This window comes from Cornus florida, unplaced genomic scaffold (genome assembly GCF_030987335.1).
Source record: "Cornus florida cultivar Cherokee Brave unplaced genomic scaffold, ASM3098733v1 CherokeeBrave_3.0.0_Hap2_Chr05, whole genome shotgun sequence".
NCBI lineage: Eukaryota > Viridiplantae > Streptophyta > Magnoliopsida > Cornales > Cornaceae > Cornus > Cornus florida.
The window spans coordinates 96667282-96783901 of NW_026775575.1; the positions used below are offsets into that span (position 1 = coordinate 96667282).

At 35.4% G+C, this 116620-nt stretch overlaps 11 protein-coding genes across 13 annotated transcripts; 7 read left to right on the forward strand and 4 right to left on the reverse strand.

The window, feature by feature from the left end:
• Positions 1-3969: 3969 nt before the first annotated feature.
• Positions 3970-6110, forward strand: LOC132307798 (zinc finger protein CONSTANS-LIKE 16-like). Its single transcript, XM_059805662.1, has 2 exons — positions 3970-5230; positions 5675-6110. Exons 1-2 carry the CDS (start codon positions 4157-4159, stop codon positions 5903-5905), a joined length of 1305 nt encoding a protein of 434 aa, XP_059661645.1. The 5' UTR covers positions 3970-4156; the 3' UTR covers positions 5906-6110.
• Positions 6111-12363: 6253 nt separating this feature from the next.
• Positions 12364-13977, reverse strand: LOC132310376 (LOB domain-containing protein 40-like). Its single transcript, XM_059808554.1, has 2 exons — positions 13482-13977; positions 12364-13327 (listed from the first exon to the last, which is right to left on the reverse strand). The coding sequence occupies exons 1-2, from the start codon at positions 13669-13671 to the stop codon at positions 12684-12686; spliced, it is 834 nt and encodes a 277-aa protein (XP_059664537.1). The 5' UTR covers positions 13672-13977; the 3' UTR covers positions 12364-12683.
• Positions 13978-20347: 6370 nt separating this feature from the next.
• LOC132307799 (kinesin-like protein KIN-14C) lies at positions 20348-40160 on the forward strand. Its single transcript, XM_059805663.1, has 21 exons — positions 20348-20447; positions 20556-20713; positions 20817-20915; positions 21282-21495; positions 22139-22266; positions 22388-22471; positions 22586-22663; positions 22745-22837; positions 23292-23321; positions 27531-27872; positions 27955-28036; positions 28120-28215; positions 28287-28466; positions 28617-28723; positions 28809-28987; positions 29339-29503; positions 29595-29848; positions 36881-37044; positions 38425-38930; positions 39424-39494; positions 39607-40160. Exons 1-21 carry the CDS (start codon positions 20348-20350, stop codon positions 39666-39668), a joined length of 3192 nt encoding a protein of 1063 aa, XP_059661646.1. The 3' UTR covers positions 39669-40160.
• A 2958-nt stretch (positions 40161-43118) lies between these two features.
• On the forward strand, positions 43119-44616 carry LOC132307800 (ribulose bisphosphate carboxylase small subunit, chloroplastic-like). The gene is made up of 3 exons (XM_059805665.1): positions 43119-43321; positions 43851-43985; positions 44120-44616. The coding sequence occupies exons 1-3, from the start codon at positions 43145-43147 to the stop codon at positions 44348-44350; spliced, it is 543 nt and encodes a 180-aa protein (XP_059661648.1). The 5' UTR covers positions 43119-43144; the 3' UTR covers positions 44351-44616.
• A 12714-nt stretch (positions 44617-57330) lies between these two features.
• On the forward strand, positions 57331-58497 carry LOC132307801 (stress enhanced protein 2, chloroplastic-like). The gene is made up of 2 exons (XM_059805666.1): positions 57331-58003; positions 58120-58497. Exons 1-2 carry the CDS (start codon positions 57662-57664, stop codon positions 58126-58128), a joined length of 351 nt encoding a protein of 116 aa, XP_059661649.1. The 5' UTR covers positions 57331-57661; the 3' UTR covers positions 58129-58497.
• Positions 58498-65517: 7020 nt separating this feature from the next.
• On the reverse strand, positions 65518-67477 carry LOC132307802 (uncharacterized). Its single transcript, XM_059805667.1, has 4 exons — positions 67321-67477; positions 66997-67194; positions 66799-66865; positions 65518-66298 (listed from the first exon to the last, which is right to left on the reverse strand). The coding sequence occupies exons 2-4, from the start codon at positions 67167-67169 to the stop codon at positions 65999-66001; spliced, it is 540 nt and encodes a 179-aa protein (XP_059661650.1). The 5' UTR covers positions 67170-67194; positions 67321-67477; the 3' UTR covers positions 65518-65998.
• Positions 67478-68534: 1057 nt separating this feature from the next.
• Positions 68535-71486, reverse strand: LOC132307803 (uncharacterized). Its single transcript, XM_059805668.1, has 6 exons — positions 71224-71486; positions 70664-71094; positions 70236-70565; positions 69773-70126; positions 69373-69587; positions 68535-69195 (listed from the first exon to the last, which is right to left on the reverse strand). Exons 1-6 carry the CDS (start codon positions 71322-71324, stop codon positions 68950-68952), a joined length of 1677 nt encoding a protein of 558 aa, XP_059661651.1. The 5' UTR covers positions 71325-71486; the 3' UTR covers positions 68535-68949.
• A 2217-nt stretch (positions 71487-73703) lies between these two features.
• LOC132310377 (protein CUP-SHAPED COTYLEDON 1-like) lies at positions 73704-75645 on the forward strand. The gene is made up of 3 exons (XM_059808555.1): positions 73704-73857; positions 74581-74846; positions 74941-75645. Exons 1-3 carry the CDS (start codon positions 73704-73706, stop codon positions 75490-75492), a joined length of 972 nt encoding a protein of 323 aa, XP_059664538.1. The 3' UTR covers positions 75493-75645.
• Positions 75646-76593: 948 nt separating this feature from the next.
• On the forward strand, positions 76594-80909 carry LOC132307804 (cleavage stimulating factor 64). Its single transcript, XM_059805669.1, has 7 exons — positions 76594-76789; positions 76957-77034; positions 79255-79293; positions 79374-79958; positions 80042-80116; positions 80482-80664; positions 80765-80909. Exons 1-7 carry the CDS (start codon positions 76697-76699, stop codon positions 80888-80890), a joined length of 1179 nt encoding a protein of 392 aa, XP_059661652.1. The 5' UTR covers positions 76594-76696; the 3' UTR covers positions 80891-80909.
• Positions 80910-82278: 1369 nt separating this feature from the next.
• On the forward strand, positions 82279-83512 carry LOC132310378 (VQ motif-containing protein 20-like). Its single transcript, XM_059808556.1, has one exon. It carries the CDS (start codon positions 82612-82614, stop codon positions 83260-83262), a length of 651 nt encoding a protein of 216 aa, XP_059664539.1. The 5' UTR covers positions 82279-82611; the 3' UTR covers positions 83263-83512.
• A 1801-nt stretch (positions 83513-85313) lies between these two features.
• LOC132307805 (uncharacterized) lies at positions 85314-99121 on the reverse strand. 3 transcript variants are annotated; one of them, XM_059805672.1, is made up of 10 exons: positions 98769-99121; positions 98152-98359; positions 97651-97885; positions 97230-97399; positions 90860-91002; positions 89773-89950; positions 89035-89608; positions 88558-88670; positions 86264-86507; positions 85314-85711 (listed from the first exon to the last, which is right to left on the reverse strand). In XM_059805672.1, exons 2-10 carry the CDS (start codon positions 98340-98342, stop codon positions 85484-85486), a joined length of 2076 nt encoding a protein of 691 aa, XP_059661655.1. In that variant the 5' UTR covers positions 98343-98359; positions 98769-99121; the 3' UTR covers positions 85314-85483. The 3 variants fall into 3 exon arrangements, with proteins under 3 accessions (XP_059661655.1, XP_059661654.1, XP_059661653.1); XM_059805671.1 differs by having other exon boundaries at positions 98152-98373; XM_059805670.1 differs by having other exon boundaries at positions 98152-98399.
• Between the last annotated feature and the right edge of the window lie 17499 nt (positions 99122-116620).

The window sequence follows — 116620 nt, forward strand, 5'->3', positions numbered from 1 at the left end:
TATAATAAGAATGAATTCATGAGAGTTAAGCGATTTGTTAGAGAGATTGCAGTTAGAGGAGTTCCATATTGTGACAATGGGGTAAGATTGCTAGTAATATTGGCGGAAATTAGATGACACATCATCAGTGCATAGAGGAGTTCTGAGAAGAAATGGGGAGAGATTCAATTCCCTAATTAGGGGGAAAAGGTTGTAGTTTGGTACTTACAATACCATAGAGGAGACTGCCATTGCTTATTAGAAAAAGGAGCCCGAGTTTGAGAGGTTACTTTACTTGGAGAGGAGAGGAGTAAGAATTTGAAATTATTTATAGGTATTGTTTGCCAAAAATGAAAACGATTCTTGTATTCAGGAATCAACCCACCCGCTAGTCACTTTGGACTCTCATATGGTTTGCAAACTCCGGATACACACAATCACCTACAAACTACGTGCATCATTTAAGTCCAGGCCTCACGCATTTGGTGAGTCTTGAACTAGAGACCTAAGAGGAGTACCCCCAAAAGCCTTACCAGTAGGGGTTAAATTTGTGAATTTCTCTTCTTTTTTATAGTAACACGAGAATTCTTGATCGAGATTTTTCATGTGTTTTGGAGCTGTCCAAGCTTTTTCAGTGACATTTATTTATTGTTGCTATAGATACGAGAAGTTCCTATGTATTGCCATTTTTTATTTTTACTACATATTATTTTTCCTATTGAGAATCTGAAAATTTAAATACAGGCAAGCCCTTGAATACCTGTTTTACTCTTTTCGTGTACTTTTTATATAGCTGTTTGATTCTTTGCATAGAACTTGGTAGATAAAGCATCTTCTTCTGTAGTTTTTGTTTTCTAGCTCTTTTGTTCTTTAATGAACTCTTTCCTGACTGATTTTCCCACCATGATTAGTACAAGAAAAGGAGGGTGAAAAAATTGAGGAAAAAGAACAGAAAAACAGAAAACGAAACGGTTAAGTGTAAGCTTCAATGTTTCATTTCTAAAGGTGTTGGTTTGAGACGAAATACGTGTGTTTCATAATCTCCAATTTTCTTTTAAAGCAGCAAACTGACGATATTTGTAATTCTTTATTTTTTTCCTAATTCAAGCAATGTTATAATTAATATCTTGTTCCAATCCTTATTAATTCAAGCAATGTTATAATTAATATCTTGTTCCAATCCTTATTTACGTAACCAGTTTTTAGACTTAATAATTGCTTAATTTAAATTTCTATTGTCCACAACAGAGACTTTGATAATAGAATACTTATTACATGTAACACATTATAGAAGTGAGCTTTTTTTATCCTCTCATGATTCTAACTTATGCCTCGTTGTTGCAGGTAGTCCCAACTTTTGAAGGGCCAAATTAGGTCGAGATTTCAGGCATGGTGAACATTAGCTTGTAAGTACATACACTGGAAATTTGCTTAATTTTGTCTCACTTAGATAAATGTTACGATGAAAATGGTCTCACTATGAGTTGGTGCTCTCATCTGTTTGATCAAGTGCACTAGATTTTAAATTTTCGTTGAGCCACCGTTGTGACCCAAAAATATCAATCTCCTTTAATTTTGTTTTTTTGTTTTTAGGTGGTTGAGATTTAAAATTTGGAATCATGCACTGACATGACAGCGCATCGAAAATGGAATAGGTTCCAAAAATTCCTACGTAAAAACAGTGACAGGTGTCAAAAATTTATAGATATGTACCATGTCAATTCTTTTGCTAGATGCTAAGAAGCATCCTGGTCATATTGATTGAAGCTAAACTATACTAAGATTTCTCATCGTCTAGACAAATCCTTGATCCCTGCAGTATCTGAAGAAAATTATTAGTTCCATAGTTACAAAGAATATATCAGCCTAAGCGCATCATCTTAGTTCAGTGATAGGCTAAAATAAGATTCGAAGCATTTAATTAATCCTTTCAGACTGATTCAAAAATTCATAGATAGATTTGATCAAAAATCTAACTTTAAACTGTCTTAGTGCCAAGATAACTTTTTTTTTTTTTTTTTTTTTTTTTTTCTGGTAATTAGTGCCAAGATAACTTTTGATTAAAGTGGATAAAGCTTTTGAAAAGACAACTTATGAATCAGAAAGTGGCTCGAGGAATTTTTCATTCATCCATCGTCACAGGAGACCTTCGAAATTAGAATGGTGTCTCTCCACTGATGTCTCTATGCCTGTGATTTTGTTTCATTTATTATGGATCTGTACCTAAATATTAAGTCATTCACTTGAGGTCATGACCTGAAAAATATGGAATCATGAACCAACATGACAGCACATAGATAATGTAATAAGTTCCCAAGATTATTAATGACTAGGGTTGGAACTTTATTAAATCATCTTACCTGGTCAACTCTGTTACTTGATATTATGGATCTCTGTCTGCCAAGGCTTAATACCACATTGCCCTCAATGCTAGTTCATAATCACGACGACAGCCTCGTATATATTTTTATTTTATTTTATAATTAACATTAAGTCAAGTCATTATCACAACACCACCATTCACATAATTTAAACCATACTAGTTCGTGTAATGTGTTTTTGGGAAGCCAATGGAAAGGCATCTCACCTACATCAATTAGTAGGTCTGAGAGGTATAAATAAAACAATACCATTAATAATTTTTCTTTTCTCTTCTACCTTTTGTCATCAAATAATAATAATTAGTATTATGCCATCATGATAGATATTTAACTTGGTGATGGAGCTTCCTAGATTTTTTTTGTAATCATTTTAATTTGGTGAGAGTATATATACACACACGCGCGCATATATATATATCATAATTGTGGACATGCTCCCCACAAAATTATCGATAGAATCCTTTAATCGTAAGTCCTTTTCCCTAGTTTCTCTCTTTTCTCTCCCAAACACTCTTCCTCATGCATGTTTGAGTCAATTTATGGTATTAAAATGAAAATTATCACCTAGCTTTGAACAGACTATTAAAGAAAATGGAGTTGTATGAAATCATTTTTGGTTTCCATGAAATGAAAATTTTAAATTTGAATTTTAACATTTCAGATTACTCCATTCAAAGAGAATATGTTAATTTTGACATTGAAATTTTGTGTAAAATATTGACGGGGTCATTCAAATTGAATTGAATTTCTAAAAAAGTGATCCTGGATATTTCTTGTGACAGTTGGTCTAGATATTAATGCTTTTTAGTATAAATAAAGACAGGGAAGTAGACTGCATTATTTTCATGACTCAAACATACTGTGTCTTCTGGTTTTTCCTGTGCCAGTAAATCTATATATATATATATATATATATATGTATGTATGTATACACAAGTTACCTAACACATGTAAATACTCCTTGGCCCAGTTGCATGGTTATATTGATTTGGATCACATTGTCTGGTGCCGCGTAAAATTACCTCAAAGATAGCGTAAGGCCGTTTTTGACTGGAGGAGAATGCATGGTGGAGCCAGTAAGTGGAAATTAACCAATCACCGCGTATATGTGAGGATAGAGAGAGAGAGAGTAGTTGAAAGCCACCATAGGGGACCACAAACTGAAGGTTTTAAAGTTGCAACAGGAATAATTGAGCCACAGGGACAAAGCACCAAAAAGGTCTTGCTCAAGTTTGAGAGAGAGGGAGCCGTGACCCATTCATGCCCAGAGAGTCATGCATGCCCAACCAAAAGGTCTTTAAATTTGAAAGAGAGACATGGCCTATTCATGCCCAGAGAGTCATGCATGCCCAACCAAAAGGGTCTTACTCAAGCTTGAGAGAGGGAAAGAGTGAGCCCAACCCTTGTGGGCCCAACCGTTTTGTTGGACCCCACAAGGAATCCCTCATATAGACAGAAGCCAATAGGAAGGCAGAGAATGGGATGGACTTCATGAGTTTAGCCAATGAACAACCAGATAAGACCAAGCTATGGGTCCCCCTAAGAGTTGCAATCTTACACTCTAGAAAACCACCAAAAGTGCATGGGCACTTGGGGCTCCGACCAACTTATATGGTGCAAAACTAAATGCTCCTCTTCATGGGTCACACTCAAATACAATAATTGCACCATTTGAGCTTCTAAATAAATACTTTAAGCTCGCTACCACTTCAACACTACTATTAACGGTTTTCTGAACTTCAGTTTTTGAGTTTGTTCTGTCAGTTCTGAATTTTTGACAATCCTTTATTTGCTTCATGATCACTTCAAAAAAAGCCGCAAACGCCCTCGGAGGCAAGACGGCGAGAGCTTGCGATGGGTGTTTGCGTAAGCGGGCACGATGGTATTGCGCCGCGGATGATGCTTTCCTTTGCCAAGGTTGTGATTCATCTGTGCATTCTGCAAATCAATTGGCAAGCAGACACGAAAGGGTTCGGCTAGAAATTGGATCCTGTAAAGCCACCACCGACTTGGGGCTTGCAAAGAATTCTCTGCCCGCTTGGCACCGAGGGTTCACTCGTAAGGCTCGAACCCCTCGGCATGTCAGGCCGACATCGTTGCAACCACCGAAGGCTGTCGATGAGGATCAGAAGATCGTAAACTATCTTCCTCTTGTCCCGGAGATGGGTAGTGAAGAAGCTTCTCTTGATGAGGATGAAGAACAACTCCTTTATCGTGTTCCGATCTACGACCCATTTGCTGCAGAGCTCTGCAATGTGCCAAATGAAGCTGAAAACAGACAGGGTGATGAGAGAATTGAAGCTTCTTTAAGGAGTGAGCTGAATGTTATGTTAAGTGATCATGACGGATGTGATGAATCATGTGAGTTGGATAATCTTCCTGGGTTTCTTCCATCAGATACGGAGCTTGCTGAATTTGCTGCAGATGTCGAGAGCTTACTCGGGAGGAGACTTGACGAGGAGTCTTGTGGTATAGAAGGGTTGGGACTGATAGATTGTAAAGAAGAAGATGGTATAGATATGTGTTTTCACGAAGGAAGACAATTTGTGAAGGTTGAAGATGAAGAATTAGATGCTGATGTGGCTAATTCTCATTTGGATCCGGTTTTTGACATAACAAGAGAAGCAATGGATTGGAACTTCGATTATGAGTTGCCAGTGAGTGGCAAAGAGGAAGAGAATGTGGCGGCCGAGGCACAGACGGCCATGATGGACAAGGGATGTACATGTAAAGCGGAAGTGAGAGGGAGGAGTATGTTTTTGAGGCTTAACTATGAAGCAGTCATCACTGCCTGGGCTAGCCAAGACTCTCCTCGGACAACCGGAATCCAACCAGATTTCAACCCTGATGACTGCTGGCCAGACTTCTTGGTACATATACTCTCTTTCTCGACCTTCGATTTTTTCCAATTTTTTTTTTTTTTTGGATGACAGGTAAAAGGTCAATCATTGTGTTGGGAAAGCTCTTGGTAGTTTGTGATTCAGTTAGTACTTCATACTTTGATATTGTTAACTACAAGATTTGAACCCCTTGACCCTACCACCTCTTCTTTTAGTTGTCACACCGACAATTTTCAGTAACTGAAACAAGAGTTTCTTGTGCATACTTAGGTTCATATATATTTATAGACATACTCAAAATTAAAAGATTCAAATAATGAAAATGAGGTTAATTTATATTAATCCTTCAATTTAAATTCTCATGTAACATTTGTATACATGCATGCATGAACCTTGTTAGCCAGCTAGCTTCAATGAGTTGTTAATTCTGAGTCCTGTGATTTTCCATTAATTAATTAATCTTTATGAATTCAGGGTGTGTGCCCAATGGGTATTCATCAAGCACCTGGAGGAGGCAATATCATCGGAGGTGGTGATGGGGGGAGAGAAGCAAGAGTGTCGAGGTACAGAGAGAAGAGGAGGACGAGACTGTTCTCGAAGAAGATAAGGTACGAAGTTCGGAAGCTGAATGCAGAGAAAAGGCCTAGAATGAAAGGTAGGTTCGTCAAGAGGACATCCTTCCCAGGTCCTGCGCGCTTTTCGTGATTACCCCATCATCAAATAACTACCAAGTATCATGCAACTGCCAATTTTGGTCGTGGCAAAATTGGAATGATCAGGTAGCTAGCTAGTTAATTAACCTTTTTCTTTTCTTTTTCTTTTTCTTTTTTTTTTCAGAAGCTAATTAGGCTTTTTTGATGGCCTTTTTATTTCATAACAATAAATGGAAGTGAAGTAGATATTACATATACATCTTATGGACTCTCTCTCTCATAGTTATATACATATGCATTTACATATATTTGTTTTACAACTCCAATTCAAGTGTGTTTTTAAGTTCATCATCTAGTTTTCATGACCAGAACAGAATACACAAACAAGAGGTACTGATAAACCATATATCGTAACACTCACAGGAAGAAGAAAATTTCTTAGTTAATTAGATAAAGATTTCGGTATGAAACTCTTCAACATGCATGGTTATACTTGAATTGAAGATTAGGTTATAAAATTGGTTTATTTTTTATTTTTTATTTTCCTGAACCACTCCAAGTAAATAAAACAAATATATATAGATGAACAAGAATATATGGCTGATCATGTTCAACTAATTGATGACAATCTCAGCAGTTAAGAAAGATGCTTAGGGAGAGAGATAAGAATAGCTAGCACGGATGTTTTTTTTGGGACTGCGCGCACTGCGAAGTACTTCTTCTAGGATGTATATATATAAATATGAGAGAGAAAAGGCCTTGAATGACAGACGTCCAAGTTAAAGTGTTTGAAACTTTTGACTTCTTTACATTCAGGTAATAAGATTCAAACATTTTATCTATTTTTAAGGGATACTATAGAAGTGCTACTTCTACCATTGTGTATGAACTTGAAACAGTTTTAAGAGGTTTTGTTGAACGTTGAGAATGTTAATGTATCCTTGAAAATTATTGGTCACTTTAACCTATGCTATAATTTAGCCGGCACAAAATCCTCTCCAGCGCTACAGGAAAACTGTGCCATCCGGTGAGTTAAAATGATAAAGGTTAAAAATTAAAAAAGTAAAATTTTTGTATATACATAGACACATACAAACAGGATACAATATACATCAGAGAAATATTAGGATGCTGGTAAGGAGAAAGTTGAGATGTACGTTAGGAAAATATTGTGATGCAAGGCCAAAGTTCCAACATTTTTCACAACATTTTCCTAACATGTATCCCAAACAAGAGAAATAGATGAATAATGGGATGCTGGTATGGAGAAAGTTGGGATGCACGTTAAAAAAATGTTGTGATGCAAGGCCAATGACCTAATATTTTCCTAATATGTATCCCAAACAAAATAAAGAGATGAATAGTGAGATGCTGATAAGGAGAAAGTGGGATGTACATTAGGAAAATATTGTGATGTAAGGTTAAAGTCTCAACATTTTTTTAACATGTATCCCAAACAAAATAAATAGATGAATAGTGGGATGTTGGTAAGGAGAAAGTTGGGATGTAGGTTAAGAAAATATTATGATATACCGTTTGTACCAAGATATGTTTATTTATGTATTTGTATAATAAGTAACTTAATGTGGTGAATTTTTTTCTAACTTATTTGGGCAGCGACGTGACTCAACAGGAACCGAGCAATGTTCACTCGCTCAGATTGGAGAGGATTTTGATCCTAATTTAGCTACTTATATTATTTATTTATTATAATTATTTTTTGAAAAATAAGATATTTTTGTAGATAATTAGAATCAAACTCAGAATGGCCAAGTTTGTGACTCGCCCTTGAAGTACCATACCACCTTGCTACCCATGCAAGTTGCCTTAGACAGATATTATTCTGTTGGATTTTGATACCACTTTATGTTAAATTAGTAAATTTGTAAAGATAAAACAAACGAGCACTCAGACCGAATATATAGCACCAAATGGGAATCTGGCGGGATATTTGGAGTCGGACTGTTACCTGGGAGCATTCGGCTCCCCATATTCAGTTACTAAAACATTATTCAAAATAAAATAATAATTTGTTATAGATGGATGGAACTAGCCTTTTCGTTTTTTTACAGCTACTAAAATGACAAAAAAGTTTTCATTAAAGATAAAATCACAAATTAAAATTTCACTTATAATCAAAATTCGTAAATTATAGCATTTTCCATTATAATGGTAATCCAAACCTGCAGCCAATCATTTCAAGAAAAAAAAAAAAAAATTACTAATACTAAGAATCGGACATTAATCCAAAATTCTCTTTGAAATGTCATGTTCATACTTTTTCACAAGTTACAAAGACTCTTGTGTTGTGTTTGGAAGACATTTTTAGAATTAGAATCACAATTGGAGAAAATTAAATTAATTTGAACTAAATTTTTATAATTTCTATTTTAAAATACTGATTCAGTACACTCAAAACATATCTTAGGAAAATTTCGATAAGGCATACAAATTTTGTTTTTACGATTTAAATTTAGACAGTTCTAATGTTTTGATTTTGTAGCTTAGACAGTTCCAAAACGCATCACCTCTCATATTTATCAATCTTTTGGCTGTTACAAAAAGCCACTAGAATGGCTGTCATTCTGAAAAATGAAAAAGGAGATTTTGTACTTGATGCGAGAGAAAGAGGAAGGAAATGGGAGGAAGAAAGGATGTGGAAATTCCTTTTCTTTCTTTTGGGTAATAAAAATAAAATAAATAATGCCTAATTTCATTCTTCTATTTCTTTTTCCTCGAGTAAATATATTGAAGAAATCTAAACATTATTTTTTTTCTTGATTAGATAAATAATCACACACAGATTTCACAAATTTGCCCACCACAAGACATCATAATAGAGTATATACTCGCATTCATTTTGAAATGTAAGGAACACCTGAAGATGGCAAAGTTAGAATGGAAAGAGGCAACATCAATGCAAGAACTAAGAAGGAAGGGTATTTCTCTCTTCTCTAATCGATTATGAAAAAGATGGAGTAATAAGAAAATGGGATGTTATGTTAATTAGTGATTATGCATAACTGCATATATTAATTAATAAAAGAGCTTCCTATGCAATAAAAAATAAAAAAAAAATAAAAAAAGGAGCATTTTATTCAGCATTTCCTCCCTATTTTGAGGGCAATGAATATGGTGCAGCTCCCATCATACTATGAAAAGTCTATTCTTTCTTTCCTTTCTCTTTTCTCACCAAAACTCTTTATAAGTTTTGTAGGGACAACAAAAGTTGGTCCAGCGTCAATCTTGACCATCTATCAGACTGTCACAGCGGCATGTGTTTTGAGGAGCATGATCGAGGAAGAATCAGAGGGTGGAGAATGTAGATGCAAGTTAAAATGGTAAATCCAAGTGGTAGGTAGGAAAGAGACCTTGCTACTTTGTCTTTGAAAATTAAGGCCGGACAACTACCACTGGGCTTGTGCAGTGATCAGTCAGTTCAGCTGTGAGTCATACTAATAATTCAGTACGGTTAAATCTCCTCAAAGATTTTATGCAGGAGGCCCCAAACAGAACAGGCCATAGGCCCATAACTTGGTGGCATTGGTGCTCTTATGTATTCCTCCTTGGAAATCTTTCTACTTCCATGTATACATAGATACACACACACATGTACAGTGATTTGATATTGGAATTTTTTTATTTTTATATATATGGAGGACTGAGGTCCAAAATAGGGATCAGAGCAGGACCACTTACACGGTTACACCCTGATCCCTAAAGATTCCCCTGTCAAAGGCACTTTACATGGTACTATTTAAACCATCTTTTTATGGGAATAAGAAGCTGTATTTAAGCAAGCAGGAGGACTGGCCATGTCCATATAGCCTTGTGGTCCATCTCTTGCATGCTCTTTTAGCGGTGTGTATATATATATATATATATATACACACACACACACACACACATCTCATGCATTGTGTTGTGTGTGTGTGTATATATATATACACACACACATGAGAGACATATCTAGATATATATACACACGTATGTATATGCATGTGGGAGCTGAGGAGCTCCTTTTAGTCCAACTCTCATGCATTGTGTTATGCTTGCTATTTTTCTATTTAGTTTAAACTTTAAAGAGAGTACTCATGACTGCACACACACATGGAAGACAAATATTGTGCTCAAATGTTGAGTTTGGCCGGTTGCATGGTGTGGGAGCAACTCCTACTTACTTTGCCCACATATTGTACTGAAGGGAGCTTCCACTGCATTCCCCACCAGAATATGCAATCCAGCTCAATCTAGGTTATGTTACTGTGTCAGCTCGCGGAGATAGTCCGTTGCGAAGTCTGGAAAGAGTCAAATATACGGGCACAGGTCATGTTACTATGTCTCTATTCATTGCATTTGTTGTGTCACTTAACTAAATTCTCCCTAGTTTTCTCTGTCTGTCATTTTTGTAACTTCACCTTCCACAAATTTTGATTAATTGCTTGTCATTTCTTGTCCCTTGCAGCTGACACTAGGAAAACATGTTCATTATGAACTCTTCTATTCTGATGGGAAGTACGTGTTATGGACAAACTAATGCAGGTGATAGAGGCATCAGACCAACCCTCTGAACATTAGTACATGAAGTCATTTTGGAACTTTATTTATTTTTATGTTGTCTTAACCATAAAAATAAAAATAAATTAAAGTGTCTTCAAACAACTCCACCCATTCATTTTTGTAGTTGATGTGATGGGAAAATAATATGGTTTTGGAGTGTCTTCAAACTATTTTGCGTCACCTACTTGGAAGATTCCTAGCCTATCACACGTACAAGCACTAAAATATTTCATACATATATATAATATTGCTTAAATGTTCGAGGAAAAAAAAAAAACCTAGTTAGTAATGTCTTCAAAGCTCTTTATTACGTTCAAACTCTTGGACATTCAGAAAATTAAAGTCACTTTCACACCCATTTACATAATAAAGATTCAATACATTGTAAAACTTGCGAGTGTCAAACGAGAAGGTTCATGGCAATTCGGTGCTAATTAATTTGGTTTATAACAAAACTAATACTCAATTTGAATATAAATTAGGGAGGAAGAAAAAAGATAAAATTCGATCTGTGATCTTTGAAAGCACTCAACACCAAACAGAAGTATCATCAAATTATTTCATAATATATATTATATATGTAACCATCGTCACTTCAATTTTAAGCATTATGATGCACACATAAATTCTCCATTATATTGGAGCTTCCTCAATTGAGCATTCAGTTTTACATCATCAATTGGACTACAACATGCACAGAGACTAATTAAGATGTTGAATCACCTGTTAATTAATTTCATCTGATAACCCCCATAATATGTAACACAGAGAAATGTACCAATGTTTAACCATGTGACCTTTGTTTAGAAGCAACGGATCGAAATAATTATCAAATGATAATCCTCCAACAACAGTTAAGCTCAAAATTTTTGACTTCCAAAGAGCTTGGATTAGAAATTTGACGATTACTTAGTCCAATTTCAAACCTTTTTTTTTTTTTTTTTTCCTCTCTCAAAAGTTTAAGCAGATGGGCCTACTCATAATACTGTTTTCAATTGGACTCGAACATTCAACCTCTCATTTGAGAGAGATGGGAGAGATCATACCATCTAAATGCTCATTGGTACATGTCTCATAAAAGGAACCTAAAAGAAAAACACCATTGCACCTCTTAAAATTTTTAATGAAACAGTACATGAGATTTTAACGTCATAGAAAGGGATGAATGAAATAAACTTCATCAACACCCTCATGAAAATGATGAGAATATAAATTTTCGGAAACAAAAAATAAAAAATAAAAGTGATTACATTGCATTCTTTGTCTGGTGTGGGTCCAAGTCAAAATACAATGAATAGTAGACTATGCATCGATTTGCATTGCCTTTGCTTACGGTGAATCCACTTTTGAAATACAAAGCCCATGGTTGGCAGTCTGTTGACTCGACTTTGAAATAGCCTCAATCTCATTGGGCTGAGTTGGTGGACTACACCCCTTAATTCTAGACACCTATAATAAAAAAATTATTTTTATATTCAATTTGTCACTTCAACTTTGTAACATCTCTTCCTTCACACAACTTTAGTCTCTCTCCTCAAATACGGTATGTTTTTTTTTTTTTTTTTTTTTTGTGAATAATACCAAAATGTTTTCAATAAAGAGATTAAAATTGAAAAAAAAAAAAATCATAGTCAAAATAAGACATTTGAAATATTTCCTTGAAGTGGCGCTCAAGAAAAGCATTTAAGATGTGATCCTTGAGGTCTCTGGGTGTTCTCTACCAACCTACCAAAAGTCTGACTGAACATAAATGACACAAGTTTACTAGTACAGACTCCACATAAATGACACGCTTGAGTAGCACGTAAGTTTATTCTTCATTATTAAATTAAAAAAAAATCAAAATCAACCCTTATTAACAAACTACGTAGTACTCCTTAGTAAGGAACAATATTGTCAATTGAGGTTTTTTTTTTTTTTTTTTTTTTTTCATATAATTTGATTTCCAAGTGTTTTTGCATATACATATGAGTTTACTTGAAAAAAAAAAAAATGTGTTTATATATTCATATATATATATATACTACGTATATATTTGTATTTTAAATTTTGGGAAAGACGACACTATTTGAGGAGGGAGAAAGTCTATTGCACCTGTATTTATGTGTTTGTATACACAGGCCCACAGGTCTTACAATTTGTACAATTGAAAACAAAAACTCTTTTCAAAACCACCAAAAACAAAATTAAAAGAAAAGAAAAAGCCTCATGACAGATACATAAATCTGTCAATGTGAGCCGCCAAAACTGGTTAAAAGTTGCACCCTAGTTTACGGAGCTAAACTCAGCTCCAGCTCAACCTGGCACGGGGCTTCATCTACACCGTTGATCTCTTCAACTGATGGCCCAACTCTTTCTTTCCTCGCAGCTGGCTCGAACCCTAGAGTCAGCGCCAGCTCGACTACGGTTCTATCGGTTCGCTCCACCAGCGACGCCTCCACCGTATCCCCCGACACGCAGTCCCCCTTCTCATTCTCTCCGCCGTGGCTGGAAGGCCCCGCATGCTGACTCACCACCGAGTCGTGACTCGCCGATCCCTCCACCTCGTTCTTGTGAGACAAGCCCCAAATCACCCGAGCCACCTCATCCACACCCAGCTCCGCCTTCGGCCTCCTCTTGAGAGGGGCGCGCTTGAACCGGCCGCCGCGAGTCTTGACCTTGTGCAGATCGCGGGAAGAAGCGGCGGAGTTCTCATCGTTGTTGGACACGTGTCGAATATCGCACGCCTTCAGAGGCGGGCTCATGGCGCTCAACGCTGTGTCGGGAGAAACTTGCACGATCGGAGCGCCATTGAGAACCGCTTCGACGGCGGCGTGACAGAGATGCCAGCTTCCCGACCACAGTAACCCTGCCGATCCGTAGATTGGATTCACAATCCGTCCACAAGCTTCGTAAAGCAGAGATCTAAAAATAGCTGAAATCAACCCCCAAAAATAAAAATTAATTTTAAATTGCTTTTCAAAACATGCAAAAACAAGAAAAGTAGTAGTACTAGTTTTCATTATATAATAATATATTAATAATGCATGTGTATGAATTTATATATAAAGCAGTAAATAAATAGTTACCGGGACGGAGGTGCTCAGGACCAGCTTTGATGAGGTTGTGGAGGCCAGCCCGGCCGTAGAATTTGGCGAGGAAGACGGTGGCGTTGGCTTGGGATTCAGGGGATTTGATCCATTGAAGACAGGGTCTGATGATGCAGTTTTCGCTGCAACCTTTGCGTAGAACTCGGCATCCATTACAGCTCATCCGCATCGCAACTATACTAACCAGCAAGTAATTATTTACCAGTAATATATATATATATATATATATATATATTTATATATCTCTGTGTGTGTATCTATATATATTTATGTATATCTATGAAGAGAGATAGAGAGAGGGTTCATATGGGGGGTGTTGGCGTGAGAGAGAGATGGAGGGGTTATATGGGGGGAATGGGTTTGTGACGGGGGTTGTTGGCAAGTAAGAGGAGCGCAGTGGTTTCCCAAATAGTGGTATTGTGGAGGAAGTCTGGCATTTTCTATGGCCACGGAAAGGTTGGTGAATTTTCTTTTGTGCCCTTTTTTTGTTTGATTATGAGGATTTTCTGTGGGTTAAAAAAGCATAAAAACGTTACATACCACCACTTATAAACAGTAAGATGTTTTGCTGAAGACTGGAGAGTCCAAAAAAAATTGAATTCCATAAATACAAAAAACCACCCTGAAAAGTTTTTCATTGTTTCTAAGGATTATAATATATAAATAGTATTAATGCTTTACATTTATTATTAGATGGAGTTAAAGTATTATATTTTTGAAAAAATAAAAATATGAAAAAATATTATTTATCTTCGTAGAAATATCACAATTAGACACATAAGTATCACTTTTTTGTACATACATGTATCACTTTTTATATATCAAGTAACAAAAGTGGTTCATGATATACAAAAAAATGGTACTTATGTAAATAAAAGTGGTACTCTATACCCAAAACAAAAGTGGTACCTGATGCACAAAAAGTAATACTTACATGCATAAAAAAAATGGTACATATGTGTCTAATAGTGATATTTCTGTGAAAGTGAACAATGTTTTTTTATATTCACATTAGTATTTTGATCAATTTTATTTTTTTAAAACTATAAGGCTTTAACTTAATCAAATAATAAATGTCGGTCATTAGCATCACTTATATATAATAATCCCTTGTTTTAATATAAAATCCATTTTTTTTGGTTCTAGATACAACCGGGGTTAAAATTGAGGACAGAACGGTCTGTTAGCATAGAGCGGAAAAGGATGGCAAGAGAGTAAATAAAGATGAATGAGGATGGCAAACAAGCAGGACACAGGCCATGCAAGTGGGTCCAAAACAGTGAAAGCCGGAGGTGCAAACACGTGTTAAGAGCTACAGCAGTGAGAGCATGGCGGCTCGCCACATAATCTGGAGTTGCTGAGTTCCAGAATCACGCTCTTTGTTTGTTGAACATGTTTGGATGCATGCGTAGGAGATGGGTCCAAAACCCCAAGCCTCTCTGTTACATTTTTTGTCCTTTTGCTGTGTAATCTAATCCAAAATTGTGTGCACTTCTTTATGATCAAAGAGAAAATTAGTCATAAATTAAGGATACAACATTACATACTACATTAAACGCGTAATATTATATTACTTTTCCCCCACAATAGAAGTTTATATTTAAAAATTAAAATTTTTTAAAAAATATGTAATTAATGTATTGTTTCTTTTTAAAATTATCAAATTATTCGTTTAATTTAAATATATATAGTTACAAATTTTAAAATTTTTTTTTTTTTAAAAAAGACAATGATAAAAATATAAAGAAAATATGTTTTGATTTTTCAAAGAAGAAAATTAATTTGAGACATTAAAAAGAAAAAAATAAATTATTAATATGGAACGAATGAAATAAAATTTAACATTTTTTTTGTCTTAAAAATAATAATAATAATAATAATTCAGGTCCCATTTCAAATCCCTCTACTCTTAAACCATTGGACTAAAATCCCCTTTGTTGTACGAATTTTTTATTCATCATTTCTACCATTCCATTGTCCATGTTTTTTAATCCTTGTTTCCAAACAACCATAAGATGTGAAGGAAAAAAGGCGCGTGAGAGAGGCAGTGTTTGGTTGGGAGTGAGAGAAGAGAAAGAGAAGGGAGACGCCCACATTTCTCAACCCCGGTTTTGTGGAAACCTTACGGCGGTTAGAAATGGAAAATGACATGATCTGTGGGCGCCTCTGGACTTGGGCCTCTGGTTTTGGTGTCCCATTCTTATCCCATAAGCCCGGAGCCGACCTCCTTTTTTCTATTCTTTTCCTCTCCCTCTTCCTTCCTAATATGACCATTCTTTTCTTTTTTCTTCTCTTATTCTTAAAAGGGGAACCAAACATTGGATAAACTACGACTTATTACACGGCATGTGACTCAACAAGTAAAGAAAAAGAAAGAAAAAGGTCACTTGTGCTGATGGAAGCAATATTTATGCAAAGATTTAATCACAATAAATAGTAAATTATGACTTTGGAGTTTGGATGCGTCTAGAGATAAGAGTAGACTATTTTTCGCACATTTGTCCACATAAATTAAAACACATCATTCAAGAGTGAATCCTAATATTCAAATCATATCCTAAGGTTGCTTTTAAGAACTGTCTACTCTTTCACATCCCACTTTCCCAAACCTATTGAGGGACCAAAACTTTTTCTTATTCAACTGTACCCTATATATTGTTGAGAAATAGGGACAGTACTCTCTTATTTCCCAATCTGATAGTCAAACCTTTTTATGATGGTTTGTTTGGTTGAATTTTATAAAAATTAGAATGGAAAGAAAATTAGGCTGAAATATGATTTGGAAGTAATAATAAAGCCCAATTTTTAGAAAATGATTTTTAATATTTCAAATCATATCCCTTTATCCCTATGTGATAGTCAACCTTTTTATGATGGTTTGTTTGGTTGAATTTTATAAAAATTAGAATGGAAAGAAAATTAGGCTGAAATATGATTTGGAAGCAATAATAAAGCCCAATTTTTAGAAAATGATTTTTAAAATTTCCTTCAAATAATTTTCTAGTTTTCATAGTTTTTGAAAATCCTTTTCAGGGATTTCCCTCTTGTTCTCTTTTTCATTATTACAAATTTCAAATAATCACCTTACTGAAGAAAATTTTAATTCTTATTGAAAATGTTTCAAATAATCACTGATATGTTTTACACAAATTTATTTATTTATTTACTTATTTTGTATGGCCGGGAGGAGGTGACGTACTGAATTAATGTATGAGACATATATATAACCATGCTAATTTTAATGTTTTGATGCATTTTATCTTCGGATAAAGGATTAGGTTTGCTTTTAATACCAATTGTAACGGGTGTGCACTTATTCATTTATTTAACAACTTAAGTTATTGACTAATAATGCATACACATTTATTTATACCAAATTATTATTCCATCCGAATTAAACATGGAACAAATGACTCATTATAAGAACTACTTCCCACTATTTTAACAAAAACTGTGAACGAAGTATTAACTCAAACTTATGAAACTTACAAGGAACTGAACAAATTAACAAAGTAATAAAACACATTTTTGCTAAACCTTTTTATTTCACGGGGTTGATGACATACTAGTCTTAACTGACTCAAATATTTTGCCCGCTTTGGTAAAATATATATACATATATATTATGCCAGCTAGCCAAATTGGAATAGTTTGTTTGTCTTGCAGCTTTTTGACCCCTACGTAACTCCTCACAGCTCTAATAGAAAAATAAATTTCAAAAAGAAAAATTATTTGGAATTCAAACAAGAAAAATATCTAAAAACATAAAGTCCCAAAAAATTAATGTTATATACAAAATGTGCAAGAGTGTTTAATAAAATTTCCTATATTTTTCGAATTGAGCAAATAATGGTATTTTGTCGATTTGAAGAGTGAAATACTTAAATATTTTTGAGACAACAAAATTAAAAATATTTATTTTAGTTTTTAATTGTTACTAAGGGTATTTTTTGGGTTTCTATATATATAAAAAAATTTGTCAAAATTGATGGTGACCGATATTAGGTGCTCATATTTTCAAATGTCAGTGATTTATATGCACATGCTATATGTATGTGTGTATATGTGTATATATATATATATATATATTTTATTGTTAGAAGGGGAGACTTATCTCACGTTAGATTTGGATGGAAAGTAAAATGGGTATAAATGAATGTGTATGCAATATTACCGATTAAACTTTTGGGTAAATGTGCAACCACCAACCGTTACATTTATTCTTTATAAGATAAGATGACATTTACACAAATCTCATCCACCCAATGGAATAGCTTAATATCTCAAAGAATATCTTGAAGGTTAGGAGTTTGAATCTATCTTAAAGAACATCTTGAAGGTTAGGAGTTTGAAAAAATCTCAAAGAATTTTTCGAGTAATTGTTGGTGTATGTGGGACGGAGGATTCCATGTATCCGGTTTTAAATTATGAGATATTTTTAATAACTTGATGAGGAGTGCTAGTGGCCTTAGAGTAATTGCCTAGTGCATGTGTGTGACGGATGAATATATGTTTCCGGTGGTAAATTATGAGATATTTTTAACAATTCAATGAGAAGTGCTAGTGGCCCTAGTGGCTAGGGTGATGGTCGTTAGACACTCGTCTTTAGTTATCGGTTAAAAACCAATTACTGATGTTGAAATGTTGAGTGATTAATTCTCAACCAATAACAACAATCGTAAAAAATTAAAAAGATTAAAATTACAAAAGTTGCAGTGATCAATTAAAAAATTTTCACTCCACGTTTTAACATTAGTGAAGATTAATATTAGCTAACCACTGAAGGTGTGAGTGTCAAAGCAGCATTTTCAATAAACTCACAGAAATAGATTTATGCAATTATGCACTCCAAATTTGGCAATATTGCAAAAAGTAATACCATTGGCTCTTGGAATTCCAAGACTCTTTATTTATTTTATTTTTTTAATTTTTCTTTTGTTTTCCCTTTCTTTTCACCTTTATAAATTTATCAACTCAGTCCCGTTACATTCAACCAATCTCTATTTTTTTAACACTCAATCCAGTTCCTCGATCACTACATTACAACTACAATTCTCAAGTCAACCAATCAAATAATAAGTTTTCGTTGTTAGAAATATAAGCGTTGAAAAAAAACATAAAATATATATATATTAAAAAATATAAAAATTAAAATATTATTAATTTTAGAGAGTGAGCGTGCGCCATCATGACTCTTTTGCTAGCCAGTTCGAAGTGTTATTGTGAGTAAAAAAAATATATATATAAAATAAAATTAATGACTGACAAATTTAGAGAGTCAAGACTTGAAAAGCTCGTTGAAAATGCTCCAGCACTCCTCTAATTTGATTGCCATCACTCGTCTTCATAATATGGGCTCACCCGATTTATGGGCCCCGGAAAGACCAACTTTTAACAACCAAAGCTGCCCACGAACCTGGATCATTCACTGTCGTGACGTCAAAAAAGCTAAATAAGTATAAAATTAAATAAATAAAACTGAAAAAGAAAAAACATTGTTATAAATGATTGAGAGACCTAAGAGTTGGGCACCTATTTTCCCGGGAACGCGGACAGGTTTCATAGCTCCCTTAGAAGACCAACGGTACACGGAAGACCAACAAACAACAATAATTAATTTAATTTAATTAAAATTGTGTGTTTTTTTGTTATGAGTTTGCTAAAAAATTTACGAACGTGTATAAGTTTACGTCTTGTACCATCAGTTCATTGATCTCTTGCAGGACTTGAACATTGACCCATTTCTATCTAATATTGTAATCATACTTCGAAATTTTTTCTTGGGTCTGATTTTCAGGCTTTGTGTGTGAATCAAATATGTGTTCTGGTGCTTAATTTTGGTAAGTTTGATCTCATAATTTACTGTTCTGGTTTTTTTATTTTTATTTTTGCCGTTGTCTCATATTACATTTTCAATTCATTTGTCTGATGTTCTTGCAAGAGTTAATCATCGTTACCCACTTTGTATCTAATGTCATAATCATACCTTTTTTAGGCTTGTCTCTTGGGTTCTCTTGGTCTTTGATGTTGAGGTTTTGTGGAACACAGTTGTAGTTTTTGAATTTTTGATTCTATTGCTTTTGGTGGACTTGATATATGATTTTTGTAATTCTAGTGATTTTGGGGTTATCTGAATCATCCAATTGGGTTCATAGATTGACAGTTAGACTTCGAAGATTTTACCTTCTCTTTGTTATGCATTGATAAATTTCACTTTCATTTGGGATTTAATCATATGATTAAAGACCATTTCTCTCATTACTATTGGTATAGTTATTTATTTGAAATTTGTATTTTCTCAATAAAAGTAACTTTTCTCAACATCCACGGTCATACACATTTGTGATCGTCGACCCTAATAATTGAAGTTCATGGTTATTTTATGTGATTGTTTGAGATGGGTTGTAAATTTACTCCATCTTCAGACTTTTCAACATTTGTCAAAGGCGTACATCACATTTGATAACAGCCGTCTGATTGCACAACTTATTCTTTCTGCAATAACAGTCCAATTGTGGTGGTATAATTCTATGAATCATATCAGATTTTACTTGAATGGATAAATTAGCCATTTTTTAAAGGTATAAAAAGGTTCAATATAGTATTGTTCCATAAGTGCAGTGTACCTTGCCGTCGATGGCTTGAAACATTAAATGGTAGAAGATTTGGTTCATTTATGCAGCTTGTTGAGCCATTAGTTATGATGATCTAAATAATATGTTATTTTGGGGATTTAGTTTTTCATGTTTGTCTATGTCTTGATGATTGTGTATTTTGGCCTTATGAAAACAACTTTATTGTGTTTACGTAGTTGAGCTTTGAAGCCAGATGCCTCCACCCCCATCATGAATTCTGTGACGGATAGCCAAGCAAAGGAAAATGGTAGAATGAACAATTCAATTGTATCTGCTAGTGATGTTTTTGACCCTGCGGTAAATAGTAATTGTGAGGCTGAAGGTAAGGAATTTTGATTTTCCCCATTGTTTGCTAATTTGTCCTGTTCATTAAATAAACCGGGATCTATTTTTTTTTTTTACCCCCCTTTTTCTACAGCCAAGCAGCGAGCATCTTTGGCGGAATGGTTAAACAGTATTCTTCCTAATTTAAATTTGCCAAAAAATGCTTCAGAAGAAGAACTGAGAGCTTGCTTGATTGATGGTACTGTTCTGTGTCAAATTTTGAACAAGCTGAGACCAGGGTCTGTCATTGAGGTTGTTAAACAATTTTGGTTTGTTTATATGAAGTTACAATAAGAGCTGAATATTAAACAGTTGATATAATGATTGTGCTCTTAATATGAATTTTCTGTTCTAGTATGGTGGTTCTGATTCGCGCTCCGAAAATGTTAAAGCGTTTCTGGCAGCTATGGATAAAATGAGGTTGCCCAGGTTTAAAGCATCAGACATAGAGAAGGTATACAATATATAGATGAACTAGTTTTTCACTTCATAATCTTTTACACTGATTGTCATATTTTTAGCTCAATAGTATTCAAACACCACATTGTATGCCATATTTTTAGCACAGTTATATTTAAACATCACATTGTATTGGTCATGAACTTGAACATTTTTTAAAATATGCTTAAGAAATTGTGTCTGTCTTGTGTGAGAAAGAATACAAATCTGTATATGTCATAACGTATAGGTCATTCTGCTAACTTTTCTATTCTTATCCACTTGTTGGTCTGCTCCCTAGAGCTCCTGCCAATTATTTTCTCTCTCTGTCTCTCTCTCTGCGCGCCCGACGTGTGTGAGTGTTTACTTTTACATTATGCAGGGTCCAATAAAAAATATTTTGGAGTGCCTTCTAACGCTTAGAACACGCCTTATGCCAAATATGGGGGGATATAATCTTCTGAACACTAGTGCAGCCAATAAAACTGGAAGTGATGCTAGTGGGAGGTGGAAACTCGTAGGAGAGCGCATTGGAAGCACTTATGGTTCTCAAAAGGGCGTATCAGACTCAAAATTCCAAAGTCCTGTCATGGCAGGTATGGTTCTCTCTCTCTCTATCTCACTGTCTTTGCATAATGCAGCTAGGTTGAATCATGAAAAGGAAACTTATTATTGCATGGACTTATTGTATGAAAACTCTCTAAAATTGTACACCATTAACCGTTGTATTTTGGAATATATAATTGGTTTTAAGCATGTTGGTTTTTGGGCTCCGTTACAGTGATGTAGGTATTAAACACGGAATGGTGGAAGATTAGTACAGTGGGTTATAGTGAAAATGAGATAGTATTACAGTGCTTAGAGTCTCTTGTGTATAGGGTTTTAGGATCCTGTTCCAGCTCCAATTAGGATTCAATTCCATTATAGTAAGCTGGTTGAAGCTTGAAAGGTTTTGTCCTTTGAAAATTTTATTTTCCTGCCTATGATGGATCGGTTGTGCAGTTCGATAAATCGAAATGCTAACAAAGTTCAATACATCAATGTATGGGTCATTGATCTCTCTTGACAGGTCAACCGATGGTTGATTGATCGAGCAGCTATTGAAATGGCATATAGTTACTCATATGCCAAACGTGGCTAATTTAGTAGAATTAACTTGCCATTCAGTCTCATAAGTTCTGCGTGCAATCTTTTGCATTCAAATTCTTAATGTTTGCCTTGTTTTTTCCTCATTCGTAGAGACATCGGCTGCATTAATACATCATGTTGGACATAAGTTTCATGAAGTGTTTCAGCTGAAACAAGGAAGCTATGCAGATCTTCCTGCGGCAAAGATTTCAGAAATGATGAAATCAAACAGTTTGGATGTAAGTTCCTAAAGTCGTTTACTCATCACTGGATGTTATCTTTTGGTCATATTTTAGATCTCTACTTCTGACATCTTCATCTTCTTCTTGTTTAATGCATTTTGGTATCTCTTGTGTGCAGACTGCCCCAACTCAGTCTCTTTTGAGTGTTGTGAATGGAATTCTAGACGAAAGCATCGAAAGGAATAATGGGGAAATACCTCATGTATGGCTAATAGAGGACATATGGGTGTTCAATTAAAGCACATATATATTTTTATATTTAGATATTAATTCTGAAGTTACAATTTCACATAGTTTATTTTCTTTCTTTCCTCAGCGTGTGGCATGCCTATTGAGAAAAGTTGTGCAGGAGATTGAGCGGCGCATATCTACTCAAGCAGAGCATTTGAGAACTGTAACACTTGTTCTGAGTTCATTCTTTTTAATGGTTTTTTAACTTCTCTGCGCTTGTGTATTTATTGTTTTGTAACTACAGCAAAGCAATCTTTTCAAGACTCGGGAGGAGAAATACCAATCGAGAATCAGAGTACTCGAAGCCCTTGCAAGTGGGACTTGTGATGAGACACAGGTAGTTAATATAAGTTTAGCACAAACCAAGCCTTATTTAACCCAACTTTATGCATAAAAATACTATTTACTCTAGAATGCTTTTCTAGTTTCTATAATATTATTTTATTAATATTATTGTGTGAATGAGGATTAAGATTAGAAAAATGTATATATATATGTATATATATATATTTGTAGTAACATCACAATTCTGTTTTGGATTGATTGGGTTCTTTTGACCTCTAAACCATGAATTGAACCGACCCTAAATGTTTCCACTATTTATGGAACTAGAACCAAACCCTTAAGCCACAAAAATGAACCATATTGCATGGTTTGCATTGGTTCGAATAGAGTTGACAATTTGAATGGATCAGTGTCCACCCTTTATTTTTGAAAACATTTATGTTTATTTGCATTTGATATTCACCTGGTATTACCGAATTAAACAAGTGAAAGTTTCTTTGTTACAGTTTGTTGTGGACCAGCTCCAGCAAATAAAGGTACACAATTCCTTTTGAGCCACAATTTTCAAATTTTTGGTCCAGAGATGAGAAGCATGTTTTCTGTTGTTGTTCATGTGTGGTCTTGAAGTGCTCATATGCTATACTCTTCTTGATTTCATGCAGTGTTTGAAATTTGCATTTTCTTCATGCCTTTTTTTATGGATTATGTCTGACACGTCACCACGTTATTTTGGAAATATGCATGATACTGAAAATTTATTATTTTGAAAATCCCCTGTGAGCTCCTAAACCATGGTACTTGCATATGTATTTTGAGATTTAATATTTGCGCGATGGACTCCTACATTATATGTGTAAATGCTTTGTCAAAAAAAAACCACCCTAATAATTGCATGTTATTGGCTGGTTAATAATCATAAATTTGTGAGTTATATTCTTTTCCGAATTGGTTGATAACATTATGGTCTGTATCTGGTGTATAATACATCAAGGAAGATAGCCTGGAAGAATTGTGATATCATAATCTTATAATTCGGGATGTTATCTTTCTTTTTTGGTTTTATTTAGAATGACTGGTGTTATTGGTTATCAAGTAGAGTTAAGAAAAAATGAGAGTGACAGTACAGAAAGTAACAACGAAGAGGACAATATTCCATGAGTGCACACAGTGAGCGCCTCATCTTGGCCATATACAATGATCACTAGTAAATCAAGCAGTGAGTAAACGTGGCGTGCTTTACCATAAAAAGTAAGATACTAATGGTATTATGTTCCACATTCAGGGCAATGATGTACAACTGAACTTGCAAACCCAAGAAGTGAACCAAGCACGACTTCATTGGTTCAATGGTTTGGTTTTGTCCGCTTCTCTGGGAATTTGATTATGTCTTGGTTCATTCTATTCCCACTTTTATGTATAGACACACGCCAAGGGCTACACAAGCCTATTATTTTGATTGGTTCACCAATGGGTTGTGGGTCTTTTATTAGATTTCCATGATTGGGAGTTGATGAACTGACTCAAATTAATGGATCTATTTAATTTGATTAATAAATCTTGGTTTTAAACTGAAACCACTTTTTTCGGTTTTGCTTTATTTGGTTTTTTTAACATTTAGATTTGGTTTTGGGTTGTGATTTCATGACGTGACCTGGGGCAGCTTGGTTTTGGGTTAACCTAACACAAATCAAACCATTTCATGCGTGCTCCTCAAATTTTAGGATCTTGGTTGGAGTGTTGGATCAAAGCCTAAAATGTTGTTTGTGTGAGTGAAAAACGAAAATTGAGGTGGATTGATGCAATGAGAAAATATATGAGCAAAAAATAAATAAGGGGAAATTACACGAGCAGTTCTACCAAGGGCTGTACCTTAGTCATATCTCCTCTACCTATCAAAATGGAAGATGAGTGTTCGATTCCCCATAGGGGCAACTGGGTGTTTATGACCAGGAAAATAAATTACACAAACAGCAATTGCACTATGACCTGTTTTTAACTCACATCACTATACCATCTTCTTTTTATATTTTATATATATATATATATAAAGAAGCAATTGAGTCACCCCTTAGGTGATGACTCATGATAACTTAATCCCCACGATGGCATGCCTTAGCAGGATTATTAAACAAAATATGTGTGAGTATGTTTGAAAGTTATCTTCCAGTTAATAACATTTTTTTAGGACCAATGTTTATTTTTAGGACAAAACTAGTCCATCTTAGAACAAAAATGGATGTCCCATAAACTAAAAGTATAGTTATTCAAGTCACCATCAATGCTCTCTCTTAATGGTTGCTAATAATATGATAAGTAGCCCAAAAATAATAATAAATGGTTTGTTGTCCTCAAAAGATAAGTTACGGATGATAAACTATACATGAATAGAAATGCTAAACTAACCCTGGACAGAAACTATGACTGCCTTTTGGCCGAAGTTTCCATAATTTAGGGAATTATGACTAAATTGGCTGAAGTTTTAGTAATTGTGAATAAGTCTTATTCTGCTGGAGTTTTGGTAGTTGCAATTTATTTATTTTGGTCTAATATGGCTCAAGTTCTTATAATAGTTGATATTCTGGTATGACAAAGCCTCTTACAGAATCCATTTATGGCCACTGGGCTTTCCTGCTATATTGTTTATTTATTTGGATCTGGTGTTTGTTGGCTTTTACAAGTTACTCTGATCATATGGTACACGTGTCTTAGAATTTCTATCCACACTTTTGCTTATAGTTGAAATAAGAAGAGTGATACAATTTGGATTAATTACTTGGATTCTGACACATGGTATATGTTGAAATTAGGGTTCCAAGAGGAAGAGAAGAAGGAGATGGAGACACTGTTTTACGGATTTTTGTGTGAGAGAGATTAAACTTTTTCTCTCACGCTTATTTATATATATATCAATTACTATTACAATGAAATGACAAATTTCCCTTGAGAGAAGTACTTACCATATGTACATTCTAACACTCCCCCCTCAAACTGTTGAGTATTTATCATATAATCCTAAGAATAGTATATGATTCGAATCCAAAAGAGCATCAACCAGACGACCACCTAACAAGTCTAGCACATATTTTGTCTAAGAGAAACTTATATCTTGCTTGGCAATCTCAAGCCAAGAAATATCTTAGTGTGCCTAAATCTTTAGTATAGAAGCATTGCTGCAAATATTGTTTTAGTTTAGCAATACCCTCTGTGTCATTGTCGGTATTGACAATATCATCCACATATAAAATAAGAAATATAAAATTTGCCTGATAAAATATTAAATGATCTATCTGGCATCAGTGAGACCAAACTCTAATGTCACCTCAGAGAATTTGCCAAACCACGTCATTGGGGATTGTTTCAAACCATAAAAGGCCTTCTTTAACTGATAAACACAGTGATGATACTCCCCCTGAGCAACAAATCCAGGTGGTTGCTCCATATAGACCTCTTTTGCCAATTAACCATGTAGAAATGCATTTTTAACTTATAATTAAAACGAAATTCAATCAAGATTAGCAGCAAGATAAATCAAAACACAACAGGGTGAAACATCTCGTCATAATCAACACTACAAGTCTGTGTATAGTCTTTAGCAACAAGATGCGCTTTTAAGCGCTCAACAAAACCATCCATGGCACCAGGAGGTAATGAAACAAGATCCCACGTGTCATTGTGATGCAGCGTCTATTTCATCTTCCGTAGCTTTCCTCCAACGTGCATTAGACAAAGCAGCCTGGACGATCCTAGGAACTAACATAAAAGACAGAGATGGAAAAAAATTCAGAGAGAGAATACAATAAAAGTGATGCAGCCCTTTGGGCCTTTGTATGCCATGGATGTAAGCCTTAGTGGCTGAACCAAGTATATCCTTGTATTGTTTCATTCTCAATTTATCTCTTCAATCTTTAGTTTTTTTTATTAACATGGTATCAGAGCAGGTTTATCCGGATCTCAGGATTTACTCGTATCATATGGATATTTATATATATATTACAATGAAATGACAATATTGCCCTTGAGAGAAATACTAACTACCATATATACATTCTAACAGTGTGTGTATATATATATTTATATCGGAAGAAATCTGTTAAAATTCTGAAACACTGTATGATGTTATCATTCGAATTTAATTTTTGAAACTTGGAAATTTTGATCTGTTGTTTTCATCTACAGTGTAGATTCATTTAATTGTAAAATGATTCATATTTATTAATTTTTTTATTATAACCATATGCTCGAGGTGCCCATACAATGTACTGAGTCTACTGACCCGTTATCAATCAAGGCTGCAAGTCAAATAAGAATGGATTCATTTACTTATTCATAATTCTAAAATTTTCATACGTGCAACTAAGCTAAAATATCCTTAGACTTATTTCATGCGATATAGGCAGTTGAATGATCAAAGAAGAATGTAAACAACCCAACATAAATTAATTCTGACTTCCGGATTGCTGATTGATAGACAAACACACACACACACACACACACACACATCTTTGCATCCTTGATTGCCTATATATATTTTCATAAACACTGATATCAATTAGCTCCCAATGCACGAATGTGGGAGATGAGTACTAAATTTTCTTGTAATGCCAAATGGTTACCAAATGGAGCTGGATTTGGTTATTAGTTATTACTCGCTAGAATAAGTGAGAGGTCAAAATTTTGGAATATGTAATTTTTTTCTTTTTATTTTTTTCGCGTTGTTAATTTTAGTATATTTTTCTTACTTACAGACAGAGAAGACAAAAATGGAAGAAAAAAAGAAAGTTGAGGATCAGGACGTGGTTAGATTGATGGAAGAGAAGGATAACAGCACTCGTGAAATTTCGGCGCTGAAGCAAGAACTGGAAATGGCTAGAAAAACATATGAACAGCGCTTCTCACGAGTGGAAACAGAAGCTAAGGGAACCCATGAAGAGCTTGAGGAGAGGTTGAAGGAAGCTGGGCATCATCTAACAGAATCTAGGAATAGGATTAAAGAGCTTGAGACATATTCTGAGTCAAAATGTCAGCAGTGGAACAAGAAAGAGAATATCTACCAAATATTTACAGAATTTCAGCTTGGTGCACTGCGGGTATGCTTTGCCTGTAACGTCTTTACTATAAATTTTGATGTGTGATGTCATACATTTTATTTGAATTTACAAAATTCTTCAGGAGCTGAAGTTTGCTTCTCAGTCGATCAAGCAAGAGATTTTGAAAACACAAAGGAGCTATTCAGAGGAATTCAATCACTTAGGTGGGATCACTTGTTTACAGATCTTTGTTAATTTCTTGCTATTCATGTTTGTCTTCTCATGAATTAACATTTACGTTGTTCAGAGACAAAGATTAAGGCTTTAGCAGGTGAATCAGAAAACTATCATGCAGTCCTTGCTGAAAATAGGAAGATGTATAATGAGCTTCAAGATTTAAAAGGTTCCACTTCTTACATTGCCAACTTGCTTATTGTAAAGGTTCATATTTCACTAATGGGTTTTCTTGAATAGGAAACATTAGAGTTTATTGTCGGATAAGGCCATTTCTTCCTGGACAGACGGGGAAGCAGACAACTATAGAATATATTGGTGAAAATGGGGAGCTGGTTGTGGTTAACCCCTCCATAAATGGAAAAGATGGTCATCGGTCATTCAAGTTTAATAAGGTCTATGGTCCAGCCGCAACTCAAGGTTTTCATATTTATATTTGTGACTTTGTTTGATTGATGATGAAACTTACTAATTTTATTATGAGGTTTTATTCTAGTTAAATGCACTCTCTTATGTGAAGGAAATTATGAGGTGTCATGCTTTATTAAATTCTCTTTTGAATGCTTCCAGTGAACGTATTTTCTGATACCCAACCCTTGATACGATCTGTTCTGGATGGATACAATGTATGCATATTTGCTTATGGTCAAACAGGTTCAGGAAAAACCTACACAATGGTATAACCTTTTTCCTTTTCAGTTCAAAAATATAGTTACTGATATTGCTTAACACAGCTGATGCAATTTGATATGTTTCTTCTAGACTGGCCCTGAAGGAGCATCTGAAGAGGAATGGGGGGTCAATTATCGAGCTCTAAATGACCTTTTCCATATTTCTGAAAGTAGGAGAAACGTCTTCACATTTGACATTCGGGTTCAAATGATTGAGATATACAACGAACAAGTGCGCGATTTACTATCAAGTGATACTTCTCAGAAAAGATATCCTTCGCTATGTATTATCTATATGTATTGTCATCTCTCTTACATTAAGATTTACTTTATAGATAGATATGGAGTTTATTTTCAGATTGGAATCAACTTCCCATACAAACCTTTTTATTTTATTTCTTCCTATCATTGACTTGCATCGCGTTTTTCCATTACATTAGACTGTTGGAATTGCTAGCATTGTAGTCTGATTATCTTTCTTTTTCTCTTTCCTTTTTTTCCTTTTAATTTTAAATCGAGCTGACTTGGCATCCTTGTTTAAATTTTATGTGGTTAACAATGCAATACACTAGTTTTTTTTTTTTTTTTGCAATGAACCTTTGTTTCCCTTGATTTGCACACACTTGGGATTTTGTCTACCTCCCAACCCAATGGGTTAGCAGTCCCTGATGCTAGCATGCACTCTGTCAAATCAACCTCAGATGTATTGGAATTAATAGGGATTGGACAGAGGAATAGAGCTAAGGGTGCCACTGCCTTGAATGAGAGAAGTAGTAGATCACACAGGTCCTTTATTTTAATTATTAAACATTTATCTCCAATTTTTCTCTAATACTATTTGGATGTTATGATTTTGATATTGGTTGTCTGAATACAGTGTTGTCACTGTTCATGTTCGTGGGACTGATCTCAAAAGTGGTGCTTCTTTGCGTGGTAGTCTTCATTTGGTAGATCTTGCAGGAAGTGAAAGAGTAGATCGCTCTGAAGTGACTGGAGATAGACTTAAGGAAGCACAACATATAAACAAATCTTTATCCGCACTTGGAGATGTCATCTTTGCTTTGGCGCAAAAGAGCGCTCATGTTCCATACAGAAACAGCAAGCTTACTCAAGTCCTTCAAAGTTCTCTAGGTATTAGTCTGTTATTTGTTCCCTTTACAATGCCTTTGGATTGAACAAACTGGAAGGAAAGAGAAATAAAATATATAATATAAATTGTGTTTCGTTTAAACAATGAGGAGGGAAAGGAAAGGAAATAAAAAAGAAGCGAGAAGGGAGGATAACTCAACCCAATAGTGTTCTCAGGGTTATGATTGATGAATAGGGAAAAAAAATGTATGTACTCAAATATGCTCACATTCTCTCTTGCAGTCTCTCTCCACGTATGTGGGTTTTATAAGATAATATAGTATTTAACACAGAAATTGGGAAAAATTGAAGTATATTTCATGACTTTCTAATACAAAGCAGCCCGACCTTTATAGGCTGAATACAATCAGATCAAAATCCAGTAAATTAAGGAATAGACAACCAAATCCCTAAGATCAGGAAATAAAATAAGTCAACCTAAACTTTAATACACCAGCTATATTAGCCTATAATTAGTACAAAATCAGACAATTAATACTTTCCAAATTTATCTAACAATTACATAAATCACGTAATTCTCCAACACTCCCCCTCAAGCTGGGGAATAAATATCTTCCATCCCCAGCTTGCAGACAATTCTTTGAAACACAGGACTGGCTAACCCTTTGGTTAGTACATCAGCTAGTTGTCCTCTTGTTGAGACATACGGAGTGCAAATTAGTCCATTATCGAGCTTTTCCTTTATGAAATGGCGATCAACTTTCACATGCTTGGTGCGGTCATGTTACACTGGATTATGTACAATATTGATGGCTGACTTGTTATCACAATATAACTTCATCGGCCCCTCAACTGAAACTCTAAGATCCTTCAGGACTATTTTCAACCATAACAATTCACATATTCCTAAAGCCATGGCATGAAATTCAGCTTCTGCACTTGACCTTGCAACTACTGGTTACTTTTTGCTCCTTCATGTAACAAGATTCCCACCTAGGAAGGCACAATAGCCCGAGGTTGATCTTCTATCTGGCACTGAACTTGCATAGTCCGAGTCTTTGTAAACTTCTAAGTTCAAGCACAATCCTCTCTTGAACAATAAGCCTCGACCTGGAATAGATTTTAGATATTGCAGGATTCTGTATACTGCTTGGAGATGTACTTCCTTTGGGTTGTGCATAAGTTGGCTCACTACACTAACTGCATAGGCGATGTTAGGCCTGCTGTGAAACAAGTAGATTAATCTTCCAACATGTCTTTGATACATTCCTTTGTCAACTGGCTCATCATCAACAGCTTCTCCAAGCATATGATTCGGTTCAATGGGAGAATTCACGGGCTTATAGCCTATCTTTCCTGTTTCTTTCAGTAAATTAATCACATACTTTTGTTGTGAGACGAAAATTCCTGGAGCGAGCAACTTCAATTCCCAGGAAGTATTTCAACTTGCCTAGGTCTTTTATTTCAAATTCCGTGGCCAGCTTAGCTTTAAGAGTTTCCCTTTCAGCTTGATCATTGCCAATGACAATAATATCATCTACGTATACAATGAGGACTGTAACTCCCCCTGAAGAAGAGTGTTTTATGAACAAAGTATGATCACCTTGACTTTGTTTGTAACCCATTGCTGACATTGCTCTTGAAAACCTGCCAAACCAAGCCCTGGGGGATTGTTTCAGTCCGTACAGTGCCTTCCTTAGTCTGCATACCCTATTCTTCTTCGAAAAATTGAATCCTAGAGGAGCTTCCATATATATTTCTTCTTCAAGATCTCCATGCAGAAATGCATTTTTTACATCAAACTGCTGTAAAGTCCAATCAAAGTTAGCAGCCAGAGACAATAAAATTCTTACTGTGTTCATTTTTGCCACTGGGGCAAAAGTTTCTTGATAATCAACACCAAAGGTCTGGGTATATCCTTTTGCTACTAGCTTCGCCTTGTACCTTTTAAGAGATCCATTTGCATTGAATTTTACTGAAAACACCCATTTGCATCCCATAGTTTTTCTTTCCCTTCGGTAATTCGACCATCTCCCAAGTCTTGTTCTTTTCCAGTGGGTCCATCTCAACTTTCATGGCTTGTTTCCATTCCCTGCTGTTTAATGCCTCAGACAATGTTTTAGGAACTGCTATTGAGTTTAGATGAGTAAGGAAGGCTCCATGTGAGGGAGATAATTTTTCAAAGGAGACAAAATGAGAGAGTGGATTTTGTGTACACCTTCAGGTACCTTTTCGAACTGCAATAGGTAGTTCTAAATCAGTCTCATCAAACACACGAGTGGAATTGTTTACCTAAGTAGTATTTTTCTCCTGAGTGGTTTTTTTCCCAAGTATAGGTTATGACTTTTGGGCTTGCTTCAAATTAGTATTGCCTCCCTTCCTTCTCGAAAAAACTTGAAGTGGTTTAGTGACTACCGGATTGATTGATGGAGTTGGATTTTTAGGAGGAGATTGTGGTTGAGATTCAGGAGATGTCACACTTAGATTTTGAAGTGGAGGAATATCAGAACTGGGATCGGAAGTAGGTAGTGAAACCTGGGAATGAATGTGATTCGGACTTGTAGAAGCTGCGGTAAGAGGGGAACCAAAGGAAACCGAGGCAAGAGCGGTTGCAGAACTTGGACTCAAAGATGGTGGTGACAATTTGGGCATAAGATCGAAATCGAGGACATTTGCATCATCATCCTTTTCATCACTTGTTACCTCCCCCTGAGGAGAATGATGATGAAAGAAACTATCATGTTCAACAAATGTGACATCAATTGAAATGTAGGTTTTCCGAGTAGGCGGATGGTAACATTTGTAACCTTTTTGAGTTGAAGAGTAACCTATAAAAATACATTTAAGTGCTCGGGGATCAAGTTTGCTTTGATTGTGAGCATGAACATGAGTACAGACCACACACCCAAATACCCAAGGAAATAACCTGTTTGGAGTAAGGAAGTCTGGAAAATGATGTGAAAGTGTTTCCCAAGGACTTCTAAAATATAAGACTTTGGTAGGTAATTGGTTGATGAGATGAGTGGCTGTGAGAATGGCTTCCCCCCAAAAATATTTTGGAACTTGTCTTTGAAAAAAAAGAGCACGGGTGGTTTTGAGAAGATGTCCATTCTTTCTTTCGGCCACCCATTTTGTTAGGGTGTATCAATGCATGAGGACTCATGAACTATTCCCTCTTGATTTAAATATGGTGAAAGAATTTGGTTAAAATATTCTCTCCCATTGTCTGTCCTCACCCTTTTAATTTTCACTCCAAACTGTGTTTTTATCATGTTATGAAATATTGGAAAGATATTGGCTACATTAGATTTTTGCTTTATGAGAAAAGTCCAAGTTACCCGGGTACAATCATCTATAAAAATGACAAACCAATGTGCCCCAGAATAATTAGCAACCCGTGAAGGACCCCAAACATTACTGTGCATCAAATAAAAAGGAACTGATGATTTATTATTGCTCAAAGGAAAGGAAACACGTTTGTGTTTGGCAATTTCACAAATATCACAATGAAGTTGTTTCAAATCAACATTTTTAAACAAAGAATGAAACATAAGACTGAGAGTTCTAAAGGAAGGATGACCAAGCTAAAAATGATGAAGGAGAATTTTGTCTTTATTTGTGGAGGAATCAGACAGAAGCACAGATGAACAACCAATTCCAATACTCACTTTTCCACTCATGGGTTCGAGACAGTAGAGACCATCCTTTTCTTTAGCATGCCCAATCGTCTTCCCTGAAGCTTGGTCTTGAAACACACATAAATTTTTTTTAGAAAATAAGATTGCAGTTCATATCCTTGGTGATTTGTTTGACAGATAAAAGATTGGTTGTCAATTTGGGCACTTGTAAAACATTTTTAAGACACAAGGAAGGTCCTAAGGATATGTCCCCCTGTCCTGCAACAATGACTAAATTCCCATCAACTATGGTGATCTTTTTATTACTAGGGCATGGTTTATAAGAAGAAAAAGATTGGGATGAGTTGGTCATATGGTCGGTTGCCCTTGAGTCGACAATCCAAGAATGTGGGTGGATTAAAACATTATCTGAGACACTAAGAGCATGAGAACCAGAATACATACCAGAAAGTGCTAATGAACAAGCACCTGTAGGTTCTTCGAGTGAATCAAGAAGGGATCAGAGGGGATCAATGTCTTCCTTACAGAATTCTCTGCTGCTGGAATTCGGTTGATCACTGGTATTATTAGTGCTATTTTGTGCAACATGGGCTTGTCCCTTTTGCTGCCAGCTTCTTCCTCTGGAATTCCGGTTTGACTGATTCATGTTTTGTGGCCTTCCATGTAGCTTATAGCAGGTGTCTTTCGTATGACCAGTTTTCTTGCAATAGTTACATACTAGATTCTCTTTGAATGTCCTCTTCGGGTCAGATTTCTTATAATTAGTAGTAGCTGAAGACTTCATCTCCAAAGTTTGCTCACTAGCAGGGGTTGAAAGTAGTGCCGATCCTTCCAATGGCTGCGAATCCAACATAACTCCTCTCCTGCTCTCTTCAGCACGAATAGTTGCGATTGCTTCATTTAAGGAGGACAATCATTTCCCCAAAGTCTAAACTCTTACAGTATCGAATTCCGGATTAAGGCCTGTTAAGAATTCATAGATTTGGTCTTTTTCTATGAAAGCCTTCAACAACACAACATCCTCGCTGTTTTTCATATCGAGAACCTGGTAATAATCCAACTCGTACCACAAATTTTTCAGAGTGTTGGCATACTTTGTTACAGTCTTGTTCCCTTGTTTTGTAACAGCTAGCTTCACCTTGATCTCGTACACCTGGGCTGCATCATTTTTCTTCAAATAAGTTTGTCTAATCGCCTCCCATATCTCTTGAGCGGTTGTCAAAAACGTGACAGTATCACTTATGTCGGGTACCATAGCATTCCATATCCATGACATGACCATTGAGTCTTCTTCGTCCCAAGCAGCAAACTTTAGATCTTCCTTCTTAGGCCCTTTTCCAAGAAGATGGTTGAGCTTGCCCTTCCCTTTCAGAAAGGTTTGAACAAGTTGAGACCACTTTAAATAGTTCGTTCCATTCAGCCTATACGCAGCTTGAATGTTCTGTAGATCTCAAGGAACCTGTTGTTGGATTTTAGGCTCCTCCGATTGAGAGCTGGTTTGTGTAACCTCTAACATCTCGTTTTTTTTCTTCTGTAAAAAACTGAACTCCAAGCTGTTATGAAATCTGTAAATGATGAAATATTTTATCCCAGAAAGAGCACCTAGGGCTCTGATACCATAACACAGAAATTAGGAAAAATTGAAGTATATTTCATGACTTTCTAATACAAAGCAGCCCGACCTTTATAGGATGAATACAATCAGATCAGAATACAGTAAATTAAGGAATATACAACCGAATCCCTAAGATTAGGAAATAAAATAAGAAATAAAATAAGTCAACCTAAACTTTAATACACCAGCTATATTAGCCTATAATTAGTACAAAATCAAACAGTTAATACTTTCCAAATTTATCTAACAATTACATAAATCACGTAATTCTCCAACAATATTTATAAACAAAACAAGGTTATAGAGAAATAGGGTTTTTAATGTTTCAATTCGAAAAGAAAACTGTTGTCTCAGAGAGATCAATTAATCCATCGATCAACATGGAATCATTAGCCTTTGATTGATCAATCGATCAAAGTGCCTTGTGCTCTTTACTTGGGAAATTTCAATTTTAACAAATTCCCCATTTTAATTCATTGCAATTAGGGTTTTACAGAATTAAAACATATAATGATGAAACCCTAATATATGAATGCATGAACCCTAATTTGTGACTGCATATATGCTTGTCAAATTACCTTTATACCCTAATATATGAATGCATGAACCCTAATTTGTGACACCATATATGCGTGTCAAATTACCTTTTTACCCTTGGCTTCGAGGATTATTTTTCTGCCCGTAGTTGTAGCTTGAATTCCAACTTTGAACATGATCATGAGGTAACTTACTTGACTTTACACTCACTACCTTATCGAAAAAAATAAATAAATAACTTGACACTGACTAATTTTTAAAACTCTTAACTAAATTAGCTATCAAAATAAAAATACTGACTCTAGTTTTGATCCATGAAATATGTCGAGTCTTATTGATCTAAAACTCTCACACATTAATTTACACAATCCCTTCCTTTCTTTTTTTATTATTATTTTTTCCAAATATGATGAAGGTACTGGTATTGTGTTCTTTCTTTTCCCCACTTGATTAGCCAAACAAGACGAGAGGTTAATACTATCCTCTCATTTCCTTTCTTTTCTATCCTAACTAATAATATTCTCTCTCTCTCTCTCTCTCTCTCTCTCGCTCTCTCTCTCTACCCTCTTACTTTTCTCCTTTCCTTTTCCTCTTACTTATCTAGCCACATTATCAGTCTTGGGATGCTTGCTTTGAATTACTTCATTGTTTCTTTAAGTTAGGAGATTTGTATTCATGTTCTCAATTCTGGAGGGGCTCTCACGTTCTCCATGTGTACTCCTTACCTCATAGTAGTGGTTCTCTATCTTTAGTCCTGGCTTAAGAAGCTATTACCTGGAAGCATTTTGGTAGATTTGGTTTTATGATTGATGATATTGCAAAGTTTAAATCATTTTGAAACTATTTCATCCATGAACTATCCTAATCTCAGGCGGGGCATGGGTAAATTGGACATTCCACATTTGGAAAACCAAGTAGGAGAGTAAAATGCATGTTCCTCAATAGATACTAGATTTGTATATATTTAAATGCATGTTCCTCAATAGATACTAGATTTGTATATATTTTTCTTCTGGGAAATGTTATTCAAACTCCACTTTTGTATTCTTGCACTTCATTCGCTTTTTTTAGATGGGAAATGACATAGCTTTCCTTCAAAAGCACTTTCACACTCCTATTTTCTCAAAAGGTACTCTTGCACTCCAGTTTTGAAGGGTAATAGTGTCATTTTGATTTTAAAAAAATAAAGTTGAATGTAAGAGTATAGAAGTGGATTATGAATTCCACATTCCTTTTCTTTTAAAGTTAAATTTGTATATTTACTTCTTGCATTTGACGTTACAGGTGGCCAAGCAAAGACCCTTATGTTTGTGCAGCTTAATCCTGATGCAAGTTCGTATTCTGAAACTGTAAGTACCTTGAAGTTTGCGGAGAGGGTCTCTGGAGTCGAGCTAGGTGCTGCAAAGAGCAGCAAAGAGGGCAGGGATGTTAGAGAATTAATGGAACAGGTGCTCTGTTTTTCATGTCATTCCTTTTACATTCCTGATTAGAATTTTGAATGGTTTCATACTAATGTTCATGCATCATTTTTTATTTTTTATTTTTTTTGTTTTAACCTTTACTTTGCTCTGAAGATCATATACTGTACACCCCAAGGGGTTGGCCTAGTGGAAGAGGCTTGGGACTTGGAGCCTCATTAACCTTCAGGTCTCAGGTTCGATTCCTCTTAGGTGCGAGCAATTTCTTGGGGCCACGACCGAGGACATAGTCCGAGTTTTACCCGGTCCGTGTGGGGAGTCGCCTTGCACGGGTTCTCGGGATTAGTCGGGGCAAAACCTCGGATACCTCGGGTTTCCAAAAAAAAAAGATCATATACTGTACTGATGAAACAATCTTTTAGCTAGAACCCATGTGCTAATGGGAACTTCATGATTTGAAATACCATGTCTGGAATCTCCATATAAGTAAAATGGACTAGTCTGACACTGCTAATAAAGATTCTCTCTTAAAAGTAGCAAACATAAAGGGATCTTATATCTTGCATCTTGAATTCATTCATTTTTCCTGATCTGTGACAAAATTAGTGGTGACTGGTGATGGTTGGTTGCATTGTTTACTACGTTTGTCATCCAAATATGTCAATTTCAATATTTGGATGGAATCAATAAGAATATGTTTTTTTAAATGTTGATAAAGAGGAACAATAACTGCAAGGGAAACAAGTGACAGAACATTGCACTAATTGCAATCTAACAATTGACTTTGATATCATGTTAGAAGTGCTGATTGAGCTTTGAGAGAAATGAAACATAGAGCCTTACTGAAGATTGTTGTAATATTTATATTATTATAATTTAAAAAGACTAAAATTTCAATATTACCCCTGTAAGTTAGAGAGGGGCTGCTGATGCAGGCACAATGACTACGGAAATATCGTCTTTTTAAATTTTTTTTGTAAGTAAATTAATAAAAAACAGAAAAAGAGAGAAATAAATTATCTGAATGTTAGCAAAAGAGAAACAATGAGAGAACAAGTTCACCTCTTTTGATCAAAATTAATGCTCGAAAAAAAAAAAAAAAAAAAACCTGCTGGAATTTACTTCTGGAAGGGTTGGCGGCATAATCATCTTCCTTGCCCTTTTTGTAATGAATATTGAAGAGGTTATCATATTAATATTACAAAATTGCAGTTCATTATAATAAAACCTTTTGTTTTGTTTTCTGATTTTCTTTTCAAAGAGAATGTGTCACTCGTTACTCATTTTATGGTGATTTGGACCAAACCTGGGGAGGTTTCTGAGTAATTTACTCAATAAATATTTGGAACTGATGTTGTCATGTTCAAAGCATATACAATGTGATCCCTTAAAAATTTGTTGCCCATGCAGATGGCATCTCTCAAAGATACAATTGGAAAGAAAGATGAGGAAATTGAGCGGTTGCAACTGCTTAAAGATCCAAAAAATGTGAGTGTCCACAGTGACAAGCGAGTTAGAAGCTCATTGAGGAATAGCTCTTCCTCATCAAGCAAAAATTCCCCAGGTAGAACTCCTCTGCAAAATTTAAAATTGTCTAAAGGGAAAGGTTCTGAGAAACCAGCTTCTGATCACGAGAACAGCTTAGAGAATAGTGATAAGCATTCTGAATCTAGTTCCCAGCAGGCAGCGGATGACGTTAAACACCAAAAGGAATCCCACCAGCAATCAAAACCTTGCGGAAGCGACATAGGTCAGAATTTTTCTGCAGATGCTGAGATCTTAGGATTCAGTGATGCAGAATATGAGAGAATAAGTGATGTATCTGATGATCGTCTTTCTATGGGAACAGAAACTGATGGCTCTGCAGAATCCAGTCCTTTCCCTGAAGGAACAAAATCATCAGAGACCAAAGACAAGTAAGTGTTGCTTATTTTCTCAAGGCATTAGTTGCTTTCCATTAAAATTCTTATAGGTTCAATTTTCATAGAATTTCAAAGAGGAGAAATTCCTGAACAACTAAAAAAAATGTGGTGGCCTGCTTTAACTATGCGATTCGATCTTCATGCATTACTTTCGAATGAGTTAGTGCCTTCTGGACAAATTGCTAGTGACCATATTCGTCCTTTCCATTGCAACCGGAGGCTTCTAATTCAGATATTGGTGCTTATTGCTCCAAAATATTATGATATGCTTATAAAAATAAAATAAAAAATTATGATATATACTCGATTGTTCTGTTTTTTGTAGTCACACCCTGTTCATTGTATATCACCTTTTTTTGAACTGTTTTTAACGACTTTTGGAGCATGTTTTTCTTTAATTTTCTTTTCTAATTCTAATTATATGCTGAAATTGGGATAAGAAAATCAATGTATAACTAGACCACGCTTTCAAAATTATTCTGTGCAGGCCGAAATCAGCGATTAGAATTCATCGACCCCCAAGAAAATTACCAAAGGACCCCTCAAATGAGTCAACTGGTATATAAAATTAGTGCTTCCCAGTTTAACTGCTAATCTTCGTAGTGGATAAAATGAGCTGATCCCTTCGTTGGAAATTCTGTTAATGTGAATTTTCTACAATTAATTTCAGGTTTGAGAAAGTCTTCTAGTGGGGGCAATTTGTCAGCTAAGCCTCCCAAAAGGTGGCTTTAGAAGGAAGTAATTGCAATTTTTTTCCCCCCTTTTGCAGTTTGTTCACTGATTTTGCTCTAACATGTTTATATTATGTATATATACATAAATATATATATGTATATACTATACACACACATATATACATGTATATATGTATTTTAACTGTACTGAGGTTCCTCAGCTCTCTGAACCTGTTTTTTACCCTTTTTGTTTGGTTCCCATGCCAGGCATTTTTGTATTATTTGGTGTTTATTGACGAAATTTGTGTTTGTAATATTTATATTAATTCTTGAAAATAGATAATAGAATACATCTTTTACAATGCATTCAATATGCAAAAGGCCAAACCAGGATTTTGAACTTGTTTCACCATTCAATCCACCAATCATCTTTTGTTTTATTTGTGCTGAACAGTGACACCAGGTGAAGTGTTTTATCAAGCTTTTGGTTTAGTGGTCTTTCCTTCTCATTCCAAAGGCAACATTAAGAGTTCAAGTTCTCTTATGAACAATAATGGGGTGCGCGTATGTAAACAACTTATTTATGTATGTATATGTACGAATTTCTTATTGTTGCAGACTTTAAAAAGAATTAGATATACCTAATCATACATACATACATGCATATCTAATTCTTTTTAAAGTCTGCAACAATAAGAAATTCGTACATATACATACATAAATAAGTTGTATATATGTTTTTCTGAGCCACTGGGCTCAAAGGTCATATTTGAATCATGGATTCATGATTTGACAAATGGAAAAAATTTGTGGAGGGTTTAGCCAATTACTCCATTCCTCTGGGCAAGCCTGGGCGGGAGAACAAGGTTACTTCAATTTTGTGTGGACAAGGATACTGATTTGGTGAAGTTGTAATGTTTGGATAATTCTTGTGTACCTCACAATTATGGTGGTTATCAATGAGTAATATATATATATATATATATATATATATATATTATTTAAGAAGAAATGGAGCTCTAAAATTGATTGTAGCCACAAATATAGAACTTTTGGGGACGGTAGGACATCTAACTAGTAAAAGACATGACGGTCCAACCACTAAATTGATTAGAACCACAATGTAGACGTTCATAGCAACTTGTCAATTTGATTAGTGGTCCATCAAGCCCTATTCTTTTCATTGAATTCACAAAATAGTAAAGTCATGTTCTCTTTTATTCTCCGAAAAACAATCTCAGAAAACAGAGAGTTGTTTGAAATTGCATGGTAACTTTTATTTCAAAAAAGGCTAAAAAAAAAAAAAAAAGAAAAAAAGAAAAAGAAAATATAAAATAAAATTTTAAGCTGGTTTGTTTTCTATTTTTTATTTTATTAAAAGAATATAAAACCATTTTCTTAAAGTACAACCCGACAACTTCTCAAATTTGTAAACTTGTTAGACACTTATTTTGTGGGGATCTCTTAAATGAATTATAGTTTATCATAGTAAGAAAAGTAATATAAAAAAATTAATAAAAAAGGAAAAAAATTTAAGGGTAAAGTACAATGATAAATCCTAGGGTTTGCCATATTGACATTAAATATAAATTGACTATTTTTTGGACAATAACACTCCTAAAGTTTGAAAAAGTTGACAAAGATACCTCTGTAGACACCTGCCACATATATGGCATGGGGAATTGACCAATTTGTCCTTTGACCGTTTAGTGGACTTTTTAACTTTACAACTTGATGAATTGGACCAATCTACATCTACCCCTCATTAACATTTGATGCAAAAAAGTTGAAGTGTTGAGTTTGATGAAAAATTTGCATAGCAGTAAATAACAAATTCATAGAAAATTTGTTTGAAATCAAAACGGAGCAAACAAAATTTTTTTGGAAAGTATACTCATGGAAGTATAAAACTATAAATTTTTGTGATGATCAGATGTCCAGAAGGTTGTCAAATAAATAAATTAAGAACTTGATTTCAAAAAGTGAAAAATTCCAAACAGCAGCTGTTGTCGAATTTTTATAAAAATATTTGTTTAGCAAAAAATTACGAAATTTGTCAGAGAGTAACTAGACATGTAGCAAGATCTTTGGTAAAAATTTAATAGTAATCGAAATATTACAACACCTTGGAGAAATTAATGAATTTCAGCACAATAAATTGGCGCCATTTTGTAGTTTATACTCAAGGGTAATTTTGATATTTTAACATGTTTGATATTTTACAATAAAATGAATTTAATACTAAGGGGCAATTTCGTCTTTTTGAACCATTTAAGGTTTTGTTTGGATGACAATTTTGACATGGGATGTCGTCATTGTTCAAAAAATAGTCAACTTGTATATGAGTGTCCATATAGCAAACCTTAGAGGTTGTCATTGTATTTTATCCAAAAATTAAACTCTATAAAGTAGGGGCGCTGGTGGTGGACCCACACTCCACCCGAGTGAGCATTTGGCGTGACACTAGGATTAAGAACTGGACCAACTCCAATACTATTTGTAATAGGTAGTGTTGCACATCCACCCTTGTTAGTCAATGATAGTTTCATCCCATCTCCCTTTTAGGAATAGGGAAAAACTCAGGTACCAAGTTGTGAAAATCGAGTCTAAGGCGTTCGAATTTATGACTTGCCTTAAGAATTCTCTTATTTATTGGGCCGCCCATGTAAATTATCTCTTATAAGTTGATTAAGCAAACTAGTGTAGTTATACCTTTGACTCAAAATTATTATTTTTGCACCATCACCTTTGTAAACTTCCATTTGATGACATTAGAAGCGAGTGTGATTTTATCTTTTTATCCTTAATGATTATTAGTTTTTAATTTAATATTAGAGTTAAAGTGCAAAAACAAAGGGTAAAATTGATGTTTTAATGAATAAATTTTGCTGACATTAGTAAATTCATTAACAAAGGTCACAAAGATTAATTAATTAATTTATTTTTTGCTGTTGTCCATTTATCCTACTTTGACTTATAGGTTTAACACCTCTTTTGCTCAGATGGTTTACATGTGGCAGGAGTCTGATAGACGCCCGAAGGTTTCGTGACACATATTCCACATCCTCTCATCTTCTATCAAAGAAAAAAATCTTGATTAAAAAATTGTGAAATTTTCACCATATATCATATGGGTATTTCTGTAATTAATTTGATTGAAAATTTGAAATGCAAATAAATATCTATAAGGGAGGAGTGGTTATGACCTCCCAAATGAAGGGCTGAAAGTCACTTACACCGTCATCTCATTCCTTCTCTTACTATAGATAAGATTTTGTTGGCTCTGCCACGTGGCGCACCGAGAAGGGTGCCAAACGATAAGGCACCTATCCAATCTCCACCCTCCATAATGTGGTCACCATGTTGCTACGCCATTCCAAATTAGATCCAACGGCTAAAACCCCCACACAAACCTACTCAGATTGAATCTGAACCTCACGATGGATATCTGGTAGAAACCAGTAGGTGAAGGGTGGTTTTTTTGAAGTTTATTTATAGGGCGAGGTAGCAAGGCAGTCTCTCTTCACAAAGACAATGGCTTCCATTTCAGCTACCGCCGCTGTTGCTACCATCAACCGTGCCACCCCCGCTCAAGCTAGCATGGTGGCGCCGTTCACCGGCCTTAAGTCCGCCGTTGCTTTCCCGGTTACCCGTAAGACCAACGACATCACCTCACTTCCCAGCAATGGTGGCAGAGTTCAATGCATGAAGGTAGCACACCTCTCCTACTAGCTCCAATTTTACAACAAACACTATCAAGCACATATAATTCTCAATTTTATATAAGCTAGTTACATAAATTAACATTATTTCGTTATTCAGTATGGTCTCGGTTAATGCTAATTACTTAATTTTTCATATATTACATGTAAAAAAGACTAAATCTTATTTTCAAATATTCCAACGCTCTCAAAGGTGACATTTTAATTTTTTATCCTGAAGTGTTAATTTTATTTGAGTTGGAATTTCCGAAAAGTCATTTTGTGCAAATAATGTGAGATAGGTTTTTGTATGGAGCCTACCGTAGCTCCCAACACATGATTCACATAACACACCCTTATTTGTACTTGCTAATTATATGGACCTAACGAACTCATAACACACACACAAAATCACACTAAAAGAAATGAAGAACATAGAAATTAAATTTTGGTGTGTATATATATATATATATATATATATATATATATATGAGAATTAAAGGAATTGCTAAAGTTGTAGGTTTTGGGATATGTTTCAGGTGTGGCCACCGCTTGGATTGCAGAAGTTTGAGACTCTCTCATACCTTCAACCACTTAGCAGAGAGGAATTGGCCAAGGAAATAGAGTACCTTATTCGCTCGAAATGGGTTCCTTGCTTGGAATTCGAGTTGGAGGTTATTTATTTATTTATTTATATATTTTAGCAAATATATAGTATTATAGTATATAAATTATGATTGTGATAAATTTGGATGAAATTTGAGCTCAATGTGATGGATGGTATGTTTGTTGTATTATGTATTTGTAGCATCCATTCGTGTACCGAAAGAACCACGCATCACCGGGGTACTATGATGGGCGTTACTGGGTGATGTGGAAGCTACCCATGTTCGGGTGCACGGATCCAGTGCAGGTATTGAAGGAGCTTGACGAGTGCGTTAAGGAATACCCTAGTGCCTTCGTTAGGATCATTGGCTTCGACAACGTTCGACAGGTGCAGTGTATTAGCTTTATTGCCTACAAGCCAACACCTCCTTGAAGCCTCCAGTTTCTGATCATTTCTATTTCTCTCTCTCGCAATCTCACTCTGTTGTTTTAGTGTTTTTCCCTTTTCATTTGAAGATGTAATTCCTTTGTCTTAATTTGTTTGATCTTCTTAGATCGAAGTTATGGAAAGGAATATTGTACGAGGATGATGAACCTTATTCTAAAGTTTGTCGGCTATTTTGTTGGTAAAAAATAATGGATTTCAAAGTTAGTAATGTAATTCCCATTTCGTGATTAATTTGATTCCCATTGAATGGATTTTACTGTTGTATGGCTTAAATTAAGCCATGATAGGTGAGGAAGGTATTCCCCAATGGCAGTGTAGCCATCACTTGTATGGATATGGATATTTCTTAAGATAGAGGAACAATTTAATTGGATGTTGAGTTCTACCACAGGATAAGAAGTCCAAGCCACGTATAATTGTGTGGTGTGTATCTGAGTTAGCTAGATTTCTTCCACAAACACCTTATCCAAACACATCCACAGATTTTCAAATTTTATTTGGAGTATATTTACAACTCTCGGAAAATAATTTGATGTATGCATATATATATAAGTATATATTATTGAAATATATATTATATATATGTGTATAATATATATAATGTATTATACGGTTTTCTTCCTTTCTTTTTTTTCTTGATTTACTTATTGATTTATTCTTTTTATTTCCCTTCTATCCTTATATATATATATATATATATATATATATATATATATATATATGTATTATACATATATAATATATTTGGTTTTCTTCCTTTCTTTTTTTTCTTGATTTACTTATTGATTTATTCTTTTTATTTCCCTTCTATCCTTATATATATATATATATATATATATATATATATATATATATATTATATTCGATTTCCTTTATTTCCTTAATTTATTCTTATTATTCCTTTTATCAACTTTATTTCCTATATATTGTGTATCAATACAATGTAAACATACAAAGAAATACAAGCAATAAGAAAAATGTAACATCAATGGCTCTTGATCCATGAATGTAGGCCTTAGTACCGAACCATGTATATACTGTATTCATCTTTCTATTTTATATCTTATATTTTCACTCTAGATCGTCTGCACCTTCTTTTTGCTCTACCCTCGCCGGAGTTTTGTTCCCCTTGGTCGGCAATATCATTTTGGCCGCTGTTCTGCTTTGCAAGGGCTTTTTCTTCCCCGCCCTCTGCACCTTCCTCTTGCTCTCTGTTCAGTTCCCCTTGGCTGGCAATACCATCTTGGTCTCTGTTATGCTTTGCAAGGGCTTTCTCTTCCCCGCTCTCTGCACCTTCCTCCTGCTCTCTGTTCTGTTCCCTTGGTCGGCAATATCATCTTGGTCTTTGTTCTACTTTGCAAGGGCTTTCTCTTCCCTGCCCCCTACACATTCCTTTTGCTTTCTGTTTGGTGGGTCTGTAAATTTTTTTGTGTCGTCTCTTTTAGAAAATTGTTCCTTTAAGAGCTTTGGGCATGCACTAATAAGGGGATGTGGGACCTATTATATCACGCTTAGACAGTTTCAAAAAAAAAAAATGTTTTCCTTGTTTGGACTGTCCCAAACACAATTTCTTCAGATATTTGGCTTCAGACGCCTTGGCCCGATTCAACTTTGGCCCATTCGGCATTAAAGGCACAATTTCTTCACCAGCGTTGCCGACTCTCGTTCCACCGGAGTTTTTAGGCCCTGTTTTTGATTACCGGCTTAGTTCCGGCCTTTTATCGGCTTTGTTCCGGATCTTTTTCATTTCTTGGATAGATTACTCAGATGTCTCCTAGTGTTGCTCTGGCCTATTTCTCGGCTTTGTTCCGACCCATTACCAGGCGTTGTTCTGGCCTTTCGAATGTTTTTCCCTCCACCATCGTTTTCAACTATTTCCCAGCTCTCGTTCCACCGGAGTTTTCAAGCCCTGTTGTTGATTACCAGCTTAGTTTCGACAGTTTACCGGCTTAGTTCCGGCCTTTTACCGGCTTTGTTATGGATCTTTTTCATTTCTTGGATGGATTACTTGGATGTCTCCTAGTGTTGCTTCGGCCTATTTCTCGGCTTTGTTCCGACACATTACCCGGCGTTGTTCTGGCCTTTCGGATGCTTTTCGCTCTACCATCGTTTTCGATTATTTTCCCGGCGTTGTTCCGGCCATTTCCCTGGCGTTGTTTCGGCATTTTTCAGCTTTGTTTCGATTATTCCCCGACTTTGTTCTGACTATTCCCCAAAGTTGTTCCGACCTTTCAGATGCTTTTTGCTCCACCACCGTTTTCAATATTTCATCTCCAAACTCAAGTTGGCTTAGAGAAACCCATCTTGGGTTTGCGGGAGAATATTAAAATATATATTCTATATAAGTATATTATACATATATATTATATTCGGTTTCCTTTTTTTCCTCCTTGATTTACTTCTTGATTTATTCCTTTTGTTTTCCTTTTTTCCTTATATATATATGTATAATATATTATATATTATACATATATATTATATTCGGTTTCCTTTATTTCTTCCTTGATTTACTTCTTGATTTATTCATTTTGTTTCCCTTCTTTCCTTCTTGATTTATTCCTTTTAATAACTTTATTTCCTGTATATTGTGTATCAATACGATGTAAACATATCAAGAACCACAAGCGATAAGAGAAATGTAGCATCAGTGGCTCTTGATCCTGGATGTAGGTCTTAGTGTCGAACCATGTATATACTGTGTTCATCTTCCTATTTTGCATCTTATATTTTCACATTATAAAGTTAACATATATATTGTTGGAGTTATAACCATGGTTCGCGTATCGGCTGATACGTGATTAATTGGCCGGTTCGTAACAACACCTTTATGAGTCGTTCGGTTCAGCCAGTTGATATTGCCCGAGTCCGTTATATTGTGACCGCAACTGCGAACCATGGTTGCAACTCGAATAGATTGGATGTGATTAAGAGCTAACCTTAACTTAATTATGGCAGTGAGTATTGTTGCTTATGGTTGAGTTTTTGGTACAATAGAAAAGATAAAAAATGATAACTGTTGGGGGAGAAATTCACATGGTCCAATACGGCACCGTTTTTCTGCAAAGAAAAGAGTATAAGATCGATGAAACTTGACGGCACCGGTGTGGTGCCTGCCAAGAGCTCTCCGACGATCAAATTAGTCACCGGAGGTCTAAAAGAAAGGCATGGATTTAATAATCATTTTTTGTCGTACCTTTATTGACTGGTAGGATCTCATTTTTATAGTCGTTTTCCCTTAGTTCATTTACAAGATCAGAAGAAATCCGTTTGTGCGAGATCAGAGGAGATCGTTTGTTGCCAGATTTGTCGGGGATATGATTTATTCCTTTAGCTTTCTCAAATTGTGCCAAGGTTATCCTTACCCTGTTGAACCACGTTGTCTTTCATTATCCTGGATAAGAAATGTCATCATTCTTATCCGATAGGAAACTTTATTTTTAATAACGAAATATTATCGTTCGAAAGTTGAAAAGGTCTGGCGACTGGTCAAAGTAGGTTAGGTTTATTTTTCCCTATCAGTTGCCCCCCCATTCCCAAGCTTGCTCGTCTAGCTTTGGGAATGTAATTTTTTTAATTTTTTTCTTGCCCTGGGAACAGTTCCCGCGGGTACTATTCATATGAACAGTTTTTTTTTTTTTTTTTACCCTGGGAATAGTTCCCGCGGTACTATTCACATGAACAGTAATATTTTATTTTATTTTTATTTTTATTTTTTTTTGCCTCAGGAACAGTTCCCGCAGGTACTGTTCACATGAACAGTAAGTTTTTTTTTTTTTTGGTACCCTTGGGAACTCTTCCCTTGGGTACTATTCCCTTGGGTAATGTTCCTGTGGGTACCCTTCCCTTTGGTACTCTTCCCAATAGCGGAATTAATACAGATACCAAATTAAGGTTCTGTTTTGGAAGGGCATGGATTTAAACCCATGGTCAGTGACGTAAAACTGAATTTTTCTTTTGAAAATCCAATATATAAGTTGTAAACTTCATGGGTTTCAGTCAGCCCATCCATTTGGCAAGGGAATAAATTTTACGAGTTTCACTCAACTCGTCGTCCCTTTAATAAGAAAATTAATTTTTACGAGCTTCACTCAGCTCGTCCCTTTAGTACAGGATATTTATATACTATCCTTTATAGTATGAGGATATTGATTATGGGATTATTTTAACCCGTGTCCTTTTAGCATAGGACATTTATTTACTATCCCTTATAGTACGGGAATATTGATTACGGGATTCATTTAACTCGAGTCCTTTTAGTATAGGACATTTATTTACTATCCCTTATAGTACGGGGATATTGATTACGGGATTCATTCAGCCCGGGTCCTTTTAATACATGACATTTATTTATTATCCCTTATAGTACGGAGATATTGATTATGAGATTCATTCAGCCCGGGTTCTTTTAATACATGACACTCATTATCATCCTTTGTATCCCTTTAGTAAGGGAATTTAGATTTTTGTCAAGTGTCGGGAATGCCAAGTCCTACTGAGCTAAGCATGCTTGATGATTACTTTCTTGCCTGTCATACCCCTAAATTCAAAAGGATAGGTTTGGTATTTAATTTATTGTTTATTTTGCATTTTTAAATTGATTAAGTGTGTATTTGCATTAATTGTTTATTTTGCATTTTTAAATTGATTATGTGTGTATTTGTATTAATTGTTAAATTATTTGATTTAAATATGTTAGTTGGGTGTTTAAATTTCATTTATTTGCTTATTTGATTTATTTTATTTTCATTCAATTAATTGTGTATTTGTTTTTTTAATTGATTGTTTAAATTTATTTTCTTGCATTAACTGTTAAATTGTATTTCTCTTTTACATGCACGTATAAATTTAAAAACGCTAACCGACTTAGGTAGTGGATGGATTCTAGGGTTTTATGTTTGAACGTAGCTGACTTAGGGTTAGTGTAGGATTTAAATTAGGGTTTCAATTAAAACCTATAAGTATATAAGTATAGGTCTGCCAAGGATTTTGGTTGACCCTATTCACGTAACAGAGTCCTACAGAGAGTTGTGAGAACAGAGAGAGAAAGGTTAGGGTTTGTGATACCCCCGAATTTTCGGATGCGGGTTGGCCAGGCCCACGCTCGATAACCCGAGGATATCAAATCAATTAGCAATTTAACGAACACAGAATACAATATAGAAAACTGGAATGAATAAAAATTTACTGAAAAGAACTAAAATGAAAATCCTTTAATAGAAAAACCTCCGAATAAACTTTATATACAAGACTAGTTTGAATACACCCACTTTTCCTGTCCATCTAATACAAGTCGGGAATCCATCTCGTGGACCCCTACTAAAAATTCCAATACTGAACATGAACAACTGCAAAGAAAATAAATGCTCATAACGAGAAGAAAAAAAATACTCCTACGTCGTCAGCGGAGTGAATAACTGTATCTGCTCAGCACGATCAATCTCTAAGCCTGGAACTGACGAACACCTGTAAAAATAAGAGTGGGTCAGGCCCACATGCAAGTTCTATCCTAACTGCAATCTATACAGTGACCCGATACGCAGATACACCCTAGATATCTCAGCAATAGCTATCTAGTCCATACATATATAAAAAACCCATACTAAGGGACATTCACTGGACTATGTAGGGGGTCTCAACCTGAATAGAAGGTAACATGCAAAAACGCACCCAAAGGTGGGCATGAGTACCTAGACCTAACAGGGTACACCTCAACCCACTATATCCAGCTACGCATCCACTGCATATACGCACCCTAACCAACGAGTCTGAAACTCAAGCTCATCTCGTGGTACCATAATCATATATTTAAAATCCGTCCAAACCAGAGTATGTCATTCAATTCTTTGTTGATCTGACATAAAACGTATAATCAGTTAACCACTCAACTTATTCAGTTGATATGAGTTAACTCCAACCACAGTAAATCAAAATGGTCACTCAACCTACTCAGTTAATCTGACCTCAACCACAAACATCAATTAATCCAGATAGTCTCACAACTTACTCAGTTGATCTGACTTAAACAAAATTAGGATTTAATATTTTACAATCATTTCCTTTAATCCAATAGGTTAGGTTTATGCTTTTTGAGCTAAACCATCCCTAGTATGACACCGTCCCATACCGGTGCATACAATCCTCCATATCCATGTAATTGACAGAATATATATTAATTCCTCAATTGAAATCCAAAACCATGTAAAAATTACAGACTATAACAAATAGTACAGCAACATAATATCCAAAACCAAAAGCCAGGTAATTGCAGAATAGTTCATATAATACTTCAGCAATTTTACTTCAAAACTATCATCCAGTTAATTGTAGAATAATATATACGATTTCACAATTAACATCCAAAATTACGTAAATTACAACATATAAATTAAAGTTTAGCAATTCACAGTCTAAACCAATATTCAACTAATTGCAGAACTGTGTTTAACATTCAGCAATTCAAATCCAAGCTTATAACCACATAGTTGCAGGAACCGATTTAATAATCCAACAACTAACATCCAATGTATGTAAAGATCAATTATGATAAATCATTGACTTCACCATGCATTTAAAATAAGTTTTACAATCATAATATTGTCCAAGAAATTGCTTAAAATTAATCATAGCAAAACAGTTCCTTTTATCCGTCAATGGCATGCTAAGTTGCTTACTTGAAAACTGTTTTATTGTTTTAGCACCGAGTCATAAACCATGCCACAAGTGATCTATTTAACACTTAATCATTAAGTTAAGACCCCAATATACTCCCAGTATAGTTTAGAAACACTTAAAACCATCCAAACAACGCCCAAAAACTTCTGAAAATACACCCGTGGAAGAGCCTGCTCCTAAAATGGAAGAGCAGGCTCCAAAAATAACCTAGAGCTGGCTCTAAAGGGACTTAGAGCCGCCTCTTGCTGAGGTAGAGCCTGCTTTACCCTCCTAGAGCCGGCTCTACTCATGGGGGAGCCGGCTCCTCCCTCCATGGAGCCGGCTCTCTCCCCCTGTGAGAGCTTCGGTCCGTTTCTGATTCAGTTCCGTCCTTCTACTTCTTCTCCGGCTTATTTTTACCCTTCAGTTGGTTTCTAAAATTGATCCTAAGGGTCTTATTAATATCCACTAGCATTCCCAAGGTTTGATTACAACCATTTGAATCAATTACATAGATCAAATTTGCCACCGAACTAGACATGCTTTAGAAACAACACTGAAACTATTTTGCAATAACAGTCTTATTCCAACCCCTCTGTTACTCTTCCGTTTCTGATCTTAAGAGTCCTATAACACCCCATAATCATCCCCATGAATTATTTACAGAGGTTAAAAATAATTACAGAAACTAAAATTGCTAACAACATAACATGCTTAAAACAGAAAACTGAAACAAAACTTGCAAGCACTAAACAGAATTGATTTTTAACACGTAAAGATCATCAATATAACTTATATTAAGCATGTACATTCTAATTCATAATTACTTAAACCCTAGAGACTCTCTAGGTGCACAGAACACAAGCCAAAGAGAAGGAAAAAGGAAAGAAACTTGCCTGTAGCTTTGGTCTCAAAACTGTGTTGTCGTCTTCCTAATTTTCGGCAACCACTGACCATCTTCAAGCCTCCTATGGTTTTAGTTTAAGCCACCACAACTCTCCCTTGGCCCTCTCTATTCTCCTCCTAAGTTTTGTTCTATTTTCTCTCGCTCAGTTCTCTCAAAACTCTCTGTATTTTCACTGTGCCGTGAATAGGGTTATCAAACCCTAGGGACGTATGATAAATATTTATAGACTTTACTCAAAACCTAATTCCAATTAACCTTAGTCGGCCCAACATAAATCTCAAACGAATTAAAACAAAACCCTAGATGATAATCACACACTTAATTTATTAAAACAGGTATGATATGCTAGAAAAATAATTAATAATTACAGAAAAACAAAAATACAATTAAAGACAACAAGCTATTTAAATACAATAATTAAATAAAATAACAATTTGACAAATAAACATACAATCACAAAAATCAATAGACAAAAATGCACATAGAATAAAATTTAAATCCCAATTTTATCCTTTTTAATTTTAGGGGTATTACAGGGTTGGCTTAGAGTCAAGGGCTGAACCAAGGAGGAGGTGTTGATGCATGCTCATGGATTGAATTAGGAGCAACAAAGGTCAGTAAAAACAACTAAGGTCGCCGGAGTTGCTAGAGACGGAGGTTTAAAGGTTTCTGAACTGAAATGGGAGGCAAGTCTTGTTCTAGCTCTTTCCCTTTAACTTGTGTTCTGTGCATGCCTAGGTAGACTCCAGGGCTTTAATGGATGCTAAAACAAGTCTTTATTGCATGCTTGAAATATTTTTAGTTCCATTGAATTAAATTGATATGCGAATTTCTGTAATCTCTATTAACTGGTTCCTACCGTTGTTGTGTTTAAACTGTGTTTAATTGAGAACCTAGATGCATATTGATGTCTTAAAAATTAGTCTGGGGCATTGATTGAATAATAGAACACGTAGTAAAAGATTTACAGAGGCCTGGGTAAACTGAAATAGCTTTGTTGGAATTAAACTGTATTACAAGTTCTTTCAGTTCGGTTAATTGATGCATGCTTCGTTTAAGTTTAAGCTTTGTTTAATTGATGTCTTTGATGCATGTCAATGCTTTATAACTGTTGTGGGACACTAATTAAACCTTAGAGCAAGTATTAAAACAAATACAGAGGTCGTGGAACACGCCGGAGTCGAGGAAGACGAAGTAGAGACGGGGAAACGGCTCTTAGGGGTGAAAGAGACGGCTCCCAAAAAAAGGAGCCGCCTCCCACAATGCAAGAGCCGGCTCCCACATGTAGGGAGCCGGCTCCCAAGGGTGGGGAGCCGGCTCCCATATTTTGGAGAAGGCTCTAAATTTTTTTGAGCCTTCTCTTCCTCTGAAACGCACTGTTATGTATTTTTAGGGTCTGTTTGGTCGGTGCAGGGTATTTCTACTTGGTTTAAAATATTTTAAATCATGTGTATGAATGTTGTAAACCTGTAAAAACAATAGGGAAACATCAATTCATAATTTGATTAAGGAATGGAGTAGGGTGAACCTGAGGAAAAACCTGTAGGTTGTGCACTGTTATGGTTAAGAAATTTATTACTGTAAATTGGAGATTGTTTTTATTTATGATTTAAAGCTGTGAATCATATTTAGATAGAGTTATAAGTATAGTGATTTACCTGAAATTATCTATGCTTTGTTTGGATTAAAAATTGATATATGTTTGCTATTTAACTGCATCAATTTATGGACAAGTTGGAGAATGTAAATGCTTAGATTATTTTAGCAGTTTACATTATTGGAATGTTATTTTTAGGCCATATATTTAATGCCTAATACTGATATATTTGTATTAATTTATATTGATGCATAGTGTGGAGTATGATTGATGAATTACTTAATATTGTTTAATCAATTATATTATGTGGAGGTTTGTATGCACCGGTATGGGACGGTGGCATACTAGGGACGGCTTAATTCAAAACACTAAGACCTACATATGCTAGGGACGGATTAGTATAAAACACTAAGTCCTACCTATTCTGAAATAAGTTGGATTAACTACAAAAGTTAAATCCTACTTATATATATGTATATGCATCGGAATGGGACGGTGACGTATTGGGGATAGATTAGTTCAGACACTAATTCCTACCTATTTTGAAATAAGATGGATTAACTGCAAAATGTTAAGTCCTACTTATAACTTTGTGTCAGGTCAATAAACCTTTTGAATGACACACCTTGAACGGACTTTATATATTTATGTTATGGTGTCATGGTATGAGCTTGAGTCTCAGGACTATGGTTAGGGTGCGTATATCGCCTAGGATGGATAATTGGACAGTGGTTTCTATTCCCTGGTAGGTCCAGATACACATGACCACAGTATGTGCGATTTGCATGGTATCTCTACTCAGGCTGAGACGTACTGCTTGGACTAGTGAGCGTCCTATAGTGTGTAATTATATATATATAGACTACTCTAGATATTGTTGAGCTATCTAGGATGTATCTGCGTATCGGGTTTCTGATTGGATCGTAGTAGAATAGGACTTGCATGTGGGCCTAACCCACTCCTTTATTTTTCAGGTGTTGTCAGTTCCAGGGCTAGAGCTTGGACGTGCAGAGCAGATACAGACACTCACTCCTCCGATAATGTAGGATTTCATTTTATATTCTAGATTAGGATTTTATCTTCAGCGGATTATTTCAGCTGGATTTTAGGGGTCCATTAGATGGATTCCCGAGTTTTATCTATTTTGGAGATTTGGATTTTTATTAATCTTTATCATTTGGAGGATTTTAAATTTAGTATTCTTTTCAGCTTTAATATTTATTTCGTAAATCTATTTTGTAATCTGTGTTCGTTTATGTATTAATTATTTGGTATCCCTCGGATCTGTGCTCGGACTTAATCACCCGTAACTCTAGAATCGAGGGGTATCACATTGCTCCTTTTTAAGAAGGGAAGTTGATTTGCTCGAGCGTTGTGAGCTCTCCCTTAAATAAGGGAGTAGTTAACCCTTCGTCTCTTTACCGAGGGAAGAAGATAAAGTTGACCCTTGATTCCTTTATGGGGGAAATAGACGTAGTCTGAAGGAGGGTGACTCCTTTAATACGAGAGATAGTCATCTCGTCACTCTAGTAAATGAATGAAGCTTTAATTATCTCACCCTTCTGTGTAGAAGGAGTATTCGACTTCTTGTCCCTTTAATGAGATAAATAGATTAATATGAGTTAATATTACCACATAAGTAGGTAACTGAAAACGTAATATTTTATTGCATAAAAATTAAGGATCATCCATCTCATTGGTGATGGCGACTTTATTGGAAAACAAAATAACACGTGAGGGAGCTACCCTCTATGTAAAATGATGAACTGAGATGCACCCAGTCTTTATTTTGAATGACTTGATAAGGCTAAGTCTACTGTAAGACATTTGTTAATCGATATACTTATCTGAGTCCTCCTCACGATATGTCCTATCGCTTTGGCTAAAGAACGATCTTTTATAGCTGGTATCCTTTTCATTCCTGGTGAGAGGGGTTGACCTTTTCTTGTTTTCTCCTTCCTTTCCCTTCTATGCATTCATGGCGTCTTCAGCATTCATGTGTTTCTGTGCTCTGATCAACAACTCTGCCATACTGATGGCGAACAGGAATCTGGAGGTTTGGAGTCCTCTTATAAAAGCGGTCAAAGCAACCTTATCGTCCATCTCTTCCAACTGCAATATCTCTTTATTGAATCAGGTGATGTATTCTCGGACCGACTCTCCCTTCTGTTGCTTCACGGTAAGCAGGTAGGTGGCCAGCCTCCTATGCCTCTGACCTGCAATGAAGTGGCTCACAAATTGCTTACTTAGTTCTTCGAAGGTGTTAATAGTTCCTGGCTTCAGCTTGTTGAACCAAACTCTTGCCGATCCCTTAAGTGTAGTGGGAAAATCTCAGCACATGATTTCATCTGGCATGGCGTGTAAATGCATAAGAGCTTGAAAGGTCTCCAGGTGATCGAAGCGATCTTTGATCCCGTCGAAGCTTTCAAACGAAGGCATCCTGAACTCGCGAGGCAGGGGGCATTTCATAACGGCGAGACTGAACGGCAAGTTGGTCCTTTGCACCAGGTCATCTATGGCGGCATGACCTTTCCCTTTCATAGCCTTCATTATATCTTCCATTTTCGCCTTGAGATCTTCGATCTGTAGGTCGAAATAGGTAACTTTCTCTGTCTTTTCCTTAACACAGAAGGTTGTGCCTGTTTGAGACTAGGGATTCCGCGGAGGCGGGGAAAGAGATTCTCTGTGTCGGTTTCTGACTTGGCTTTGTTCTCCCTCGAACTTATGAGAAGGATTGTTTTCTCGGTCTTACTCTTGTTGTTACCCATCATTCAGATTGAGAGGATATGGGTCGGACAATTCTTGTTGAGGTGGTGGTCCTCGTTGGGATAAGATGTTGCAGGATCTCTATATTTTGTTGGATCAACTGGTCCATACCCTGATTCAGAGTTTGGACCTGTAGTTCTAACGCTGCAAGTCGTTTCTGGTCATTCGGAATGTCTGGGTGTTCACCCGACCCCTTTCTTTGACTGGATCCCTGCAACGATGTTTCTGGTCCAGTTACCATACCGGACCATAAGTGCATATACCCAACCGAGTAATTGATTTAATGGAATCGTCGTTCCCATAGACGGCGCCAACTGTTTGGGGAGAAATTCACGTGGTCCGATATGGCACCGTTTTCCTGCAAAGAAAAGAGTAATAGATCAATGAAGCTTGACGGCACCGGTGTGGTGTTTTCCAAGAGCTCTCCGACGGTTAAGTCAGTCACCGGAGGTCTAAAAGAAAGGCAGGGATTTAATAATTATTTTTTGTCGTACCTTTATTGACTGGTAGAATCTCATTCTTATAGCCGCTTTCCTTTAGTTCATTTGTGAGATCAGAGGAGATCCGTTTGTGTGAAATCAGATGAGATCGTTTGTTACCAGATTTGTCGGGGATATGATTTACTCATTTGGCTTTCTCAAATTGTGCCAAGGTTATCCTTACCCTGTTGAACCACGTCGTCTTTCATTGTTTTAGATAAGAAATGTCATCATTCTTATCCGATGGAAATCTATATCTTTGATAACGAAATATTATCGTTCGAAAGTCGAAAAGGTCTTGTGACTGGTTAAGGTAGGTTAGGTTTATTTTTTCCTATCAATAACATTAGTGAAAGGGAGAAAATAAAATAAAGGAAAGAATATGATAATGTTAATCATATATTATGCTTAGTTGATTAATGAAGAAAAAGAAAAGAAATTAGAGTAATCATGTTTGGTGAATGAAATGAATGGATAATATTTAATGAATTTATTATTGCACCAATTTTTTTTTTTTTTTTTTTTTTTAAAGTTTAGTCTTTTATAAAAAGGTTAACTTCAGTTACACCACCTGAGGAATGTCCAATCTTCAAGGAGGCCCCCCCACGTTTGCAAAAATTCAGTCAGACCTCTTATTTTTTCTGACACACATCAGTCTCCCACCTCAGTCAACGGTTAAAACTGGTCAGAGACACTTTTTGCCAACATCAGCAAAAAAATAAATTTTAATACCCAAATTGTCCCTCAACGGTTATGTTTGACTACTTACTATCCATCTAACCAAACACTCCCCTCAAAACACTCACTCTCTCTCTCTCTCTCTGTCTGCAAACCCATTTCTCTCTCTAAACTTTGTCTCTCGGCAAACCCATTTTCTTGGTCTAAGATTCTTTCTAATGGCTAAGGTGGCTCGATCGGTTTTCTGCGAGCTCGCGTCTCAAAAACCAGCGTTTCCTGTTCTGGTTCAGAGGGTGAAGACCTCCGATGTGTCGTCGGCGTCATCGACGGGGACGGATAAGGTGAAAATCGTGCTACAACCTCGTCTATGCACGCTCAGATTGTACGGTTCTGATCAGGTCAGGGTGATGATGAAGCCGCGGAGGGACGGTGGTGATGTTGTTGATGATAAGGGCGGTAATGGGGTGTCGTCGTCACCGTTCTTTGCGACTCTGTCGGAGTACATAGAGAGCTCCAAGAAGAGCCAGGACTTTGAGATCATCTCCGATCGTCTTGCCATGGTATATATGTTCTTCATTAATTGCTTTTTTTGACTCATAGTTGCTTCAATTAGAGTATACTGTAGACCTGTCAATATTTGGATTTTAACTAATAAATTTTCTAATCCAATAAATAGGTGACATAGATTGAATAACTCGGTGAGGAACTATGAGGATGTTGCGATTGCGGCGGTGATGAGGTCGGTGAGGAACAGCGGTAAAGAGGCTGACGACCAAGTCACTGAAATGATGGGCTACTATCCAACGAGCACAATAGATGACGGCGGTAAAGTGAAGATTCAGTAGATGGATTATGGTGAGACAAAAGTGAAAGGAGAGAGAACAGAGATTGTGGGAGAGAAATATGCAAATTCAGATGTTAGAGAGAGACTTACCAGAATGAAAAGTAATGCAGAATACAATAAAATTGAAATAGAAGCAATAGAAGCTAATACAGAGAAGTAAAAAGACAGTTCTTAAGGTAACTAAAGAAGATATTTGAAGACATACCTCTGGCTTATGCCCATTTTGTCTAGACAACGCTATATATATATATATATATATATTCCAAACCCAATTGAACCGATTAAGTCTGATTATCAATGGCAGACCGACCAAGAGAAAGAAAATGGATGAATAGAAAATGAAGATTCAGTAGATGGATTTTGGTGAGACAATAGTGAGATGAGAGAGAACAGAGATTGTGGGAGAGAGAAATATGTAAATTTAGATGTTAGAGAGAGAGACTCACCAGAATGAAAAGTAATTATTGCTTAGGACCAAAAACAAAGAACACGATTGATTGAAACTGTGCTCCTCTCTCTACAAAGTGATCACGGAGCAATCAAATTAAGGTTGGGTTTTTGAAAATTTAGGGTTTTGTGGAGAATTAGGGATGAACCGCATCGGTGACGTAAGGATACGGTTGTGATGGAAGTGCTCGTCGACGACGAGCTTCCGGCGAGCCATGCAAACCCAGTTTTTTGTAACCCCAACTTTGCCACTGAGATACGAGGGATGAGAGAGATTGACTATTTGGTTCAAGAGATAAAGCTAATAGAAAGTTATAAAACATGTTTGGTTTGGTTCAAGAGATTGACTATTTGGTCAAGTATATATAGGAAAACGACAATAAGGTAATTTAGTTATTTCATTCATTTATTTGTTTTTATCAGCCGATAATATTTGACAGGAGGTCTGATTGAAATTTTTCAAATGTGGGAGAGTCTCCTTCAAGATTGGACATACTTTAAGGGGTGTAGCTGAAGTTAACCCTTTATAAAAATACTAATAATAAGGGCAAAATCGGTATTAGAATTTTTTAATAAACTTTACAGTCCTTTCCTTTCCTTTCCTTTCCTCCATTTTTATAATGATAACAAAACTCAGTTATCATGCCTAGTTTGTATCCCTCTTAACCATTTTTTTTTTCTTTTAATAATTTGTCTGAAACAGACTATAACATTCTCCTCCATCACATTTCTTTTCTTTTCCTTTCATTTCTCTCGGACCAAACTGGGGCTTATGAAGCTAGGTCTTGTCCAACCTCAACAATAGAGGGGCTAGTCAGATTACAAAACAAATTTTTTGTTGGCTATTTGAATATCTTCTCAAAATAAATAAATAAAAAGGCATTATTATCCGCCCGACAGAGATACATTGTTCGCGTCTCAGCAATTGGGAGGGCACAAACATCACAAAGTATATCATCCCTAACTCCATCTCCCATTTAAGATCAGACTAAAACACAACCATATATCCATAAAAGTCTCAGTTGTTGATTCTAAGCACCTTGGTTTTTCGGTTTTTCCCATACTTGACATATATGATGAACATGATAGAGAAACAAGAAGAAAAAAATAATAATCAGAATGTATAAAAGCAGAGCCAACAATAGCCCAATCAAAGCAACTAATCAACGAGGCAAAAAAAAAAAAAAAAAAAACTGAACCAGCAATTATCTAAAAACTGCTGCATTTAATTTTTTTACCAAAAAATTAACAAATTTATAAATCGAAAAAATCATTCAATAAATAGACTATTACATGGAGCTACTATTGATGCATATAATAAGTATACCACAACATTGAATAACAAACAGAAAGCAAAAGTGATATCAAAACCTCTTTTTTTCCACACAGAGGAAAACAAACTATATATATACAAACATATACAATCACTTAAACGATGATGAGGCCTTAGCCCCTGTTTGATGTCGCGGTTGGATATTTTTAAAAATAAAATATTATTCACGGCTTAAAACAGAGCAAAATTTTACTCTCAAATGTTAAGAGCACAAATCACGACTCCCTCCTCGAGTCTGACACTAATCTAATGTCTCGGGCTTCTTTGCGATTTCTCTTCCCTGTAAAGTCTTTGTGTTTCTTTTGATTTTTGTGTTTTGATGTTTTCACCGAGTGAGTTCTTCTTTTGATTTTTGTGTGTTTGATGTTTTTGTGTTTTGATTTTGATATTTTTTTAATTATTTTTTTATGATGTACTATAGCAAATATAGCATTTAATTACATCCGATTCAAATATTTATAAAATAAAATTCTTCTTTTACTATCTATTTAAGATCTTTTGGATACACGATAGTTACATAAGTATTATCAAATCCCCCATATATTTTAAATTTTTAGTTTTATTTATGTTGCTAGGCTAGAAATACAAATACAAGAAGCAGATTCATCATATGAAAAGCCATTGATTTGAATCTTCATTCACACTTTTTTTTTTTTTTTGTGTGTGTGTGTGTCCAAAGATATCTAATTATAAATTTAAATTTGAAAAAAATTATTAAATTAGATAGCAGGTTCCTAAGAACAATCCAATTGCTATGCTACGAAGATGTTCACATGTTAAAGTATAAATTGAAGAGATTTCAAACGTCAGCCAACTTAAATTTATGTTTATGTTATTATTTGTATTAAATAATCTTTAAAAAATAGCAAAATTATTAAAATTCAGGAAAAATTCAACTTCATTAGATTTGTAGTAAAAATTGATTGCCATGCATACCTTTTGGCTGGAGAATAGGTGTATTATGTGGTGCCTTTTACCTCATCTCCTCTACGAGACAGATGTGTTGCTTTCTAGCATTGGGATTTTTCATACATTATTAAGGAAAATAATATAATTGACAACTTTAATATTCGGATGTTGTTATTCTAAATATCTTTCACGCGCTACTTCTTTCGTCATCTTCTTCCTTGTCTTCATGGTACTAAAATATAAAAATTTTATTTATACAAAATTGCAATTTCGTTGCCAAAGGGTGCAATGCTTTCTAATTTTTCTTCTCTAAATTCCTCTTCTTGTTCTTTTATGGGAGTGAGATAAATCATTCGCATAACAATCTTTTATATATATATATATATACCTTGTTCTTTTATGGGAGTGAGATAAATCATTCGCATAACAATCTTATATATATATATATACTTATATATATATATAAGATTGTTATGCGAATGATTTATCTCACTCCCATAAAAGAACAAGGTATATATATATATATATATATATATATATATATATATATATATATATATAAAAGTTTTATGGTGATTCAAACTTTAATCGCTAACAAAGAATATTAAGATGAAATCATAGGGCGTTAATAGGATTTTTTACTTTTATCTTATATATATATATAAGATTGTTATGCGAATGATTTATCTCACTCTCATAAAAGAACAAGGTATATATATATATATATATATATATATATATATATTAAAGTTTTATGGTGATTCAAACTTTAATCGCTAACAAAGAATATTAAGATGAAATCATAGGGCGTTAATAGGATTTTTTACTTTTATTTGTAAAAAAATGAAAAGATAGGCAACTTTTCATATAGTTAATTAATTCTAGAGCATCTTCAGTAATCTGTTAAAATGTTATTTTGTGTAAAATATACACTACCATGTATGATGTATAAATATTTTTTTTTATCTAGCAGTCTATTGAGATACACTGCCACGATTTCATTTCTCCTCCCTCATCCTTTTTCCATTAACGAATCAACGTGTGAGGTCTAGACATGATACTGGTTAGTTGTTATTGGGGGATATATTTTTATACAAAGGTATAAAACAATCAGCTAAAAATAAATAATCCAAAATTTTAGTGTAAATCTATTATGACACATCATCAGATTTACACCAAAAAAAATAAAATAAATAACACATCAGATTTACACAAAAAAATAAATATACACAAAGGTTAGAGCTAAAAATAATGTGAGGTCTGGACATGATACTGGTTGGTTGTTATTGGGGGATATATTTTTATACAAAAATATAAAACAATCGGCTAAAATAAATAATTCAAAATTTTTGTGTAAATCTATTATAACACATCATCAGATTTACAAAAATAAAAAAATAAAAAATAGACACATCAGATTTACACAAAAAATAAATATACACAAAGGTTAGAGCTAAAAATTATGTTTTTTTTTTTTTTTTTTGGTGTAAATATGATATTTCATAATAGATTTATCCAAAAAATTTGGATTATTTACTTTAAGTTATAGCGATTGTTTTATACATTTTGTGTAAAAATATAACCCACGATAGCAACCAACCAGTGTCATGCCTGGAGTTCATATAATTTTTACAAACTTACTTAATATAGGGTTGATTCTTTAATGAAATGAAAAAGAGGGAAGAGAAATGAAATATTCTTATGTGGCTGTGTAAAAAAGTTGTGTAAAATACACAACAATTTTATATATTGGTAAAGTGGCGGTGTATCTTAAGAGCATTTCCAACTGTCTTGTTAAAACATTCTTCTATGTAAAATATACACTACCAAGTATGATGTGTAATATTTTATTTATTTATTTTAATCTCCAGCAACATATTTCTTTTATGCTCCCTCTTTCTCATTACATTAACAAATTAATCCTATATTAAGTAGGTTTGTAAAAATTATGTGGGTCTAGGCATGACACCATTTAGTTGTTATTAAGGGATATATTTTTACACAAAAGATATAAAACAACCACTGGAGTTAAAAATATATATTCCAAAATTTTTGTGTAAATTTATCATGACATATCAGATTTACACATAAAAAAATATATACAATGGTTGGAGATGCTCTAACAGACAATATATACAATGGTTAGAGATGTTCTAACAGACTCTTGTTTGAATTGCATGAACAATGTGATTATGATAAAATGATCTAGGTAGCTTAGGATGCTCCCTGTGTCTCATCTTGACATAGACGTTAGGTGGCATGAGCCTCTTTAACATGTTTCACTATAAGGTGATAAAATTGTAAAAATGTTAGGTCGATGCATGCTCATCTTCTACGAGTAACTTTATGTTACGCACCCCTACGATACTGGGGCATATTTCAGGTGCAGGACTCAGGATTTGAAGATTTCATTGCTCCTTGGATGGCTTGCAGTTTCTAAGTTTCTATTTTATGCAAGTATTAGTATAAGATGCCTCTTTGTAGCCCTATTTGTTTAAACTTGTATTCGTTGATTCGTTTATGTAAAGTGTATGTAAGTACACTTTTTACAATGTATTTGACATGTATGAGATGAGGCCGGAGGCCAATTACATGTAATTTGTATCCTATGTAATTTTTGACTTCATGGAATATTATGAAAATATTGAAAAATATTGAGTTATTGCTTCTCCATGTTTGCATTAGGTGTGGGAATTCTATTTTGATTCTTCCCTAGGGTCTTGTTAATCTTGTATGAAGTGTGGCCCAGGGCCAAACGGTATTTTGGAACCATTTCATAATTTTGAATTCCGAGTTTTCGTTTCAAGTTCCATTTTTTTGCCTTTTTGCCCGTTGGGGGGTCGGATTTTGCATCGGCTATATTTTTAAGCCATGGACCATTGTAACGCGTCTAAATAGATAAGTTACGTTCACGTGCATAGTCGTTTCCGGGCAAAACCTCATCGTTTGTGTTTTGAGCCTCCAATGGACTCATTTTACACTTTTGTTGCATAATCCGACCTAAGGGGTATTTTGAGAATTTTCTTTGGGAAATAAATTCCGTTCTTCACATAGAAATAAAAATAAAAAATAAAAAAATAAAAAAAAATTTACGCATCATATGTGCATTCAGATTGATGGAGATGTTCTTATATTTTGAAATAAGTCATATTATATTATGACACATTATATTTACAAAAATATATACACACACCAGTTGGAAATGCTATATTTTAAAATAAGTCCTATTATATTTGACACATGTACAGTCACATAAACTCGGTGAAGTGGTAGGTTTTTATTTGTCAGGCTAATTAGCAGGATTCCATCATTAATTAATCAATTCACAAAACTTCATTAATTTTAATTTTAATTTTTATTATTATTTTTTTTATTTTTATAAAAATTCATATATTTACTAAAACGAAATAAGTAATTACATATTATTTGGATTACTAAAATTTAAATTTCTTCCCAACTTGTTCATAATCCATTCAGAGAAAGAAAAAGAAAAAAAATTGAAAACAAATTATGGTGCAATAATTAAATATGCTTTAGATTACTAAATAAAATTGCAATAGTTATTAGCTGTGATGCCAAAGTTTTATTAATTTATTGGCTCTGCATTTTCTTCATGGTTTAGTTTTATAACATGAGATTCAAAATTAGATTTAATCATTTAAAACCAGTAATTATAGCATTTGCCGTGATCTGTTGCAATAATTTCAAAATATATATGTGGTACAATATTTTGTAAAATTCCTATAGATTTACTATAAATGGTCAATTTCAAAATATTATCTAGAGTTAACATGTGACCCCTCAAAATTTATACAAAATTTGCAATTTGAGTCTATTCTTATATCTCTATATTTAAAAATAAAAGAAAAAATCCAAATACAGCTCTTATTTCTATTAGTTTCTCATTTTATATACCTGGTGATTTATGAAAGAATATTTGATACTATAATTCAATAAAAAGTCTTGACAATCGTAAAACAAAAAAAAGTTACACTCTAATTTCACAGTAGGATGTACTTATTTTAATCAAAAGTTAAATCTTTTTTATGAAAAAAAGATTGATATTAGCATTCAAAAAAAAGTCATAGACAATCCACTTCCTTTTCTTTTATTTTATTTTATAAAATAATTCTTTGCAAACTCTTTCGTAAAGAAAAAAAAGTAAAACAATTTTTTTTTTTAATAGAAGAGAGTTAGACTATTATAATTTTTTACACTATTATAATTTTTTACAATTTATTTTCATAAAACTATTAAAAATTTCGTAGCAAACACGTAGGACGAACTTATCCAAATTATTTGTTCCAAAAAGTTGAATCCAACCAAGAAAGCCAGCCTAGCTTCTGACTAGCATACCTTAATTTAAGAGCTTTCAAACATACGTTGTACCCCACCCATGATCTTAGGGTCGGTTTTAACGCTGACAAAAGCAACTAGACAAAAGGATAGACACACCACGCACCCTACCACGTTTTCAATCACTCAAATACCCCCAACTTGCTTTGGACCGGCATCGTCATATTAATATTATTAGTCCAATGTATCACAAACTTTAAGAATATATATATATAAAAATATACATATATACACACATATATACATGCACCTATATTGCTTCTATACAAAATTATAATCAAGGGCTAGAAATCGACAATTTAATACAACCAACTCCGAATTTCAAAAAGACCATTTCTTCCTTGCCTTCCAATTTACAAATACAATGAAGGACAATAGCGAAGAAGAGTCTTACAAAGACTCCAACCCTAACAAAAAAAAAAAAAAATTCCCAACAAAGAGAGAGTAGTTCACCTTCTCTTTATTTATTGGATCAACAGCTCTCATCACCTCAATAAATATACATATACATACATACATATTTTGATTTAACTCAAAACTCCACAAATGATGAACCATTTGACTCTTTATATACAAAAGACTAAATAAGGATAGTTCCTCTCTTCCCCCATTACCTCCGTTGTTACCTCCAATTGCTGCATGTGAGGTCTCAAGTTGGACTTGTTTCTATGCTACAGCAGAGATGCTGCGATGTTGGCGATCACGGCCTAAGCAATCAAAACCTTCGATTCTCACTGCAGCCGGCTTCTGCCCGAATTTCATCGGCACACATGCCCCTCCTTTACGAGAAGCCAGGTTTGGAGATGCTGTGATGATGGGTGGAGGTGCTAGCGGACTGATCTCGTTGCTACCAAAATGCCTGTCTTGGATTACAGGGTTTGATGCCCTGCTCGGAGGAGACCCACAAAAGAATGGCGGCGATGAAGCCACATGAAAATTATTGGGTTTTTCTGCACTGTAACTTCCCTAAAAAAAATGATTAAATTGGATAATTCAATAAAACTGTGGTTAAGAAGTGTAAATCATTAATAAACTTCAATTGATTGCGAACATAGTGATATAAATCATTAATAAACTTCAATTGATTGCAAAAATTTTCAATGGGAAAAAGAAAATATATGTTTTCCGTTCCTATGGATTCCATACAACTAAATTTTGACCAATCCCAAAAACACCAATTCGACAACACCAACAATACATAACTTATGAAGCCAACAAGCGCACACATAACAAAATTATCTGATTTTACAGTACAAAAAAGCAAAATTGTATTTTTATTTATAATTCTTCATGTCAAAAGTTAACCTCACCACATAAAGCTTTCTCATCGTAATATAGCTAAATTCTTAGAGATTTCCTAAGTATTAACATCATTTCACACCTTTTCTCAGCAACCAAACTGAGCGCCTACGAAAGAGAACAAAAAAATCATAAATGAAAAATTATAAACTATGAAAGGAGGGTACCTCAGTGAGAATGATGTCCAGGAGCTCCGTCCTTGCTCTCGAGTCACAGATCTCCGTTTGGTGACAGCTATTAATTAGGTAAACAACAAAAAAGGGAAAAAATTAGTTTTTTTCTTTTTTTCCAACACAAAACAATATTACTAAAATTAATAACGGGCAAACAAAATTAAGGTTGGTGTTATTTGTAAAAATACATACTTCATGTGACATCTTGAAGGTCTGATGTGGTCGTTGATGGAGGTATTGAAGAAGCCAAGTCGTCGAGGTTTAGGGCAAACGACGGAGTCGTTGAGAGAGAAGGTGGGTCCTCTCATCTCTCCACAGGCTGCTGCTGCGTAGGTCTTCTGTTGATATGCTGCAAACCCATTCATCTTTCCCGATCTAAATCTGCAACCTCTACACAAAAACACGAACCAAATCATTTTCAGATCGAACATATATATAATATAGAGAGAAAAAAAAAAAAGAAAAAAAGAAAAAAAAGTAGAAGGATGAATTATAAGTTTAATTGTGAGAGATTACCTGAGCAACCGCCTTGAAGGTGACTTCCGGGCTTTGAACAGAGGCGCAGATTTTTCTGTGGAGGGCGAGAGAGAGACAACCGAAGAAGAAAGAAAATGAAACGGGTTGGCCTACTATTCTTAAAGGGCGGAGAGACAGAGAGAGAGCGCGTCCTAGGACGGAACTGAGTTATGCTACGTTATGGTCACTGATCTCTACATTTTGTGAGCTCGCATCTATCGACCGTCGATATGTGTTTTTATCGCATTTTGTGTTAAAGAGTAAAGATTGAATTGGAAAATAATAATAATATATATATATATATATATATTTAATTATAGTGATATCTCTCCTTTATATGAAATTCTTAAAATCTTCAAACAAATCTTCAATTTCAAATTGTGAAAAAGTATCATTAAATTATAATGTTATTAAAAAAATAAATAATAATTTAAATTAAAAAAAAAAAAACGAAGAGAAGAAAATATAGTCCCAATAGTTTATACATATATTCAACAAATTTTTTCTAAAAAAAAAAAAAACTCTAAATCAGTATATCACGGCTGCTAATTAATCATTTAAATTGTTTTCATTTTTTTAAGAATTGAAAGCGATTTTCAAACAGCTATCTCAAACAAGAAAAGGACAAAAGGCAATTCACAGAATTATAGTAAAGCACATCAAAATTGACTATATTCTCGTTAACTTGGTTGGGTGATTTACCAACCTTTGAATATTCTTAAACCTTAGCTGTGACTTAAAAAATCATTCCAACATCATTCAACTACATTTGACTTTTTACATTTTTAAAAGAACGCACCCTGCTGAAGTGCAATTCAATTTTGATTTGGAAAAAAAATTTAGAAAAAAAAAAATTTAATTTAAAAAATAATTTGTCCAGAAGGATTTTGAATCTCACTGCATAAATTTCACTGCATAACATCACCGTAACATTACGTGGTGGGTTGGGTTTATTCATTCACTTTTATTTTTCAAACATAATTTTAGTTTCGAAATTTTATCACCGAAAAAGTTAAAACATCTTGTCAATTCGTTTTGAGCCTATACGTATATCATTAAAGGTTTGTTCAATTTGAATAATCCCACTCTAATGAATTGCGTCTAACAAAAGTTTTTACACAATAATTAATTCATGACCTTTTATTAATTTTTAATATTTAATAGCAAAAGAATAAGAGACAAAATAGTTCTTGTAAATTGTCACCGAAAGAGAGAATAAGAAACAAAATTTTCAAACATTGATATGCCATTTATTTCAGCTTAAACCTTAAAATATACCCCATAGCTAATTGAAAAGATACAGCGAACTAAAGCTACCCTAGTCTGTATCCCTCTCATGGTCCATGGTTTGTTGCTGTTTCACTTTCAGTGTTCATAACATATAGTACTGCCCTTTCAGTGGTTGATGGTTCTAAATCTTCAAAATCTGTATATGTCCACTTATATATATATATATATATATATATATATATATATATAGTTTGTTACTTTGATTTGTGGGCTATTTCTTCCATTTTCTTACATCATCTACAAATTGGTGGGTGTCTAAGATAAATATACATTCCCAAGGAGTCATGCACATTCTTGATCTGGTCAAGAAAGAGAACAATATTATATGGTGGGTCAATGTCAATGAGCAGGAAAGAAAAGTGGTGAAGAATCTCTTTGTAGTTTCCCATCACAAACCCTAACTTTGCTAATCTTGTCCTCACACCAGTGCAACTGCTCCTCTTTTAGATCGCTCATTTTCAATACCCTAGAAACCACTTTTAGGTCTATTTGTGCCATCAATATCTCCATCTCTTCCTCCTCCTTTAACGTTCTTTTTCTTAAGCCCATCCGAGCACGCCGGAGATCCTTAAGCTTCAACTTCTTCTGCACAACATGAATGTAAACTGCAAAATGTAAGAGTGGCAAATAGGTGAACAATTTGAATCCCAATATACATAGTCCGGCACATGGGGGTTCGGAGGGTGAAATGTGCTTAGTCTTACCTGGTCATAATAGAACAATCATACCGTTATCCAACCTCAAATTAAATAAAATACATACCTTTTTATTTACTTTTTTCAGTAGAAGGAGTAGAGTTCGATCAATTGAGCCTCTTCGGTTTCTCCTGATGAAAGATGCAAATAACTGGCAGCGATTCTTCCTATCTGCCTTGAGAAATTTCATGAATGTTCGGATTGCTTCCTCCATTGTAACAAGAAAAGAAACCGATGATATTCTTGAGCCAAAAACTTCCTCCTTTTGTTCATCATTAGAATCTACATGCAAAAAATAAATATATAACAAACCAAATATAAATTTGAACCATATGAGGCAATATTTCAAGATCGCTTATACATAAATAGGCTAAAGTACAATAGAAAAACGTACATTATTGTTAAAAGCAATTTAAAATGAACAAAACTAAGAAATTGGAAATATTATATAATTGGTTTATTAGTACCTCTATATTCTGGCACTTGAAGCAACTTTGGAGCCAAGCTCCTAATCCTGGCATAAACCTCAGGTCTGCAGCCATGCTCATAAGGCTCATTCTCGATATATCGCTGTAAAAGAACTTGGAATTGTTGAAATTGCTGAGCAATATGTGCAGGACAGCCAGGGTCGAATTCGTGGCACGAACCTCTGGCACGCTGGAAGTACTTGTAATTCCAATTTAGAGCTTCCCATGTTAAACAAATTTGAGCTACATAAGCAGCCTCCAATTCCTCCGATGACCTTTTATTTTTTGTCCCAAAATTATGAACAATCCTTTCTGACATCGACCTTGGACATGTCTCTATAGACTTCACTGACTCTGAAAAGAGTGTTTGGTTAAATTAAAAAAAAAAAAAAAAAAAAAAAAATGAATTCTTGACAAACAAACAAACAAATAAAAGATGATTTAGCTAGGAAAGTGAAAGTACCTGTTTCAAGGAGCCTTTGTGAACTTGCTCTGTCTAAGAAGAGCCTCTCTTTGTCATATCTTTGGAGCACTGTGTAGGACTCCCCCCAATTGGAAGAACACGAAAATCGATCTTCAGTCCCCGAATCCTTACAATTAGTAGAGCTTTTCCATTCAGATGAGCTCTTAGAATTGGACTTGGCTGTGCGCCATTCGCCAAAAAATTCTTCACTATCCTTTTGTTCATGAAATAATTGATACTTCTTGTTCTTCAGCTCAGATGGTGCAAAAAATAAATAGTTTTCATCTTCTGTGACCTTCATGTTTTCATTTTCTTCACTATCACAGTTTCCTGCAATAACATAAGCAATATCAGTATCTACCCGCGCAAACACAAAGTATCAAAATTAACATGCTTAATGATGACAAAAAAAAAAAAAATGATAATACCATCGTGGTCTTTGACATTGATCACCAGGCTACTTTTGTTTAACACCATGGTCGTTGGAGAGGTGGTCCAATCATCATTTTCCTCAAAACTATAAGCAGAATTAGTATCACTTCTTAGGATATGTTCTAAATCAACCATCTCCTCCATATTATTTTCGGATTCTGAAGCCGGAGTGGTATAGATGGATGAATGTTCTGTGGCATAAGTTTCATCCTCTGGCTCTTCGAACATAGGCTGGTGATGGTCCACAATTTCTTCAGCAAAAATTTGGTCCTTCAGGAGGCTTCTGGTAGGCAAAAATGGTAGTGCTTCACCGTCTCCAATGATGTCGTCCACCATACGATTATTCTGTATGGATTGCTCTTGACAATACTCATTATTATCTTCCTCTCCATCAGAAAACAGAACATATTCACATCCATCCTGTTTTCTGCAAGAATAATAAAATAATAATAAAAGCTAATTAATCTGAAAACATATATATGAATACCTCGAGAATATATATATATATATATATAGAGAGAGAGAGAGAGAGAGAGAGAGAGAGATGTTTCTATACCTTTGGAGAAATGAAATAGCACGAATGCAATGGAAGACTTTGGCAAGAAAAACGGAGGTAAAGTAGAAGAAGAGGGAGAAGATGGAATGAGATTGAGGCATTGTAGAACATTCAACATTGCATTTTCTTCTTGGTGCTCTGAAATGAGTCTCTAAAGACTCTTACACAATGCAAAGTGAGTGCATAAAAACTATGCTTACATTTCTCTCATAACGCCTCTTGCTTGTTTGTCAGAGACTCAAAAGTGGGCTTTGCTTTACTTCCTTTCTTCAACATCACTTATATTTCCTCTTCTTTCAATTACCAAATGGGATCAATACCTATTACCTAGACACAAGCATCTATAATCACATGTCACTTGTCCTTTTAAAAGAATTATTATAATAATCCAGTGAAGACATTTTTTTTTTGGAAAAGGGATAGGAAAAAATACTTTAAGATTATTGAATGGGATATTTGAAATTAGAATTGAATTAAATTTAGGTCAAAATTATTTTTTTTCTAACTTTAATTCTAAGGCGTAAATTCGGTATTGCAAAATCCTTGTTGGTAGGTTCTTCATTTGAGATTCCATCAGGGGCCTCTTCCTTTCATCAATATATGTTCTGAATGTGCTCCTGATCCGGGACAGAAGTGAATTTTTTTGTTTTTTTTTTTTTTTTTTAAAATTTTTTTATTGAGGGTAGTGTTGTCTATATCTTTTACAGTAAAAAGGAGGAAGAGCGTTTTTGTTAATTTGAACTTGTCTTTAACTTGGTCACCAAGGGTTCTTTCCTGGAAAAGAAAAAGGAAAAATGCTTTGGTTTCCCAAGCTTTTGTCTGCTAAGATTTGCTTCTTTAGGGTCAAGCATCCTAATTTGTGTTTACTGCATACAACCAAATTGGAATTAGTGGACCATCCTAAGTCTCTTGGTCCCACATAGTTTCCTATAACTGCTTCATTATGTGTATTGTAAATGTACAAAAGGGTCCAGTAGGCCCAAGCTTAAGAAAGTGCTAAGAAATGGTTACAATACCAAAGTCAGCCCAAAGCCCCCACTTGGGGACCAATTCAATCAGGCCCAAACAAACCCCATACCTGTATAAGTAGTCCCTTTTCTATTTTACATCTTTTATATGTATACATTTACCAAATCTTCAGTTTATAACTGTCCATATTTTCTACTAATAATGCAATTTTTTTTATTTTTTTTGGCACCAAACAAACCAAATAATGCAAATGAATTGAACATAGAGACGGCTTCAAATTCTATCCATCTTGTTTTGAATAACACATTTCTTGGGGGCATACGTTGGTTGAGAGAGAGAGAGAGAGAGAGAGAGAGAGAGCTTCTAGAAATCCAAGTGCAGAGAAAAGTTGTAGATGAAAGTACTTGTTAGGAGTGAAAAGGAGACTCTAGGGACAAAACGAGGACTACAAAATACATAGTCATGTGGGTTGGTGAACATTTTAACCACTCCTAGTTATTACTGTTTATAATAAACAAATCAAAAATTGTCATTCAAGATCTTAATTACAATATTTACCATACACTTAGTCTCAAATAAACATGTAATTCCCACATTTATCAAATGATTGGATATATATAATCATTTGCAAAAAAGGAAATATATAAAGCCCTACCTCTAGCAGTGCTAGCTCTCCACACCCCCACCCTACGAAGTCGGTGAGTATGGCGATGTAGTTTACCCTAATTCATTTTGATTAGACTTATAAATACAAGAAACTAGTTCAACCATTATTTAACTTAGGATAATAACTTTCAAATAATGCACTTCAAACACTCGAATAAAGTTTGAAATCTCTATTATCTCTAAGAATTATTATAATAAAAGTAGTTAACAAAAATTATACAAGCAAAACAGGATTAATCACATTCACCCCAGTTAATTACATGAGAGAGAGATTAGAATAATATTAATGGGCACGTATGGTATTGAAATGATGTTCCCATTGGACGAGAGTGGAATTGGTGGGTAGAAATGGGTGAAGGTGGTTGAAGAAGGCCATAGAACAAGAATTATCTGCAATGAGTTGTAACTGAGACTCAACCCAACCCCTCGTGCCAAAAAATGATTTCCAAACAACATTTCTCACATAGTCACATAGTTGATGCCACCACTCTATAATAGACTCCTAGTAATAAAACCCCAAAACCTTATTATAAAGCAATTAATTATGGAAATTTAATTTTGAGTAGTGGGAATTAACATAAAAAGGATCCATATATATCTGCATGCACCATCTTTGTCAAAGTGTTAGCTGCACTTACAAAACTAAAGAAAGACTATAGCTAATTAAGGCTCTAAGGCTTCTTCTTCAAGGATGAGGTACAGAAACACAACTACGCACGCCATTAATACTTGAACTCGGTACGTATTTCCATACTTCACTAGCTAGCTTCCATTTGATTGCAGCATTCCCTTCTACTTCAAGAAATTAATCAATATCAAGTTGGTTTCTTTATCCGGCTGTAAAGATGGAGGAGAATCTTCCTCCAGGGTTCAGATTTCATCCAACTGATGAAGAACTCATTACTTATTATCTCACTCATAAGGTTTCTGATTTTACTTTCACGTCAAGAGCTATTGTAGATGTTGATCTCAATAAGTGTGAGCCTTGGGACCTCCCAGGTAGGTCTTAACATTTATTAGCTTTTATTTTCTTGCGGATACTTTCTTATTATACATGTGTTTCTCTCTTATCAAACTGTTGTTTTTTCCATTAATTAAGTTTTCATAATATATTAGTTCATCATATATAGTAATAAATAAGTTTCCTACTTTTCTTTTTATCATCCACGGTTCTTAAAATTCAGTTGATTAATTAATACTTGTTCATACATTTTCCTTTTTTCTATGCATTCGATCTGTTTGGTTTTTTACCTAACTAATTCAACGTTGTTTTAATTTGGGATAAATGTGTACACAAAAACTTGGTAAAAGTCTTTTTAATTTGCAATTAATTTCAAGCTAAATGAAAATATTCTGTTAAAAATTCTAAAATCTTTTCTGCAAGAAAATATTTTGATATAAACTTATTATTGCTTTCTGTTTCTTCAATGTTTCAATAACATGTATAGCTTTTGTAGAATTGGAGTCTAGGAATGTAGAACAATTTTTATTCAAGCTCCCATTTGCAGGAAGGGGCTACAGTTATAAATTAACGGAACTCTAGTACAAATTATGTAATTTGATAGGATGCTTGAAAACCAAGAATAAGGGAGTTTTCAATGAATTTTATGATGATTTTTACGAAAATCATGAAAAGAGGGTTGAAAACGATGGCTTTTTCTTAATTCCTTACAATTTATGGGCCCCAATTAATAGTGATTAAAATTTTGAACTTTGATGTAGCAAAAGCTTCCATGGGAGAGAAAGAATGGTATTTCTTCAACTTGAGGGATCGAAAATACCCAACTGGCATGCGAACCAATCGAGCCACAGAAGCAGGCTATTGGAAAACAACAGGCAATGACAAGGAGATCTTTCGTGCTGCAGTCCTCGTCGGAATGAAGAAAACCCTAGTTTTCTACAGAGGTAGAGCTCCCAAGGGTGAAAAAACCAACTGGGTTATGCATGAATATAGGCTAGAAAGCAAGCAGTCTTTCAAACCTTCAAAGGTAATTAAAGAAAAATGTCACTTTTTATTTATATATACTAACGCCCTATTGTTTATTCTATATTTAATTAGGTAACGTGTTTTTTTTTTTTTAGGAGGAATGGGTGGTTTGTAGGGTCTTTCATAAGATCTCATCAGTAAAGAAACCACAGCAAAGACAATCCTCACAGCCATCAGCACTAGACTCTCCTAATTGTGATACTAACACAATTGCAAACGAGTTTGGGGAAATTGAGCTACTGAATTCAAATGGTATTGCAAATTCATCAAGCGCGATAAGTGATATTTCAATACAAAATTTCAATGGCGATAACAATGTCAACATGAGCATAGACATGAACGCGAATTGGACTGCAGCAAGAGAAGCAGCAAGTCTAATTCCATCACTCCAATGGCCTAGTTCTACCTTGCTAAGCTCAAATCTTTCAATGAATTCTTTGCTTCTTCGAGCGTTACAGCTCAGGAATGGTACTTATAATCAACCAAGAGAAGCTACAACTACTGATTACTCAATAATGCCACAAGGCATCTCTCATTTTGGGGCTGATTTTAGTTCGAATTTCCTGGCCGCGTCGTCCTCTAAGGACTTAGATTCTGTGCAGCAACCGCGACAGGAACAATCATTCAATTTGGACTCCATTTGGTGAAGCTTTCAGAAGTGTCACAACTAACCGATTGTAAACTTCTTTTATGGTACAATTGGGTGAACATTAAGGGATTCAAAACCATCACTTAATGTTGGGAACTTGGGACCTCTTACATTATAATGTTAATTCTGTCTGTCTAGTTAGATGTAAACAAGGAAAAGTTCATTCCTTCTTGTTGTTTCACTTATGTTCCGTTCATGGAAAACATTGTAAAAGTTCCACATGTAAAACATTGTTGGAATCATTATTTCATGGGCCAAAATTACTGTGTGTGTGTGTGTGTGTGTGAATTGTGATTATATGACATGACTGCTCATGACAATAGCTACAAATGTTAGTGGTAAAGATGTTGCCATGTGAAGGTTTCTTGAGAGGATTCGATTGAATATGGATACACGAAAAATAAAAGAATCTTCAATAATAAATTCATCAGATATAAGGTTCATTCTCTAACAAGCTAATTTTTTTTTTTTTTTTTTTTTTCAATTTTTTTATAAAACTCATAATATTCAAGTGGATGGCCTAGCCAAGAAGGGTCACACAAGGATAATAATTAAACAAATATATTGTATTTCTGCTCAACAGGGTAATAATATTTGGATTGAAAGGGTTATTAAAAGAAAACTTTGCAAATACACATCCCTTTGGTGCAAATGATCTATTATAGGTTTGAGTTTAATCATCATTTGTTGGATATAATTAGATGATATGTCTCAATCAACTTGGACAAAAAATTAAAAAAAAATAATAGTAAAGGGTAAATTGCATTGACTTTTTTTTTATGCTTGTACAAATTACAAACAGATCGATGTTTATTACTTTGATCTTTCTTAAATTTGGTCAAAAAGTGACTTTAAATGTGAAAAGTCAATAATCTCCTTATATTATAACAATATATTATGTTAGTACAAGTTAAAAAGAAATACAAAATTATCATTTTATAAAGTTTGATCGGGAAAAATAACGCTAGAAATAAATACTGAACACCGTATATAATTTATCCAAAAGTAAATCAAGAGATCACGTGGGCTTGAGCTCCTTAATTTAAGGCCCATACCCTCTGGGCCCAAACGATTCTTAATTAAATTGAACCTCATTGAAGGCCCTAAACGGCACAGAGCCATCTTCGCAACCCAAGGAACTAGCAAGAAGAATCGCCCACTGTGTGGAATCACCCTCTTCCTCTTCCTCTTCCTCCTAAACAATGGCCGGGAAGCCGATCACCGGCGAAGATGTATCTATTAATCTTGCCGGGATGTCAAAGAACCAGCTCTACGACATAATGTCTCAGATGAAGGCAAATCATTCTCTTCTTTTATTTTCTTTCTATTTTTCTCAATTTCAATCCACTTTTTCTTTCGTTTTCTTTTCCAACTTCTTTTTGCTCCAAATACTGGCTAGTAGAAAAAAGTAACAATAATAATAAATCAATTGTATGCTTATTGTTTTGCGTTACATGTGCAGACACTTATCGAACAGAACAAGCAACAAGCGAGACAAATTCTCATCCAAAACCCGCTCTTGACTAGAGCTCTCTTTCAGGTATTCATTCATTTAGGGTTTCAACTTTGTACTCGTGTTTGTTTCTTTTCGTTGGTCTTTCTTGCTCGTTTTTTGTTGCATCCTTTTCGCCTTTCTTTTGTGTGACTCTGAAATTAGGGTTTCATATACAATTAAAAAAAATTAATTTTTTCTAGAAATTAGAATGCTATTTTTTATTTTATTTTTTCCGTTTCAAAATCCTGAATTTAGTTTACACACATTGTTACACGGTTTGTTTCAAGGTGTTGTAATATATTGATATGAATTTAGAGTTGGCAATCACTTCAAAGTTATATTTTTATATAGTAATGAACACGGAATTCGCTTAATGGTTTGAAATTCCTAGAAAGAAAACCAAACATGGAATTTGCTTACGTAGTCAGTGTATTCTTCTCGAGGAACACAACATCTGCCTTAGCGGTCTCAAACTTAGGTCTAGCTTCATGTTATGCAAGCATCAAAACAACTATTGGCATGATTTCCACTAGTGCCAAACAGTCCCGTATGAAAACGCTTCATCTAGTTCACAGAACTTGGAAAAGATGAAAATTTACTCTTCTCACAACCTGCCTTGTGGCTCACAAGAGTACCATTGATATTATAGCGTCATACACTTCACCAAGGGAATGAATCAAAGTTTTTGAGAAGTCAAAGATACATAGGGAGAATCCAAGTCAAGCAAAATTATAAACCTTGAGATAGCAATTTCTAGTTTTATATTTTTCGTAATTAGGGTTTTGTTTTCCTTCTCCTGGATCTACATTGTAGGTTGCTTCCTTTTCAGATACATTGGAATTTAATGTAATGCTAGTTGGTGTTAGGATATTATGTGTTGGTAAATTCCTTCACAGAATTATGGTTCTTGGGTTGAACAAAATGTCTTGAGTCATTTTTCTATAGTTGCGGAAGATGAAGAACAATGAAGAACGTGTCGAAGAATTCATCATGGTCATTAATCGATCAATCAATCAAATTTATATTTTTTTAATTAAAAAAAAAAAAACCATGGACATCAATCAAATCAAAAGGATGATGGATCGATCAAACATTTGAGCAGAAAATAAGTTGGAAGATAGTGAGTTTTGAGCGATGCATCAACCATTTGAATTTTGTTTGAACCTAGCAGGCACATCGCTCGAAGGCTTCTGGAACAAGTTTGGTCGATCAACATTGTATTGCATCAAAAATTAAAATTGGTTTTACTTTCTTACTTTACATAATACTCTTATATTGGCTATATATATGGGTCATAGTAAGTCTTGGGTTTCTCTAGTTTATATCTTTTAGAAAGAGAGCTTTGAAAATCAATTAGGGTTTGCATAGAAAACCATAGTTTACGGTATGACAGTTTCAAAGCAAGGAGCTAATGAGAGATTACAACATAACAACCTGGCAACATTGTGAAGAATAAGGTTTGAACAACCATAGAGGGCAAAATTGTGGGTGATCAAGTTTGTTGATTGGCAGCAGCAAAGTCCAAGCACGATTGTCTCACATGAGTTTAGAGTCTGAGGACGTTCGTCTGGCATGAGTCTGACTTAAAGGTACTAAGGGGTTCTTGGGGTTAGAGTCTGCTAACCTAGTGTTGTAAACCTTTCTTCATAGTGGATTGTTCATGCCTGGTCCGAGTGGCCCGTGGTTTTTCCCTTACTAGGGTTTTCTATGTGAAAATTGTGTGCCGCTTTACTTGATTTTTACTGTTTTATGTGTTTGTAATTAAGTTTGAGACGTGGATAACTGAACAAACGAAATATTGAATAAGAGTCAAAAACCATTTAAAGCGTTAGTTATTAACAAAAAGTATCAATAAGATCTATTTGCACCCTCTCTAGGTCTAAAATAAACTATGCGCGTATTCAGAGCTTTGGGTTACTGTCCTATCTCTCAATCGGTTTTCTTCAAGTCCTTATTGACTGGTTTCTGAAGTTAATTATGTGACCTAAGGATGATAAGAAATTTTTAAGCATGCATGAGATTATGTTTCCGGAAATTATGTATATGCAAACTCTGTGTGTGTGTGTGTGTGTTAATTAGAGGCAACTCTCAAAGGTGTAAGAAGCTTGACAGACTATGTTTTTGACCCTTGAGATGTAGCAGTAAGTCACTGTTTGGTAAAACTAAAGTTGTAGTTGACATGTTCTATTTAGGTTGTGTTTTATTTCATATTGACTGCTTATATCTAGCTGCTAACCATGTTTTCTTTAATATGTCTCCTGTTAGGCACAAATTATGCTTGGGATGGTTCAGCCTCCTCAAGTGGTATGCTTTCAGTACTATTGGAACTGTCCCCTTTTATTTTACTTTGGTGCATCTGAAGTAGTTTTTCAATCTTTGTTTAGATTCCAAGCATCCAACCAGCAGTGGCACAGCATCCTCAGCAATCAGCACAGCATCCTCAGCAATCAGCACAGCCAGCTCAGCAGTCAAACATTCATGTTGCTCACTCATTGCCAGGAATAAGTGCATCGGAGACCCCAAATCCCATTAGAAAGCAACAGCAAAACGAACCATTGATTCAAATCTCATCTGCTGCTGCTCCTCCTATCAACCCTCATTCCCAATCCTTGCCTTCACATCCCTTACAGTCAGTGCAGCAGCCCAAGGGACATCATAATGGCCAAGCATCAACAATGTCGCTTCCACAAGCCTCTCAAATTCCTAATACCCCTCCACTTCCAATCCATTCTGCTTCCCAACCACCCTCACTTCTCCAACCCCCAATACCTACTGCCACCACCCAGTTGCAACAACCATTACAGACAAGTGGTATTCCTCATCTGCCGCAGCAACCTCCCTTGCCTCCACAACCCAGACCACCTTCAATGCCAGTTTTCCCTCATCAGGTTCACTCACAAATGGGGCCGAATGTGGGTTTCCAGCACTCTGGTGCACCTCAGCTTCATCATTCACAATTTATGTTTCCTGTAAGCCACAGAGTGAAGTTCATGAGTTTATAATTAATTTTGATGTATAAAATTTAGGCGTTAATTTTTATTTAATTATCTAGTCAGTTCTCAAACCTCAATTTCTGCAAGGACAGCCACCACTTCCAAGTCAGCTGCCACCTCAATCATTGTATCAGGTATGCCTTCTTTTTGTTATTAAATTTGGTGAATATGACAGTGCTATGTTGCTAGTGGTTCTTTCAGGGCTGGCTAGCATGATTATGAATGCCTATATCAAGAAGCTTTTTGAATCATTTTCTTTTCCACACAGATACAAATCCAATATATATTTATTCTGAAACCTTTATTGAGGTAGTGAGTAAAATCGTCAACCTGTAATCCTACCCCAGTCTTCTACTTTCAGTTTCTCCATTGTTGCCTTATAGAAGTTGTGATTTTGCTAAACTGTCTATTGATTCATAAAAATTCCTTGTATGACTATAATACAATGATTTCCTGAACTTGACGACAATCATGCCTATGGAATGAATCTATATTTCAGGTTGGAGGTTCACATTTAGGTACAGAATTCAATAGTCAGGTTGGAAACTCCATGCAAGCAGACAGGGGATCTGCTTGGATGCCTGGTCTGCCTGAGAATACAGCTGAAACACACCTTCCAGGACCACCCCCATTGGTCCCTGGTCTGATGGGAGCGGGCAATCAGCAGTCTCGTGCCCCACCGGTAATCTATCCACATAGTTTCTATATAAATAAAAAATTAAAATTATCATGATTGGCACAATGTTTTCATTTAGACTGACATTAATTTTGTGATTTTGCAGTTAAGCCCCGAGATGGAGAAGGCACTACTTCAACAGGTCATGAGCCTGACACCTGAACAAATTAATCTCTTGCCTCCAGAGCAAAGAAATCAAGTGCTTCAGTTGCAACAGATGCTGCGCCAATAAATTGACAAAAAAAAAAAAATTCAATTCTCCTCTGAAGAGAAGCAGTGGGGATTGACCTTTCTCTTTGGCGCTCTCATTTTGGCAGATATGGATATGCCATCATCTCCGGCAATCTCATTAAAGCTATGAACTGGACTCAGTCGAGAAGTCTGTTTGGCTGCTGCTATACCTCTGCTCATTTTGTGTTTGCCGCATTTTCTTTCTGAGGTTCTTGTGAACTTCAGTTCCTTGATTTTCTTTTTCCTTTTCACTTGCCTAATCTTAATTATTAGTATGTATGGATGCTTTATTTCATTTGGCTTTTGGAAACATTTGTTGAGTTTGGTCTGAAACGTTCAAAGGCGTCGTTAAATTTCCTTGTAGTCAAAGATTATTTAAAAATTTACTTTTTGGTAGTCAATGTGGATAAATAGTTCCATCCTTTCTGGGTAAAACAGATGATGATGTTGAATGAGTTTTTTATTTCTCACATTTTTCACATGAAAGGTTTTGCACGAGCTTTCTGAGGGCTGCAATATAAAATAATCGGAAAGAGACCAAGACAACTTGCAGAAAGTTCCAATTTGATGGCTAGTCCACTCATTTGGAATCAAAAGTAAACTATGATCACATCTCATCTCTTTTCTTCAAATTAGTTCCCACCCAATTACACGTTCTTTACCTTATTATATACGTTTTCTTGAAATTAGTTCCCCCAATTCTCCGTTATATATAGAAAAATATTTTTATTCTTCTAGAAAGTTGAGAAGAGCTTTTATTAAACTCTAATTATAAAAAATGAAGTATTCAAAAAGTTTAGATTCACTTTAAATTTGCATATTGATGAATTTGAAATTTTATACTCCATAATAAAGTGAATATGAATTTGTGATAGAAATATTTTGAACCCTAAATAACGATTCTTTTAACAAGCACCACCTCATAAAACTAATTTGACATCTAATCAACAACAAAAAAGAGAACGTGATGATGATTTGTCATCTAAAAACAGTACATAATAGGATGACTAACACAGTTTGATCTAAAAAAAAAAAAAAAAAATCCTATAATTAAATCATATTTTCAAATTAATGTCCAAGATATAGTGAATGTGTGAATATATATATATATTTATATCTGGGATAAGGTTTGAGATAATACGAGGATGATATATATGTAGATATAGGAGCATGCGGGACAACATAATGTGCGCACAGCTACAGCAGCAGCGTTCCAAATCCTATTTGGAAACTTAACCTTGTTTTGCCGCCAAATCCGTCGCCTCCCAACGGCCAACATATACGCTGCGGTGGACAGGTGGGACCCTCCCTCCAACGGCATTCCGATAACCCCTCTGATTCAAACACCAAAATCAATCAACTCATCCCATTTGTCTTCCATCACCACCGTCAATTCCCCTCCTCAACTCTCACACTTCCCAATCACCTTAGATGTACGCTTACGATTAAATCACACAGTATTTGCCACCACCTGATTATATCCAATCTTCTATAAATATACAAACACGCACAAACTCTCCCTCCTATCCTCTCACCTTCACTTCCATCCCTCTCCATCTTCTCCAACAACAACCATATAAAGAAAAAAACACCTTGCATCCCATTCTAGTCTTGTATATACAATTAATATTATACATAAACACACACACATTCATTTATATATATATTTATTAGGGTTGTTCATCATTTTAGGGGAGAGAGAGAGAGAATTCGATCAACACCATGAGCCCGACACAATTTACGAAGAGGGACATGAATGGGTTGTGCCCATCTCCTCTAAAATTAACGAGAGACTCGCATTTCATCAAGAAATCACCACCCACCTCTTCCTCATCCTCCAAATCATCCTTAGTCAATCCGGGGATGGCCACAACCAAGCCTCAGCCGCGCCATCCGGTGATCATATACACACATTCTCCCAAGATTATACACACGCACCCTCGTGACTTCATGGCATTGGTGCAGAAACTCACCGGGCTCACGCGGTCCGAGGACGATACAGCTGCTGATCATCAAGCTATGGCGAAACCGGGAAAAGATAGGTGGAAGCAGGATGATCATACAACGACGTCGTCCACCCATGTCAGCAATGATGACAGTGAATCGTCTTCGGTTATCACGGATGAGATTGGGAGCAGTGTGGGGGATGTTCAGGTGAATTCGAGCCCGGTGGTGCCTCCTCTTTTTGATCCTCCAAATCCATGTTTCAACAATATCCCACCGGTTTTTGGAAAGAACCCTAATGATTTCTTGTGCTCCAATCAACCTCCATTTTACAACTACACAGATTCCTTGTTTTTAATGCCTAATATGAGAAATTCTCTCTCATTTTCTTCCACTTTGGAAGACATCAAAGAGTGTAGAGAGTTTTAAAGATTTAATAATTTGAATTTTAGTAATGGTAAGAAGATCCTTTCTTCTCTCTTTTTTCTTTTTCTTTTTTCTTCAGATTTCACAGAAATAAAAGTTTTGGTTTTTATTTTATTTTATAAAACATGAAAATTAAAGGTGATTTTCTCAATCACTTTTCCAGACATATTATATATAGTTGTTGAATAATCAGATTCTTTTAAAATTAATTTCGTGGTGTTGTTTCCTTTTTGATTCAATATATTGTGTTTTCTTAATTCCATATAGCCAAAAAAAAAAAAAATCAGCAAGGATTGACCCCAATGGAGGAGTCGGACCTAAGAGATTTTGTTTTGTTTGATTCATTAATTGTCATTAAATATTAGAGTATATAAATGATAATTATTACAGTATTACTATTTTTTTTTTAGTGTATTCATGGAGATTAATGGAGTTGACATCCATTTTTGTATGTTGTTTGGCTCTCTCTCAATAAAAATATATATCTCAATATCACAAAAATGACAAAAGTAGTCACTTTAATTTTGGGGAATTTTACTGATCGATGAAGCATGTAAAAGTTAACAATTAATCTTCTTGTACATTAAAAGTAGTAATTAATGCGGCAACAATTAAGTAAGTTGTAACTAAAATTTAGCTCTTAATCCGCCAACTATATTATAAAGCGCAATCAGTTAAGGTGCTTCAACAAGAAGCTAGAGAAATATGAAAACCGGCAACTAGTTTTTTTTTTTTTTTTTTTGTAAACGGGCGCATGTGCAGTGCACGTGTTCCTTATCTCATTTTATTTCGTTTTTACATTCCATCTTTTTCTTCTTTGTATATAGTTATAATATGTTAGTTCCTCTTTTTCTTTTTTCTTTTTTCTTTTTTCCACTAACAGGCGTAGAAGATTCAAACTTCTCAGAGTTCAAGAAGGAAGGCTCACATAAAAATTTGGTTCCTTTACATCTGGATTAAAAAAAAAAAAAAAAAAAAAAAAAAAAAAAAAAAAAAAAAAAAAAAACACCAGTACCTTTCAAAGCCAAAAACTAAGCCGACTTAATCCATGTGAAAGGAAAATAACTATTAGATAGTCAACGAGACGGCGTTTACTTAGAACCTCAAAGAAAGTTTGGATTCGGAATCAGTACATCCTGATCTGTTCAATTTTGAATGAACTTTTAAAAAAAATTGAGATATTTGGACACATTTCGAACTGAACCGAACATGTCATATTGTTCCACCGAAAAAAATTCAAGTGCCACGTAAATGTTCCATTGGCAGCTATTTGTTTCACATCACTTAACATTATTCTTCAAAAAAAAATCTTTGTCCTTTATTTATTTTTATTTTTTGGTAAGTAAAAAAAAATTAAAAAAAAAAAAAAAAAAAAAAATCAGTTATGTCCCCACAAATAAAACCGTCATCTCTTGGGTTCGTGACCAGTTGTTTCTTTTAGTGCTCAATTTGAAGCGAACGGCGTCAAGCAAATTACATGAATACTACTGCCAAGGAATTACTAACACAAGAAGACAAGTATGCAGTTGAATGAAGTACATATTTTCGAAAATGACTTTCCTACACCTGTAATACCATGTCATCCATATCATCACTCAAATCTATCTCATTCACGCAAGTAAAAATGATCTACTTTAATATTTAATAAATTAATAATACCATGTCATTAATACCACCGTAACAAATAAAGTGCGTATCCAAATTTTCACCTACTAACAAAACCACAACACCAATTCAAAATAAAAATAAAAACAAAACCAAAACCACAACACAAAGCAAAAACATAAAACATCCTGACAGTAGAATCCCAATATCAGAGAGATGAATCATCAGAACACTTTCACGATAAAATGACCCAGTTTCCAATTAATTCAATATCCTAAACACATCAATGGGCGAATATTAATAGGTAACATACCCAGTATACCAAGCATTTTCATGAGGGAAAAAAAATAAATAAATAAAAGGAAGACCATATACAGTATACCTAACATTTTCCTAAAAAATGTTTCAAATTTTGTAGTGAGTACTGGGTAAGCAAAAGATGAACACAATTCCTGAGAATTCGAGGCATAATTATACACTAAAAAATAACTCTCATTATTCTGTTTCCTTTTCATCGTACAGATTTACACTCCTAGAAATGTCTCTAAGCCTCCAAGGTATGAAGAGCATCAAAAGATATTAAAAAATATATGTGCATGTACATTTACAAATAATTACATCACTTCTTCTTTCTGTCTTCATTTGCTCTTTCAAGAACAACAGGAGCAGCTGGTATGCTGAACCACCACTCTCTCAATCTCCTTGTCCATCTTTCCGTGCTGGCTCTTCTAGGAGGCGAGTACCTGGTAAATGCCTCCAAAAAGGCCAGTAAAACTGTGTATTTGATTGGTACAAAGGCCAGAACCAACGCCATTACCAAAAGAGCAACTGCAGATTTCTCACTTGCCTGAACATAAAGACCCCATGTAAGAAAAATGCAACTGTGGCGAGTGTTGAACTTATAAATTTTGAGACCAGAGCATATTTAAAACACTAATTACTAACGCTTCGGCACCAACAGAAGAACACCTTAAAAATCAAGAACAATTTGTTTTCTATGCATCAAACATCTTTTAAGGTTGCAACCCCTCTTAGGTTAGAGCCTCACTTATTTCTTCAGTGACTAATCTCCACATGCACAGAATGCTATTCTATATTTGCTAAATGGAACACTACCAAATAATAATAATAATAATAATTACTCGCTAAAAGCACAAGCTGTAATAGTTCCATTATTTTCTTCTATTTTTCAACCTGTTTGGCAATAAAGAAAAAAAAAGCCTTATGGGACATGATGTGATGCAGGAGACCTGACGTCTCATTGAGGAGCCATACCTCATACAATACTTTTCTAAGACATTCACCATAGAAAATATAAATAACCACTGTAGAATTTATTAAAGGGAAATATGTAAAGAGAAAAAGGGTGCAACCTATAAAGGGCAAAAGAAAATATCACCTGAGGGAAAATTGAAATGAGCAAGGCACGCAATTTGAGAAGAACAATGTTTCCGTCCTGGATGACCTCTTCAGCTTGAGAAATTACATTCTGAACAGCCAAAAGCTGCTCCATGGTGTTCATTGGCGGAGGTGCTATTACCTTGAGTCCATCAACTGGCCTTCCTTGACAAAAGCACCGTGTAAGTACCATGAAGACAGCCATAAAGATGAGCATCAATGCAAAGGCATAGCTCAGCCATCCCCTGCAAATGGATATCCAGTAAATTCAGATACAGCAGGACATGTTAATTTTTCTGTTCCCCTACTTCCGCTCCATCTTTTCATTACCTTCACTTCCTATAGTTCCTCATAACTACTGTTACACATACAAGCATACATATACGTGTGTGTGTGTGTGTGTGTATATATATATATATATTTCAAAGCACATGCTTTACCCTTTTCATGGACCACTTTATCCTTCTCACATTGTTGTATGTGTGCAAATATATGTGTGCGTGGGCGGGTGGGTGTGTATCAGCCTTGCTTGGTCCAAACTCAGACCCAGTCCTCTTCATAAAAAATATTTAAATATCTGTTACCTCTTTGAATATCTTCTCCATTTAGAAATTCAAATATATATGTGTGTGTGTGTGTATATATATATATATATTGTTGTGTTGTTGGTTGAGCTTTTATAAAGTACCACCCCTTGGGCTTTGGTTCAAATCCTAGGTTATTAACCAAAGAATTATTATTGCATCATTCCCACTTTTATTATAACTACTAATAAATCATTACATTCAGGCTAGCTCAGAGTTTCCCCAAAGCTCATCCTTCTGATTTTAAACCGAGTTTGAGCTACTTCAGCTAGATTAGCCAACCCAATAGACAGGCCTAATCTCAAGTTGCTATTAAAGCAACTTCCTGGAGTCATCCTGTCAAATATCTTTCATTGAGATTTCAACATACTCTTAAAATATATCTCTTCTCTTTTTCGGACTGGCAACAATGAGCTACACAAAATGCAGCAAAGGGTTTGTAATCCTCCACCATACCCTATCAAACACCAATGCTTCCCCATAATCTTAAAACATTTAGTTGAGTAACTAGAATCGGGGAACTGATTAATGACGATAACTCAAAAGTATCATAAGCTTTTCCTCGGGAAAAATGGCGAAAAAAAAAGAAAAGAAAAAACAACTCCATTATTCTCAAAAAAAAAAAAAAAAAATCTCCATTGCATCAGATGATAACATACATATATACAGGCTTAGGGGTGGCAATATTTGACACGACACGCTAACACGACACGAGATAAGCGGGTTAGGGTTTGGGCTAATCGTGTTCGTGTCATAATCGTGTCGACACGGATTGACCCGCTAACTAAACGTGTCGTGTTCGTGTTTGACCCTGTAAACACGATTATGACACGATTAACCCGATTAACTAAACGTGTCAGATAAACGTGTCGTGTTCGTGTCAAAAATGACCCGATTAGTAAAATATGTCGTATTCGTGTCGAAAATGACTTAAATGTGTCTTTTCGTGTCGTGTCAAGTCTTAACCCATTTATTAAACAGGTTATGCGTGTCGTGTCGTGTTACACGTATAATAATCGTGTCGTATTCGTGTCAAGGGTTTTAGACACGATTAATAATCGTGTCGTGTTCGTGTCAACCCTAATCGTGTCCGTGTCGTAATCGTGTCGACACGAACACGACACGCCAACACGAATTGCCACCCCTATACAGGCTGTTGAACTTGTCCTTCCACTTAACAAGAATATATATATATATATATATATATATATATATATATGTCATACTTCCAGGACTAGTACCAAAATTTGGAACTTTGAAATTTTGCCTAGTAAGATATTTCTAGAACTAGTAAATAACACCATCCCATAACAATGCTAGACCCAAAAATGACTAATGGACACGACTACAACCAGTCTAGCAAAACTCGAAATTATCAAAACGTGACAAAAATAAATACAAATGTACCAGCAGCACACCTACAATAGCATAGAACAAGACTCATAATCAATGAATATTAAGACTACAAAAAATCCAAACCACATCCCACAATCACTATGACTCAACCTAAATGCTGGAATTATTCATATATAGAATGTGAAATGCAAAATGCCTTATTCAAATGTTCAAGGCCTAACACCATGTTGCATTAGGTCAATATCAACTAAAAAAGAAAGAAATTTGACCTTATTATTGGTATCGTGTATTAAATTTGTCCAGATGACCACAGTACCACATTGCAGAAAATAAGTCATTCAGAAAACAATCTTACCTGCAAATGATATAAGTGAAAACCAAACAGAATGCCAACGACTTCAGAGGGTCTTCCCAGTATGCTAGAGAAAGAAGCCACTTCCCAATTTCTGAAGCAGGAGAAAGTAACTCCTGCAAATATGAGCAAATTTAGAAGTTAATACAAGATAAAATTTTCATGATTTCAGCCGTAGCAGGTAGATGAAAGGAAAACATGTAAAATATCAAGTCAAAAACACCATTTAGTTGAGTAAAACATTATTGGATTTCACATTTGTGTTTTTCCAGTCTGTTTACCAAATGTGAAAGTGTAGAGGTTGGCAAAATAATCGAATCAGAGAGAGAGACAGAGAGAGAGAGAAATATCTTTCAGTGCCCTACAACTATTTGGGGTTTTCAGTTATGCTCCTTTTCCAATCTTCCAATCACGTAAAGTATGTATCAAAATTTAAACATAAAACAAAACAAAGTTTTTGGTAAGTTATTGTCGCAACACCTTCATCACTGCCAAATTGGTGTCAATGCCCTCTACTTTAACTCCATCAACTGTTTCTTGTGCAAGCACCACTTTTTTATAGTTGCTTCTAGATTCTTTAACTGCCCTTTCTAAAGGAGTCATCCCTCCCACAGTGATCTCCCCCACAACAAGGCTAGCTTCATTAGGAACATTTGAAGTTGTTCCAAACACAAATCCAAAGTTAGAAGCCATAGCCAAAGCCGATATAGAATACATTCCGTTTCCAGCAGAAGAATTGTTAGTTTGGTCCCTTGAGGTTGACATGTTCGCAAGTGTTTCTAATATTAGGTCTCCACCTGGAAGTTGATTACAAAGATTGAACATGAGAAGAACCTCGCAGCAAAGTGGTATTGTAGAACTTATTTCTTTAAGGGACTGTACTCGCAGAATTCCAAGTATAGCCTTTAAAAGTACTTCATCCTGTTCAACTCCTGAAATCTGGAACTTGTGGATAAATCTATGGACGTATAATATTTCTCGAATGATGGCTAGCCAATAGTCACGACGAGTATGTCCTTTAAGCTCGGGAAACTCCATTACAACCGGTTCTGATCTACAGCAAAAACCCAAGAAAAACTTAATAGCATTCTCAGACATATGAAATAAGTTCCCATACCAAATAAATAATAGAATGGCATAATGTACAAAAATTAAATGTTGGAGAGTCAAACGATTAACTATGACCAGTACACAAAACAGATATGCATCAAGACTCACAAGGATATTGATTTATAAAAGACTGCCTTGTCAAAAAGTCTAGTTCCCCATGGTCCTGTCAACTCTGGTTTAATAACCTGTTTTAGATCATCAGATAAATCATATCTTTTGGCCGTATCATATGACACAACACGAAGAGCTTCAAAGTAGAGCGCATGATCTGTCAGAATCAATCGACCTGCAATTCACAGAACATAAAATAAGAAACTGTGCCAAACACTGCAGCGTAATCGTTGCCATGTATTCCCTTATTCAAGTTTGTTAAAGATAATGATTTTCAAATGTATTGACATAACATATATAAGAACCTGTGCCAAACACTGCAGAGTAGTCTTCACCATGTATTCCCTTATTCAAGTTTGTTAGAGATAATGATTTGCATATATATTGAAGATATGACCAAGGGATAAAGACATATTTCTATGGCTATGATACAGATGTTTGAGCTGAGGAAATAATGAAAATCTGAATTCCTCCGATGACTTCAGCATTTATTGTAATTAGAGCTACTATAAACCCTGAATGAATTCTTAATAGGTTATCCTGTTAATTTAGGTTCTTACATGCCTCTTTTCCTACCTTTTGGATTTTACAATCCTCAATAAACAGGAGGTCAATGTCCAAAATTGATTAAGATTTGTGGCCAAACGTCTACTGTCCACAGTACACTCCTTCTCTTTTGTCTTTATAGTATAATAAATTTCAAATTATAAAACTTCTATTCTATTTTGACCAATCATAGTACAACAAGAAGGCTTTTTTTTTCGCTCTTCAAAGATTGTATGGAATTTTTTGATTCAAACGAGCAGATAAGCATAATTTGTCTCTCTGCAATAGTTTGAGTTTCATCATGTGTTGAAAATTAACCAAATTTTCCAAACCGCTGAGCCAAGCCTGAACACTATAATACTGGGCTTGGCTTAAGCTTACACTCCTATGAATGGTTGTCCTCAGGCTCCAAAACTACATTCTCACACTCAACAATGCAAGCATTTACCATTTTAGTTCACCCCTTTTTGGTTAAAATAATACATACTCAACTACGACATTTTAAAGACCGAAGAGTTAAATTATCCCAAGAACCTACCAGGCCATGTAGAAATTCCCACATGTTGAAGAACCGGCTGGGTGGTGACTGTCCCATCCACTTCCAAAACCTTTTCCCCTCTTTCCGATCGTAAAGCCGAAAGGAGAGATGACTCCGATTGTGTCTGCAGTTTTCTTATTGCCCTGTAGAAAAAACCAATTCAAGATTTGAGAACTGGATTTGTGTCCCTCACCTTATATATAAATTAGTGGTGAAATAAATTATCTAATCCTGAAACTTAAGTGGACTCAGAAAAGCGTATATGTGTGTGTGTGTGTGTGTGCGCGCATGTTAGTTTAAGATAACATCGCAAAAGCCAAACAATATCTATTTGCTCTTTCGTTTTTGTGTATTAGGGACGCGTTCCCCTTTTGAACGTTTTTCTAATATATTTTTACTTATCAAAAAAAAAAAAAAAAAAAAAAAGCCTAACAATATCTAAAAACATAAAAAATGAAAATAAAAAATGATGCCATGGAATTCTTCTTTATCTTGGAGAATTCTTCCAGAGCTTCATTTGGGGTAATTCCCATATCTTCGTAACATGATGAGTCCAAAGCAAAAGGAATTCAATCAAACGGATGATTGCAGAAATAGTAGATGATTTGTTCGCTGTGATGCCAAAAACAACGTTATTAGTTTTAGGGTTATCATACCAATCACCAACGGTGTCTAAGTCCCACGGATTTGGGTTTGATGGTTAAAAGAGTGACATTTAGTTCAAAAAGGATTGCAATAGGGAGAGAGATACATCCTACTCCACGAAGGCTTGTCTAGTGTTCACGCCTAAACTAATAATAGAACGGTTACACTCGGTTCTTTGAGCAAGAAATACAATTAACTGATCTTATTTTACAAGAAGGGCCATATTTATAGTTGCTAGAAAACCCTGAAGGTACACAACTACGGATGAAGCTTTTAAAACTTGGAATACTGGATTCTATATCCAAATAGGACTCAAATAGTATCTTAATGGAAATAATTATTTTTTTTTCTTTTTGTTTTTATTTTTTTATTTTTTTTATAAGTATCTAATGGAAATATTTGAAGCTATTCAAGGATAGTACTGCTACACAACAAACGACTGTTAATCCACCAAATCAAAGTATCTTAGAATTTAGAAACTCTAGCAAAAAATATGAACTTATGAATATATATATATATATGTGTATATATATATGTATATATTTGTATTTGGTAAAGCGTAATTGGAAGAATAGGATTCATTAACCTGATCCCAAGTACAAATACCACCTAAGCTAGTAGTTAAAATCTATATCTATTAACAACAATGAACCTTTTTCTCATAATTTCTAGTGAAATTCTTAGAAAGTATATGTTGTGCAGAAGCGTGAAACAAATAAAAATAAATGATAAATAAGAGCAAAACATACACACAAAGAAGACAATGATTTACGTGGTTCGGCAATGTACCTACGTCCACGGGAGCTCAAGATCAATATTTGAAAATATCAAAACCCAAAAGGGTTACAAAAGGCTCACAACACTTATTGCTCACTCAACTCTCACTGAAGCTCATTCAGCGTATTGTTGGATATTTTACAAAGTCTTGCAACGTTCTCTATTTATAGGAGAACTGATGCATGAGTTTAGCTGATATGCCGATAGTGGAGTGCTAATAATAAGGGATGGTGGCAGACCCACGTCTGCCAAAACAATAAGAGTGGCAGACCATCCAAAACCAATATAACCCACGTCGCAAACACACGTCTGCCAAAACAGTGAGAGTGGCAGACCATCCAAAACCACTATACCAAATTTGAGCCAATAATAAGAAGTGGTAATAAGGGAGAGTGGCAGACCCACGTCTGACTCACGTCTGCCATGCCAACCCACGTCTACCATAATCAACAATCTCCACCTTGGCGAAAAATATGTATATCTTCCGAAGTGAAGTATTCCAAACATGACCTTGAACTGCCTCCAAATGCGCCCAAAGGCGCTCAAACTTGCAGGATGTTAATCAAGTCTACGCAATGCTCAAACTTGACCTTCGTTACAACCTTCGTCAACATATCTGCCGGATTATCCGCGGTCCCAATCTTCTGAAGGAGAATATCGCCTTCATCCAAAATCTCACGAACAAAATGGAAACGGCCATCAATATGCTTTGTACGTGAATGATAAACCTGGTTCTTTGCCAAACAAATAGCACTTTGACCGTCACAATAGACATCAACATGCTCCTGAATAATCCCCAAGTCCTCAATCAACCCATGTAGCCATATGGCTTCCTTAATGGCCTCTGTCACTGCCATGTACTCTGCTTCTGTAGAAGACAAAGCAACTGTAGGTTGTAATGTCGACCTCCAATTCATCGGTCCTCTAGTAAGTGTGAACACATGAGCCATGTGTGCACGTTCCTCATCTGTGCTTGGAGATAATGAAGCATTAATCTTGAAATGAAGGGCCAAAGGGGTACTTACAGGTTTACCAAAAAGATGTAGCACCTTCTTCAAATATTGCTTCTGAGACAAAAACAGTGCCCTTCATTCTATCTCTACTAATCTCCATTCCAAGTATCTTCTTAGCTTCACCAAGATCCTTCATCTCGAACTCAGTACTCAACTGAATCTTCAACTTATCAATTTCAACTTTGCTCTTAGATGCAATTAACATATCATCAACATATAAGAACAAATATACAAATGATCCATCACGAAGCTTACGAAAATACACACAATGATCAAAATGGCTTCTTGTGTACTGTTGCCCTTTCATGAACTGATCAAATCGCTTGTGCCATTGCCTTGGACTTTGTTTCAACCCACACAACGACTTCTTCAGTTTGCAAACCCAATTTTCCTTTCCAACAACCTTGAATCCATCTGGCTGAGCCATATAGATTTCCTCCTCCAAATCACCATGTAAGAAAGTAGTTTTGACATCGAGTTGAGCTAACTCGATATCAAACTGTATAACCAAAGCTAGCAAAATACGAATGGAATGCCTTTCGCCACCAATCTAGCTTTGAATCTCACATTGTCTTGCCCTGAAGAGCCTTCCTTCTTGTTGTATACCCACTTGCACCCTAAAGCCTTCTTCTCCTTTAGAAGCTAGACCAATTCCCAAGTCTGATTCGTATAAAGAGACTGCATCTCCTCGTCTATTGCTTTCTTCCAATCTACACTTTCTTAACTTTTGACAGCTTCTCTCTAGGTAGATGGAATGTCATCATCAACTATGGGTAGTGCGTATGCTACCATGTCAGTAAACCGTGCAGATTTCTTTATTTCTCTTCTTGATTTACCAATTGCAATAGAATATGGTTGTTGCGGAGTCTCCAGGGTAGGAGCCTCCTCCTCATCTATACCTGTTTCCTCATCATCTGTATTACTTACAGGTCTAGCTAGAACAATTGGAGCCTCAAGCTCCACCTGCTGCGAAACTTCTTTGGTCTTGTTCTGTGTAGGAGAACTTTTCAGCATCCAAGACTCATCGAATATAACATCCCTGCTATTAATGATTTTCTTCAACTCGGGGCACCAAAGTCTATACCGCTTTACACCTTCACTATAGCCCAAGAATATGGCTTTCTTGGCTCTAGGATCCAACTTACTCACTTTAACATGAAAATACGCAGTACAACCAAATATTCGAAGAAAATCATAATCTGTAGCAGGTTTCCTAGACCATACCTCCATAGGCATTTTGCCCTCATTTGCAGCTGCAGGCAACCTGTTGATAAGATGGCATGCGTATGTCACAGCCTCAACCCAAAATGCTTTGCCCAATCCAGCATTGGACAACATACATCTAACCTTTTCTAACAAGATTCGATTCATGTGTTCTGCCACCCCATTCTGTTGCGACGTGTCTCTGACTATAAAGTGTCGAACAATACCCTCGTTCTGGCATACTTACAAGAATGGGTCCGATGTGTATTCACAGCCATTATTGGATATGAGTCTATTGATTTTCCTGTCAGTCTGTGTCTCCATCATCTTCTTCCACTTCAAGAACACTTTTAAGACTTCATCTTTATGTTTCATGGAGTACACCCATACTCGTCTAGATAAGTCATCAACAAATAAGACAAACCAATGCTTACCTCCCAAAGATGTAACTCTGGTAGGTCTCCAAACATCTGTGTGAACATAATCAAGTATTCCCTTCGTCCGGTGTACTGGAGTGCCATACTTGACTCTCATCTGCTTGCCCAAAACACAATATTCACAAAATCCAAACTTGCAGGTCCTGACACCTTTCAATAGACCCTGTTTCACTAGTCCCTGCAAAGCCTTCTCATCTGCATGTCCCAAGCGTGCATGCCATAATCTGGTAATATCTGATGCATCTATCTCTGAACTATCTGCAACAGCTATTGTGCCTGTAACTGTATTTCTAAGGAGAAAATACAAGTTACTCTCCCGCGTATCCTTCATCACAACTAGAGCTCCATAGGTAAACTTCAGACCATTGCCTTTCAGCATGATCTCATAGCCTTTTGCTGCCAATGATCCAAGTGAGATAAGATTTTTCTTCAAATCCGGTACATACCGAACATCTTCGAGAACTCTAATTATTCCATTGTGCAACTTCAAACAGATATTTCCTATCCCCCTTGTTTGACAGGCATAATCATTGCCCATGAAAACAGCTCCACCATCCAGCTCCTGAAAACTAGAGAACCATTCCTGGTTGGGACACATGTGATAGGAACAACCCGAATCCAAAATCCATTCGTGAGAACTGGATCCAACTGATACAGTCAAAGCAAACTCTGCAGTTTCATCGTCATTGCTTACAATGTTGGCGGCAATCTTCTTGTCATCCCTGTTTTTCAACTTAGGACAATCCTTCTTCCAATGCCCTTTATTATGAAAAAAGGCACATTCATCTTTGGCAAGATTTTTCCTGCCCGAAATTGATGCTCCTCTCAATTTGGATCATTATTCATGAGAGTATTAGAGATATCAACATATATAATTTCTTCTTTTCCATACAGTAGTGTGGTAACAAGATGTTTATATGAATTAGGCAGAGAATTCAACAATAGTAATGCTTCATCCTCATCATCAATTTTAACATTAAAATTTTGCAAATCAGCAAGAATTTTGTTAAAATTGTCCAAATGCTTGGAGATAGACATATCTTCTTTATAATCACACCGGAAAAACTTCTTCTTCAAATAGAGCCGATTTTCAATGCTCTTTGTCATATACTTGTCCTCCAGTTGCGTCCAAAGCTTGTTTGCAGAAACTTCATGCATGAAAGGATATTTCTGATCCTTCCCAAGATAAAGCCGAATTTAACCACAAGCCTTACGATTGATCTTTTTCCAATCTTCTTCCTCCATTTCTTCTGGTTTCTCCACCCCCAAAGCAGTGTCTAACTTTTCTTGAGTCAGAACATCCAAAACTTCGCATTGCCACATGCTGAGGTTGTTTCACCCATCAAAATTTTCAATATCAAATTTTGCGATTGCCATCTTCTTTTCCAACGATCACGATCACCCCCAAAGAACTTGTGAATAGTATGCGGACAGAAAACGAACCTGGTGCTCTAATACCAATTTGTTGTGCAGAAGCATGAAACAAATAATAACAAATGATAAATAAGAGCAAAACACACACACAAAGAAGACAATGATTTACGTGGTTCAGCAATGTGCCTACGTCCACGGGAGCTCAAGATCAATATTTGGAAGTATCAAAACCCAAAAGGGTTACAAAAGGCTCACAACACTTATTGCTCACTCAACCCTCACTGAAGCTCATTCAGCGTATTGGTGGAAATTTTACAAAGTCTTCCAACGTTCTCTATTTATAGGAGAACTGATGCATGAGTTTAGCTAACATGCTGATAGTGGAGTGCTGATAATAAGAGATGGTGGCAGACCCACGTCTGCCAAAACAGTGAGAGTGGCAAACCATCCAAAACCACTATAACCCACGTCGCAAACCCATGTCTGACAAAACAGTGAGAGTGGTAGACCATCCAAAACCACTATACCAAATTTGAGCCAATAATAAGACGACGTAATAAGGGAGAGTGGCAGACCCATGTCTGACTCATGTCTGCCATAATCAACAGCATAAAGGTAAAGACTAGCTTAAACAAAATTGTATAAGAGAAAGATATATCCACCAATTTTCTTATGTTAGTTCTTAACTCTTACAGTTAGAAAATTCACCTTATAAATAATTTGAACTATCATATAAGAGAGGAAGATGTTGAACAAAAAACTGAATAAGCCAATTCACATAACTCATTGGCAATGTGTTCAACAAGAAAATTGGTAATATCCTCAATATGATTGCCTCAAGAAAAGAAAGTCACCAACAAACTAACTGCATTATTATCCCCCTACACTAAGGCAAAAAAGGAATAAGATGCAAGTACCAACCTTTCCAATCCACTAAGGTATTTTTCATAAATAGAGAACTGAAGCCGACCACCAGTTGATGCTGCAAGAACCTCAAAAAGATTATCACTGATAATAACATTGGCAATTATGGGAACAGCTGGCGCAATTCGAGAGAAGGCCTCAACACCAACACTGACATCCTCATCCATCTTCAACAAAAGAAGGGCCACAAGAGAAACAATCCAATGTGAGAACAGGATCTTACACAAGTATTCAGTATAGGCCTACCTTAAGAATAAATTAGAAGAAGAAGACAGCACAAGAAATGCAAATTTGAGAGAGAGAGAGAGAGAGAGGGAAAGATCCAGTCCGCAATAAAAACGATCGATAGTGTTTGAAGTAGTGTGCATATTCGTAACCATGCAAAAAAATTTAAAGATAATGAAACAAATAAACATACATTAACAAACGGTTGGCTGGCAGCAGCTGGAAACTCCCAAGCAAGCATCATATCAAATGTTAAACGTCGAAATTTTTTATCATCCAAATAGCCTTTTACTTGTGTAGACAGATCAAGAGCTCTGAAACAACAGTACTCCAAAAAGTTCCGTGCAAACGAAGATGGATGCTTTAGAGAATCAGAAGCCTCTGCGTCAAATTTTTCTCGAAGTTCACAAGTAGAAATGCCTAGGATTCTGCATCATTTTTGTTTTGTTTTCCACAAGGAGATTATAAGTACCAATAGGGCAAACATTTGGCACACATAAACTAAAGTACTGAAAATTTTGGGCTGAAAACAGGAGCATAGCACGCCATTCAATAAAATGAAACCAGCAAAGTCAGTATGTATATCAGGAACCCAATAACATGCAGTCCACCACTAAAAAATACAAAACCTACCATCACAAATAGAAAAAAATGTAAACAATGCAAAATACACAGTGTGTTGCAGTGCGCTTACTTTGAGCATCTACGAACCACTATATTTGCCACAGGAGAGAGCTCTGGTATCCAGTTCCTTCCAGCCGACGGAGACCTTCCAATCTCCTCAACCTCTTCTTCAAACGAACTCCGACCTTTAATCAACCATTTGAATGATCCTTCTCTCATCAAACCCTCAAGCATATTTCTGGTTCTGCTCACCATAGCCATCTCCAACTTTCCCCCTCCTTAAAAAATGAAACTGAAAGCCAGACACCCTTTCATTGCCTATAAAAACCTTGCATTTAAAAACTAAAATTTCCAATTTTAACAACTTCTATGCAATCTGTTACCCAGGAGTCAATAAACAGCTCATTCATCAATACCCAAATATCCAAATTCGCAAACAAAACTTTGAGATACTATAACTTCTCATGAATTACAGGTTATTTGCCAGGTACAACCTATCCATTTGACGCCCAAGCACCGTTTTTTTAGTAATATTATAAATCCCAAGTACCAAGATTTGCTACTGATAAAACTGAATTTATACAATTCCTTATGAACCGATCACAGATTATTCACCAAACACCTTTCTAATCCAAAAACCAGGTAAAAATTGTCCGAAAAAAATTATACTTCACAGGAAACACTCACCTGAAATGTACGATCACTCAAGGCCCAAAACCCCTACGTTGGCGCGCGAAAATTCACTGAATAACGCATTGAAAACCCAATCTTGAGATCATATGCAATGAACCCTTATCTGCAAAACCCGTTTCGCCATTTCTCGAAATCGGAAACCCTGTACGAAAGCGAAAGGCCAAAATAGGTATGACTTCTTCTAACAGCTTCATCTAAAAGGACAGCATATCCGATTCTACCGTGTTGGAGTATTCGAATTACATAAAAAAATAAATGAAGAAGAAAGAGATGATAATTGTGTGTTGGATAAGAAGAGCTATGATGCGCGAAGTGTGACGCACTGAAAAGGGGCCAATTTCGTCGTCTGCCCCTTTTCTGTATGGGTATCATCTGTAATAATGTTAAGTATTCTTACAGTATATTGGTTAAAAAATACTTATATATAATACTAATAAAATAAAATTAGTGAAGTATTGACGTGTAAACGTTGTCGTTTAATTAGCATCTAATCCCTGATATTTCTTTAGAAGATAAGAGGTTGATACCGCTAAATTACTAAATACTATTAAATATATTTAAAAATATAATTTAAATAAAATAAGCATCACATTAAATGAAGAAAATTTGAGAAATCAATTACGATTAATTTCATTGACATCCCTTCAGATTTGGTCAAATATCACCCTTAAACATATTTTCGAAAATAATTATCACTCACATTACAAATTATTGATCCATTTTTTACTCACACACCAATCGTTACTTGTACAATTATGATACAACATAAAATGATTTAAATACTCTTTAACTTTTTTAAAACAACTATTTAACATAAAGAATGATAAAAAAAAAAAACTAAAATATCCCTAAAACTATATATACATACAGACATATATATATATACACACACACTTTTGAACATATACATATATATATCCACCACTAGATCTGCCATTGCCCCTTCTACTGACGTTGTTACAATTTTATAACCATTTTTTAAAACAACATCTCGTATGAATGAGTCTTACATACTTCTTTTTTGCTTTTGTTTCTTCTTTTTCTTTTTCACATTAAAGCATTTGTAATTGCAGTTTGTAATGAAATCAAATTACATTATAAATCTTGTCGTTCTATATGTTAACTCAATTTACGGTATCATTTTTATGTAATCATATTTCAAAATAAAATTTTTATTTATTATTTTAACATACTATATAATATTATTTTCATTCCTAATCTTATTTTATATCCAAACTTAAAATAAAAAAAATACAACAACAACAACTTAGTTTCGTCTGAATTGTATCAAACATAAATAATAAATAATAAATATTTCAATTTCAATTAGTTTTTCAAATCCAAATCCTCATCGTGACCTCTCAGAATTGGTTAACAATCTTATAATGCGAGTGATAGTTATTTTCGAAAGGTATTTAAATCATTTTACATTGTGTCATAACTGTGCAAGTAACGATTGGGGTGTGAATGAAAAACGGACTGAAAATTTGTAATGTAAGTGATAGCTATTTTTGAAAGAAATTTGAGAGTGATATTTGAACAAATCTGAGGAGTTGTCAATGAAATTAACCCAATCACTTAAACGGGTGTAAAATTTTACCTAGGCTAGCCTAGTTGTTTCTCCTCTAAAATGAAGTGTGTGAGTTTTTTTGTCCAAGTATAAAACAAAATTAATTATCACTTAAAATTTCAGGATTTAAAATTTTGTTGTTAAGCTTTTCATTATTTCATTTACAGTTTTATCAAATAGCACTTCAAGATGGAGGTTAAATTGAAGGTTTAATTGGGTTAAGTACAAACAAACAAAACGAAACAAAACAAAAAAACTCTTATGTAAAAAATGTTTAAGAAACACTCCATTTTTTATAAAGTGCATATAAATCTTTGTGTTTTAAAAAATTTTAATGAATTTTTCCTGGTCGTCAATTTTGACCATTTTTTTATATAAAAAACCCAAAATATCCTTAACGGAATTTTAGGTATTTATTTAAAACAAAATTTAAATCTAAAATAATAAAAATTAAAAATAAATAAAAATAAGAATAGAAAAATAAATAAAATAATTTATAAAAATGCTCTTAATATTTATTTATTTTTGTTCTTTACTTTATTTATTTATTTTTAGGGTAATGTACATAAACACCCCCTGAGGTTTGGCATAAGGACAGGTAGATACAAGTTAGTCTATTTTTGGACAATCACACCCCCTAATCAGAAATTTGATCCAAACAGCCCCTTAAATTTGGTAAAAAGTCAAGATTGCCCTTTAATATTTTATTAATTTAAATTATAAAATATCAAAACTTTTAAATGACTCTTTTACCCTTATACACTTATTACGCCTATACATACATCTATATGTATATATCTATATGTATATTATAAACTTATCAAACCTAGACCCAAAACTTCAGCCATGACACCACCTCCACACCTTCCAACCACCGCCCGATGAGCGGTTCACCATCTCCTTCGTTCATATGTCGGTTACTTATTTCACCGACACCTCCATCCTCCAAGAACCCCTCAAGTAACTCCTCCTCAGCCGCTGTCGCAAATTTTCGGCGTGAAACGGACAGATAAAGGATTGACAGAGACGTACTCCCCATGAAATCGGTGGTTCCGCCACCAATAAGGGTTATTGTGAGCTGTGTATGTGAAAGAGAGCTTGTAGATGTGGTCGTTGTTGGTAGGAGGTGAAGCCGAAGCAAGGGTTAGCAAATGTGGCTCTGGTCAGTTTCTAAGGCCGAGAAATTGAGGTGGTTAGCACCGGTGGCAGATGGTGAGCACCATAACCTCGTTTGCAACTTACGAGGGTTTCATGGAGGAGGTGGTGAACCCCAACGGCAGACGGTGAGCTCCAAAAAAACGTCGCTGAAAAAAGAGCGTGTGAAGGTGTGATGATGATGTGCGAGAAGGGTGAACCCCAACAGCTAAGGTGTGATGTTGTGGCAACGACGGCGGAGGCGGAGGCGGAGCGGAGGTGTGATGATGGCGGCGGTGGCAGTTTTGATGGTCAACATAGTGTGTGTTATATACACATACACAGAGAGAAAGGGAAAGTGGGTTCTTTACACTGTTAAGATTGTTCGGGTTTAGGTTCTTAATGGGTTTGGGTTTGGGTTTAATCCAAGGGTATTTAAGTAAATTAAAATGTCAATTTTATATCAAAGGATAATAAAGTCAATTTACCATTGTCGGGGTCTCTTTGTCCATTTTATCAAACTTGAAGGGGTGTGATTGTCAAAAAATGGGCCAACTTATATCTATCTATCCTTATGCCAAATCTCAAGGGGTGCCATTATACTTTACCCTTATTTTTATCTTGTCTGAAGAGCATTTTAGATATTTCAGTCTTCAAATTGAAAAACTATATAACTGGGGTTATTTGCACTTTACTCTAATTAATTATTAAATGTATATAAAAAATTTACTGAATACAAAGATATACATTCACAGGCTGAAGGTATATTATATATACTTACAAATTACTGACATGGCTGATGTGTCATACGTTGTCTGCAAAACTTTGATGTCAAATATATATATATATATATTTTTTTTCAAGGCAAGAAAATTTCATTAGCATAAAGCACAATCAATCAATACATTCTAGTCCCACAATGTCCATCAAGGAGGGTGGAAAAGATGAAAGAAAACAGACTGACTCTTTAACTCTCATAGCATACTGGGCTAACTAATGAGCCGCTTTGTTTCCCTCTCTATGAGTGAAATTGATTGAAAAGTCGACTCTCTGAGAGAAAATGAGCTGGATATCTTCAATCACTTGCATCATCAAAATAGGGCAGTTCTGATTGCCCAGAACCATATCAATCACCCTTTTGGCATCCATCTCAAAAATCACTCTTTGAAAACCCCAATTTTCTACCCTTAGCATAGCATGTCTGAGAATGAGGGTTTCCTCGAGTGCAGGGACTGAAACATGCTTTGAGAATAAAGTAGAGGCCGCTAACAACCATCTATTATGATCTCAAATCACCAGACCACCAGCAGCTTCAGTAGGAAAGCCATGAATAGCAGCATCCACATTAACTTTTAAAATACCAAAAACAGGTTTAGATCATTTGATATGCAATGGGGACAAACTCACCGGAGACATAGCTCGATCAGAAAAGAAGGAGGAAGGGTAAGCTTTAACAAACTCCCAAAAATGACTCACAGCAATGTCAATAATCTTTTGTTCCGACCACCAAACCTTCTCATACAACATAGCATTCTTAGCTTTCCAAAGATACTAATATATGGAGGCTACCAAACCTATCAAAAACTCATTGACTTTATAATTGTCCCATCTCTGATTCAAGTCCATCCACCACGCTGACCAAGAACTACCTCTGATAGTAGCAACCTCCACTCTCAAGGGGTTGCACTTCCAAATAGCTCTTAGACAATCACAAAGCAGGTGTTTAATAGTTTCTATATGTAGACCACACATCATACACCACCCAGAGTTCACAAAACCTCTTCTTAATAAGGTCTCTCTAACAGCGAGCTTTTCATGGAAGCACCTCCATATGAAATGTTTTATTTTTGGCTTAGCAACCATTCTCCAAATTTTGGGCCAAAAATAGTGAATTTCTCTATGACAACTACTTTCGATATTATTAAATAAAACACCTCGAGTTGGATGCTTTAACTGAAGAGCCACCCAATAAGTAGATTTGACTGAAAAATTGCCGCCGCCCCCCCCCCCCCCCTCCACAACCAAATTTGCCTATCCCCTTTGTACAGTCTGATGGAGTTGAATCTGTAAGAAAGAAGGAACATCATTTGCTGCAAAAATTTGAGAAATCAACCTCTCATCCCACCGTATAGGATCCTCAAGAATAAGCTGTGATACCCATCCAATAGATGAGTCGTGAATCCATAGGGAAAGCTTAAAAGAGATATTCCCAAGAATTTAACTATCTTTCCAACAATTGATCTCTCTACCATTGCCAACTTTCCACAACAGGCCTTTCTTAAGAACACCTCTAGCTGCCAAAATATTGCTCCAAGCCCATGATGCATTATGAGTTTTAGAAGCTCTCATGAAATCTGTGAAAAGGAAATACCTTCCTTTTAGCAGCTCATAAACCAGACCTTGTTTCTCCACCTGCAATCTCCAACCTAACTTAGCTAATAACGCTAAGTTGAAAGCTTCCAAATCTCGAAAGCCAAGCCCTCCGCAATTTTTTGGTTCCACCAGTTTATCCTAAGCAATCCAGTGAGTCTTGCGACGCTCCTCGGACCCTGCCCACCAGAACTGCGACATGTGCTTTTTCAAACCATTACATAAATTTTTTGGCAATTTAAAGCAAGACATAGAGAAAGCAGGAATTGTTGTAAGCACAACTTTTAATAAAATTTCTCTACTGCCCGGAGATAGAAAACTGCCTTTCCAACTATTAAGCTTAGCGATCAATTTCTGCTCAACAAAACTGATAACCTACGACTTTAAATGACCTATGATGGCCGGTAGCCCAAGGTATTTCTCTTACGCACCTTCTCTCGGAATGAGTAGAAGGTTCCTAATAGCTTCACAATAATCCAAATGAGTGTTTTTGCTGAAGAAAACTGATGATTTGTCAAGTTAACAATCTAACCCGAAGCACTGACATAGATAGAGAGCAAATCTTGGATTTTGAAAACCTCGACCAAATCGGCTTTACAAAAAAGAATATAATCATCTGCAAAAAATAAGTGAGAAATAGTAGGAGCTCTTCTATGAATCTGAATGCCAATGATGTTACCACGATGCAGATCATAAGCCAGAAGGACCGATAAAACCTTTGCATAGAGAATAAAAAGATAAGGGGATAGGGGATCCCCTTGACGAATACCTCTCTCCGGCTTTAAAAAACCTGCAGGGACACCATTAAAAACAATAGAGAAGCTTACATTGCTAAAACACGCTTCAACTATAGAAACCCATTTGGGATCAAACCCCAATATGGACATCACTGCTAATAAGAAGCTCCATTCAACTCTATCATAAGCTTTAGACATATCCAGTTTAATGGCAATAGAGAAATCATCACCCCCAGCTTTGGTTTTCAAGAAATGTAAAAGCTCATGCCGACAAGGATGTTATCCTGAATCAATCAGCCATGAATAAAAGCACTTTAGTAGATGTCCACAATACAATCCAATAAAGGCTTCATTCGATTTGCAAGAGTTTTAGAAAAAAATTTGTAAACCACATTACATAAAACAATTGGTCGAAATTGAGAGATCTTGGCAACATTCTTCACTTTGGGGATGAAGACAAAATTAGTATGATTTAGGCTTGTCAAGAGATTACCGGATGATAAAAGATCATTAAAAGACTCCACTAGATCCTCCTTTACAATATCCCAGTTCTTATGAAAGAATAAGGGTGTGAAACCATCTGGGCCCGGAGCTTTATATGGGTGCATATTGAACAAGGCTGATTTTAATTCTTCAGCAGTTGCAACTTTCAATAACTCAGCATTTTGAGCATCAGTAATCTTTGGTTGCAGTAAATTAGTCACTCGACCCAAATCTAAAGGCTTTGAAGATTTAAACAAATCCATAAAATAATTAATGGCAATATTTTGGACAATACTTTCCTCCTCATGCCAGCACCCTTGATCGTCTTCTAAACCTGAGATGGAATTCTTGCGCCTCCTCTGCTGAGTTTTAACATGAAAAAACTAAAAAGTTACAATCCCCTTCTCTAAGCCAGTCCATCCGACTCTTTTGCTTTCAAAAAATTTCCTCCTCTTCGCAAAGGTGATAAAGCTTTTGCAACAAAAAATGGAAATTATCGGTATCGAAATCATTCAGATTTTCCTGAATGAGATGTAACTCTCTTTCAACAGCATCCATAGCTCGCTTGGAATTAAAATTTTGGTTCCTTGACCACCGTTTCAGAGCTGATTTACAGTTTGAAATTTTATTTTTTAGCTTAAACATAGAAGTGCCATTAGCTGTTGTGTTCCAAGCTTCAACAATAACATCCTTGCACTTCTCATGATCCGCCCATCTAGCATTAAAAACGAAAGACCTCTTCCAAGTCCATGGAGAACCATCGGTATCCACTAATAACGCCATATGATCTGACCCAATAACCTAAATATGATGAAAAATAGCTTTTGGATACTCATTAAGTCATCCTTGGTTCCCCAAAGCTCTATCAATGCGTTCCATTATTCACCTCTATGGTTATTCCATGTGAATAGGAAACCTGAGAATCCCAACTCATTTAGCTTGCAATCCTGAATAAAATCATTAAAAGCACGAAGAGACCAATGAGCTCTAACTCTACCTCCACGCTTCTCCTCAGTAGCTCGCAAGTTATTAAAATCTGTGATATCCCATATTTTCCACGCATAAGTTGATCAGGCTTATACACGAAAAATGGGAGATATAAAAAACAATTGGTAATATATAAGCATGGAATACAAAATGATAATAATAGAAGAACTTAGATAAAAAAGGAAAACTAAATAACAAAACATCCATCCATCCTTATTAACTACAATACTCCTTTATACATACTTGGAAATCCTATGTCAAGGATTCCTTAATACAAACCCGAAAGTTTAACATCGGAAGTAAATAAAACTGAAATCAAAATAATACATAAAACTTCTACCCTGAACGGGACCGTAAGAGTAGATGATTTCGGATGGTGGTCCCACACTGCTAAGCCTCAACCTTGAAACAGGTACTGACCGTATCCTGAAATAACAACAATGGTGGGTCAAACCCACGAGCAAGTCCTCTCTACTATGACCCAAATCAGAGAATCAAATAAATTAATCATTATTATTCAGAAGTATACCATATCTAGATACACCTTAATGAAACTACACAATGTATAATATGACCTCAACCAGAATAGACGGTGATCACTTAGAATCACACGAGGTGGTTAAGTGTCTCCTTTCCTTACCTGGAAAATCAGTTATTAATACATGGTGCACAGTACTGACAACACAGACTATAAGTCCTACACAATGGTAACACATCTCAAGGTACTAATGAATATACTGAGTATATCACTTAGGCAACACATGCCAATAATATTAAACCACATACCCCGACAGTCACACATCTGTCTATGGCAACGAATGCATAAGGTATAAATGAGTCTCAACTTATTAGTCAGCTCACATGGTTCTATATGGCAACACATCCATATAATATAAATGCGACATAATTTATTAAGCAGTCCATTTACTAACTGAAATGCACATAGCATAATAATAATGATTTACATATCATTAACAACATAAATAATCACATAATGTATAATGGACAATTTATATGAATAAAATCATGTAATCATTTAATTTAATATTAATGATTAGTACCATTTAATAAAATAATAACACAATTAATATTTTAATATGTTATTAAATTAATTACATCTGTTTAATAGCGATCCGTACTGTAAATGATACAATTAATGTTTAGAAATATTAATCGAACATAATAATAATTAACGGGTAATAAAATAATAATGTAATGTCCCGTTAAACCCGTAAATACCAACCCTAGGCCCAAAAATGCAAGTTGAAGGTTCTGGGAATTACAAAACAGTCCCTAGGGGTATTTTGGACTTTTCCAGCAGCTGTAGAGGTCCTTCACACACCATCACGCGCCTCACAAAGTCCCCACATGCGTTGCCACTTGTCTTCACATGTGCACGCGCTTATACGCACCTCAATGCTCGTTTGGAGTCAGCCACGCGCGCGCTGATGGTTACTGCTGACGCAGCGTGTTCTAATTGGTCCGTTGTACCAGACTTTTATGGGCGCGCTACACTGGATCGATCTAATGATTATCCTTTAATCCAACGGTTCTTGATTTGCGCGTACCATAATATCATGTACTGTGGTACACAGAATCGATCTAGTGATTAAAATCTAATCTAACGGCTGCTGATGCAAGCGCATAGTAAACCTTGTGCGCCGTATCACATGGGATCACTCTGGTCACCTTCCTCACTGCCGGTGGCCGGAAACCTCGCTGAAGTCTCGCCGGAATTTACAGAAAAATCCCAAAAAATTCTAGAAAATTCTAAAAAAAATCCCAAAAGCCTTAAATAATTATTTTTAGCTATATTTTAATTACATAGGCTAATAAACAAATATCTAACACCCTAAATAATTAAAATTTCACTACTTTAATAAACTAAAAATTAATTTATTAAAATTCCTAGCATGGTTTCTACCCTCTAAATAGGCAAAACAAATTAAATGAATAATTTCTGGATTCAAAGGGGAAAAGTAGATAATAACTTGCCTTATGGATTTGAAACAAATCCGCCGGTTGCGCGTAGTCGGGTAAAATCACCTACACCAGTCCAAGCTTCTTTCTCTCTCTTTTCCTTTCACTTTTCTAAATAACTCACTGTTATTGTTTTCCTCTTCTACTTACGTGAGTTCCCTCAAAGGTAAGCTAACTAACTAATATATATACTAACTAATATAATATATATAATACAAATATCTAACCTAAATATTAACTATCAAAACATTCCCACCTAAATTACTTTAATGCAATGCAATCTAAGTCCACCTATATGACATAAATGAAATCCTATCATTCAACTCAAAGCTAATTTAAATCATGACATTATTTTATTATTAATATTATTATATATTAATACACTACAATACAAATGTAATACTTTAATTAACTAATATTAATTAATATAAAACATAACCAATAAAATATATAAACTAACATTATAATATAAATAACATAAAATTAATATTTACATGCACAAATAAAGAAAATAAATTTAGTAATTTAACATACACAATTAATAGGTGAATAAATCTACACATTAAATAATTAACCCCATACATAATTAAGTTAAATAAACTCTTTAAAAAATACGGGGTATTACAAAATCACCCAAAAGAAGCCATGGATCACCTCGCAAGAAGAGATAAAAGGACCAAAACCTCCATTGCTGTTATCAAATTGAGTTATTAGTAGAAGCATAAATGCCCGTAAAGAGCCAATTTATCTGTTTCTGCAGATCTTTAACTTCGAACATAAGCTGGAAATCCGAAGATTGAACCTCTTGCATGTTCACCTCATCAACCCAGAAAATACATAACCCATCTGCCAAACCAATAGGGCTTCTGTACCACCCATGAGCATAACCCAATTGCCTTCTCAATCAATCTAAAACACTAACTTTATTTTTTGTTTCCTGAAGAAAAATTACATATGGGGAATAAAGTTGTACAAGCTTCTTCAGCTATCGAATTATCAGAGGGTTCCTCGCACCTTGGCAATTCCAAGCCATAACTTTCATTGAGCCGGGCGGGGCCATTTTGGGTTGGCCTCCTCTACCCTCGTAGATCTCTCTTATCCCCCAGTAATCTCCACAACATTATTGGCCTCGGATAAATCGTTTCTTCTGATCTTACCAGCTTTAGCACTATAACCGTTATCCTTATCTTCATCTGCCATGGAAGACTCGTTGACTAGCTAAGACAATCCCTCGCCCTGGCCCTTCGCTTCTAGTAGCGTTGAACAGAAAGTCCTTTAAAAGGAATATTGATACATGGAATTTAGATTGGGCTAAAGGATTATGAATTTTCAGCGCCTTGTATCTCTATCTGATGGTGAAGAAAATTTTGCTCCACAGTGGCCTGGCCATGAGATTCTGAATTGTTGGGCTTTGTGTAATGAAAGAAAGCTTGAGATGGGCTTGAAAGCTAATTAAAGCACTGGGCAGAGAGAAACCCGAATACAAATAAAATGATGAGCAACTATGTATTAGAACCAGGGCCCAGTTAGAATCATGTGAGCCCACTAAGATTGCCCATGGTTGGTAAGATGAAATGTGAGAAGCACTTTGTGTAAGACTATGGGACCTGGGAATTGACAAAACCACCTCTGAAGAAGGATTAACTTCGTGCGCTAGAATTAAAGAGTGGTTTATGCATGTGGCTTGTTCGGCTAATGTGAAGGGTACTGACGCTCCTGCAGTCTTGGGAACGGACAAGGTGCTGGCAACGTGGCTGATATCACTGGAGTTCGGCAACCTGTTTGCTTCTGTCTTTGAAACGCTGGTAATCGGAGGGATATCATCGAACGATTATCTATTGACAAGATCCAAATTATCAAGTCTATATACCAACTGGCTTTCCGCACCTTCTACTCAAAGTGATGGCCCATAAGGAAGATTGCTTGAATCAGAACCCAACATCGGCAGCTCCTTCAACGAACACTGCTTTAGGATATGGCCCAGACACCCACACCTATAGCAAATAGTAGGAAGCCGCTCGTATTTAAACGAAATCCATTTGGGTTCACCTTTGTACTTGACTGTAGTTCCTCGCCGAATAGGTTTCCGAAAGTCGATAGACACTCGAAAACGAAGAAAAAGACCTCCTTCTTCCTTCCATTCTCTTACTTCGAGTGCGTAGATTTTGGGAAAAAGACTTGCTAATTTACAGCCCACCTTTTTTGTTACAGTTTCCATTGGAAAGTTTAAAGCATGAACCCAGATATCAATCTCGGTGAAAAGATTATCGGAAATAACTAGATCGGGGGACCATTTGATTAAAACTAGCAATTTGTTATCAAAATGCCATGGCCCCGTATGAAAGACCCGATTAGGAACTTCGTTGTCCTCAAAAAAGAAATGATAAACGAGTTTTGAAAGCTTGAGAATTTTAAGGGTAGATTTGCAACCCCAAAGGTTCCCCAAGGTACTCCGGAGAGCGCCCTAATTTTTGCCTCTATCTGCTAAGAAGACTATGAGAGCACCATTTAATGCCATCCTCGACATCATCTTCTGTTATAATAAGGTTGTTGTCTTCTTCAGATGTAAGGGAGAAACCTCCCAACTGGGTGAGCAGATCGTCGTTCATGGAAGAGAAAATTTAAAAAACGAATAAAGGAAAAGGCTAATACCTCAGATCCAAAGAAAGGGGACTGTAGATGCTCATATGAAATGAGAGAGAGAAACCTCACAAATATTTGAAGGAAAAAATATTTCATGAATTAATATGTATTCCTGAAGATGCAAGAATTCGTTTCTTCTTTCTCTCTCTAGAATTCTTACCCTTCAATAGAATCCAGAAAAATTCCCCCCTTATTTTCCACCTGTCCTGGTCTATTTATAGGCCATTACCGTTATTGTTGTTAACTGATTACATTGGGCCTATATTCAAAGGTTTTCTTCCTTCTGGGCTTGATCTTCCAATGGGCTTGATCTTCCTCGGTGGATTCCCCAGGTTCGGCCCATTCCGGGGCGCTTTGGCATGGATCCTACTTCAATTGTTCGACCCGATCCCGTTCCAGCGAACTGTATCCGGCCCATGCCACTTGCTGCATCCTCAACTGCCCCCATAATTACCCCTTATTGATTAGGGGGTAATTATTAGAGGCTGCTAATAATAACCTGATGGCTCGAGAAGATCGTGTGGGAGAATAGACGATTAGATTTAGTGGTCGGCATTTCGAGATTCAAAAAACTCATCGATTTCCTGACCCCTCGGCCCTTGGGCTCACCTTGTCTTTATAAGCTTCATAGATGTTCCATCAATCCCCTTTACCGTCTTCATCTCACTTTCTGTTGTTCGAATCCTCTCCGGCGATCTCTTGCAAAAGATCCTCCTTCCAGTGGCCTTGCAGTACTTTCTGCCGTTTTCACTTTCTAAGGTTAGTTTCATTTGCATTTTTCTTTTGGAAGACTTCTTTCTCCTCCTCGGAATCTCCATTCATTCTCACCATGATAGTAGATCTAGACGTTCTTCGCATGAAACTTCACCTCCCTGACGATGTAGAAATTAGAAACTGCCCCCGAGAGGTGAATATTAGAATCGGTGCTGTCCTTCTTCCCAGCGAGGTCCTGTTTTCACTCCTCCATCTTAATCTCCTTAGGTTTCCTTTGCATCCTTTCTTTTGCTATGTTTTCAACAAGCTAAATCTTTCCCCTTTGCAAGTAAACCCCAATTTCCTTAGGATTTTGTCTGTTATGCTACTCCTGATTCGTGACAGAGGTCTGGATCTGGACCTCGTAGATCTTCTCCTCTGTTACAAGGTCAGCAAGATCAGAACTGATGAACCGTTTTACCACTTTTTTCCCATTGAGAAGAGGTCCATCTGCACGGATAAAATCAAATCCGAGAAGGGCTGGAGGAAAAATATAATTGGGGTTAGAGGAGCTTGGTTCTCTCCAGCTGCGGAGGATTTCCCTATCCCGAGCATTTTTGGAGAGTGCTCTGTCTCTTTTTACAAGAAATATAAAAACCATAAGAGTGATTGTCCTTACGAGAATTGTATTCCTCGTTTTTGTACTTTCTTGTGCCATTCCTTAGGCATTCCTTGTGATGATTTGTGACACCCCCGAATTTCCGGATGCGGGTTGGCCAGGCCCACGCCCGATTACCCGAGGATATCAAAACAATTAGCAATTTAATGAACACAGAATACAATATAGAAAACAAGAATAAATAAAATTTTGCTGAAAAGAACCTAGAATGATAATCCAATAATTGAAAACCTCAGAATAAATAATTTCATTGATAATTAAAACTATTTTTGATACAACTGATCCACCAAGAATGGAAATCGTTCTCCAATGTATACAACTCGGGAATCCATCTAGTGGACCCCTAAAAACCAATGGTACTCAAAAGACTGGAACAAAACCCAAGTCTTAACATGAAATAAAATCCTACGCCATCAGTAGAGTGAATAACTGTATCTGCTCAGCACGATCACGCTCTACAGCTCAGAACTGACGAACACCTGAAAAAAAATAATAATAAAAGGGTGGGTCAGGCCCACTAGCAAGTTCTAATCTAACTGCAATCCATACAGTGACCCGATACACAGATACACCATAGATACCTCACAATATCTATCTAGTCCGTACATATATATATCCACACTATGGGACATTCACTGAACTACAGTAGGGATCTCAACCTGAATAGAAGGCAACATGCGAATACGCACCCAAAGGTGGGCATGAGTACCTAGACCTAACAGGGTACACCCAACCTACTATATCCAGCTACACGTCCACTGCATATACGCACCCTAACCAACAAGTTTGAGACTCAAGCTCAACTCGTGGTACCATAAACATATATATCTAAACTCCGTTCCTAACCATTCACAAGAAATCCAATAAGTCATTCGGCGTATTCAACCGTACCGACTTATATATAAATAAGGAGGATTTATTTAACAACCCGTTCCCTTATTCCAAAATAGGTAGGACTGAGTATTTTAAATCAGTCTGTCCCTAGTATGCCACCGTCCCACACCGGTGCATACAATCCACAAAGTCCATATAATTGATAGAACCAGTCATACTGTTCACCAATTAAAATCCATAAGGTAGGAATTAGCATTTTGAGCTAAACCATACCTAGTATGCCACCGTCCCATACCGGTGCATACCATCCTCCATATCCATGTAAATTACAACATTCAAATGATAAGCAAGTAATTTACAATGCAAAACCAAACCCAGATAATTGACAGAATTTTAATGTGAGAATTCAGCAATTAAAATCCAGTACATAATTCCAAATAATTGGTCAAGTTTAATATAAGAATTAAGCAATTATAATCCAATATATGATTCCAAATAATTGACCGAATTAAGTATTTCAGCAATTATGTTCCAATACATAATTCCAGGTAAATTACAAGGCATAAATAATAAGCATGTAACTTATAGTCCAAAACCAACCATCCACATCGTTGTAGAATAGTATTTAGTATTTCAACAACTTAAAACCAAAACCATGTAAATTACAGACTACGAATGATAGTACAGCAATTTAAAATCCAAAACCAATATCCAATTAATTACCGAAGATTTTTAAATGTTTCAACAATTTAAATCCAGCCAATTAACCATATAGTTGCAGGGGATGAATTAATAAATCAACAAATAACTTCCAGAGCCTGCATAGATTACATCTAACACATCAATGACCCTATAATATATTTAAGACCATTTAATAAATATATTACATCCCACTGGAATGCCTAAAAATAAGCTTAAGCATTTAAAACTTCATTCATCCACCAACCGTATACAATTGTACATAAGTGTTATACAGTTTGATCCGTTAATTTAGAATTAACCTTAAATTAATTTAGGGTCCTAATAACACCTAAAAATTAACTATTTAATCCCTCCGTGAAGTCTCATTAAATTTCTAAAATTTAATCAAGCCATTTAGTTCCTTTCTCTGTTAGTAGCATACACCGTGGTATGTTTTTACATTGCTTCATCCTTTATCTTAAAGACTTAAACCATGCCACATTAAGTTTAATAACACTTAAAATTAACTACTTAGATCCTCTGTTAAGTCCCTACAGTTCATTAGAATCACTCAGAAGCCCAAACAGTGCTCAAAACACCAAACAGAGCCTTAAAACCACTTTCTGGACGTAACAATAAATTGGAGCCGGCTCTTGGAATGGAGGAGCCGGCTCTTCCCCTATTGGAGCCGGCTCCAATCCCCTAGGAGCCGGCTCTTGCTGAAGGGGAGCCGGCTCTTGACTTCCTAGAGCCGGCTCTCTCCCTCTTGAGAGCCTCCAGTTCAGTCTCTCCTTCGTTTTCGTCAGTCTGCTCCTTCTCCGATCAATTCCTACCCCTCTGCTTGTTTCTTAAACTGATCTAAAGGAGCTAATACCCTCCTGATAGCATCCCCAAGGTTTGATTATAGCCATTTAAATCAATTAACAGAAGTCAACTTGTGCAAAAACTGAAACCCTATGCATAGATTACAACGAAGCTAAATGCAACAGAGATCTAAAATAAAAATAGCAACCTTCCTATGAGATTTACATAACTCCCGTAGTCTTTCCATCCTTAGTTTACAGTAGTTCTAATAAAAACAGAGATAAAACTACGACAAGAACCCTCATGCTTAAAGGACATAAAACTGGACCAACTTGCATGCACTGTAACAGATATTGCAGAAATCATCACAGAAATAATTCAAAGCATATATATGATTAATTTGATGTATAACATACATGAATGATTTAGTTTCCAATTTCCTTAAAACCCTAGAGCATATCTAGGTGCACAGAACACGGCTCAAAGGGAAAGAGGAAGATAGAACTTGCCTCTGTAATTGTTGGTCTGCTTTCCTCTGTTTTGGCCACACTGAAATACTGCTTAGCCTCCTATTACTTCTGTGTTTCCCTTCTCCTAGGTTTGGCTTTGAACTCACAATTTGCTCTGTTATCTCAACCTTACTCTGCATCTCTCTGTGTTTTGCAGAACCCTCTACGTGTATCTGCTATGTGATATATTGTAAAACCCTAGCTTAACGCATAATGGAGTATTTATAAACTAAATACTAAAACCCTAATCCTTGTCACATTGAGATAAAGCCCTAAACTTAATCCGAGTTTAGTTAGATATCAGATGCTTATGAGACGGCTCCAAAAACCTAACTAAAACGTATCTAAAACCCTAGTTAATGGGAATTACATAATTACCCTGTTCAAAAATTAAATACTTAATAAATAATTAATTTAATAAAACCCATTAATTAAATCAAATAAGCAAGCAACGAATCACTTAAAACACATAAAATAAATAAAACAATTAATTAAAATAAACCAACAAATAAAGAATTACACCCTTAATTAAAATAAACAAACAATTGGACACATAAGCATATAGATACAAAATCAATTTAATATGCACAAAAATAAAATTTAAATTCCATTTTTATCCCTTTTTGAAATTAGGGGTATTACATTCTCCCCCCCTAACAAATGGAATTCCGTCCTCGGAATTCACGAAACTCTGAATTAGTTTGATTAAACTTTTTACTCCATTCCGTTGTGGATTCTGCCTCCGTGTAAGGGCTCCACTGATTTTCAAATCCGTAAAGAAAAATATATATGTCCGATATACATGACACACAAAAATTATCCAACATGTAAGTTGTATTTAACAACTACTCATCCGTATCCAAATTTTGATATAGGGTAGAGGTCCATATTCCTACAAGTTCCATAACATAGATATGTAAAACCTCTCTGCATCCCATCCCCATGTTTGAAAACACAAATCGATAGGTTACCGCTTAAACAGAGAAACACCATCCATAAAAAAAAAAAAAAAAAAAAAAAATCAATCTAATTAAGACATAAAAACTGACCTTCCTTAATCACGCTCCTTGCTTCCAATATGGAAGACAACCCAATCAACTGTTCTTTAATAGGAAAATCGTTAGTGTATGAATGGAATTAGTTACCATATCCTATTACCGCCTCCAAACTGCGCGTAATCCACTACAAAGAAGAGTATATCTCTCTAACGTATCCTTAAATGAAGTTAGGGTCTAATTGTATAACCCCCCCGCTTCCATGTCAAACCAACAGGTAAGAAGTCTGCACCGTATAAAATACAAAACCTTTTACGTTATCATACTATCCTCCCTGTGCCAACAATATGAGAAGTGAAAAACACTTACAACTTCCCATAAAAACCTAGGATACCTATCCCAAGTATCTCCTCCATTTTAAGTGCCATGTAGAATTAATGCGAAATCCAAAAGTGAACACATACTTGTGTCCCCAACCAATCCATACTCTTAATCCAGATTAATTAACAAAAAAATAAACACGTAATATCAAAAGCGAAACACATAACAATCAAAATGACACATATAATAACAGAAATGAAACACGTAGATACACACAACACATAAAACAACCAAAATATAATCATTTTTAAGATATCCTCCATTCCAAAGAAGAAACTTCCTTTGAACTTAAGTTCGCAAAAGTCTGTTCCATAGTTTCGTTGGTAATTATCCAACCCTGAAACTAATCCATTAACCGTAGCTTAA

What these genes read in the sequence shown, in the direction of transcription:
- LOC132310376 (XM_059808554.1), bottom strand. Translation starts at nt 13,671, where the DNA reads ATGCGGATGAGCTGTAATGGATGCCGAGTTCTACGCAAAGGTTGCAGC. An exon ending in TCCTGAGCACCTCCGTCCCG is followed by an intron (nt 13,328 to 13,481) that starts GTAACTATTTAT and finishes GGTTGATTTCAG; the next exon opens with CTATTTTTAGATCTCTGCTT.
- LOC132307801 (XM_059805666.1), top strand. Translation starts at nt 57,662, where the DNA reads ATGGCTAAGGTGGCTCGATCGGTTTTCTGCGAGCTCGCGTCTCAAAAA.
- LOC132307800 (XM_059805665.1), top strand. Translation starts at nt 43,145, where the DNA reads ATGGCTTCCATTTCAGCTACCGCCGCTGTTGCTACCATCAACCGTGCC. An exon ending in GCAGAGTTCAATGCATGAAG is followed by an intron (nt 43,322 to 43,850) that starts GTAGCACACCTC and finishes GATATGTTTCAG; the next exon opens with GTGTGGCCACCGCTTGGATT. An exon ending in GCTTGGAATTCGAGTTGGAG is followed by an intron (nt 43,986 to 44,119) that starts GTTATTTATTTA and finishes ATGTATTTGTAG; the next exon opens with CATCCATTCGTGTACCGAAA.
- LOC132307802 (XM_059805667.1), bottom strand. Translation starts at nt 67,169, where the DNA reads ATGAATGGGTTTGCAGCATATCAACAGAAGACCTACGCAGCAGCAGCC. An exon ending in CCTTCAAGATGTCACATGAA is followed by an intron (nt 66,866 to 66,996) that starts GTATGTATTTTT and finishes CCTAATTAATAG; the next exon opens with CTGTCACCAAACGGAGATCT. An exon ending in TGGACATCATTCTCACTGAG is followed by an intron (nt 66,299 to 66,798) that starts GTACCCTCCTTT and finishes CATTTTTTTTAG; the next exon opens with GGAAGTTACAGTGCAGAAAA.
- LOC132310378 (XM_059808556.1), top strand. Translation starts at nt 82,612, where the DNA reads ATGAGCCCGACACAATTTACGAAGAGGGACATGAATGGGTTGTGCCCA.
- LOC132307804 (XM_059805669.1), top strand. Translation starts at nt 76,697, where the DNA reads ATGGCCGGGAAGCCGATCACCGGCGAAGATGTATCTATTAATCTTGCC. An exon ending in ATTCACAATTTATGTTTCCT is followed by an intron (nt 79,959 to 80,041) that starts GTAAGCCACAGA and finishes TTAATTATCTAG; the next exon opens with TCAGTTCTCAAACCTCAATT. An exon ending in CACCTCAATCATTGTATCAG is followed by an intron (nt 80,117 to 80,481) that starts GTATGCCTTCTT and finishes TCTATATTTCAG; the next exon opens with GTTGGAGGTTCACATTTAGG.
- LOC132310377 (XM_059808555.1), top strand. Translation starts at nt 73,704, where the DNA reads ATGGAGGAGAATCTTCCTCCAGGGTTCAGATTTCATCCAACTGATGAA. An exon ending in TGAGCCTTGGGACCTCCCAG is followed by an intron (nt 73,858 to 74,580) that starts GTAGGTCTTAAC and finishes ACTTTGATGTAG; the next exon opens with CAAAAGCTTCCATGGGAGAG. An exon ending in AGTCTTTCAAACCTTCAAAG is followed by an intron (nt 74,847 to 74,940) that starts GTAATTAAAGAA and finishes TTTTTTTTTTAG; the next exon opens with GAGGAATGGGTGGTTTGTAG.
- LOC132307798 (XM_059805662.1), top strand. Translation starts at nt 4,157, where the DNA reads ATGATCACTTCAAAAAAAGCCGCAAACGCCCTCGGAGGCAAGACGGCG. An exon ending in ACTGCTGGCCAGACTTCTTG is followed by an intron (nt 5,231 to 5,674) that starts GTACATATACTC and finishes TTATGAATTCAG; the next exon opens with GGTGTGTGCCCAATGGGTAT.
- LOC132307803 (XM_059805668.1), bottom strand. Translation starts at nt 71,324, where the DNA reads ATGCCTCAATCTCATTCCATCTTCTCCCTCTTCTTCTACTTTACCTCC. An exon ending in GCTATTTCATTTCTCCAAAG is followed by an intron (nt 71,095 to 71,223) that starts GTATAGAAACAT and finishes TTATTCTTGCAG; the next exon opens with AAAACAGGATGGATGTGAAT. An exon ending in TCAAGTGCCAGAATATAGAG is followed by an intron (nt 69,588 to 69,772) that starts GTACTAATAAAC and finishes TTTTGCATGTAG; the next exon opens with ATTCTAATGATGAACAAAAG.
- LOC132307799 (XM_059805663.1), top strand. Translation starts at nt 20,348, where the DNA reads ATGAATTCTGTGACGGATAGCCAAGCAAAGGAAAATGGTAGAATGAAC. An exon ending in TGAAATCAAACAGTTTGGAT is followed by an intron (nt 22,267 to 22,387) that starts GTAAGTTCCTAA and finishes TCTTGTGTGCAG; the next exon opens with ACTGCCCCAACTCAGTCTCT. An exon ending in CAGGAAAAACCTACACAATG is followed by an intron (nt 28,724 to 28,808) that starts GTATAACCTTTT and finishes TGTTTCTTCTAG; the next exon opens with ACTGGCCCTGAAGGAGCATC.
- LOC132307805 (XM_059805672.1), bottom strand. Translation starts at nt 98,342, where the DNA reads ATGGCTATGGTGAGCAGAACCAGAAATATGCTTGAGGGTTTGATGAGA. An exon ending in TACCTTAGTGGATTGGAAAG is followed by an intron (nt 91,003 to 97,229) that starts GTTGGTACTTGC and finishes TTTTTTCTACAG; the next exon opens with GGCAATAAGAAAACTGCAGA. An exon ending in TCATTTCAATTTTCCCTCAG is followed by an intron (nt 85,712 to 86,263) that starts GTGATATTTTCT and finishes CTTTATGTTCAG; the next exon opens with GCAAGTGAGAAATCTGCAGT.